The sequence below is a fragment of the Mus musculus genome, chromosome 10 (assembly GCF_000001635.26).
Source record: "Mus musculus strain C57BL/6J chromosome 10, GRCm38.p6 C57BL/6J".
NCBI lineage: Eukaryota > Metazoa > Chordata > Mammalia > Rodentia > Muridae > Mus > Mus musculus.
This window is the reverse complement of record NC_000076.6, coordinates 80,817,214-80,924,462: the sequence shown is the minus strand read 5'-3', so window position 1 is coordinate 80,924,462 and position 107,249 is coordinate 80,817,214. Positions and strand designations below refer to the sequence as shown.

Here is a 107,249-nt window from a genome sequence, read left to right as displayed (position 1 = left end):
AGAAAGAAAAGAAAAGAAAAGAAAAAAAAAGAACATCCCTCTATGGCCTCTGCATCAGCTCCTGCTTCCTGACCTGCTTGAGTTCCAGTCCTGACTTCCTTGGTGATGAACAGCAATGTGGAAATGTAAGCTGAATAAACCCCTTGCTTCTTGGTCATGATTTTTTGTCCAGGAATAGAAACCCTGACTAAGACAGTTAATCAGTTTATATCAGTTTAATTGATAAATTAGGATAGAAAAAGATGATTAAGAACCCAAAATGCAGGTTACTAAGTGTGTAAATGTGGTCTGTCTCAAAAGAGTTTGCCTTACTTGTTGGTAGTGGGACTAATATGGATGCTAACTATTAAATTAAAATTCATAGTTGTGGAGAGAGTGTAGGCGTGAGGGTGTGCATGTGCTGCACTTGTGGGGATCAGAAGACTCAGATATCAGTTGGATCCCTAGGATGTTACTTAGATCAGCAGGCTTGACAGCAAATGCCCTACCCACTGCTCCTAAATATATATCTTAAGGGGGTATTTGTTATACAGCAGTAGCTGACTAGTACACACATACATTTTACTCTTGTATTTGTTGTTGCTTATTCTCCAGAGCTTGCCCAGTTTGACTCCCTCATTCTCTGACTTCTCTGTTGCATTCCCCCTGCCCCCCCCCGCCCCCCCCCTCGCCTTGCAAGGCATGTGCTCCATTCAGATGGCAACTGTCCAGTGCACACATGCTGGACCCTTCCGTTTGCCTTGCTTGACTGTACACGATTCAATGTATCTTACAGGAGTCTTAGTGTCTTACTCACCAAGAACTCATCCCGCTTAGGTGTCCTTGAGTCTCTGCTTCCCCCCCCCCCCCCCCCTCGTGGCAGGTTCACCGCAGAATGTTCCCATCTGTGGAGCTCATCAGCCCCGGAAAGTGCTCACCAGGCCCTGGAACTTCCTGGTTTGGATCCCAGGTTTTTGTTCTTGTCAGTTTTGGTTTGGTTTGGTTTGGTTTGGTTTGGTTGGTGGTGATTCTTAGTGTTTTATCCAAGCTCCGCCCCACAGTTATCTGGCAACAGCCAGGTGTGCCCTGACTAACTACAAAAGGGGCTGCTAGCCTCCCACCCCCTTTCATTCCACAGCAACATGGAAGAGTATGGTGAATAAACCCTTTCCTCCCCAACTTGCTTCTTGATCATGATGTTTGTGCAGGAATAGAAACTCTGACTAAGACAGCCAGCCTCTACTCCTCTATTCTCTCTCTCTCTCTCTGACTTTTTCTGCCTCTGCTCCCCTCTCAACTCCAGTCTCCATGCCCTGAATAAACTCTCTTCTATGTGGCTCATCCCTCAGGGGAAGGGATGCCTCAGCATGGGCCCGGGGAGGCTCTCCCTTCCCCCACACCTGACTACACATCCACTAAACATATTTTCTCTCTCTTTATCTTTTTATAAAACACAACAGTAGTGGAGGTGTTTTATTTTTGTGTTTTGTTTTAAGACACCGTGGTCTCCCAGATCTAGGTTGCCTGAAGCTTACTAAGGAGGCTAGGCTGGCCCGGGACTCAGAGAGTTCCTCCTGCCTCCATCCCTAGCCACAGTCCCAGGCTGTTAAATTATGATAAACTAGATTGGAGCTTGAACTCCCAAATCCCATGAGCTTGACACAGATCCCGAATCGATGCTCCAAAATCGGCCTCGCCACATCCAGAGTCCTGAAATACAGAATCCAAAATTTGGAACCCAAACTCAGGAACTCAAATCTCCAGGAAACCCAGGGTCCAGAATTTGCCTTCTCAATAGTTTCTCGGCCTTTTTGGCTAAGATCAAGTGCAGACTTAGGCTTCTCTCAAATTCAGGCTCCAGAATTCCGAATTCAACTCAAATGCTCTAGGCCAGAAGCCAGCGACAACTTTTGGGATGAGATTTGTTTATCTATTATTATTTTTTAAAACTGGCGCCAAAATCCAGCTTGGGTGGAGACAGTGGCTTCGGGGAATGGAGAAAGAATGGGCACTGAGCAGAGAACTTCCAGGATTGAGAGTCTAGGGCTCCGGATTTCCTGTCCAACGGCCCTGCACCTCCAAAATAGATAGCAAGCTGCCACTTTGTAGCGCCCTGGGCTCAGGGGTCCGCTTTGTACTGCAGCTCCGACGCTTGCTGTTGGAGGGGTGTTCTTCCGTCCAGTCCTTGATTGTCACAGGCTTCAGTTTCCTTTCCTTCAACCATGGGTCCTCCACTTCCCACCCGCTGTATTAGGAGCGTGGGGGATGGGGAGGCCTGCGAGTCCGGGGCAGCTAGGGGACACCTCAGCAGCAGCTGTCACCGCCACACCCTCTCAGCGCCAAAATTTGAAAATTGCAGCACGTCTCCCAAAGAGCACGGGGGAGGGGGCAAGGGGTGGGGCAGAGGGTTCTGCCCCATCCCGAGTACCGCATGGTTTTCTGGGACTTAGAGTCCAGCCGTGCAGGGATGGGGTGCACCACGAACCCCGCCCCGCTCAGAGGGAAGAGGGCGGGAAGTGGACAGAAAGCCTGGGCACTGAGGAGCACAGCAAGGAGAAATGGTGTGCCTAGGGGGCGACCCCAGCCGTAGGCCCTGAGGCACAGAGGACATACAAGCCAAGAGGGGTGTATGCGAGGGTGCAGTAAAGAAACCTAAATGGCCGCTGTGTTGGTGGGAAAGGAAAAGTTTATTCCCAACTGCCAAGGCTCTCTCCTGGGGAAAGTAGAGAGATGAAATGGATAAATGGGTATAAAGAGAATGTGTATGGGGGGGGGGAGAGCTGAGGGGGGAAATGTGGGAACTCTTGAAATATCTAACAGGTACTTGTGAGTAAGGCCTGGGGAAGTCTGGGGCCAGCATGGACATTGATATGTTGATAGGAGCCACAGGTATTGGAGAGCTATGTGTCCCTTCTCCCATAGGCAAGGGAACCGGCTCCTATTGGTAGATAGGAACAGACTTCAGGAGTTCCTGAGGGATGCTGGCTTTTTAACTGCCAGAAACCTTCCTATAGTCCAGGTTGAGTTGGGCCTAGCCTCAATTTCAAGTCAGTGGGCCTGCCCTTTTAGGAGGTGATGGGATTGGGAGCCTTTGCGAATATGTGCAGGGCAGTGTGAATCAGATAGGGAAAAGAAAAATGTTTGCATTTGCGGAGGTGGAACTGAGGACCTACCTCTCTTTAGGTAGGTAAGTGCTCATCCTTTGAGGCATGATCCCAGACCCTCACTGGGGAACTCTAAGGGGCTGTGCCCTTGACCATGCCTGCAGACTGGGGGATTCTAGGTAGGGGATCCTGAGTCATGCCCTCTGCCCATCTTTCCAGTTTTTACACTAATAGCTCTAATTATAAGAAAATGGAAGGTCTGGTGAGATGGCTCAGTGGTTAAGAGCACTGGCTGTTCTTCCAGAGGTCATGAGTTCAATTCTCAGCAACCACATGGTGGCTCACAACCATCAATAGGGGGATCTGATGCCCTCTTAAAGCAGGCGGATGTATATGCAGCAGAGCACTCATACATTGAATAAAGTTTAAAAAAAAAAAAAGAAAATGGAAGGGGCTGGCGAGATGGCTCAGCAGGTAAAAGCACTGACTACTTCTTCTGAAGGTCCTGAGTTCAAATCCCAGCAACCACATGGTGGCTCACAACCACGTGTAATAAGATCTGACACCTTCTGAAGACAGCTACAGTGTACTTATTTATAATAATAAATAAATCTTTGGGCTGGAACTAGCAGGGCCTGAGCCGGTGGGGTTGATCAGAGTGAGCTAGTGGGGCTGACAGGAGGGAACAGAGGTCCTAAAAATTCAATTCTCAACAACTACAGGAAGGCTACAACCATCTATAGAGCTACAGTGTACTCATATACATAAAATACTCATCTTTTTTTAAAAAGACAGAAAGAAAATGGGTAACAGTGTCAGATCCTTTGACACAATGTAGCTTTAGGAAAGACAAATGCTAACCGTAGTGAGTCATTCTTACCTTTCCAGGATGACAGGTCAGGTGTTGTCTAGGGGACAGTAAGTCTGTCTGTATAGATTTAGTGTTATGATATGTGCGGGGAGAAGGCTATTCTGCAAGGAGTGGGTGTGGCACTGGGGAGCAGTCCTCTCCCAGTCATAAAAATTGACTCTCCCAGGTACCTGTTAACATCAAGTTAGAGAAAGGTGGTCCATAGTCTGGCCCTTGACACTTGACACATTGTGGGAGCCAAGCTCTGTTTATTATCCTCCTCTCCCCATTCTGCCCCCTCATGTGTGCGCACATGTCACGGTATTCATGTGAGGGGCTGAGGATCTTTGGCTTCCTATCCCCCTTCCTGTGTACTGTGGTCTAGCTGTCCCCGGACTTTCCTGTCTCTGCTCCCCGTCTCCCCACAGGAGTGCTGACATTACATGCAGGTGCTCTACCACATCCAGCTTCATGTTGGCCTATGTGATTTGGATTGGGTGGGTCTTCTTGCTTGCCCAGGTCTCCATTTTGTTTGTTTGTTTTCTGAGACAGAGCCTCATATAGCCCATATTCCCTCACACCCTTTGTCTTAGTTAGGGTTTTACTGCTGTGAACAGACACCATGACCAAGGCAACTCTTTTTTTTTTTTTTTATCTTACGTATGTGAATATACTGTTGCAGTCTTCAGACACACCAGAAGGGAGTATTGGATCCCATTACAGATGGTAGTGAGCCACCATGTGGTTGCTGGGATTTGAACTCAGGACCTCCGAGTTAAGAGCAGTCAGTGCTCTTAACCACCGAGCCATCTCTCCAGCCCCAAGTCAACTCTTATAAGGACATTTAATTGGGTCTGGCTTACAGATTCAGAGGTTCAGTCCATTATCATTAAGGCAGGAAGCATGGCACCGTCCAGGCAGGCATGGTGCAGGCAGAGCTGAGAGTTCTACATCTTCATCTGAAGGCTGCTAGTGGAAGACTGACTTCGAGGTAGCTAGGGTGAGGGTCTTAGCCCACACCCTCAGTGCCACACCTGCTCCAGCAGGGCCACACCTTCTAATAGTGCCACACACTGGGCCGAGCATATACAAACCATCACACCCTCTGTGTCACGGAGGTTGCCCTTGAGTTCCTGATTCTCTTACCTCCATCTGCCTGGTGCTGAGGTGAGAGCAGGGGGCTCATCCACGGTGCTGGGATAGAAGCCAGGACCTCAGTCAGGCAAACACTCTACACATTGACTCACATTGGTAGCCCTGTGTTTCTGCTATGTTATCCTCAAACTCACCATCCTCCTGCCAGTGCTGGGAAGACAGTAGTGGACATTTGCCTTGTGGCGGCTCTTTTAAAAATTACATTTGTTTACTATGTTCCTGTGTGTGGACACTTTAGCAGAACTTGGCTACTTTGTGGGTTCTTCTTTCTTCCACCCTTTTCTACCCTCTTTCCATCCTTTCAACCCTTAACACTAGATAGGAGGGGGGAAAGGACAGAGAGAAGAGGGGGTGACATTATTGTTAGGCTATTTCCTGTTGATTGGGGGCATTGAGTTCCTTGGAGCAAGTTTGATTTTGCTGTCAGGCTATCTAATTTCTTCTTGTTGTTGTTTCTTCTTTGCACACGACTAGTTAACAAACCGTTACCAACAGAGACCAACCAAAGCCCGTCTTGGGGCCATAACATTTGTATATCTTCTGAAAAGTGTCCATAATTCCTAAGGTCACAATCGCAGAAACTATGTGCAACTGACAAAACCGTGCCTCTGCTAGAGCACGAAGCAAATCATAGTCAGCTGCTGCAGACTATCTGAAGCAGCCCCATATGTGACACCTCTAATTAAAACAAAAACACAAACTCACATATTTCTGTGTTTTTCGAAGAACCCAATTGGAGTCCAGGAGACAATTGTGTGCATTGCTTGTCTTCTCGTATGTAGGGTTCAGCGATCCAAATTCGACCATCAGTTTTGGCAGCAGGTGCCTTTCTACCCTCTGAGGCATCTCACCCACCCTTGCTGTCTTTTTGTTCGATTTGTTCTGCATTTGTTTAATTTATTAATTGATTTCTGTGTGTGCGCTTATGTGGCTTCATGTGTGCATCTGTACACATGTAGAAATCAGAACGCCTCCTCCACCCGCAATCAGGGTAACTGCCAAACCCCGGGTTTTACTGGAAAGCTGGAAACTACATCTCCTGGCATGCCTCGCAAGCTGCCCTGTGGACTACGGCTCCCTGCGTGCTCCGCGCCAAGGAGACTACAAATTCCGGCGCGCTGCGGGCGGCGGCGCCATCTTCCGCGGCGCGGATTGAATGAGCGCGCCGCATTCGGGCAACCGAGGTGATTCTCCCGCCGCCGCCACCTCCGCCATGGCGTCTCTGCCGCCCCACGCGGGGCCCGCCACGCCGCTGTCGCCCACGCGTCTGTCTCGGCTGCAGGAGAAGGAGGAGCTCCGTGAGCTCAACGACCGCCTGGCACACTACATCGACCGTGTCCGCGCGCTGGAGCTGGAGAATGATAGGTTGCTGCTCCGGATCTCCGAGAAGGAGGAGGTGACCACTCGCGAGGTACGTGGGTCGGCACCGGGGACGCGGGGAGCTTGATCCTGGTGATAGGTGAAATGAGCGGAGTCCTGCCCACCCGGGATCCCGGAGACGGTGCATAGAACTAGCTAAGCCCAGCCCACAGGGGACCCGGGGGCTGGTGCACAGCTAGCTGAGTCTTGTTCACTGGGGACTCTGGGGCTGGAATATAAGGGCTAAATACTGCCTACCGGGGACCTCAGTACAGATGCATAACGCTGAAGCCCAGTCCACCGGGGACCCCCAGGGGCAGATGCCGACAGCTAAGTTTTGCTCACCAGGACACCCCAGGGTTGGGTGATAGGCCTGAGCCCTGCCCACCATAGACCCCAGGGACGATTGCAGAGCGCTGAGCGCCGCCCAAGGGGAGGGGAGACACATCTCTTACAGGTGCAAACCGCTAAGCCCCACCCACTGGGGGGACCAGGAACTGGTGCAGGCAGGTAAGTCCCGCCTACCAAAAACCCTAACACAGGTTAAAGTCTGGACGGGGAAGGGGACTAGTGCAGATGGGTCCAAATCCCTCCCATGGGAGGGACTTTAGGGACAAGTGACAGGTGTAAACAATGTTAGTCCCCGCCCCCGAAGCCCCACCCACCCGGGCGCTCTTGAGACAGGTGCTGATGAAGCTAACCTGTGCTCACATGGGGACCCTAAAGGAGACGTGTAGACTGAGGTAAAACTTCAATAAAGCCGGGTCCTAAGGACCTAAGCTTAGCTGAGTGGGATCAGGATGGCTTGTGTGTGTGTGTGTGTGTGTGTGTGTGTGTGTGTGTGTGTGTATGGGTGTGTGTGTGTGTGTGTGGGTGTGTGTGTATGGGTGTGTGTGTGTATGGGTGTGTGTGTGTATGGGTGTGTGTGTATGTGTTTGTGCATGTGGAAGCCAGAGGTCACCTTTGGGTGTTTCCCTCAGTGGTGGCGCACGCTTTTAATCCCAGCACTTGGGAGGCAGAGGCAGGTGGATTTCTGAGTTCGAGGCCAGCATGGTCTACAGAGTGAGTTCCAGGACAGCCAGGGCTACACAGAGAAACCCTGTCTCAAGGACCTTGGGGGACACTTCACATTCCATGAATAGGCAGGAAAGCCCTGCCCACCCAGGGTCATAGGTTTAAAGGACCCTGCCTGATTCCTAAGACACCCCAGAGGTAATGTGCTGAGACTGAGCAAGTCTCCCCAGTTAGGGGCCCATGAGACCCTAGGGGACCCTAAGGAAGTGCTGTCTGGAGGCTGTCCTGGGGAGCTTTGAGGGTCTCTGAGGGAGGAATACCAAGCCTGGCAGACCCAAACCCCTGAGGACCCCAGTGAGGGGTGCTGGGAACCCCTGAGGGAGAGCACCACTCTAGGCAAGACCATCCTTATTCGAGCTGTGGAGATTTGGGGCCCCTGAGGAGAGGTGTTGATCCAGTGTTGATCCCCTTCAGAGGACTCGTGGACTTTTGGGTACCCAGTGTGTAAGGGCGCATTCGGCACAGCCCTGGGAGACCCAGGTGAGAAGGCCATTTGGGGGCTCTCCTGACACTCAGGTTCTAGGGTTTGAGATTGTGAGGGTAATGATTTGGGTGTCACCAATGGACAAGGATAGGAGCTGGGCAGTCTCCACCCACTGTAGGGTCCATGGACATCTTGGGGTACTTCTGCTGAAGGCTTCCAAGGGAAGAGTCCAACAATGAGTGTGTGACTCCTCAGGGACCGGCACAGAGTGGGCCACAGCTTGTTGTGGGACAGGGTGGTTTCACACTGGTACCTGGGGGAGGAGCCATTGGGGCTGCCCCCCCCCCCCCCCCCCCGCAGTGAAAGGCATCTGGAGGGTGTTTGTACCCCACCCTCTTGGGGGAATATGAGGATGGTCTCTAGTCTTTGGTAGGGTAAGACAACTCAAGTCCTTTGAAAGGGGGTGAAGGGTCTTGTTGGGGAGGGGGTGTCAGACAACCGTAGGCTCTTCGTTCTCATAGAACTTTGGATGGGCCCCCGGTGCTCAAGGGCTGTGGGAGTGACGGTCTGAGAAGCCATTCCCTTGTCTTGGAGTTGGCAGGCTGCCTGGGAGGAGGGGTGCTGGAGCCTGGTACCATTTAACCCCAGGGACCATGAAGGTATGGAGGCTTCTTGTGTAAGATCCATAGGGTATCTGGGGACTCAGAGGGGTACTGGCATCTTCAGTACACAGGGCTCTTCCACTGCAACTAGGCTTCATCAGTAGCCTCTCATAGCCTCTCTTCATGGTGCCAAGCCTCAGCTCCTTTGCATGATCCCCACCCCACCACACCCCACCCCCTGTCAGTCCTGGGCCATCAACTGCAGGTGAGACTGAACCTTCACCAATGGCCTTTCATGGCCTCACAGTGCTGAGCTTCAGCTGCTCTGCATGACCCCTTCATGCCTTCAGAATCAGTACCACTGGGTGACTCTTGCACATTACCAAGTCCAGCTGCAGCATACGGTACAACCTTGGCTATCTCTGGCACACAGCTTCTCTGTGCTCTCAGATAACACTTCCCACAAGATGTCACCTCAGTGATGCTGGTCTCTTCTTAATCACTGCTAATGTCTTAGCTCCAGCTAGCCAGCATCAATTGTAGTCCCTTCTATTTTGGACTCTAAAGCCAGAGCCACATGGCCAAAACTGCCGAGTTCTGCTGCTTGCTGGGGCTGAAACATGGCCCTGTGTTCTATTACATCACCAGCTTTCTGTTTTCCAGCCCCTTCACTGCCTAAGCTTGGCCGTTCTGGAACTTGCTCTGTAAACTGACTTTGTACTCAGAGATCTGCATCTCCGGAGCACTGGGATTCAAAGTGGACTTAGTCCACAAAGCCTCGATTTAAGTTTTCCTTCACCTAGAACCCCCTCTGTTCTAGGCTGGCCTTGAACTCAGAGATCTGCGTGTCTTTGCCTGGCTTATATTACCGTGCCTGGACCTAAGCTTAGCTGGGTGGGATCAGGATGGCTGGTGTGTGTGTGTGTGTGTGTGTGTGTGTGTGTGTGTGTGTGTGCATGTGTGTGTGTGTGTGTGCATGCGTGCATGCTCGCATGTGGAAGCCAGAGGTCACCTTTGGGTGTCCCCCTCAGTCATTTTTGTGGTTATTTTCGTTTTTAAAGATGTATTTATTTTATTTATTCAAGACAGGGTTTCTCTGTGTAGCCCTGGCTGACATGGAACTCACTCTGTAGACCAGGCTGGCCTTGAACTCATAGAGATCCACCTGCCTCTGGCTCCTGGGTGCTAGGATTAAAGGCCTGTGCCACCACCACCCTGCTCTTTATAGCCCTTTGTCCCACAGACAGTTGGAGCTTCTGGGCTCTGTGAACATGTGCAATGCCAGCCCTAATGGACACCACCTGTCCATGCAGGTGACGGTGGCAAAGTCCACTTTGGTTTCTCAGATTTGCAAGGCTGGTCAGAACACAGGGCTGATTTGGGACTGAAGTGTGAGCCAGGGCAGCAAGCAGCAGGTGGCAGGCGCATTGCCCTTCCGGGAGCCAGCCTGCCTAGTTTCTCCATCTAGTGTTGTAAGATGTCTGGGGACAGCTGATGGGGTTGTCAGGCAGTACAGGAAGTTGGGGGGGCAGTGACCACAAAGGACAGCATACAGACAGCACCACCTGTCAGCAGTGCCTTCTGGGCGACTTGGCAAGGAGCAGGGACAGGTGTGACTGGGTGTTGCCTGGCAGGGCGGGGCCTGCCTTAAGGGATCACCAGGTCGTCTGCTATCCTGTTGCAGCTGAGACCTGGGGCATTGGCAGGGGCATGTGAGGGAGGCGTTGAAGGTACCACTGAAGGCTAGCTAGGTTGCCAGCTGGTCACACGAGGTGACCTTGCCCTCCTGCCCCGCTTGGGCTTGCGTGCTGGCTCTCAGTTCATTCACTCTCCTTCAGAGCTGGGGCTGAACGTGGCTTCTTATCACAGACTGACCACACTTGGTGTCCATGAGGCCGTGCTGGTGTGTGGGTGGGTGGACGGTGCTGGAGGGCAGCAGAAAGGCTGCCCGTGCACACTGAAGCTGGGATATAAGGTTCCCACATGGAAACGTGACCGACTGCAGCACCTCCTTCCCGGTGTCCTGTTGCTGGGCTGATGTGTCTGGGGGACAGGGAGTCCTGGAGGAGCAAAACTCTCCAACCAAGCTTACGTGTGACACTGGCAAAGGCCACCTCAGATCATCTGAGCCCTGAGGCTCTGGCTAATGTGTGTTGACATGTGTCTGGAGTATCAGGCTGGGCCCTGCAGTAGTGCTACAGAAACCACTGCCAGAAGCCACCTGTCCTTGCTGAGTGGGGCTCACGCTGCCTGCCACCATCCCTACAAGGGGACAGTTTTCTCCACTAGAGGCTGAGGTCTTTGTGACTGAGTAACATGGTGGTGGTGTGGGGCCAAATCCACCTGAGATTACATCACTTTGAGACTGCTTGCTAATAAAGCTTTTTTTTTTTTTTTTTTTTTTTTTTTAAAGATTTATTTATTTATTATATGTAAGTACACTGTAGCTGTCTTCAGACACTCCAGAAGAGGGCGTCAGATCTTGTTACAGATGGTTGTGAGCCACCATGTGGTTGCTGGGATTTGAACTCTAGACCTTTGGAAGAACAGTCGGGTGCTCTTACCCACTGAGCCATCTCACCAGCCCCGCTAATAAAGCTTTATTGGTGATTGCTCTCAGGCCACAAACTACCCACTCTGTTCCAGCCACTTAAAAATATGGAAAGTGCCTTTAATCGAACTCTCAGGAGGCAGAGGATTCCTGTGTATATAGGGCTAGCCCGGTCTACATAACAAATTCTCAGCCTAGCCAGGGCTACATAGTGAGACCCTTTGTCAAAAAAATAAAAATATAGAAGCAATTCTAGACAGGTAGGCTCAGGCAACCGTTGCAGCCGGCCTGCAGGCCTGAGTATAGACCAGGCTGAGCCAGACATAGGGTCTACATGGAGCAAGTTGTGGAGCAGGCCTATGGGTCATGGTATCATGTGTGTTCCCTGTGCCCTTTCTGCCCCAGCGCCCTTCCAGGAGCCCACAGAGCCTGCACCGGTCAATGCCTCTGAAGGACTGGGATGACAGGCGTACATCCCGTCACCACACACCACCCACCCACTCCTCCCGTTGCTGCTAGTAGCGGGCAGTCCCATGCTCACCTCTGGTCTTTCTCAGGAGCTTCTGTGTTCTGTCCACCCAGGCCTGGCGAATCAGCATCCTGCGGAAGTGACTGGCAGGCAGGGACTGGGGTGGGTGGGTGTCTGTCTGTCACTGTGTATATGTCTGTGTGTCTGTCTGTGGTGTGTCTGTGTGTATGTATATGTGGTGTCTGTGTGTGGATGTGTGTATGATGTATGTGTGTCTGTCTGTGATGTGTGTGTGTGAGTGTATCTTGTTTTACACCTTAGTGCTGGCTCCTGTCACTATGACAGAATGGGGTTCACCAGCTTGCAAAGACAAGAGGTTTATCTGGACTGTGGTCTTGGTTGATTTGGCACCAACATGAGGGTGTGGGGCCCAGTGGGGTTACATCTCAAGTGTCTTCCTTGGGTCAAAGGCACTCCCCACACCAGGGCCTACAGAGTTGGAGGCAGGAGACCTCTCCCCGCATTGCATTCCTGGAGCAGACCCATTGTGCTGCTGACGCAGGGCTGAATTGAAGGAGGCTTTTTCCTGCTCAGTGTCTGTCTGTAAAATGGGAATAAGAGCCTCACCCACTCCAGTGCCCCCCCCCCACACACACTGTGTCCATTTCTCTCTGTCTCACACACTGTCACATTTCACACACACACACAGTGTGTCCATTTCTCTCTCACCATACACTCAGTGTGTCACATTTCTCTTTCACACACACAGTGTGTCCATTTCTCTCTGTCTTGCACACTCAATGTGTCACATTTTTCTCTCACACACACAGTATGCCCATTTCTCTTTCACACACACAGTGTGTCCATTTCTCTCTCACCACACACTCAGTGTGTCACATTTCTCTCTCACACACACATACTGTCATCTGAGCCTGAGTCCCACCTGCAGAAGACCCTCAGCAGCCCTTCTACTCTGGCCTTGGCTGACCTGCCAGGCCCATGCTGGGCAGCCACCATCTCTGTGCTGACAGATACCAGGTCTCTGAGCCCTGATGTGTGTTGAGCTTATACACCCACACCGAGTGGACTTTGCATCTGAGTATCATTGAGCACCATGTCTTCTAGGTCCTTCCACACTGTCACATCAGAGTCTCACTCATGTTCAGGGTTGGGCAGTGTTGCAGCTCATGGGCAGATGGTAGCACATGGCCATCACTTGCTGAGAATTCCCCTGGGTGTTGGGGCTGGTGGCATTGTGCACATTGTACAGATTGGCAGGTGGGCATTCCTGCTCTTTCTGTACTGTGTGGTGCTGGGGTGACAAGAAGCCCCGCTCTCTACAGCCAAGGGCCACACCTGTGCCTGCTTGTCTCTCTGCCATCAGTGCTGTGACGTGCTGTGTCTTCGTGTAGTCTGTTGCCACATGTCTTTAAACACATCATAGCTGCACACTGGAGGGAGGAGGGCCTGGGAGAAACTTGAGTCTGCAGCCCAGCGGGGATGTGTGTGGCCTGGCCAGGGCCAGGCAGCCTGTGGTATGCAAGTGGCAACTGTCTTCCCAGCAGGGTTGGTGCTCCATCCAAAGTGTGTATTTGAGTGTCCCCGGATGCCCCTTGCCAGGCCCCGTGTGGGGTGACCCTGCAGCAGCCTGACTTTGAATATGGATCCAGGTGCAACTCAGAGCGTGTCTGAATTAGGCAGGGTTCTGGAGTCACAGAACCTACGAGATGTCTATAGATTAAGGGAAATCATGGAATGACTTTCAGTCTGCAGTCCAAGTGACCCAACAATGGGCAGCTCTGAAGGGGAAAGCCAAGAATCTAGTAGTTGCTCAGTCCTATGAGGCTGGGTGTCTCAGCTGCTCTTCTGTAGAAGCTGGAATCCTGAACAAGTGGGTTCCAACAGATGTGCTGGTAAGGAAGTGCAAGCAGGCGAAGAAGAGAGAGTCTTCCTTCTTCCAGTGTCCTTGTGTAGGCCTCCAGCAGAAGGTATGGCCCTGATTCAAGGTGTGTGCCAACTAGGCCTGGATTTGGAACTTGCTCTGTCCCAGGCTGGCCTCAAACTCAGAGATCTCCTTGCCTGTTTTCTAGAATTAAAGGCATGCACCACCTTGCCTGGACCTAAGCTGTACATGGCCAGTAGGCCTCAAGATCTGGATCACAGGTGTGCCCTCCATTTCTGGATTGTAGTTCATTCCAGATATAGTCAAGTTGACAACCAGGAATGGCCATCACAGAGTCTCATCGAAGTGGCCTAGGTGGCCTTAAGTCTCCCAGCCCTTTCCTCCCACGGGACAGGATGCAGATATGGAACCTGAGGGCCAGTTCAGAAAGGGGGTCTCCACTTTGCCATAATAGGGACAGGAGTGTGACTCTGCAGAGCACCCAGGAAAGTTCCCTGTGGACTCAGGTGTCACCCTGCCCACATTGTGACATGGTCAGCACTGTCACTGTGCGGTTGGACTCAGTGGAGAGAGTGCTTGCTTGGCGCTGGATACCTGCCATCTCGGTACTGAGGCTTTGGAGAAAAGGAAACACATTAGACCAGGAATTCTAGACTGGCAGTGGGATGCCCGGTGTCTGCTGCACAGGTGCAGTGGGTTGGCAGGGATGTCCCCTAGCTGAGAATTGTAAGGCCCTGAGCCAATGGTGCCAAGTGGGCTAGCTTTGGCTACACCTTCCCACCCAAGCTTAGGGTCCTGTGGCCTGATCCTGTCAGGCCGAATTGTGGAAAAGGAAGATGGATCCTTCCAGAAAGACCACCTAGACTCCTCTGTCATAAGACAGTGTCATAGGGTCGACATAGGATAGTCCTGTGTTCCCATTGTCACCCCCTGCCCTGTCTCCCCAGGTGAGTGGCATCAAGACCCTGTACGAGTCAGAGCTGGCTGACGCCCGACGGGTACTGGATGAGACGGCCCGTGAACGTGCCCGGCTGCAGATTGAAATTGGAAAGGTGCAGGCTGAGCTAGAGGAGGCCAGGAAGAGGTGGGTGCTCAGGCCAGGGACTCACCTTGGTGCGTGGAGTGCTTGTCCCGCAATGGGACAGGGCGATGGGGACAGGTCTCCTCAGAGTAAGCTGATTAGAAGACTAGCCACAGCGACAAGCGAGATACCCACCTCCACCAAGAAAATGGAGAGCGATCAAGGAAGGTCCCCCATGTTGAATTCAGACCTCTGCCTTCACACGTGCGCATGCATGAACATAGTACACACAAGCAGAGAAAAACAGAAAGGCCGTGGCCGAGGCTCCACAAGTGCTGGCCTCCCAGGGGACCAAGAGCCCCAGAAACCAGGGACAGAATGACTGTGGTGTTGAAATGGGGCCATATGGCCACCAGCCTGCAGCAGCTGCAAATGGCCTGACCGTGCACACGCTTGTTCAGACCATGGCTCCTTGGGCTGGCAGTGAGACCCCTCTGAGGCTGTGCTTTGCAGACTTGCTGCCCTAGGGAGAGCAGGCCCAAGATCCCTCACTGTTTCCTTAGCCTCCCCGAGTGCCCCTTTGGGTGAGGGGGTCACAAAGTGTATCCCTCATCAGAAGTCTCGAAGGTTCTGAACGGTGTTTGTTGGGCAGCTGAAGATCCCCCCAGGACAATGGCAGGAGAATGTTGTCATTGTAGAGTGGCTGTCTAAACACGGGCCCTGGCTTGTGCTGAGTGGAGAATTCAGGTCCTGCCTCTGCTGGGGACATCACAATCTTCAGAGCAGGTTGGGGTGAGAGTCTCCCACACTCTTCTCATCCCAACCTGGGGACCTGGCTCTGCTCTGCGGAACCCACTGCTGGTAACACCATCCTGGGACCTCCCTGACACAGAAGGGACCTCCCTGTCTCAGATCTGCCCAGGTTCTGCTCACATCAGGATTCCTTGCTCCCACAGTGGCCACAAGCCTCTGAGGGACAACATACCTGGCCTTTGGTGGCAGTGCTTGAGGTGGCCGCCAGGCTGTCTTCCCTCACTCGGCCCCTGTCGCTGACTTAATAGGCTGATGTGTCGGAGCCTGAGGGTTGCAGGCAGTAGCCACATCAAAGGTGCTCGGGCAGCCAGTGCTTCTGTCCTGGCCACCTCAGCACATCTGGTATGGGGCTGGCACCAGCTAGGCAGAAGATTCCTACCCAGGTCTGTCCACAGCACCGTCCCCTCCCCCACCCAGCCAGGATAGTTTTAATTCTACAGATCTCGCCTTGATTTATTGGCCTCTAGCTTTCTATATAAGCCCAGACTAGCTTTCAGCTCTCTATGTAGCTGAGGATGGCCTTGACGAGTAAGACTGGCTTTTCCCTAATCCTAATCCATCCGACTCCCCTTCTGGAACGTGAAGTCATGGCAGCCTTGGGTGGACCGGCTGAGCGGGCTTCAGGCTCTGGTGTGGTCCACGAGACCCTGTCCTAACACCTTGCCCTTCTCAGGATAGGCCCATGCATTTGACGGAGCCTGGGCCTTTGAGGTCGGTCAGGAATTGCCCAGCCCCCATTCATACCTCCTCTGCTGACTCCATCATGTCACGCTGCACCCAAGGCCACTATACCTGTGATAGCCTATGGTCCTGCCTCCACACTTATCCTCAGAGCACATGGTCCCTTCTCAGCCTGTCCCACATCCCAGCTGGTGCTGAGTGCAGGACTCCAGCCCCCAAGTAGTCCCCTCTGTGAGCATTGGAGGGTCCTTGACTGAAGCAGGGACCAGATCTTTCTGCACCTCACACCAAGATGCCAGCAGACACAGTAGGGAGCAGTCTAGAGTCTGCAGGAGCTGTGGTTACTTAGCCATGGGTGCCACCCATCTCTACACACCCACCTGTTACTAGCTGACTCTGGGAACACTGAGGCAGGAGGACTGCTGCAAATGTGAGGCCAGCCTGGGCTCTGGATATCCCGTACCACAAAAGAGTAGAATCAAAAAGGTTGTAAAAGTCACCAGAATCCACTCTAATACCTGCGTGCTTAAATGCCCACCTCTAATCTTGCCGTGTGATGTGTGACAGGAGAGTCGGGCTTTCCTTTGTGACTTTAATGAGTTGCACCTAGTCCTGTACTGCTGGGCAGCCCCACCCAGAACTGGACTTCTGATCACAGCTGGGAAGGCTGCCGGCACCTTCAGCCCTGACAGATGCAGCCAGTATCCTGTGGTCCACAGTGCCGAGCAGTTTGGTTGAATTTGGTTTGAGAATACTCTTGTTTTTGAAATAGGATCTCTGTAGACCAGGCTGGTCTCAAACTTGGAGCAGTCCTCCTGCCTCAACCTCCCAGGAGCTGGAACAGCAGACAGGCAGCCCGCAGCAACTACCAGGGCCCACGGCAACCTTGGGCTTGGCCTCCCTGGGCCTTCTGACCCCCGTCCTCCTTGCTTTCAGTGCCAAGAAGCGGGAAGGTGAGCTCACAGTGGCCCAGGGCCGAGTGAAGGATCTGGAATCACTGTTTCACCGGAGTGAGGCTGAGCTGGCCACAGCCCTCAGTGACAAGCAGGGCCTGGAGACAGAGGTGGCAGAGCTTCGAGCACAGCTGGCCAAGGTGGGTCTTGGAGCTGCTGGGGTCCCAGCTCCCTAGTGACATGGAGAAGCTGAATTGGCAGCCGGGCCAGTAGACTGTCCCCTCAGCTCACTGCCCCGTTTCTCCCAGGCAGAAGATGGTCATGCTGTGGCCAAGAAGCAGTTGGAGAAGGAGACGCTGATGCGTGTGGACCTGGAGAACCGATGCCAGAGCCTGCAGGAGGAGCTGGCTTTCAGCAAGAGTGTGTTTGAGGAGGTGAGGGGGCGGGGTCAGAGTGTGTTTGAGGAGGTGAGGGGGCGGGGTCAGAGTGTGTTTGAGGAGGTGAAGGGGGTGGGGTCCGAGTGTGTTTAAGGAGGTGAGGGGGCGGGGTCAGAGTGTGTTTAAGGAGGTGAGGGGGCGGGGTCAGAGTGTGTTTAAGGAGGTGAGGGGGCGGGGTCAGAGTGTGTTTGAGGAGGTGAGGGGGCGGGGTCAGAGTGTGTTTAAGGAGGTGAGGGGGCAGGGTCAGAGTGTGTTTGAGGAGGTGAGGGGGCGGGGTCAGAGTGTGTTTGAGGAGGTGAAGGGGGTGGGGTCCGAGTGTGTTTGAGGAGGTGAGGGGTGGGCAGACAGACTCCAGTTTTAGGAGACCCATCCCTTCCACAGGGACAAAGCTGACTCCCATAATTTATCCTCTGATGTCCACAGCCATGGCACATCTCCCACCAGTACACACACAGAAAATAGACATCCTTTACTTAGCCTGTCTACTGAGGGTCACAGTGTAGCGTTTCGGGGACTATATTCAGCCAACCTTAGGGTCTCCCCTGTAACATCTAGGCCTCTGGGACTGGTTGCTGAGCAAGGCTGGAGGGACTATCCCTAGATTCAGGTTTTCCACACAGAACCCCAGGCACCTCGACCCCCACAGAGCCTGTTGTGTCATCATAATGGCAGGCCGCATCCCTGGGTTCCGCTGGGCCAGGCCCCACCTGAGGTCAGTGCAGAGGCAGAGCTTCAACAGGAGGAGGTCCATGGAGCCGTGGAGCCACAAGGCCCTATGGGGATAGCCCATAGGCCAATAGAGCTTCAGTGTAGAGCCCTGTGTGGGAAGCCACCAGCGACCCACAGAGGGACCTATAAGGGACCCTTGACTGAAGTTTGAGAATACAAACCCATGGGGGAGTCGGAATCCATGAGAGGCACTGGAGAGGGATGCGGGAGGGACTGCCCGGAGGCAGCCCGCCCTTTGATGGAGACCGTGGAGGGAGCTCTGCCGGAGCTCAGAGGGAGGCCTCTGAGGGAGTATGTGAAACGACGTCCGAGGGGGCTTGGGAAGACCCCCGTGGAGGATCCTGTGAAGTCAGAGGGGGCTGTGGGGTATCCCAGGACTTGGAACAACCACCTCAGGGTCCCCACAAGAGAGCAGGTGAGGGGGTGCAGCCACTGCACCCTAGATCCCTGGGCTAGAGTCTATTTTGTAAGAAAACTAAGGTCATCCAGGCGAGCCCCACCTCCCACTCTCCATCCTCCTGTGGACGCTGCTGCCCTGGAACTCCAGGCTGGGGAGGAGGAGATGGGGTGCCAGAGAAGGCTCTGTCAGTGTCTGTCTTAGAAGTCTTACTGTTTTGAGACCAAGTCTCATTATGCAGCCCTTGTTACTCTGAATTCCCTATGAAGACCTAGTTGGCCTGGAACACTTAAGAGATCCTCCTGCCTCTGCCTCCTGAGTGCTGGGATTCAGGGTGAGCATTGCCACCCCTGGGAAGAAAAGGATTTTTTTTGGGGGGGGGTGTTTCTCTGTGTAGCTGTCTGTCCTATAACTTATTCTGTAGATCAGGCTGGCCTTGAACTCACAGAGATCCACTTGCCTCTGCCTACCAAGTGCTGGAATTAAACAAAAACTCCATCACCTGGCTCTTGAAAAGTATTGTTAAGACAGGGTCTGACTATGAGCCCAGGCTGGCCAGAGCCATCTCCTGCCTCTGCTTCCCCAGTGCTGTTGCCTTTGGTGTCTGGTTCCCCGCTCAGCATACAGTACATGTCCCTCCACATACAGCTGTGGATTGTGTCAGAGCCTTGCTCCTTTCCATGGCTAAATAATACTCCAAGTGTGCACATGACCAGGCACCTAGAGATAAAACCTGGCACAGCTGGGTCACCAGTCTTATCCCCTCATAGGAGGTACGGGAGACCCGACGGAGGCACGAGCGGCGCTTGGTGGAGGTGGACAGCAGCCGGCAACAGGAATATGACTTCAAGATGGCTCAGGCCCTGGAGGACCTGCGCAGTCAGCACGATGAGCAAGTGCGCCTGTACCGGGTAGAACTGGAGCAGACCTACCAGGCCAAGGTACAGCTGTGAGGAGGGGGATGGGGCCGGTTACGTGCCACCTGTGCTCACATTTCCTGACTCCCCTAGCTGGACAACGCCAAGCTGCTCTCGGACCAGAATGACAAGGCAGCCCATGCAGCCCGCGAGGAGCTCAAGGAGGCCCGCATGCGCGTGGAGTCCCTCAGCTACCAGCTTTTAGGCCTCCAAAAGCAGGTGACAGGGACCCAGCCCTGCCCCTCAGGGCCTCTGACACTCCAGTCCTCCCATGGTCCCTCACATCTGAGAGTACAGAGGCCACACTGTGACCTGGCCGTACCCTCCCCAGGCCAGTGCTGCAGAGAACCACATCCATGAGCTGGAGGAGGCCTTGGCTGGGGAGCGTGACAAGTTCCGCAAGATGCTGGACGCTAAGGAACAGGAGATGACGGAGGTGCGGGACGCCATGCAGCAGCAGCTGGCAGAGTACCAAGAGCTGCTGGACATTAAGCTGGCCCTGGACATGGAGATAAGCGCCTACCGCAAGCTGCTGGAGGGCGAGGAGGAGAGGTGAGAGGGGCACTGGGACAAGGAGAGGGGCAGAGGGGGTCAGGTGGGTGGAGCCAGGCGATTGGGCAGAGCCAGGAAAGAGGGCTGGGCAGAGCTTCAAAAGAGGTCCAGAGGCTGCAAGTGGGCAGCATTCCGGCGGCCTGACCACGCCTCCCTTCCCACAGGCTGAAGCTGTCTCCCAGCCCTTCATCACGGATCACCATCTCTCGGGCCACATCGAGCAGCAGCAGCAGCAGCGGGGTTGGCATGTCTGTGGGCCAGGGCCGGGGCAAGCGCCGGCGGCTGGAGACTGAGGACACCTCAGGCTCACCCAGCAGGGCTTCCAGAGTGAGCAGCGGCTCCCGCCTGGCTCAGCAGACTGTGGCCACGGGTGTTGTGAACATCGACGAGGTGGACCCAGAGGGCAGGTTCGTGCGCCTTAAGAACTCTTCAGACAAGGTGAGCGCAGGCTGGGTGAGTGGGGAGGGCACCGCTTTCCTGGTGGCCAGAGGTTAAAAGCAGGTCTGGGTTGCAGGACCAGTCTTTGGGGAACTGGAGGATCAAGAGACAGGTTCTGGAGGGTGAGGACATTGCCTACAAGTTCACACCCAAGTATGTCCTGCGGGCCGGCCAGACTGTCACGGTAGGTACCAGCAGGCGTTAAGATGGGAGGTTCCAGGGTGGGAGGTACAGTATGGTTTTAGCATATTCTGAGACCAGCCCTGTGGCCGCTGGGCTGCACTTACAGCTATCACATCCTTCAGGGCATCGCACTGTCCCAAGTGATTCCCCATGTCTGAGGCCTGGCAGTTCACAGTTGTCAGTGTGGGTGCTCGGATCCCAGTGTAGTTCTCCAGCTGTGTGCTCGGGACTATTGTGAACCTGTCCCTTCCACATCCTGGGGCTGTTCTGCTGGGAGGAGCCAACTAAAGGGTCTCATGGTGGGCAGCCATGGCCTGGCCCAAGCCCTGAGGTGATTGGCAAGGGCCATCTTGGTTCCTCAGGTGTGGGCAGCTGGCGCAGGGGCTACCCACAGTCCCCCATCAACCCTTGTGTGGAAAAGCCAGACCAACTGGGGCCCTGGGGAGAGCTTCCGCACTGCCCTGGTCAGTGCCGACGGTGAGGTAGGTGCGCAGCCTGCGTGGCGGGGACCCAGCACTTGTGACGGAGCTGAAACCTGGGCTGAAACCTCTAGTGAGATGCAGCCACCAGCACTGGGGGTGGTCGAGTAAACTGGTGACTTTTGTGTAGGAGGTGGCCGTGAAGGCTGCAAAGCACTCATCTGTCCAGGGGAGGGAGAACGGGGAAGAGGAGGAAGAGGAAGAGGCAGAATTCGGTGAAGAGGACCTCTTCCACCAGCAGGTAGAGAAAGCGTGTGACTGGCGTCACACCTAGTGGGGCTTTGCACCTAGTGGGGCTTCGGGTACAGGTTCCACAGTCTTGCCTCAGATGCAGACTTACCCACTCACTGTGTGGGCTCTGTGACACCACAGACCTCAGAGGCCACACTCCTAACCCTTCAGCCAGGATTCCCTCTGCCTAGAGCTTGGGGTGGGGAGACAGGGACTCCAGCCCCCAAGTCTGGGCTGGGGACAAATGGAAGGCTCTGGAATAGGGCCTTTCACTTGCTTGGGAGCAGGCTGCCTAATTGCATCCTCCCTCATTCCTTGCAGGGGGACCCAAGGACTACCTCAAGGGGCTGCCGACTGATGTGAAACCTGCCCCACGGTCACCATGGTCCCCAGAGCCCCTAAAACTACTTTTTTATGGTCTGCTCTCACTAGTCCTTGGTCTGTTTCTCGATGACTGTTAAGCAACCATGAGAATGTGGGTGGGCTCTGCTGGGTTTCCGAGATGGAGGTGCCCTCTGCCCACCGGCCTGACCTGGCCCCATGCCGTCAAGATGGTATAGAGGCCTGGGGCTAGGAACCCGCAGGCTGAGGGACTTGGGCCTGGATCTGGGGCAGGAGAATGGCTGCTAGCTCAGGGTGGACTTTGTATGAAACTGGTGATTCAGTTGTTTTCTTTGAAGCCTTTCAAATCAAATCAAATTCAGAATCCAAGAGTGCTGTGGGGCCCACTAGCCTGTCAGGATGTGGTGGCTCTTAGGACACAGGGCAGACCCTCCTCTCCTGGAGTTGATGGCACCTGAAACCAGGGATGGCCCAGCTTTGTGCTCTGAATCTGAAGGGTTTATAACAGTCCCCAGCTCCAGGGCATTCACAGGCTTCTCTGGTCCCAGATTCTGAATTGTTCTAGTCCCTTCTAAAGCGGAGGACCAAGGAGGAGCGAGTTCACACATGGGACGACGCCTCCCATCCTAAGACTGAAGGGGACAGGCAAACCGTGGGCGTTGTGCCTTCAGGAGCAAAGGCTGCAGGTTCCCAGCCAGTGACTGCTCACATGAGTGTGGCCACACTAGCTATGCTCCTGGCCTCTCCTGTATGAATACTGTGTGGCCCCTCTGTGCCCCACCTCGATGGCAAGGCCTGGAAACTTGCTTCCCTGCAACTTAGTGCCAGGAGCCAGCCAGTTTCACCTGTCACCTCCCCACCACTGACACATGGTATTTTTTTAAAGAATATTTATTTTTTTACATCGGTCAGTAACGCAGCTCACTGGGATGATGCTCTGGGGGTTCAGGCCTGGAGCTGCCACAACTGGCAGCTTCCTTTACTGAGCTAGGGCGAGTTCTTTCTCTCTCCTGGCACAGCTGATGGTAGGAAGAGTCCAGGCCTAGTCTTCCCCCAAGGCAAGAGCTCTTGGCCACAGGATGCCACCACTGCCACCAACCTCCAGAACCCACCAGCCACCTCCTGCTTCTAGATACCTCCGTTTTCTTTGTGACCGGCGTTGGATCCTGGATAGTTATGGCTGGCTGCAGTCACTGCGCAGCTCTGCTGCCTTGCCCACAGGGCAGGTGTACTCTGCACTGGAGCTAGCTTCCTTGTATTTGAGGAGCAGGTCTAGAGTAATCTGCAGGTCCTCAGGGGTCTGTTTCTGGCCCTGGCTAGGTGAGATGGTTACCGGAGTGGCACTGCTGCTGGGGAGCCGCCGGCACTGCGCACATCGCTCAGCTCTACAGATTGTTTCTTTTATAAGATGCATGCCAAACGTGTGTTCCACCTTTTCTTTTACGCCTATGATTTGTAATATACATTTTACAACTGGAAACTTTTGTATACTCAAATAAACATTGACTTTAACTGCAGCCTCAGAGTAGATCTTCAGATTAAGATAGGAGCAGCAGGCTGGTAAGATGGCTCAGTGGGTAAGAGCACCGGACTGCTCTTCCGAAGGTCCGAAGTTCAAATACCAGCAACCACATGGTGGCTCACAACCATCCGTATAACTTTAAAAAAAAAACATATTAAAAAAAAAAAAAAAAAGCAGCGAGGATTTTATATTGTACGCATGCGCAGCGGGGAGGTCCAGGACAAAATGACCCTGGTCCAGCCCTTGCCAGGGCGTCAAAAGTCAGTGGGCTCACGCGGGAAGTTGCACAGCCTTCTGGGAATTGTGGTTCGGGTTTCCTTCCTTTCTAGAAGCCAAAGGACAGTGCTTAGGGACGGCGCGCACAGCCTTGTGGGAGCAGGAGTTTGCAGTTTCCCATAGAGCCTCCGAGGTCAGAGTGCACGGCGCGCACGGGTTTGTGGGAGGTGTAGTTTAACTTGTTTCCATGGTGACTCAGGCCGCAGCTTTGTCAGACTGCTGACGACGCGCGCTGCCTTGTGGGAATCGACTCAGCCTCTGTTTCCCGTGGTGCCCCGGCTTGGCTTCCGGGGCGTATGGTCGGTGTGCGCGACCGTGGCCCGGTTGACTGAGCAGCCATGGACAGCGGCTTCGGCTCGGATTTTGGCGGCACGGGTGGCGGGAAGCTGGACCCGGGGGCCATTATGGAGCAGGTGAAAGTGCAGATCGCCGTGGCCAACGCGCAGGAGCTGCTCCAGGTGCGGGGCGCGCCGGGGTTGGTGGCGGGGTTCCCCGGGTGAGTCCCCGCTGAGACCTCGCGTGTGTCCACAGAGAATGACGGACAAGTGTTTCCGGAAGTGCATCGGGAAGCCCGGGGGCTCCTTGGATAACTCGGAGCAGGTGAGACATCTCGGGAACCCGGGGTGGTGAGGGGCGCGGGGTCAGGAGCGTCTAGGAGGTTGAGAGATGTGCGCGTGCGCGGCCTCTAGCCTTAGCTACTGAGGAAGTTGTGCGCGTGCGCGGGGTGAGGACCCGGCTTCTGTGCCTAGATCGGTGCAGCCTTCATGGGTGATCCTCGGGTCGTGTGACCGTCAGTCAGGGATCCCCCTCCACGCTTTGCAGAAATGCATCGCCATGTGCATGGACCGCTACATGGACGCCTGGAATACCGTGTCCCGCGCCTACAACTCTCGACTGCAGCGGGAACGAGCCAACATGTGACCGGGACCTGTGCCTCGGGACACCGTGCTTATGGTCTGAACTGTTTTCCCTGCCAGTTAGGGTGTCTCCTCCTAGCCGCCCTGAAGTCTGGCAGCATGGAGGGCTTGGGGATCGAGGCCTCTCCCCTGGGTTGCTGCGTCCAGCTCAATCTCAGAAGAGAGTGAGGACCCGACAGAGCACAGGGATCTGGCTGGCCCCACTGACCTGTGACCTCAGGAGAGCAGGCCAATAAATCGCTGCTGGGGCAGTAAAGCAGGCGTGTCACCTCACTGCTTCAGGTCCCTTCCCCTGAGTAGGCCCAGACCTCCCAGGGTATCTTTCCCCTTGGGGTCAGTGGGCTGCTGGCTCTCAGGGAATTCGGAGCATGATCTCAGGTGTTTGGTCATCCCGGGGAGACCAGCCGAGGTTAAGAAGCAAGGCTTCATGTAGCCTTCACCTATCATGCATGAGGCCCAGGGTGCTGACCTTAACTCTGAATAAACCAAGTGTGGTGCACACCTGTCTGCCCAGCACTTGAGGGTGGGTTAAGTGTGGAGGCAAGAGGATTGGTACATGAGATTTGGTCAATTTGGTCAGTCCCACCAAAACATAAGCACCAAAGGAGCCAAGTTGGAGACATGCCCTGCTCCTGGAGACTCGTGGCTTTGACAGAGGTTCTGAGCCAGTAGGAGAAAGGACTCTGTTTATTGGAACAATATACACAGTCACAGCTAGTTCCCATCGGACTCCCATGTTTGCCTGCTACCAACTCCTCAGCGTGGGGTGGGTGGCCCGTAGCTGTGTTTCTCAGTCCACGCCTGGGTTGCTAGCCACAGGGCAATCATTCCTGGATGTTCTGGCCTATCCATCCCAGCACAGCAGCCACTCGAGTGTAGACACCTGGGAAGTGGGGCCTGCCACAGCCGTAGCCCCAGCTGGTGACCCCAGTTAGCACCCATTGGCCAGATGGCTCCCTGCAGGCCAGGGGTCCCCCTGCATCACCCTAAAGGAGAGAGTGTCCTCAGACGAGCATCCCTCGGGAGCAGGCATGACTCCTGCAACTGCACTCACAAGGCCCCTGAGTGAGAGAGAGGCTGCCAAGAGCCTCACTTTTGCCCTGTGGGGAATGGGTTCAGTGCTAATGTGCTTCATTATTTGCACTGGCTATGCCTCTGCAGGGTCCTTGTCCCAAGGAACAACGTGTGTGTGTGTGTGCTGCGCATGTGCAGGCCAGAGCAGGGTGCTAAATGGTTATCTGTCGTTTTCCATTCCATTCCACTGACACGGGGCCTCTCTGTGAACCTGGAAGTAGGTGGTGGCCAGTTCCCCGCTAGTCCCCCTGTTGCTACCCGCACAGAATGGAGTTACAAGCGCACATAGTCTGTAAGCACCAGTTTTTATATGACTCCTGGGCATCTGTGCTCAGTCTTCCCGTTTGCACAGCAAGCATCGCATAAAACACATCAGTACAGATCTCCCTGTACCGAAACACATCAGTATATGTGTTGTTGGGGCGAGCTGGTCTCAAACTCCATAATTGCCCTGCCTGGACCCTCCAGTAGGATGTGGGGTTGGGAAACCACATGTTTTCTCTGAATGTGCAGTTGTGAAATGTGATGTCCCCAGAGTCAGGTGGGCTGTGGGTGACTTGGGCAGGCTCAGTAAGAAGATGGCTTGTCACACAAGCGTGAGGACCCAAGTTAAGTCCCAAAACCCACGTGAAACGCCAAGTGTGGCGAATGTGTATCCTGCCAGCACACTGGAGATGAGACAGAAAGATTCAAAGGACAGTGGTGGTGCAGGACTTCGGGCCTGCCTGGGCTACAAACATGGATTAAGAGAAGCCCTGTCTCCACTCACCGAGCAGCTGTCCACGCCACCCTGTGGGAAGCCTGCACACAACATACGGCTGCTGATCTGCACTGGGTAGAAGCGGCGACATGTCTGTTCACTGAGGACCCTTACTGCGGCCTTCTGCAGCTGCCGCGCCATGGAGCCTGTGGGATCCGGGGATAGGTGTAGGTGGGGAGTGTCTCCAACGCCCCCTGGGCTGCGCCTGACGCATGCGTGTATACCTCCCTCGCGCAGCGAGCCCCAGCCGGTGATGACGCATCGAGCGCCGTCAGGGGGCCTTGCGGGACCTGGTAGGCAGATGGGTCGCACCAAGCGGCTGCGGCGCACGGGTCCCGCCAGCTCCAGCAGTGCCACGTCATAGTCCAGTGTGTAGATGTTGTAGAACGGGTGGCGATAGATGCGTGCCACGCGCTCCAACTGGCCCTCCGTGCTGCTCAGGAATGGGGTGCCCAGGAAGGCCGCCCACTGCATAGGGTCCCCATAGCTGCAGGGTGCGTGTATGTGTGGGCAATGCCACAGCCCCACGCCTGCCCGAGACACCGTCCCAGTGGAAATGGGATGCTCTGTCCCCTGCCCAACTCAGGCTCACCCAGCCAGGAGGGGTGTCCCTCTGAGGGGACACCACCAACTGCCTCATATACCCTCTGCAGAATTGAATGTCAAGGCTCTGGACTCCCACTAGGTCAACTAATGGAAATGGGGACAACACACACACACACACACACACCCTTGAGGGAACACCAGCAGCCCCAGTCATTTCTACTAGGGCTCTGGGTGCTCAACTTTCCAGAGTGCAGTCTCCCTCTTGGGTCCTTCACAGTATGGGACAATCAGTCCCTTTCACCTTGTGACCAATAGGCACATGGCCTTCTGTTCGGTGGCCTTGGGGACTGGGGCCAAATTGCAGAGGTGGATTGGGGAAGGGCAGGTGGTCTCCTGCACCCAGGGCATGACTTACATGTCGAAACAGTGTGCTGCAGACAGAAGCCACCTCTCGGCCACCAGTACCGCCCCACATCGGTGCTCCCTGCGCCGCAGCCACAGGCTCACTTGCCAGGGCCACTCCCCAAGCGAGGCTGCGCTGCCGCCCACTATCCGGGTCAGGGCCCCGGGGGGTGCCAGGCCACAATCTGTAGAAGAGCAAATATGGTGAGCCTGGTGCAGAGGGTCTTCCTCCTACCCACCCCGAGGCTGGGACCCCAACCCAGCACCCTGTGCCCTGTGGGAGGGTCAGAAGGTGGCTTCATGTAACACCCAACTGGTGCCTCTTTCCCAGCCACTGGCTACCACCGGGACATTAAGTCCAAGTCTCTTCCTGGCCCACCCTCAACCAATACAAAAGGAGCCCAGGGAAAGAAAGACATCTAAGGCCCCATCGGAGGAGTGGGAATTCAGGAGAGTGATTTCGGAGCTCAACCTGTGCTGCCTCCTTCCTAAGTAAGCCTCGGGCACTGGCTCCCGGAGCCAGAGTCCCACCTTAGGATCTCCTGGGGTTTCTGGCCAAGAGCTCCCAGGCCACCGCAATCACCTGGGTCAGGGTCAGACTGAGCTGAAGGCCAGGCTGGGGAAGCCAATACTCATCTGCCAGGACGCTCAGGTGTGGGGTCTCCCGAGGCACGGGGCTTCCGGTAGAGGCCCTGCTGTGACCCCAAGGGCCCACTGCCTCTCATCATGTAGTCCTGACTCCATCTGCTATTTCAAAGCCACTTAATACCGCTTCCATATTGCTTCAAGTGGAGGAACATCCTCGCTGGCCCAGTGACGTTAGGAGCAGCACCCCAACAGTAATGAGAGAAAGGGGTGAGAAAGGTCTAACCTAGGACCCTTTGGGAACTCACCCTGGGCAAGCGTCCCCACAGCAGGGAGTCACAGCTGGGGTGCCTGGATGTGGGGGCACTTGTAGTACAGTGGGAGATAGAAACAAACACAACCTCGTCACCAGCTCTCCTGCCTGTCTACCTGAGGGACCCCAGCAAGGGGACACTGTCCCTCTCTGTTCATGCCGCACTCACAGATGCTGGGGGGGGGGGGGGGTAAGACCTGACCACACAAAGCATACACCGGTCACGTCCTTCCCTCTGTAGACAGTCTACTTTCCCCAGCTGTTGTAAAATGTTGGGGTTTTGAGACATGATCTCCCTACACATGCAGCCAGAAAGGCCTGAAAGTCCAAGCAATTCTCCTGCCTCAGCCTCCAAGACTTATGGTGTGTGGAACCACACCCAGAGGCTCAGCTGAGGCACTACTCCTCTCTCCAGCCGTCTCATTCGCTCTCCCTCCCTCTGGGTATTGCTCCCCTCTTCTCTCTTTTTTTTTTTTTTAATTTGAACACTCCTGGACATGGACCGCAGAGCCTCCAAAACTGGGCCAGACCACGCCCCCAGCCCCTCAATGGGGGATTCTGAGCAGAGGTTCTACTCTGACCACGCCCCAGCCCCGCCTGTGGGGCAGGATTCTAGGCAGAGCTCCAGTCCTTAGTGTTTGCTGGTTAGAGGCCCTCTCACTAAGTTTATCACAATAGCCCTGAAAGCCCCTCACAGCCCAGGCTGGCCTTGAACTTGTGATGCTCCTGTCAAGTAGCTGAGGTGACATGTGTTTGCCTTTAGGCCCAGCCATCAAGAGGAACAGGAGTTCAAGGTCAGCCTCAGCAACTGAGTAGGTCCTAGTCCAGGAGGAACTTGACAATACTAAAAGAAACAGAAGCTGGAGAGATGGGTCAGTGGGCATGGTTGTGTGCAAGCCTTTGACCCCAGCACGGATGGCGGCAAAGGCAGGAGGCTGGCTGGGACTTGCCAGCTGCTGCAGAGGCTGCAGGTACAATGAGGAGCCTTGCCTCGGAGGAGCACCGTGGAGTGTGACAGAGGACAGTGTTCACATTCTTGGTGGAGTGGGATATGGAGGCCCTCCTCTGGCCTCTGCATGCACACGTGTGCACACACAAATAAATGGACAGAAGATGTCAGCACACAGGCACAGACAGCACCATGGGCAGAGTGCCTTCTGCAGGCTGGGCAGGCTGCCACAAGACCCAGACATCAGACTCCAGCTCTGGATGGTGTGTCTTCAGCACCATCGTGCCATGAGAGGGACCGGCTGGAGTCCCAGCCCGAGTTACCATACCTGGCAGGTGAGAGTGTATGGTGGTGCCCGGTGCACTTGGGGCTGCTGTCTGTCCCCTGGTGGTGGTACTCCTGGCAGACAGTGTTGTGTTGAGTGGTCTAGTGGTCACTCTGATGGTGGCCCTGGGGGTAGCAAGTCTGCTGGTGGTGGCCTCTGGGATAATGAGGCCAGCAGCTGTGGTTTTGGGGGGCTCACTAGGGATGAGCCGTGTGCTGGAGGTGTGGGGGCGAGCCATGGAGCTGGGGTCTGAGGACATCGCTTTCAGGATCCAGTCCTTGAGGCGTGTGATTCGTGCATATACGCCAGGCTTCTTAGCCTGGGCACAGCCAATGCCCCAGCTCACGATGCCAGCCAGGTAAAAGACACCAGGTGTCTCTTCACATGCCAAGGGGCCACCAGAATCACCCTGCAGGAGGATACCAACAGGCCTTTGTGGGACACCCATCCAAGGAATAAAAAGGTTCCACTCCCATTAGACATCAGATTTCACATTCAAGCTTGGCTGTGTGACCTTCGGCAGATTCCTTTCCTTCTCTGATCCTTCATCATTTTTTTTTTCTAAGACAGGGTGTCTCTGTGTATCCCTGGCTGTCCTGGAACTCACTCTGTAGACCGGGCTGGCCTCAAACTCAGAGATTTACCTGTGTCTCCCTCCCAAGTGCTGGGATTAAAGGTGTGTGCCACCACTGCTCGGCCATCAAACATTCTTGTTTTCCCTTTTTCGGTACCGGGGATGGAGCCCAGGTAGGAATGGGGCAGGGGCATCCCTATGGCACCCACCTGGCAGGAGTCAACTCTGCCCTCCAGGAAGCCAGCACAGAGCATGCGGTCAGTGAGGGAGAAGTTGTACAGGGCTCCACACATCTTCTGCTCTATGATGCCCACGGACGCCTTCTGCAAGATGTCAGGCTTGGTGGCTGCCAGGAAAGAGGTCATCATGCAGGGCCAGCAGGCAGAGCCCACATGAATTTCTGACTTGTTTAAGACATGGTCTCACTGTGTAGCTCTGGCTGTCCTGGAACTCACCGAGATCCTCCTGCCTCTGCCTCTCTGATGCTGATAAAAGGTGTGTGCCCCCACACCTAGCTTTCACAGGAATTTCATTTCTCCTTGTGGGACTGGAGTGGAACCCAGGACCTTTGCACATACGAACCAAGTGCTCAGCACACCCCAATTCTTGCATTTTTTAAAGGGTTTCACTATGTAGCCCAGGCTGGCCTTAAATCTAGGATGCTCCTGCCTCTTTAGTGGTGTAGGCACCATTCCCATTTTGACAAAGTTGTCCATAAATGACTAGAATGTTACTGGCTAACCCCTTTGGGGTCACATGTCAGAGATCCTGAATATCAGATACTACATTACAATTCCTATCGGCAGCAAAATTATAGTTATGAAGTAGCAACAAAATAACTCTGTGGTTGGGGGTCCCCACAACATGAACTTTATTAAAGGGCTGTCACAGCATTAGGAAGGTTGAGAACCACTACACTAGGGCATAAAGATTTTCAGCTATATAGTCTAGATAACCTATTCAGCCATGTAAAAGAAAAGCCAGGGATAAGATATCCTGTTAGTGAATGGATGTGCAGGGCCTGTATGGCAATAAAGCCTGGTTTATACCCAGTCAGTGGGCTCCATGTGATCTCTGGCATAGCAAGAGGCTGGTGGCTCAGGTCTGTGAAACTAAAGGCTACTGGGTCAGCACAGACGTTTTTTGCAGCCGTGGACGTATGAATGTATGGCCCTTGTGCTGATAAAACTTTATTTATACACACACATAAGGGCCCATCTGTAGACCCTAGGAGACGTGGAGTGGCACTTAGGATTAGGCTGTCAGGTTGGCACAGAGGAATGAGTAGTTTAGGACCCAGCTGAGGGAAGCCAAGCCGCATCCCTCCCAGGCCAGGCCCTGGAGATAAAATAGTCATTCCCTCCCTGGGACCTGCTCACCATTTCCCTCCTGCATGTTGCCCCAGCCTGAGATCATACACTTCCGGCCGACTGGGAACTTGTGGATGGCCAGGGGCAGACAAACCGGTTGGATGTACTTGTTGAAGACCAATGGCTGGGCTAACTCCAGCAGGGCCACGTCAAAGTCCAGGATTCCTGGGTTGTAGCGGGGATGCAGGGCCACCCTTCGGAGCCCCAGTTTCACGGGGCTCCCGCCGACACCCAGCAGGGACACGGTGCCCAGGTGCGCCTGCACCTGCTCCACTTTGGTGCTGCAGAGACAGGACCTCAGGCACTCCCACCCGCACCCCCGGAAAAGGCCCTGCCGCAGAGTGCATGCACCCTTGGGACTTTGCTTTTGACACTCTGACCGAGACCCTAGCAACTTTTTCAATGTTGTAGGTCAGAATCCCCTTGCTGTCCAGCCAGCGCCAGAGCGCCAGGGCGCCAGAGCTAGAAGAGCCAGAGCCAGAGCTAGAGCCAGAGCCAGAGCCAGAGCTAGAGCCAGAGCTAGAGCCAGAGCTAGAGCCAGAGCCAGAGCCAGAGCTAGAGCCAGAGCCAGAGCTAGAGCTAGAGCCAGAGCTAGAGCCAGAGCTAGAGCTAGAGCCAGAGCTAGAGCCAGAGCTAGAGCCAGAGCCAGAGCCAGAGCTAGAGCCAGAGCTAGAGCCAGAGCTAGAGCCAGAGCCAGAGCTAGAGCCAGAGCTAGAGCCAGAGCCAGAGCGAGGAGCAGCCAGAGCCAGAGCGATTGTGGTTCTGGGCGACCCCCATTGTATGTGCATTCAGCGAACAATAAGTGCTTCCTGTTTATTGTCTTGCTTGGTTTGGTTTGTCAATTTTGAGCCCCGACTGACAGGAAAGCACCACACTAGCTAGTTGGTGCCTGCTGCATGCAGTGAGGGACTGCTATCAGGGCTCTTGGGAGGCCTTACTGGTTGAAACAGTGGGCGGCAGACAGCAGCCAGCGGTCACCCACCACGGTGGCTCCGCAGAAATGTCTGGGTCCTTCCTTCAGGCTGGCCTGCCAGGGCACCTCCCCAGACACGGCGCTGATCCCGCCCACAATCCGAGTGGGCTTGTCCATGGCGGGTCTGGCCCCACACTCTGCCAGGGGAGAGGAGAGAGGGGGTGGAGGGGGTCATCATCTACTCTGGGTTCACCCATTCTGGGCCTAGGGTAACCTACATACTGAGCAATTGGGATGTCACAGCCTGGGCAGGGTGTGGCAGGGCCCTTGCCTCAGGTACACCAGGCATCACAACTTACACAAAACCTCAAGAGATTCAAGGCTGATAAAACACAGAGGTGTGCAGGAGCAGGGATGGTGCCGGCAGGACTATGCTGGTCACAGCAGAGACTTGGTCACCCAGCTCCCACAGGCACATGGAACTTCCTGCTGACCCTGCGGTCACTCTAACTGTGCTGTCTTGTGCTGTCTCATTTCCCACGCACCTACATTATACTTTCAATGAAGCCAGCAGTGGTGGCCTTTAATCCCAGCCCCTGGGAGGCTGGGGCAGGAGGATCTCTGTGAGTTCAAAGCTAACTTGGTCTACATAATGAGCTGTGTTCCATCCAGGCCTCATAGTGAAAAAAAAATTGTTTTAAAAAATAAAATAAAAATTGGGGCTGGAGATATGGCTCAACAATTAAGAGCACTGCCTGCTCTTCCAGAGAACCCGGGTTCAATTCCCAGCACCCACATGGCAGCTCACAACCATCTGTAATTCCAAGATCCAACAGACACACATGAAGGCAGACACTAATGCACATAAAATATAAAATAAATATTTAAAAACTTAATAAAAATGTCCTCCCAAAGACCTGGAGAATGTCCAACCTGAAACAGATGTGTGTGCTCATGGCAAACATCAGTAATAAATTGCTAATCCCCTGTTGATTGCTTCATGGCAGATATCAATAAGCAGTTACCAATTTCCCACCAAATGTCAAGACAGATGCCAATAATAAACCTGCTGATCTCCCATCATGCTCTTTCATGGCAGACACCAATAATCAATCACCAACTTCTCAATGAGGAGTCAAGGCAGGCAGACACTGGCAATCAATCACCAATCCTCCACTTACAGACTTACAGATAGAGGCACTAACCATCAAACCCGATAAGCTGAGTTTAATTCCCTGAAAGCCAGTGGTGGAAGGAGAAAACCAATTCCTGCAAGTTGTCCTTGGGCATTTGCCCTCTCCCTCCATCTCCCCCCACCAGACGAAATCAGTAATCAGCTGTTAGTCTCCCACAGTGTTAAGGCAGACAGCAACAGTTAATCACAGCCAGGCCTGGTGGAACACGCCTTTAATCCCAGGCAAAAACAGGCAGATGTCTGTGAGTTCGAGGTCAGCCTGGTCTACACAAAGAGTTAAAGGACCACCGCTAGGGCTACAACGAGCCCAACATCCCCCTCTCCCAAACATATAGTCAATCACCAATTCCTCTAGGTCTTTCCAGACAGATATTGACAATTGATTACCAACCCCACACTGAGCATATAAGGATTTCATTTAGATGCCCCTCTTCAGCCAGTGTTGCATGGCAGGCATTAATAGTCAATAGAGTGCTTGCTGACTCCCTCAGGAGCCAATGAGACAGATGTGGATGAAGAATCTATTAGCAATCTCTTTTCCACCGAGTGCTTCGTGACAGACCTCAGTAATCGATCATTAGTCTCCTTGCCATTAGTGCTGAGGAGAGGCTGGCCTAATCTGACCCGTCCGGGAGGGGACACCTGCCCAAAATCCGCAATACCTTGTGGCTTGGCCGTAGTGCTGGGGTGCAGTGGCACAGGGCTGGGGGCAGCGGTGGGTTTGGCAAAGGTGTTGGGCGCCCAGCTCTCAGGGCTGGTAGGCCAGGGAGTGCTGGGGGTGGCGGGCGCTGGAGTCGCGGTGGGGACCACAGGCATGTCAGCAGCGCTGGTCACCTCCAAGATCCAATCCCGCAGCCTGGTGACTCGGGTGTAGACCCCTGGGCGCCGCGCTTCTGCGCAGCCGATTCCCCAGCTCACGATACCAGCCAGGAAGAACCTTCCTGAAGGCTCCTCGCAGACCAGGGGTCCCCCGGAGTCCCCCTGGAAAACAAAGGCACTCTCTCAGCTTGGGGGTGAGGCCTCTCCGAGGCAGAGACAACCCAGAGCCGGGGCTGAATCCTCTGTCCACGAGCGTTCATGGATTCTGTGGACAGAGGCAGACAGAGGTCGATAGAATGGCTCCCGGGTAGGAGCACAGCAAGAGCGAGGATAGCGAATGTGATGTCATTAGCACTCGTGCCAGGAGCCGCATACCTTTGTGTAATTATTTATTGAGATATTTATGTGGTGAATATTTAGTCTGTGTTTATTGTCAGTGCACCACTTTTGCGCCGGGTGCCCTCAGAGACCAGAAGGCATCGGATCCCCCAAAACTCTTAACCCCTGAGCCACCCCTCCTGCCCCAGCACTCGGGAGGCAGAGGCAAGAAGATCTCTGTGAGTTCAAGGCCAATCCGGTTTACTGAGAGATACAGTCTAGGGCAGCCAGGGCTACACAGAGAACTCTGTCTGGAAAAACCAATAAAACAAAATAAAACTATGCGGTGACTTCGTTTATAAAATGCAGTCAACTACAACGAGCTCAGTGCCGATACTTTTGGCTTGTTTTCCTTTTGAGACGGGGCCTCACACCCTTGAACTCCTGACTCTCCTGTTTCCACCTCCGGAGTGCTGGTTGGTTCCACTTAGCATGCATTTGCTTGTTCTCCAGAGGGAGGGGACAGAGGGTAACTGTTTCACCCTGGCAGCCCACCTGGCAGGAGTCTACCTTCCCGTCCAGGTAGCCGGCACACACCATCCTGTCGGTGAGCGAGTGGCCGTACAGGCTGGAACACAGGCTCTGGTCCAGCAATTCCACCGTGGCTTTCTGAAGGACCTCTGGCTTCACCACTGCCCACAGGGCAACAGAGAAAAGCAGGTGAGAGCGCCGGACCCCCAGCAGCCACTTTGAGCCAGGAGACTAAAAACCATCTCCTCTTCTGGTTCTCAGGATGCTGGGTCCACCTGACCCTCACCCCAACATCCACATCTACTTAGGCACTAACAGGCAGCAAGCCTTCACTCCTCATCTCTTCTCCCCATACATGCTAGACCGGATCAGCTTCTCTTGTCACCGCTCAGGCCCCAACCCTGACTTGCCGGGAGGGTGAACTCACTCTCCAGCCCAGCAGCTCAGCTCCAAATGAGACACTTTTGCCACCCGCTGCCTTGTGATTATAGGCTTTTATTGTTTTCTGAGACAGGGTCTCTTATAGCCCAGGCTGGCCTCGAACTCACTTTATAGCTAAAGATGACCTTGGATCCTCCTGATCTTCTGGTCTTAAATTTGGGGATGATAGTTGTATACCACCACCTTTAGCTTTACAGAATTTCTTATTTTTTCTTTACCGGAGGTATGGAACCCACTTGTTAGCTAAAAACTCCACCCTGGCCACGTCCCCCCAGCCCCTTACCTGGGGATTCTAGGCCAGGGCTCCATCATGACCACGCCCCTAGCCCTGTTTTTAGTTTTGGAGAACAGGTATTCCCAAGGTCCCTGGACTTATCCCCTGCCTCAGACCCCCAGATTATGAGCTCGGAGGGAGGAGGTCCCATTGCCTCAGGGCTAGAAGGTCTCAGGAGTGGGGGGGGGGGGGGGAGATGCACGCGGCGGGCTTACGGAAGTCCTCTTTCAGGTAACCCCAGCCCGAGATCAGACACTTCTTGCCCGGCGGGAAGACGTGCGTGGCCGCGGGGAGGCAGGCAGGCTGCACATAGCGTCCGAAGGGCAGCGGGCGCGCCAGCTCCAGCACCGCCACGTCGAAGTCCGCTGTGTCCGCATCATAGGCAGGATGCTTGGCTATGCGGAGCACGCGTGTGCGCACAGCGCTGGCCTCTGACCCGCTCAGGTGCACACTGCCCGCCTGGGCGGCCCACTGCGCAGGGTCCTGGAATCTGGGGAGGCCCGAGGGGGTGCGACTTAACGAGGAGCTCCGACGAGTCCATAACTTAAAACAGTAAAGGATGCGAACAGACTCTTGTGGTCAAGCCGGCCTGTCTGAGTTCAATTCCAGGGACACACATGGTGGAAGGAGAGATCTGCAAGTTGTCCTGCACACACACACACACACACACACACACACAAGCACACATATTATGGCACATACAGATGCTAAATAAAAGCTGAGCAGGGCTGGGCAGTGGTGGTGCACGCCTTTAATCCCAGTACTTGGGAAGCAGAGACAGGCAGATCTCTGAGTTCGAGGCCAGCCTGTTCTACAGAGTGAGTTCCAGGACAGCCAGGGCTACACAGAGGAACCCTGTCTCGAAAAACCAGAGAGAGAGAGAGAGAGAGAGAGAGAGAGAGAGAGAGAGAGAGAGAGAGAGAGAGAGAGAGAGAGAGAGATGCTAGGTTTGAGTCTCAGCACCCACATACAATATGGGTCACAACCATCTCCAGTTCCAGGGGACTCAAAGCCCACTTCCATTCTCTATAGGAGTCAGGCATGCATATGGTGCATCAACAGACATGCAAGCAAAACATTCATAGATGTAATTAAATAAACCAAGGGGAGAGGGGGAGAATAAAGAGTGGACTTTGGAAAAAGGAAGGAGGGGTTACAGGGAAACACAGGTGGGTTGTGCCGAGCAGCAGGGCTGGCAGCCACGGCCAGGTGGGACTCACTCGTTGAAGCAGTGGGCAGCAGACACCAGCCACCTGGCACCGATGATGGTGGCGCCACAGAAGTGTTCGTGATTCTCTCGAAGACTGACCTGCCAGGGGAACTCCCCGGGAGCCGCCTCCACTCCTCCCACGATCCTGCCAGCTGACCTCCAGGCAGGCTGCCAGCCGCAGTCTGCAAGACACAGGATCACCAGCCAAGACAGTGACCCAGGAGCAGTCGTCACTTATCTTTTGGCCCCAGGTTCAAGGCATTCCCCCACTTGTTATTTGGGGCTTGCCCAACCTTCTTGAAGTCCCACTCAGCCTCAGGGATCAGACATCCAAGATCACACACATTAGTCAGTGTCAGGTGTTCAGGCCAGGTGCCAGAGCCCCAAAATCGGGTGACCTATTTGTTTATTCTTTTTTTTTTTAAAGGTTTATTTATTATTATATGTAAGTACACTGTAGCTGTCTTCAGACACACCAGAAGAGGGAGTCAGATATTGTTACGGATGGTTGTGAGCCACCATGTGGTTGCTGGGATTTGAACTCTGGACCTTCGGAAGAACAGTCGGGTGCTCTTACCCACTGAGCCACCTCACCAGCCCCTGTTTATTCTTTTAAAACAGATTCTTATTCCAATCCAAGCTGGCCTGGAACTCATGATTTTCCTGCCTCAGCTCCTGAGCGCTTGCCTGACACTCCCACCTCACTAAACCCTGGGGGGCACTTTCTTGATTAGTAATGATTCCTAATGGAGGGCCAAGCCCACCATGAGTGGTGTCAACCCCTAGACTGGAGATCCTGGGCTGTAGTGAGACTGGGAGGAAGTGAGCCCAGCCTACTTCCATCCTTGGCTTGAGTTCCTGTCCTACCTTCTCACAAGGGACTGGGAGCTAAAATACAGGGCTTCCTCCTAAATAGCTCAAAGCAGGCCCCCCCCCTGCCCCTCCTCCTGTGCTGCCTCATTGTGCAGGCTGAGAATACTAGAAACATTGATTATCACAATATGTGATAAAATACCACGGTATTTTCTTCACTTTTTTTTTTGTGTGTGTGTGTGTGTGTTTTTGAGACAGGGTTTCTCTGTATAGCCCTGGCTGTCCTGGAACTCACTCTGTAGACCAGGCTGGCCTCGAACTCAGAAATCTGCCTGCCTCTGCCTCCCAAGTGCTGGGATTAAAGGCGTGTGCCACCACTGCCCGGCTTTTCTTCACGTCTTGATCTGAGCAATCCTGTTCCTGGCAACATCGAGCTCTAGGCTCCCACCCCTGCTTTCTCTGAGGAGTAACCCCCCTCTGCTCCCCCCCCCCAGGCAGCCTCACACACCTCCCTTTCCGCCTCCCAGCTTGTGAGCCACGTTCGCTGAGCGCCCAGGCCACACAGACACTGACCGCACTGAGCCTCATCAGACTCGTCGGAGCAGTCCACTCTGTCATCACACTCCGGGTTCTCTTTGCTCACGCACTGACCATTCTGACAGGAGAAGACATTCCCGGGGCAGTGGCCTGGGAACAGAGAACCAAGCTGAGGGCCCAGGATCTCTTCCTTGCAGAGGCAGCGACCTATGGCGGCCCTTTAGGTAACCGCACAGTGTAAGAATGTCTTCAAGCTCTTTGCTTCTCTCTGGAGACAAAGACGGGGCTAGACAACACGGACGTGTGTGAGACGTGAGTGACTGTGTGAGTGTGTACGTGTGTGAGAGCCAGGGTCTCTCTATGTAGTCTTGGATGGTCTGAAACCCACTTTACAGACTAGGCTGGCCTTGACTTCACAGACCTCCACCTGTGCCCGCCTCCCAGTTGTGGGGATTAAAGGTTTTGTTTTTACAATAGACTCCACGTTGCCTTCTGTGATGGCTGATCTTAATGGCCTACTTGGTGGGATCTGGAAACAGTATGAAGACAAGCCTCTGCTCGGCTGAGAGGACATCGGAGCTCCAGTGGTCACTTCTCTCTGCTTCCTGACTGAGGACCCTGCCTCCTGCTGCCACACCCTCCCCGATGTGATGGACATCAGAACTGTGGCCAAGATAAGCCCTCCCTCCCTTAAGTTCCCTGAATCAGGTGTCTTGTCACAGTAACAGAGGAGTGACAGAGAAAAACATAAAAATAAGCAGTGACTGGGAATGGAAGCGCACACCTTTAACCCCAGCCCTCAGGAGGCAGAGGTAGGTAGAGCTCTGAGTTTGAGGCCAGCCTAGGCTACATAGTGAGACCCTGACTTGGATAAACTACCCATTAGCACATCCTGCTGCGGCGCCCACGACTCCTGTGTTATTGTCCCAGGGAGGCCAGAGGCCCACAGGAGCTGCACCTATGTTTGCCAGAGAGGAGCTGAGGGGACATTCCAGGAAGCTGAGCTGAGGCCCAGGCCAGTCCTACCTGACTTTAAGTCCCTCTCAGTCACCGGACCTTCACACCTTCCTGAAGCAGAAGTGAGACAAAGCCAAGTGAGAGACGAGCAGTGGGTCGTGCCTGTCACTGAGGCTGAGGCAGGGGGATTGTGAACCTGAGGTCAGCCTGGGCAGCATGAGGAGGCCTCCCTCTCCCTACAAGGTCAACTGCATTGAGTGCTGGCTCTTCAGGACATCTGCTGCAGGCCATGGCAGAGCCACCAACACTTGAGCCCTGTCTTCAACTTGGCTGGTGAGAGGACAGAGCTTAAGAGCCACCTGAGGCTGGCAGCCACTGTCAAAGCAGGAACATGCTTGCCACCGAGGAATTTTATAGAAGATGGACTGAAACAGTGATCCGTGAGAAGTTACACACAGGAGTGGCTCACAGCCTCAGCAGGGCAGACTCAGATGGCTTAGGCAGAATTAATTAATTAATTAATTAATTAATATTTTTGAGACAGTTTCTCTGATCAGCCTGCTATACTAGGACTCACTCTGTAGACCAGGCTGACCTCGAATTCACAGAGATCTCCCTGCCTCTGTCTCCTGAGTAATGGGATTAAAGGTGTGTGCCACCACTACCCAGCTAGATATTTTAAAATTAATTTATGTGTGGGGGTGTTTTGCATGTGTGTGCATATCCAAGAGGGCATAGGATCCCCTGGAAGTGGAGCAACAGAGACTGAGGGCAGCGATGAGGATGTTGGGAACGGAGCCCAGGATATCTCCAAGAGCAGTCAGAGATCTAACCACCCGGAGCCCTCTCTAGCCCCAGGCTCCTTGAATTATATCACACTCTGCAGAGCAGGTCCAACCTAGAATGTGTGACTCGTTTAGTTCTGGTATTTTCTGATTTGTCTTTGGGACCACAGTGAACCCAGGATGTCTGGAACCATGGACAAAATAGTCCTTAAATGTATGAATAAGACATGTACCCCACAGAAGAGGGCGTGTGAGCCTGTGTATCTCCCTCCTGCCATCAGAGGTGAAGAGCTTTTAAAATTTGAAGCTCTATGCAATCTGAGCTACGCACCGCTCCCAACAGCCACCCACCTACCTGTCAGCTCGACTGACACGATGGTGCCATAGGCAGCCAGGGAAAGACCTTGTTCCTGCAGCCTTGCCTGGATTCCTTTCTGCAAGATGTCTGCTTCCTGCTTCAGGCTCAGGGGCTGGAGGGCTCGGAGCAGAAAGTGTAGCCGGAAATGTACAATCACAGTGGAATTGCCATCCCTACATGCAAGAGGGGAGGGTCTTGAGGGTGGAGGGCAAGCTCACAGCTGGGAATCTTCCAGATACTTCTGGAAGGTTCTAGAATTATCTATATGCTTCTGGCATCTCCACAATGTCTACCATAGCTGCTACACCCTCACAGAGGTCCCAGCTCACCTGTAACTAAGCACGGTGCAGCCTGCGCAGCTCGACTCTAACTCTGTTTTCTGGAAACTACTCACAAACTGCAACAGAAATGAGAGCAACGATGCTATAACCACAGAGAAACAAACAGGACCACAGCCAGAGATCAGGCAGGGAGGGCATTGTGAAGTTGGTCACGTGAAACACTCTTCTGTCAATAGATTAACAAACACGGTGCAATCGAGGCATGTAACGAAATGGAACTGAGCAGTGGAAAGGAATAAAGGAATGGAATATTACTCAGCTGTGGAAAAGAATATAAGAATATATGCTGCTTCCAAGCTATAACCACAGAGACTTTAAAATATATATATATTAATATTATTTATTTAACGTATGAGTGCTCTGCTGCATATACATCTGCTTCCTGAAGAGGGCATCAGATCCCCCTATAGATGGTTGTGAGCCACCATGTGGTTGCTAGGATTTGAACTCAGGACCACTGGAAGAACAGGCAGTGTTCTTAACTGCTGAGCCATCTCTCTAGCCCAACCACAGAGACTTAAAGCAACATCTCAAACAGGTCTGGGAGATGAAGGGTTGTTGGGAGAGTTGCACATTAACATGTGCACTAGTCAGAGCTACTGAGAGGTAGGAGCAGCTGCATGACCATAGAGATGGATAGATGGGGGATGGGGGAATAGGTGTGGGTGGGTGGATGGATGGGGAGATGGGTGGGTGGGTGGGTGGGTGGTGGATGGATAGATGGATGAGTGGGTGGATAAAAGAATGATCCACAACACATGATCCATTCCAACACTGAACCAGCATGCAGCTGTGAACAGGTGGGGTCTCTGACATGTCCCCAGCATGCAGGAACCTTGGGACATTGTGCTCAGTAAGAAACCAACACAGAATAGACTCCATGATAAAAATATCACGTCTGTTTAGTAGGTGGATGCAGAGCACAGCGTCTCCCCGTTCACCCCACAGACCGACCTCCCCTCCCCCAGAGTCTACCAAGCTGACCCTGCCTCCAGGCCCCAGCTGTACTTGCCAGTGTCTGCAGAGCATGCGTGAGTAGGCGGTAGAAGTCAGAGTTCTCCTGCTGCAAAGAACTGGTGAAACGGATCCCATGTAGCTCTGCTATGTGCTCCACGTGGGCGCCCTGTGCGGAGAAGAAGGCTGCGGACAAGACGGGTGCCTGGTGAGACAGCCCCACTGTGGGCTTGGGGCTCACCTGCCGAGCCTCCATACACACAGGACCTGACTCCCCAGGTGGAGCAGCATTGAGTCTCTGCTGAAGGCTGTCCTGAGGACTCCCAGAGACAGTATAAAGTGACATGGGCTGTCCCCAAAGTCAGCTTCCTTGACTTGAGTCAGTGACATCACAGGTCACAGTCCCTCAGGAGGTCTTACAGTGTCCCAACCTCCTTCCTAGGATGGGGCAGTGACTCCTGCAGAGGACAGAGTAAGCTGGCAGACACCAGAACCTTTGTACAATTTATCCAGAGGCCACATTCCAGGCTGGCATGCCTTCTTTGACAGTTTGTGACACATGTGAACGTCAGGTCATCAAATCGACTCCCCACCCCACCCCGGCCCCTCTCCCTCTCTCTCCATCATGTGTTTGAGCCAGGGTCTCTCATTGAACACAGCGGCTCACCAATTCAGCACCAATTCCACTAGGACCAGCCAGGGAACCTGAGGAGCCCCTGTGTCCTTGACTCTGAGATGACAAGCATCCATTACTGCACCTGGCTTTTTCTTGTGTGGGGATGGAGACCCTGGTGTCTGGCGAGGTAGTCCCTGTGTGGGGGCTGAGCCATCTCCCAGCCTCTCTTCTTTTCATTCTTTTGAAGCAGGTTTGCTCTGTAGGCTGTGGTGACTTGGATTTTACAACCGTCCCGCCCCAGCTGGCCCTGCCTGTGCCACCACTTCTCCTAAAGGGAGTTTCTGACTCTTCAGTTTCCTCCACTCAGGAAGCTGCCACACGGACACTGTGGTGTCAGGGTATTTAAGACCAACACGGCCGGGCAGTGATGGCGCACGCCTTTAATCCCAACACTTGGGAGGCAGAGGCAGGCGGATTTCTGAGTTCGAGGCCAAACTGGTCTACAGAGTGAGTTCCCGACAGCCAGGGTTACACAGAGAAACCCTGTCTCGGAAAACCAAAAAAAAAAAAAGAGCAACACGAGAGCCTTTTACCCTTAGCAAGTAAATTAGGGGGTGGAGAGACAGTTCAGGCATTTGGAGCCTGACTTGGTTCCAGCACCAATATAGCTCACAACCGCCTATAATAGCAGGTCCAGTGTGCCTTGCACCCTCTGCCGGCGGCCGTGGGTACTGCATGCATGCGCCGCACAGGCATACATGCAAGTAAAAAGCTCATACACAGAAATAAATTTTTTTAAAAAAAGATTTATTGGATAGAGGAGTGGGGGGGAGGGTGTGGGAGACTTTTGGGATAGCATTGGAAATGTAATTGAGGAAAATACGTAATAAAAAAAGATTTACTTATGTATTATGAATACAGCATTCTTCCTGCATTATAGAAGGTTTGAGCCATCATGTGGGGGCTAGGAATTGAACTCAAGACCTCTGAAAGTGCAGTGATCTTACCCTCTGAGCCATCTCTTAGCCCCAGAAATAAAATTTAAAAAACAAAATCTGCCAGACAGTGGTGGTACACGCCTTTAATCCCAGCCCCTAGGGGGCAGAGGTACACAGATCTCTGAGTTGGAGGCTAGCCTGATCTACAGAGCAAGTTTCAGGACAGTCAGAGCTACACAGAGAAACTGTCTCAAAAAAACAAAAAACAAAACAAAACAAAACAATAAAACCACCACCAACAACAACAACAAAAAACAAAATAACACAACAGAAGCAAACGGATAGTGTGTGGGTGCTGAGTCTTAGCCATCCGTCGGGATGGATTTGTGGATTCATGGGTAGAGGGATCATCCCAATGGGCTGTATCGCTCAGTGGGTAGAGCACTCCCTGCAGGCATTGGCCCTGGGTGGTGGCATGGTGGTGCACATCTCTAGTCCCAGCACTTCGGAGAATGAGACAGAGACCATGAGTTTAAAGTTATCCTTAGCAGTGAGAGTTTGAGGCTAGCACGGGCTACGTCAGACCCTTCTCTTTCTCAAAAACCAGGAAAATCCCTCAAAAATGATCGCAAAGGTTTGTGTGCCACTTGGACTGACAGGAAACCCTCAAAGGGGTAGAGCACGAGGGGAGATGAGAATGCTACTGCACGTGACAGGCACAGCCACTAGGGGGCAGCATTCAGCCACATCAGACTGCAGTAACCTAGCCCGTCCAGAAAAGCTTAATACATATTAGTACAGTTGGGGACTGTAGGACAATTATCAATGTATTCTGTTATCTTTTATCAATACAGGGTTTCTCTGTGCAGCTCTGGCTGTCCTAGACTTTATCTGTAGACCAGGTTGGCCTCAAACTCACAGAGATCAAAGGGTGTATGCCACAACTGCCTGGCCAATTAAATTTTTTCCACACAAGTTCCCCAGTTTGTACCCATTATCACTGTATCACCATGCTAACAGGCATGAGCCCAGCCTCTCCTAAGCCACACCCCTGTAGTCCTGCCTGACCCTCCTGCTGCCTTAAGCTGTCAAAACTGACATATCTGTTCCCTCCCCATTCGACCACAGGACTGCCCGCCCACCCGCTCCTTCTTGTCATTGCAAACACTTCCTGCATACCCAGCATATTCTTGGACCCCAGAGCCTGTCCTTGCCACTGCTGGATCTGGCTGGAAGGTCAGCCCTTTGACACTTGGGATGTCCTTTTGCATCCGAGGACCCAGGCCTTCTTCCTGCCACTTACCTGAAAGGACTCCCAGGGTCACGATGGCCATGCTGATGCCCACCACTGCGATGACAGCCGTTCGACAAGGGCCAGGGTCTGGAGCAGATACAGAGACAGCCTTTGTCACCTCTGGCACAAGTTGTAAGTCTGGTGCAGTGGGCTCCATGGCTCGGCAAAGGTAAGCTCCAGCTAGACACCTGCAAGAGAAAAAGAACAAAAAATGGACAAAGGATTTATCTGACATTCAGCCACACTTGGCCCTGGACTCCTGATCAACTGACTCCACTTCCAGAGTGCAGGGGTGACAGGCATGCACCCAGCATTCCCTGACACCCATGTGGACCCAAGTGCACCCTTTGCTAATCCTGGTATCCCAAGGCTGAGGCCAAGCCAATTTGTCCCATCCTTAAGGAGACTTGATCTGCCTGAAATGGCCACTCAGACCCTTGTGACCGCCATGCACAGCAGAGGGGACAGGTCAGTGGCCCCACTATGACATCACTTAAGCTACAGAGATTCTGGGTGAGACGCAACCATATCCCCAAATCATCACTGAAGTGAGAGACAGGAGCCATGCTGCAGCTCTGACCAGTGAGCTCTCGGCCTCGGGCTGCAGGGGAGACCTCCGTGACAGTCCACATACACACAGATGTACACACAGATGCACACACAGGCGACCACACACATGCAAACACACCCACACACATTCATGCACACATATGCATACACACATGCGCACACATACATATACGTGCACATACACACATGCATGCACACATGTGGATATGTGTGTGCATAACACATATACACATGCACATGTGTGTGTGCACACAGGCATGCACACACGAGCACACACGCATTACTGTGCTCACACACACCCCTTGCTCATCCCTTCCCTGAGGACTTGCTCTTAGTGAGTGCTAAGCATGCCATGCCATTCAGCCCTTCCCACAGTAATTACTGCAGAGCTGCCTTGCCCACAGACACAGAGCCCTGAAAAGGGGCTGATGCAACTCTGTGAACCTCGGGAGACCTGAGCTGGGGAGACCAGGCTACCAAGAACTGCTTCACCAGAACCAAGCATGGTAGCACACACCTGTCATCCCAGCATCCAGGAAGCTGAGGCAGGGGGATTTCTATGAGTTCCAGGCAAGGCTGGACTGCCAAGTGAGACATTGTAGCCAAAAATGGGGAGGAGGTAGATGCAGGCCATGGAACACAGACTACTTCCTGGTCAGCTCTGATCCTCAACAGGGGACCAGGATCCTGGCTTTGGGAGACCAAGTCTACCCTGACACTTGGTCTGTAAGTAGGGTTTGTTGGGGGTAAACATGGCATACGTTCAGCACTTCTGTGCATTGGTGACACAGGGGCTGTCTAGCAGTGTCCTCTCAATGGAGGCACTTCCTCCTGAGGGAAGGCTCCCTGAGACTCACAGACTTCCTGAAACTCCCATGATTCATAATGGTAGGGAGAGGGGACTAAGTCAGGCATCAGGAAACCCCAAACTGCCTCTAAGTCACCCACACTCAGTGAACTCACAGGTTGCCTGAGCTCAGTCTATAGGATCAGTTCTGTGGTCTGAGGTCGGTGCCCTGTCTTCAGTGAAGTGGTGGCTGCACACATCTCCCCAGGAAACACTGAGTGAGCAGGTCGGGCACTGAAGGAGCTATGAGTATAAAATGGTAGCTTTCTCTGCCTGATGTGGAACACCAGCTAAGTTCTGAGCCTACAGCTGCTGCAAGGAACAAGGGATCCTCACAGAGCAGCGAGCAAAACGCCACTGAACAATGTGCGTGGACACCATATCTAAAGGTTGTTATAGAGCTGGGAGGTGGTGGCCCACACCACAGAGGCAGGCGGATCTCTGAGTTTGAGGCCAGCCTGGTCCTCTGGATGACAGAGAAACTCAGTCACAAAACAAACAAACAAAACAGGTGTTATTAGGGATGGACTGCAGAGACGGCTCAGCAGTTAGAACACTGGCTGCTCTTGCAGCTGCCCTGGTTCAGTTCCTGGCACCAACAACGACCTGTGACTCCAGTTCCAAGGGATCTGATGCCCTCCTTGGGCATCAGGCACACACATGGCACACAGGCATGTATGCAGGCAAAACACTCATACACATAAAAAAATAAATCTTAAAAATTAAAAAATAAATAAATAAATTGAAAAATTAAGACCAAGCCTAGAAAGGCTCAGTGGGTGAGGGAGCCTGGTGGCCTGAGTTTGACCCCTGAGACCCAAATGGCAGGAGATCCAGCTTCCATAAGTTGGCCTCTGACCACACAGCCTCAGTGGGACACTTCCCCATAAATACATACAAGTAAGTAAATATAGAACCAAAGAAAATAAAAATGTCAAAGCCAGGCATGGCGCCACACATCCTTAATCCTAGCACTTCAGAGGCAGAGGCAGGAGGATTGGAAGTTCTAAGTCATCCTCAGCTAGAAATTAAATTTGAAGCTAGCCTGGGCTACATGAGACCCTATCCCAAAATACAAAGCAATTTTAGAAAGGAAGGAAGGGAGAAAAGAAGGGAGGGAAGAAGGGAAGGGAGAGAGAGAGGGAGGGGGCCAGGGCCAGACTCCCAGGCACCAGAGGCTGAACACCAGAGGTGGTACAGAAGGTGACCTGAGGTCCAGGAGCCATGCAGCCTGCAGTCACCCCGCTGTGGGACACACCTAGCTTGTTTCCATCCAGAAAAACCCTGTGCTCACAGTGCCAGGAGCGCTATCGCTATCGATGGCCAAGCAAGGGAGGTCAGAGTACTGAGAGCCAGAGCAGCCACCCACCCAAGGTGACCCTGGGCCTCAGGCTCTCAGTGAAGCCCCGACAGACACATGGCTGCTCTGGCCAATGTTGGCTGGGGCTTCTCAGAGGGCATGGAAATGGAGTCCCAGAAGATGGGAGGCCTGGCACAGAGGGAGCCAGGACCCCACCACCACCACCACCACCTCTCTCTGAACCTAGAAGTCAGAAGCCTGTGCCAGCCTCTCCCCTTGTGGGCCCTTGAATGGTATTTTGCAGGAATCTGGGGTCGAGGGGACAACCATGACCTCTGAATCTGACTGTGCCCCAGTCCCCAGAGTCCAAGATTATGTCATCTCATGGCCCTGGGCTGATGACTCTGAGGAGGGAGCCACCCTGGTCCCTCAGGGTCTCTCTTTCACCACGACATCCCCAGAATGAGGCAGGAGAATGGAGCTGCCTTGGAAGAGGGAGGAGGGGCCCAGAGCCAAGGCCTGGGAGCTGGGAGTTTGGTGCCTCCCTGAGGCTGAGAGGGAACAGCCCCGCCCCCACTGGGAATGGAGCAGAGAAGGGTCTGGTTCAACTTGGAGGTTTTTTATTTTTTGTTCTTTGTTTGTTTGTTTGTTTGTTTTGCAGACAGTAGGTGTGTAGCCTAAAGCAGTCTGGAGTTTGTGCTTCCCCTGCCTCAGTCTCTGGACTTCAGTGAGCACAGGTGTAATCTACCACACTTGGCATAAAGTGGCTTTTGTTGTTGAGACAGGGTTTCTCTGCGACGCCCTTGATTGTCTTTAGAACTCGATCTGTAGACCAGACTGGCCTCAAACTCAGGGATCCACCTGCCTCTGCCTCCAGAGTGCTGGGATTAAAGGTGTGCGCCAAGCTCCCACCAGGCTGAGGGATCCTAGTTTTAAAAACCAAAGTGAAGGGGTGGGAGACAGGAGTCAAGTATTATTTAACATAAGCGAGTGCTCTGTCTGCTGTACACCTGCCTACCAGAAGAGGGCATCAGATCCCACTGCAGACAGTCATGAACCAAGTGTGTATTGCTTGGAATTGAACTCAAGACCTCTGGAAGAGCAGCCAGTGCTCTAATCGCTGAGCCATCCCTCCAGCCCTCCCCTTCCCCCCACCCCCCACGATGGCTGTTCTGGCAAAGAACTTTCTTTAGTTTTTGTGCATCCAAGTTAGGCAGCTTACGGCTGCCAGTGACTCCCACACTCCAAGGCCCAACATCTGCTGTGGTCTCCACAGGCACAACCCTCCCCATCCCCAAAATAGATACTCGACTTTTTATAACAAAATAAGGCATCGAGCAACTGAAGAAAACACTTAAGGTCAACCCCCGGCCTCCACACACATGAGTACCAGTGCCTGGACACACATGTTATACACACACAGAGTTGAAGGTAGAGAGACATGGTGGCCACATCTGTCATCTCAACACTTGGGAGACAAAGGCAGGAGGATTACTGTGAGTCAAGTGCAGGCTGACTTAGTTAAATGAGGCCTTGCCTTAAAACATAAGCAGATATTGGGGTCAGACAGAAAGCTCAGGAGAAAAATGTTGTCTGACAACCAGGACTCCATCCCTAGGAGATGGCCAAGTACCCAGAGCTTCCCTTGACCTGCACACATGCTTACGGACATACATGTACACATAACATAAGTGGATTTGACAGAGCCGAGGGCCACCAACACCCCCCTGCCTATGGCCAGAATGTCACTTTGTGTCTCTGGTCCCTTGGAGACAGTTCTTCTCTGACAAGTGGATATTTAGACTTCAGAGATCAGTGCCAGAGAGAAGGTTCTGGAAGATTCTCCAAGCTGATAATCTCAGGCGACAAAAACAATTCCTAGAATGGGTTTTTAGTCTCATTGCTTTCTGGGGACTGGAGGTGGCAGCAAATGAGGCACAGAGTGGGCAGGAAGATAGCCGATTGATAGAAATGAAGAAGGACGACGCCATTACCTTTCAGAGGTAACCTTGAGCCAGAGTGTCCCTGGCTCAGGTTAACAAAGCCCCAGAAGGGCTAAAGTATGGGCTGCTTGAGAGAGATGTGGGAACATCCCAGACACACTGACCCACAAATCAGGAGCTGAGGGAATCTGCTCTCTGACAGTCCAAAACTGGCCACAAAAAGCTTCGAGAAGGTTCCTCTCTGAGGTCTAGACCACAGCTAATTAGAGCTAAGTTTTTTTGGTTTTGTTTTGTTTTTTAAAGATTCTTATTTATTTTGTGTATGTGAATATACCATCACTGTCTTCAGACACACCAGAAGAGGGTGTCAGGTCTCATTACCGGTGGTTGTGAGCCACCATGTGGTTGCTGGGAAATGAACTCAGGACCTTGGGAAGAGCAGTCAGTGTTCTTAACCTCTGAGCCATCTCTCCAGCCCTAACCAGAGCTAAGTTACAAGTAGTTGGATTGGTATCTGAGCAGTGACACATTCCACTATATCCCAGCATCCTCTGGGAAGCAGAAGAGGCCCAGGAGACTGAGGCACGAGTCTCATGAGTTTGAGAACAGCAGGACTGTATAAAACTCATGGCTCACAGTACCATGCTAGCCTAGCACACAAGAAGGCCTAGGTTTCATTCCCAGCACCGCACAAACCATGGGATGGCACACACCTGTCTTCCCAGCACTTGGAAGTCAGAGAGGCTATGGCTAAATGAATGGTCATCCTCAGCCAGCCACAGGAGGCCAGCCTGGGCTCATGTCTGAGCTGTCACTTCATCGAGGGACAGCAAGGCGGCACGCTATTCATCGACAGGATCATCCGAGTCATTCCAGCCTGAACCTCTGAGCCAGGACAGCTGCTTGAACTTTTCTTCATCTAACTGTATCTGTTACCGGGGCTCAGAAGTGAATTGGGGCTTCCTCAGATGCGTGAAGCTGGAGGGCTGTGGGCAGTGTGGTGCCGGTGAACTCGGCATGCACAGCGACTTGTGTTTCCAGCCTCTTGGGCATTCCAGGGGAGTCTCAGTTTCTGGCCAGCTTGTGCTCCACACCACCCTCACCATTGGCAGTGTCAGCTCTGCATAGAGTAGAGCAAGTGCCAGGCAAGTAGCCCGAGACGAGATAGAAGGTAGTAACTTAGTCACTAAGACATCAGATGCTCCTAGGAGTGAGAGCCACCAAGCAGTCACCCCAGCACTCCAGTGTCCTAACGCTGCAGTCTGCGGGGCCTGGCAGTTGTGGAAGTCTGGCCTAATTCATGCTCCAGGTCCCTCATTGGGGGATTCTAGGCAGGTTCTTTGCACACACTTTGTGCCCTGTTTTAAATTTTTACTTTGAGCTAAAACTCACACTAGCCCAGGTGGGCCTTGAACGCCCAGTTCCTCTCCTCCTGAGCTCCTTGAGCGGCTGGGTGACAAGCCAGGCCACCAGCACTCCCATTCTGCCCCATCCTTTCTCCTCAGCTCCCCCACCCCCACCCGTCCCATCCTGGCTCCAATCATGAAGTAAATCACTCAGCAAGTGTAAAAGAAACTCAGTAAGCTCGCTCCTTTTCTATCTCTCTTTTTGTCTCTGCCGGTTTTTGTTAGCCTTACAAGGGAAGAGATGTTTGGAAGAAAACCATTGATGTGACCTCTGGAGTTCTGTCAGGACTACAATGTGCCAGGAAGAAAGAGAAGCCAATGATGGCGTGGGAGACACAGGCAGCTGAGAAACACGGTGGGGTGGGGTGGGGGGAGGCTGTGTCAAAGCTAGAGACTCAGAAATGGAAGACAGCTCAGGGAATGTGCTCACAAGGGGTCTAAACACACCGGGGACTCGATGACTGTCACCCCTATGTCCGCTCTATCTGTCTCCCTGTCCCTATGTGTCTCTGTATCTCTCTATGCCTTATTGTCTCTATTTTTGTCTGTCTGTATGTCTATCTATCCCTATCTGTCTTGATGTCTCTCTGTATCTCTATGTATATGTATGTTTCTCTCTCTCTCTCTCTCTCTCTCTCTCTCTCTCTCTCTCTCTCTCTCTCTCTCTCTCTCTGTCCCCCTCCCTACACTAACAGTCACAGCAGCCCTACCTGGCCTCAGAATCATAGTGTTGGACACCAGAGTCCCCTGCTCTGGCTCCTGAGAGGAACAAGTGGGTCAGACGTAGACGAAACCCGGTAGCCCGGAGTACTTCCCGTCATTGGAAAGTGCACACAAGCCCCTCCCCCTGCCCCCACCCCCAGCACCCAGCAAATTTCCATGCTATGGCTGGAGACACAAGGGTGTCCTCCGTGCGTCACCACACTAGGACATGTAGCCCTATATCCTGTGCTCAGCTCAGTGGGGACACTAAGGGAGACCAGGAATGCTGCCTTTCTCCAGCCTTGACACAATCACACTTCACCACCATTCCATCACACACAGCCACTAGAGACCCACACGACTGTGCCCTGCTATCCCTGACCACAGATGCACAACACAGCCAGTCTGAGCCACAGGACAGGGCAGCAAGGGCAGGCTCCAGCTCGGGTGGCGTGTGGCACGTGGAGAGCACAAGGAGGTGACCAGCACCTATCAAACACCTGGCCCGAGTCCTCTCAGCCGCTCTCCCTTGGAGTCCGGCAAGGCCAGGTCAGCCATGAGCACAGATAGAGGTGAGTCCAGCCACCCAGGGCCGGAGAGAGAACACAGCCTTTGTCAGGACTCACCCATGGGTGCCACTAGTGAGTTCTGAGCAGATACAGTGTAAACCACTGACCCCAAACGGCCACTGTCCATGTACAGTCCCATTACACATTAAAAAAAAAAAAAACGCATGAGAGCCCCTTCTGAGGGCACATAGGACCCCCTTAATGTCACACCCTGTGACCATAACCTCCTTGAATGCCCCTGACCCTTCCCAAACACACACACTGGCCCTCTACTCTCTTGAGACAAGAACTCACTGTCACCCAGGCTGGCCTGAAACTCAGAGATCTTCCTGCCTCTGCCTCCAGAGTGCCGGGATTAAAGGCGTGCGCTGCTACATCCAGTCCCCCATTGACTGGAAGGTCTTGGTTTCCCCCGAACCCACTGGGAAGCCTCTGAGACACCTAGTAATTAACTATTGTAGGGGAAGAGATTGGAAAACTGACGTGGGGATGGGGAAGGTTTGGGTGGGCAGGGTCCCCTATTCTCTACTGAGCCATATCTGTACACCCCAACTGAGACACCTGTTCTCATCCATTTACTCAGCCCTGGCTGTTCCCACTCTGCCCCAGGGGCAGCTCCCAGGATACCCGAGCCTTCCAGCCCTTCACTTAGTCTGAATCCCCGACAGTGCACCCGCACACCCCAGAGTTTTGTGAACTGCATACTCCGTCTTCCCAAGGGAAATTTGAGCCCAGAGGGGATCCCCGGCTCACCAAGTTCCAGCCTTCCAGCAGAGCAGAGCTTCACAGAGCTTCAGGGACACCGGGGAGCCAGAGCTGAGCTGTGCCTGGAGGGAGGGGCGGGGCTTCCCACAGGTAGGAGTAACCTGGGCTGGGTACCACCCTCTCAAGTGGCCACACACCCCAAACCACCTTGTCTTGAGGTCAGGGACCTGCCCCATTAACTGGAGCCAGGGTTGGGGTGGCAGTGGGCGGTGTCCACACCTGTAGAGAGGGAACCTGGGATCAAGTCGGGGTCTGCCCACCACGGTGGATCCCTGATGAGCTGGGTGGGCTGCCTGGGCTTCACATAAGGGCGATTCTGCTGGCAGCTGAGGCAGGAGGAGGTGAAACAGGACAAAGCCAGAGGATTCCAGGGTCCTCTTTAGGTAAAAGGATTGAGCTCTGTGTGTGTGTGTGTGTGTGTGTGTGTGTGTGTGTGTGTGTGTGTGTGTGTCAACAACCACAGTGGGCCAGAGGTATCTAATTCCCCTAGAGTTGGGGCTACATGCAGTTGTGAGCTTACCAACATGGGTGCTGGGAACTGAACTCAGGTCCTCTGCAAGAGCAGCAAGACACTCAACCCTGAGCTGTGTCTCCACCTCTCCACCCATCTATCTCTGGTCTGTTTGCTCTGGGATTCCCTTCCAGGCTGGAATTACAGGAGGGCAGCCATGTCCACCCAGCTTTGGCACCGGGCCTGGGATGTGAACTCTGCTCTTTGGACTGATGATGTGCATGCACTTTCACCATTGAGCGTCTCCCCCCTCCCCGCCCCCCCCCCCCCCCCCCCCCCGTCCAGGGCTATTTCCTACACCGATTGGTGGAAGCGTGTTTCTGCCTTCTTATTTGGGGAGAATGTCTGCAAGCCATGAGGAGCCATGGACAGGACTGGAGCAGGGGCATTCCTGAAGCCTCACCTGGGTGGTGTCCTCTGGCCTATGCTTCACTTGACCCCCCAGCTAAGCCCCTGCCTCAAATACTGCACTCATGTCACCTGCTGCCTGCAGAGGTCCAGCTGTGCGCACAGGGAAAGGCTTATGATGAACCCATGGCATGGGAGCTGAGTTGTGCCAGGCAGAACCCTCCAGAGACCCCCATCATATCCAAGGCTATGATCTGCAGGGAGGTGTCAGCTCAGTTCACAGGGACATGATGCCACCTTGATACTTCCATCCTCACTCTAGACCCCGATGCCCTGGACTTCTTAGAGCCCACTAGACCCTGCCAGTAGGAGCAAACCCCCCATGTCCTGCTCCCCTCAAGGCTGCAGACCCCATCCCTCTCTAGCTGGGGTCCACCCAGCCTTTAAAGACACCTCCTGGGTCCCTTAAATGACTCTAATGACCACCTCCTCCAGGCAGCTTGCCCTAACAGCAGCCTCTCCATTTAGATCGAGACCTCCCATGTGGGGGTCGTCTCCTCCTGTGTGGGGGTCAAGTTCCCCTCGAACCCCCTGTGTGGGTCAAGTCTCCAGACCTGGGTCTCATTCTAATTCACCAGACTCTGAGCCACCTGGGACAGAGGTGGTTCCCCGGATACCTCTGCAGTCCTGGAGGAGTGTCTGAGGCACAGGTGCTCCCTAGGGGAGGGGTGAGTAGGGATAGATAGATGCTTGAGTGGACTCATAAATGAGTGGGTGAGTAGATGGATGGATGGGTGAGTCCACAGTGAAATGGGATCACAGAGTCACAGATTGGGCAGGGAGGGGCTATTGTGAAGTTGGTCATGTGCAAACACTCTTTTTTTTTCGAGACAGGGTTTCTCTGTGTAGCTCTGGCTGTCCTGGAACTTACTTTGTAGACCAGGCTAGCCTCAAACTCAGAAATCTGCCTGCCTCTGCCTCACGAGTGCTGGGAGTAAAGGCGTGCAGCACCACACCCAGGTATAAATAAAAATCTTTAAAACAAAACAAAATTAAACAACAAAACCCCAGCCAAGTTTAAGTTTGGGGCTTGGGACATGAGGCTCATAGCTGGACCCACGGCGCCCATGGCTGGTGTAGGGGTGGTTGGGTCTCAGCGGAGTTTGAGAGGTTGAGCTGGGCTTCATTGGGTCAAGTGTTCTCCCCCAAGCTCACAGCCCTGGCTTCTATGGCCAGTACCGAACAGGTGGATATGGTAACACACAGCTGCTATCCCAGCACCAAGTTGTGGAGAACAGGGTGTCAGGTAGTCAGCCCCAGCTACATAACTCTGCCTCAAAAACAAGACAGACAGGCAGTGATGATGCACGCCTTTAGTCCCAGCACTCAAGAGACAGAGGTGGGTGGATCTCACTGAGTGGAAGGCTAGCCTGGTCTACAGAGTGAGTTCTAGGATGGCTAGGGCTACACAGAGAAACTATGTCTTGAAAAGCCAAGAAAAGAAAAGAAAAGAAAAGAAAAGAAAAGAAAAGAAAAGAAAAGAAAAGAAAAGAAAAGAAAAGAAAAGAAAGGGAGGGGAGGGAATTTGTCCTGTGTGTGGGAGCCTGTGCGTAGGTGTGTGTGCAGGATGCAGGTCCTCCAGGGTTGAGGGTGGCTACATGCCATAGGGAGTTATGGCCATTAGGAGCCACTAACACTGGTGCTGGGGCCCAATGAGGGCGCTCAGGAAGAGCAGGAACTTCTAATTGCAGTCCCTAGGCCTGTGTCCTTCTTTTGCTTTGTTTTGCCTTTTTTTTTTTTTTTTTTTTTGGAGACAGGGTCTCTGGGTGTAGCCCTGGCTGTCCTGGAACTCAATCTGTAGACCAGGCTGGACTTAATTCAGAGATCCACCTGCCTCTGCCTCCTGTGTGCTGGGGTTAGAGGAGTGCCACCACTTTTTCCTTTTTTCCTATTTGAAAACAGGGTTTTATTACATAGCCCTGTATGGCCTAGAACCTGCCCTATAGAGTACGCCGGCAGAGAACTCAGAGATGTGCCTACCTCTATGTGTGCTGCCAGCCCGGCTGCAAGGCAGCTCAGCAGTGGCTTGGGGACCACACACATCTCTGGTCCCCACAGAGCTAAGAGTCCCTTCCTGCACAGGAAAGGAGTGCATGAGCGGTGAGGCCAGTAAGGACCGGCAAGTCAGGGATGGCCTGCCTCAGGCCTCAGCGGGACCCCAGGGCACTGGGGAACTGACAGTTAAGCCCTCAGGTGTCCAGGCCAGACCAGGTCTCCCACCCCCTCACAGGACAGGAGGCCACTGTGAGTATGAAAAGCTGTTTAATCCCCTGACAACCTAAAGCCAGGGCCCTCGAGCGGGACCTCGCGGAGCACCTCCGACTACCCAAGAGGTGAAAGGACTGCTTGGACACCCAATATAAAATGGCTTGTCAAATCCAATGGCAGAAGCAGGTGGCTAGGCCCCAGCGCTCCTCTAACTATCCATTCTGGTTAGACAGGGTGCCTAGGGGATGTCCCCTGCCCCCATCCCCAGAGCTCTAGGAGGACCACCCAGCTGTCCCTGCTTGTCATCCTGCAGCAGACACCCTTTCCCATGCAAGTGTGGGTGGCCGTGGCTCCCGAGTTCTATCCCAGAGTGTGGGGACTGTGGCCTCTGCCTCGGTGACATGCAGCATGTGTGCTGGGCTCCCTGCAGGCAGATCTGTCATGGAGTCCAGAGCCTGGTTGGTGAGGTAGAGGACAGATGCCAGTCCAGAAGCCACTGCTGGGGCAGAGGGCAGTGTCCTGGAAGACTTGCATGTCTGAGCTGATGGACTTGCTGGGGACATGGACCCATCCACACGTGGCCAGCTCCCACCAGGCTGCACAGCGCAGGACCTGGAGCTGGAGCCATTTACTGGCTTAGAGCAGTGGCCCACGCTCTCAACTCCATCTTGGCATGGACTCTCCTGAAGGGGTTTGGGCCCCGCGGGCAGAGTGCCCACAGACAGGCCCCTCGAGGCTGCTCCCAACATAGGAACCTGCTTGTTGGGGTTGCTCTGGCCCCAGAGCCCAGCCCTGTGGAGGGAGGCGCGGCCGTAGGAGCATCTGCAGGGTGAGCATCGGCCGAGCACTGTGGGCAGCGGCCTTGCATGGAGTGGGCAGCAGATGAAGCTCACGGCCTGGTGCAAAGCAGAGCTGGGCGCGGGGTGCAGCTGGGAGAATCTACTTGAGGCCTCAGAGGCCTGAGCACCATGTTAGGGGGGACACAGAGCAGGTCTGTCACCCTGGTGGGTGGCAGCTGTCCCTGTCCCCTGCAGGTCCCAGGTGGTCAGCATCTGTGTGGCGTGGAAGGCGGCGAGGGCCCAGCTCTCACCCCTCTTCTTCCTAGGCCGAAGTCTCTGGCTTCACCACAGGGATAGGCTGAGCCTCATCCCCATTTGAGGGGCTGAGGGGACTGGCCACAGGGTTGTCAGGATCCTTGGCAGGGTCTGCGGCTCCGGCCTCCTCAGTGGACAGGGGGCTCTTGGCTAGCTCTTCACTTGGAGGCTGCTCGGAGAGGGAGGAACCCACAGCCTTCGGAGGCACAGGTCCCTGGGTTGCGGCCCACGGGGTCTGAGGTGCATCCTTCTGGAGAGAGGAGGGGGCTATGAGAGCAGGACCAGTTGGGACCAGTCAGAGCAGACCCCAACGGGGCAGAACCCACACAGGTGCAGGACACTTAGAGCAGGAGGCATTCAGCAACCACCCAGAGCCAGAAACGCCCAGCCCCCACCACCCAGCGCCACCCAGGGCTATGCAGCTTCATCCAGGCCCAACACCACTCAGCACCCAGGGCAGCAAGTGCTCTCCATCTCACGCCTCCCCAGTGCTCCTCTGAGCAATCCCACTCATCAGTGAAATCCTGTGGGGAGCAGTAACCCTCAAGTCCAAGCCGTCCGTGAGCACAGGCTGGCCCTGGGCAGATCCCTGCCTATCCCAGCAGCTGCCTCTGTGACACCAAGGAAGTCCCAGAGCACAGAGCCCCCTGGAAGACGTACCCAAGAAGCAAGGCTCATCTTGGGGAGCCACGTGGCACCCACTGTCTGTGGTGGGCACTCCCCATCCCCTCACAGCCCTTCAATGTACCCTCCATCCTCTTCAGCTGCTACAGGGCGGTGGGGGTGGGGGCTCAGCAATGCGGCAGGAGTGTTCAAAGCCTTAGGTCACACCAGAGAGTTCCCCACAGGGAACCAGAAAGCTCAAGCATGACCTTCCAGAAGCGAGGGACCCAGGCCAGGGGCTCAGTGGGAGCACAAGGAGGCTGGACTCAACTTGACCTGGTGGCCTTAGGGGGCTATCGCCGCACTCATAGCAAACTGGTATTCACCGCAAAACCGCTGCCCGTCCAGAAGGCACCCAGCTCCCGGCGCCACAGAGCCACGGTGCAGCTGGTCAGCAGTGTGCAAGGGACCAGGTAGAGTAGTGCAGGCTGGCCACGCTGCATGAGGACAAGAGCCACGAAGGTCACCAGGAGGCCCAGGCCATAGGCTGCAGGGACAGAGAGAGTGTCAGTCGAGCTGCACCTGGGGGGAGCAATGCCTGGTCAGGGTGCCACCACAGAGGGGTGCAAGGGCAGTCATTGGGGAGAGCACTAGCCACAAGCCGGGATCCCAGAACCGTGGTAGCTGAGGCAGAAGGACCTGAAACCTCATACCCAGGGCTGTGCAGGTCAGTGAGGACAGTGGGTGGCCCTGGATGCCTGTATAGGAAGCACTTGGGCCAGACACTCAACTACTCAAGCCCAGCCCCACTAGGTGACACTTAAAATCAGCTTAGGACAAGTAGAACTAGGGTCTTAGGGACCAGAAGGTGACAGACAAAAGACAGAGAAGAGTGGGACAGCAGTGTAACCACCTACCAATGGTACAGGCCACAAAGTAAATTCTGGAGGACTGCACCTGGATATCAAACCTGTGACAGTAGGCCACCAGCAGCCCTGTGGGGAGGATGCAGAGTCACCACACCAGTGGCATGGCTATGGGCGACCACACTGAGACAGGGTGGTAGGACCAGGCCCACACTTCAGCATGGCCCCTGGCTGTGCTAGTAACCAGTGTCCCACAGGGGTGTCAGGACCTGGAGGGGCCCTGCCAGGTGGATGGTGACAATGGGCATGCACATCACCTATGCAGCATGGGGGACCTGGCAGGTGTGGCCATACAATAGTCATGCACTACCCGGGAGGCCATCTTGCCACCAGACCCTGCCTGAAGTCCCTGAATGGGTGTCATCATGTCCCACAGCCCACCTGCTCACCCGCCCCGTGCGCTCAGCCCACACCTGGCACCAAGATGTCTCCAAAGCCCAGGAGGGAGAAGGGCCGGTCACACAGGGAGAGTGGCGAGGTGTTCAGCCTGGGCACCTTCAGCACCATGGGCAGCTGTGGGGAGAGCAGGGCTCAGCCTGGACGCCCTTGCCCACCCACCCTGCTGGGGCCACAGCCCACAGCCCCTGTGGCAGGGTGGCCTACCTTCTCATGGGTGGATGAGTTCGAGGGCCCGGTGGCCACCTCCACCATGATGCTGTTGCCACTCTGCACAAGAAAGGCTGTCAGCCAGGGAGCGGGAGGGGGACAGGCAGCTGGGAGGGCAGAGGGTACCTACCTTGGTCAGGAAGGGGGTGATGAAGACAAAGAAGATGTCGTAGATGAAGAGCACCAGCAGCAGCAGCGTGCAGGCCTGCGGGAGCCAGCACCTGAGTGACCCCGACACCCCCGACCCATGTGTGCCCAGCTCCTCAGACCTCCACCAGGGCTGTGGCTGCCCTGCCCACTGGCAGTCCTCACCTTGAAGGTAGGCAGGCGGATGGTCTTCAGCATGTACAGGCAGAAGGCAATGCCCAGGGTGTCTTGCAGGACCCATGCCCACCTGGGAGGAGAACGCTCGCTCAATGACTCTGAGCTCTATCCCTGCCTCATCCTACACCAAGCAGCCACCAGGGACCTGACACCAAGCCACACGCTCCACCCGCCCTGCCCACACAGGGCCTCAGACCCCAGAAGCAGGAGCACCACAGAGGCAGGCCAGCAGCATGGACCACAGCATGGCTTCAAGCAGATGTGGAGCGGGGCTCCATGTGGGGCACAAGCCGGCGTGATGGTTCCTGTCACATCTCAACATGCCCAGAACACACAACTGTGGAATTTAGGCGTTGGGCCTGCCCAGGGCCTTGCAGCCCAGTGTGAAGGGCAGAGGCAAGCTTCTGTGGGGGCACGACTCTCCTGTCTGACTGCACCGCGGGCAGCCATAGGACATGTGGGGACAGCAGGGAGCTTGGCTCTGCCCCGCTCCTCCCCCCAGCACGTCTATTAGCACGCCAAGCAGCACGGAAGCCAGGAGTGCTCAGGCTGTGCCAGCCAGTGTCCGTGACGACCAGGAGCCAGGTGGGGACAGGCAGGCTGTCCTCGGGGCCATGGCGCCAGGCCTCTGCCTTCAAGGGGGATGTGTATGCATAAGAGCCCCGTGGGAATTCAGTGCAGGAGAAAATGGAGCTTCTATCGCCACGGGGTGGACGGCAAGTGGCACCTGGGCATCAGGTGCTGCCTGAGCCCACGCCAAGATGTGAGTGACAAATAGTGGCTCTGGGCCAGCATGTCCCCTTGCCCTGCCCAGGAGCTAGGCGAAGGATGGACAGAACCCTTATCTAGATTCCTATCGGGGTGTGGGCTCTTGGCCAGGCCTAAATGAAACGGGACACGGGCAGGCGGCAGCCGTGGTGTGTAGCCCTAAAGATGGGAAGCCCAAGGCCTCACTGGGCAGCGGGGGCACCCGAGGACAGCAGTGAGAAGCCGACAGGGTGGATGTCAGAAGAGCCTGGGACAAAGCAACACTTACTGGTCCTCATTTCGGAAGATACCCCACACCACGGAGACAGTGACACAGAAGAGTGCCAGCAGCAGCATGCGGGCCTGTGGGCGCTTGTGGAAGTACGGCAGGTTGTTGTCGGGGACCCTGGAGGGGACCACCCGTCAGCGTCCCTCTTCCCTCACCTCAACACCACCCTGAGCCTCGATTGCATGCTGGCTTGTGCCTGCCGTCCCCTCTCAGCCCTGAGTAGGAGCCCTGACTATGTGGCATGTCCCTCTGGCTCTAGGATAGCAACCCTAAAGGCCTCCACCCTGTGGCTGCTGGCCTCACCTAGCCACAGGTGGCTCTGAAGCAGTGCCATCCAGGGGCAGGTAGAGCTTTGGAGGCCTATGATGTTGCCACTCCCTTCCCAGCCTACCATCCTTGGCCTCACTCTCTGGGACCCCCGTGTCATACCCTGTGGCTCAGTTAGACAGGAAGGGGTATACAGTGCACAGGCAACTAGAGCCCCAAAGCCTACCCAACCCATGACCAGCACTTAGTAAGCACCTCCTGGATCTCTGAATACGCCAGGAGGGTAGGAGACTGCAGGAGGAGGAAGGAGGGGGCCTGGTTAGGCCTGGGCCTCACCTGCACGTGCAGAAGGGCAGCTTCCGCACAAAGGGTGCCAGACAGCTGTAGAGACCGGTGGAGGAGGCCAGGCAGAAGATTCCAATGATCACGTAGACTGCGGGGCCAGGCAGGCAGGGCGCAGGAACAGTGAGGGGCAGGAAGGGTAAGAAATCAAGGAACCAGCTATGGCCCCTAGGTCCTTGGGCGGGGCCCTGGGTGGGTGGGCGGGGCCCGCGGGTGGGTGGCATACCCAGGCGGTCATAGAAGTAGTAGAGAAGCACAAGCATGAAGCAGCACATTACAACAAACACGCAGATCATGACTGGCGTCACGTCCACCGCCTCATCCTCCTGTTTCTCAGGACCATCGTCTCGCTTATGCTTCATGTACCTTCTTGGAAAACATCGGGGTCACCCAGGGCCATGGCTTCCACGGCTCGGCCCCTCCCATGGTGCCTGGAGTCAGCTGTACTCACTTCTTCACATCATGGCTGCCAGCCCAGTAGCCACCGATGGCGACGGTGCCCACGGCCATGACAAAGATGATGACCATGTTGTAGTCCATCACTGGCTCGCTCGGAGCATACAGTGCCACCATTACCTCACGGCCAAAGCGCTGTCCCCGAAAGGAGAGTGGGCTCAGAGGGTGGGCATCACTGTGCCCAAGCTTCACCCAGGACCTACCCAGAACCCTCACGATCCAACCTTGAGTCAACTGCTAGGACCTGCACCCAGAACCCAGATCCTAAGCCCTGTCCACCCAGTCCTGCCCTGCCGCCTACCCTGAAGATGTCTTGAAGGTCTCTGTGGCTCAGCAGGGCCACAGGGATGCTTATCTCCTCATACTGTGTCTTGTTGCCTCCTGGAGGGACCTGAAGTGGACAGGATAGTTTAGGGTCACCCAAGCCCCCTAGCTGGACAACTCCACTTTCAGGCACCACACCCTGGCATGCAGAAGGGCAGGAAGGCCAGGATTCAGGCTGGCTGGGCCAGGCACCAACCCTGGGGCTCCCCAGCACTGGCCCTGCACAGGGGCCACTCTACAGGGCTCTAGCCCCAGCAACTTATCAACCCCAGCTTGGGGCCATGACTGCATAGACTTGTGACTCCACCCGTCATTACAGCATCTCTCACCATGTGGGAGCCGGGGCTCCCCAATGCTTTCCCACCACTCCAGAGGTAAACGGAGGGAGACCCAAGCACCCTACCAGCTTCTCCTTGCTGACTATCAGCAGCCCGTGAGCCCCACTGCCCTGGGCCAGCCGCACTTTCTCATAGAAGGTACAGTTGCCCCGGGCCACCAGTGCGATTTGGTTGGTGAAGTCTTCTGCAGGGACGTCAAGGTAGGAACAGAGCTGGGTGGTGCTCAAGTCTCGAAGCTTCAGGAGAGACTACGGAGGGCACGGGGTCAGGGCCCCCAAGTCCCCAGAAAAGCCCTGGAGCAGCCCATGCTAACTGTCCCTATCAGTCCCCACACCAAGACAGCAGGCTGCTGTCCCTAGCTGCATTGGAGGCCTGAGGACTGCCAAGGATCCTGTGAAGTGACACGTGTGAGGGGACACAACATACCATGCTACAACAGGTGTACCCAGGACTCAAAGCCCTCCCTTCCCTGCACTGCATGTCTTTCAAATGCCTAGCAAGTGTCCTGGGCCTCAGTAAAGGTCGTAGTGGCATGAGCATCACTCAAGGCTAAAAAGGCATGCTGACCCACTGTGAGCATGCTGCCCCACTGTGAGCAATCAGAGTACACAGAAGCTCATGCACACCATTAAATGTGGATGGGAAGGGTGGAGAGGCTCACTCAGAGGACAGGCACCTCCCTGAGAATAGACAGGGGGACAGGCAGCCATGGGAAACTCAGAGTGGTGAGATGAACAGTCCTGCCCTAGGCTGTCACTCCTGAGGTTCCCTCTGACCTGGTCTATCTGTCACAGACCAGTAGTGGTGACAAGCCTTGTCTGATCAGGGTCCCCAACAGACCTGCCTCCCCAAAGCCCTCAGCTAGCTATTCCTCCTGCACATGAGAACTCAGGCCCAGAGGGACAGAGGGCCCACCCAAGGACTCCCAGGTGAGTGGCAGTGTGGCCTAGTGTGACACTCACCACTTTGCTGAGGTCATGTGGCAAGTGGGCCCACTGTGGGTTGTAGAGGATGCAGTAGTCCCTGCTCCGAGTCCTACTGGTTTGGGACACCACTCGAAGCACGCCGAACTCACAGGCCACCTGGAATGACAAGACAGCAGTAAGGACTTCAGGTGTCAGAGGCAACATGGATGCCTGGTCTTGGTGAGGATGCCGGACAAAGACAAAGGTGCCTTCCTGAGCAAGGCACGGTGACACAGGCCAGTCATCCCTGCACTCTGGAAGCTGAGGCAGAGGAATTGCTATGAGTTTGAGGCCAGCCTGGGCTGCAGAGACCTTGTCCCAAAGAAGGGGGAGCTCCCTCACTACTGTCCCTTGCACCACTCTTCTGACCAGGGCCCAGCATTTGGGACAGCCAATGCTGCCAGACCCATACCCAGAGGCGGCAGCAAGTCATAGCCCAGCTCTGGAGCGAGCCACAGGGCATGGCTAGTTCCCAGAGCCTGCTGTGGAGGACCAGCGCTTCACAGAGGTGTGCCGCAGCCCTTCACTGGCTGAGTCCTGTCAGCTTCCCTGGGCTCCTGAGGCCAGCATCTGTAAGACTGCGTTGGCCTCCCCCTGGGTGGCTTGCTACTGGGGCTTTACAGGGCCTGAAGGGAGCCAGAGCGGCTCTCTGAGCTACAGTGGAGACAGGGATCCTAGAGCAGAAGTGAGGATGGTTTGCAGGCCCTGCACCTCCAACTGTGGCCTTGAGCTGGGGACACCCCCAAAAACCACACATGGAGTTAAAGAGGGACACATGCAGCCGGTAAGAGCAACACATGGAGGGGGCTGGTGAGATGGCTCGGTGGCTAAGAGCACTGACTGCTCTTCTGAAGGTCCTGAGTTCAAATCCCAGCAAGCACATGGTGGCTCACAATCATTTGTAATGAGGTCTGACGCCCTCTTCTGGGGTGTCTAAAGACAGCTACAGTGTACTTACATATCACAATAAATAAATAAATAAAAAAGTTAGCCAGGATTTAAAAAAAAAAAAAAAGGGCTGGAGAGATGGCTCAGCGGTTAAGAGCACTGACTGTTCTTCCAAAGGTCCCGAGTTCAAATCCCAGCAACCACATGGTGGCTCACAACCATCTGCAATGAGATCTGATACCCTCTTCTGGTGTGTCTGAAGACAGCTACAGTGTACTCATATATAATAATAAATAAATCTTTAAAAAAAAAAAGAGCAGCACATGGGGTGGGGGTTAGAATGGGCTAGAGTCAGCTGTGTGGCTTCTACAGAAATATCCAGACTCTGCCGAGGCTCAGCTATCTGCCCAGGAGCCTAGTGCCATCTTGTAGCCCTGATGTGGCAAGAGCTGGGGCGAGGGAGGCAGATATGGAGGTGCAGGCTAGCTGTACCAGCTAGGACAGAGTGAGCTAGATCAATGCTAATGAGGGCTTCCCAGGCTCCAAAGGCAATCAGACAGCGGAGAAGCAGGGGACTAGGAAGGGGTGACTGAGAACCCCAGATCCACCCTCAATGCAGAGTAAGGAGGTAGGCATGGTGGCTTAATGCCTGCACTCAGGAAGAGACCAGCCTGGTCTACCTAAGGAGTTCCACCACAGGGCCTGAGTGGGCAGAGCTCAGCCCCACAGCAGCAGTACCCAGAATGAAGAAAGCAGAGAGGCATGTGTCCCTCCATGCTGCTGACCCAGCCTGTCCCTGCCGAGGGGAGTGCCACCACAGGCCTGAGCTTGGACCTGGACCTGGGCAGCGAGCTCTTTCTGGTATCCTCGGGAACCACTTAAAACTAATAGGTACTTACTGCCCAGCCTCTACAAAAAGGTTCTCAGTACAGGGTCTCAAGGTACCTGAGGGCCGGAGTTCATGGGGTAGGAGACTCCCACACATTGTCATCTGACATCCTTGCTCATTGTAGCATATGCATACAAATATACACATACTCAAACACAAAATGATTTTAAAATTGTACTTCCATTACATAATGCTAATCCTTGAGAGTCTTACAGAGTCCCACAGGTTTGTAAAACAGGCCATAAAGTGTCACAGCACAGCAGGTCCCTGATGCTGAAGGCCCACAAACTGGCTGCACAAGCCAGAGATCAGGCTGCAAGCTGGCCAAGTCGCTGTGTAGGCTGCGGGGTGAGGGACCCACACGCCAGGGGGACGTGTTGGTGTAACCCCTGCTGCAGCTGTAACCGACTGCTGACGTACGTCACAGCTCACAGGTGGTGTGGAGAGCCTGGGCAAAGGCTTTGGGCTGGGAAGGTGACAGTCCACAGCAGGAATGTAACTGCTATTGTTGGCAGGATCTCATGTAGCCCAGGCTGGCACCTGACTCTGTAGCTGAGGATGACCCTGAGCTGATCTTGTCACATCCACCTCCTGAGTGCTAGGATGACAGGTGTGTGCCTGGTTCTGTGATGGCAGCGATGAATCCAGGGCTTCAGCCATGCTAGGTAAACATTCTACCAACAAGTTAAAGCCCTGACAACTCCTCTCCGGTGCTGATGAATGATGGGATGTATGTGCCTGTCAAGATACCTTCTACACAGCTGTGTTTTCTACATCATGACGGCTGTCAGCCTGGCTAGTCACAGAGTAACCGAGCCAAGTGAGTCCTGAGGAGAGCTCACTATTGCTGTGGCACAGTGGCCCCATGGCTGCCACTCACCAGAGAAAACAACCATATCTACATCAGGCCAAGGCGCAGGGCATGGCCCAGAGGAGGGAAGACTGGCAGGGGCTGGAGGTAGCTAAGGCTCAGGACTCTACCATAACTCTCCTAAACTCAGTAAGGCCTGCCCAGCCAGTCAGGAGCCCTAGCGATGCACTTCCAGGACCTGTGTTCCTATAAGGACATCCCATAAGCTCACCGTTCTCCTGAGCCTGACCTGGGTGGAGTCATTTCTGTTATGTGGGTGACTTATCTGGGGCAAACAGATTTTGTTTACATCTCCCCAGAAGTCACTCCAAACCAGGGCCCTCAAAGCTTACTCCTCCTGTCTGCAAACTCCTCAGGGAGAGAGTGGGTGTCACCCGAGGACCCGCTGAACAAACAGGCAGGGAGCACAGGATCACTGGCCCAAGACATTGATGGACACTAACCTGCAGCTAGCAGATGTCAGGGTCCCCACCAGAATTTCTTGCACAGACCTGGCTTGCCAGCTTTTGGGGGTTGGGATTCCAACTTAGCCTGAAACACTGCAGGAGGCCCTGATCTCAACATGGCAGCATGAGGAAGGCCCAGGTCACCCCAGTCCTCACTGGAGATGCTTACCACACACAGTGCAAGCAGCTGGGGACCTCATTTTTAAGCGTCCCCTGCAGGGACCTAGTGCTGGCCCTACTCCTCTCCAGAGAGAGCTGAGCCCCTGACACCAACTGTCCCCAAGATATTATCCCTGTCTGCCTCTCCAGGCAGCTGGGTGTGCCCAGGAAGGCCCTGAGCTGAAGCCATCACCAGTTCAGGGGAGGGCAGGGGCAGAGGACAACTGAGACCACAGGGCTCAGATCAGTTGGTCTCAGAGCTACACGCCCACTCCAGCCTCTTCCCGAACCTCCTTCCACCCTGGGAAAAATCAGAACCCACCCCCAAGCACTTCAGGACACCCCCAAGCACCTCCATGTGGCCCTAGACACCCACCAGCCATGTGCCCCTCCCACAAAGTTCCTTCCATGAGGGATTTGGGGGCCACAGGGGGGCCAGAGTTCACATCTCAAACTCGCCTGCCTTTTGTGTTTATGAAGTTTTAGCAGCACACAAATAAGTTCAGTCCTGTGACCATGGTTCCTCTCCCCCCTCCCCCAGCAGTGGAGCAATGGTGACAGGGGCCTGCAGAGCAGAGAGCTCCCCTTGTCAGAGCACAGCAGCGCTGTGTGGACCCAGGATGGGCTCTCTGTGAAAAGTGGCTTTTGTGTAAAACGGAAACGGGTAGAACTGCCTCTCTTCACAGTGATCATTGACCACACAAAGGCGCATTCACGGTCACCCACCCCACCCCACCACACACACTCACACGGCAGCCTTTCTACTCCGTCACCAAGGGGACAGCACAATGACACTCTTAACAGGTCAGGCTCTTCCAAGAACCAGTTCTAAGGCACTGTGTCCTGATCACACCTGGAAGACCTGGAGACCAGAAGCCCCGACAGCATCCTCACGTAGACACAGCCCCCAGTACCACCTCAAAGGGGTAGGAAACCAGGCCAGCAGGAACAACTTGGGATCAAGTCTCTAAGTCAGGATCACAAAAAGCCCCGGGGTCCAGGACTGCCACCATGCCAGTTCTCACTCAGTTAGCTTTACTCTTGGGCACCAGGACCAGGCTGCAACCCAGCCAAGAATGGCACCCTGTCTGCTCCCCACCAGATATGAGAAGTAGGTGCATCTAAACCATGCAGGATAAAGTCCAGGCGACACCCATCACCCGCCCAGCAATTCCCCAGCACACAGACTCACTGTCCAGCCAGGCCCACCCTTTCCTCCCAAAGCCTCTAGCCCTGAGTAAGAACTGAAGTCTCGTCGTTCTGTGGAAACAGTTTCCCCAAGAGCAAGCACTCCCTTCTGCAGGAACACGACCCACATGCACACTGAAATCAGCTCATCCCAGGAAAACACCATCTCTTACACCTTGGGTCAGCACCTGATGCCCACGGCCCCTTTCCTTTCCCGTCCTCAGCAAACTCCTATTCATCCTTCAGAACCTGTCACTGTCACTGTCCCTGAAAGCCCTCCATCAGACTAGCAAAAAAAGAGACCCACAAAAAAAGACATGGACTGGCCCCAGGGCAGGTCCAGCCAGGAGAGATGGCATAGCCAGGGGAGTTCCTCCATCAAAAGAGAAAAGAAAAAAAAAAAGACAAGGAGAAACCAGAATAGCCTTGGTGGACGGCACCTGCACAAAGAGGGCAGTTTCCAGAGGACAGTGGCCTGCTAAATATGATGTAGAGCCCTGGCCCACTGGCCAGATGCAGCAAGCCCTGACACACTTTCAAAAGCTCATGCTCAGCCAAGAACAGGATGTGGGGATAAAAGCAGCCAAAGAGAGATGTTGGCCACATGGTGGAGAGCCCAGGAACCACATGTGTGAGGAATGCCTTAAAGCTTAGCCAATCAAGGAGGCACATGCCAGCCAGTTGTGGCAGCACCGGGGAGGCTGAGGCAGAGCTGCAAGCCCACCGCCAGCCTGGGCCATACAGGGAGACCCTGTCACAAAAGTCTGTAATCTCAAAAAGGAAAAGAAAAAGTATTTTTAAAAATGACCTGGGCTCTTGTTTCACAAGACAAGAGCGTACACAGTAGCAGGACGCACTGGCCACCCTTCAAACCGGCCCAAGACCCAAGGATGCAACACTCCAGGATCTGGGACTGAAGGCTGGAGCCACAAAGACAAAACAAGAAAGGACTCTACTAAGCCAGGAGTTGCGATGCGGCGCGTGAGATAACTAGGCCGGTGTTTTGCTTTGAGTTCCAGGTTAGCCAAGCCTCACCGGGTGCACAGGGACAGCCAGGGCAACATGGGAAGTCAGAGCCCAGCCTGGACTGCAGAGCGAGCTGGAGGCCAGCCTGAGCTGCGGAGCAAGTTGGAGGGCAGCCTGGACTGCAGAGTGAGTGTGAAGCCAACATGGGTTACATAGTGAGTTCAAGGCTAGCCTGGACTACGCCGAGTTCGAGACCAGCATGCCACCTCTCTCAGAAAGCAAAGCACACCAGAAGCCAGCCTCCTGCCAGGGCGCACCCCGCGCACACCTGAGGCGTCCCAGCAGAAGCTCGTCCCCAGCGTTCTGCACCGACCCTGAGGTGGGGACCCCCTTCCGCCCAAGGTCACAGAACAGAAGCCGGGGTGCCGGGCTGCATGCACCTCGGGGGCCGCGCTGGACGCCCCGGGGATGGAGCGCGGGAACTCGCCCCATTCTGCAAAAGGGGAAACTGAGGCTGGCAGGAACAGCGGCGGCGGCGGTTGGGGCCCCGGGGCGCAGGGCGGGCTAAGCCCCGCCAGAAGTCTGCGGTGGCAATGAGCGAGTGGACCGCAAGGTCAAGGGCACGGTCAGGAGTTGGGGGGCCGGGCCGATCGGCCGTGGCGCTCACCTGGGCCGCGAGTAGCAGCAAAGCTGCGGCCAGCCGCGCCGCGGCCATGTCCGCCGGTCCCCCCGCAGCTCTAGGCGGAAGGTTTCCTGGCAACGCCTTCGGGACGCCGCAACGTGCTTGCGCCGAGGCTGCGCGTGCGCAAAGGCCTCCGCGTTAGAAAAGGGCGGGGCGGCGCCTGCGCAGAGCGACGTGAGGCGACAAGATGGCGGTGAGCATGTCTAGATCGTGGAAAGCAGGGCCGCGGGATCGAGGGTCTGTGGAAGCGAGAGCAGAAAGACTGAAAGGAGAGTGACGGACGCCCTAGAGTAGGGAGACAGGGTGCTGAAGGATGGGAGCCACGTGGGACTGCAGACGGAAGCCATGGGTACAGACCAGGTGACATGAAAAACAGACGACCGACATGAGGATGCAGACGCGGAACGTGGGGGTTGCAGACCAGGCAGACAGGGGTGCGTACAGGAAACAGTGCAGATGGGGTATCCAGGGATGCAGATGAGGACGTGGGCATGCAGACAGAAATGCAGACTCGGGCATAGCATTCAATTAGGCAGACACTGGAGGTGAGGATGCACCCAGGGTTCTGGGAGCCTGAGTTGGAAAGGAGTCCCTGGGTGCCATGCCCAGGCTACAGGGATATGGGGAGGCTGGACCTCTCTCCTCAGCGCCCCACCTCCCAGCAGGACAAAGAGAAAAAGAAGAAAGAAAGCATCTTGGACCTCTCCAAGTACATCGATAAGACCATTCGGGTGAAGTTCCAGGGTGGCCGGGAAGGTGAGTGCCTACCGCAGGGCTCCCTGACACAGAGCTTGGCTGAGGTCACAGCAAGCAAGGGAAGCCACCTAGTACAGGCGTTCCAATAATGGCTTGGGCTATTGTGTACCATTGAAAGGTATGCCCCTATTGTGGGTGGGGAAACAGAGCCCCAGGAAAGGAGTCAAGTGAGATTAGCACCCAGACCAGTATGGATGGATCCTGAAGGAAGGGGCCAGGACCCACGAGGAGGTGGAAGGAGGTGATAGGAAGCCCTGTTCTTAAGCACCTGGACACAGCAGGAACCTGGAAGGTTTCCCAATGAAAGGATTGAAAGTTCCAGGCCAGTTTAAGTTATGTAGCAAGATCTGTCTCCAAGAATCAACCATGGGTGGGGCTGTATGTCTGTGGGTAGATTGCTGGTTTAGCATGCATAAAGCCCTGAGTTCTATTCCCAACCCCGTGTAAACCTGGCGTGGTTGTATAAGCCTGGCATTCCAACACTAGGGGTAAGACAGGAGGATCAGGCTGCCTAGTGAGTCTGAGACCAGCTTGGGCACATGAGACCCTGGGGGGGGGGGGGGAGACTGTTTCAGATTGCATGGATGGGTGACAATAAAGTTTTATGGACACTATATAGCACCTTCCATACTGGAAAGAAGAGGGTTGGAGTCACAGTGACTAGGCCACCACACTTACTTACTCATGAGTTCTGTGGTGGCAACTGTTCCTGAGCTGCCATACCAGGTTCTATATGTGTTACGGGGTGGACTGACATTCTTCTCCATGTCTCGCCCGTGTTCCTCAAGCCAGCGGTATCCTGAAGGGCTTTGACCCACTGCTCAACCTGGTGCTGGATGGGACCATGGAGTACATGAGAGGTGAGCCGGCCGAGGTTGTTGTAGGACGGTGCTGGGGACCTGTGGGGTCAGATTACAGCAGGTGGTGACTTAGGGTGCAGTGTTGGAACACCAGAGGACTGGTGTGCTTGCCGGGAGGGCCTCAGGCTTGAGACTTCCAGCTCACTCTCCTCAGGTAGCTGGCTTTATCCTCAGCCCTCAGGACAGCAGGAATGGTGGCCGCTGTCCTCGGCCAGGAATGTCTACCTGCATCAGAGACTCCAAGGCTCACTGGATCTCAGCTCTGTATAAGCAGGTCCACCCTGTAGTGCCCTGAGCAGACCCCTGCCCCCCACACCAGGTTTCCTGTCTCCAGCCCTCGTGACAGTTATGTCTGACTGCTTACCAGCTCCTCCTGTTGCCCACCCTCTCCAGTGCATCTGCTGCTCAGTAGATGCCCTTGGTGTTTACGGGGTCAGCATGGGCTCTAGCGTTCTTGAAGTTGGAGATGTCTGGCTCCTCCCTCAGCCACCTTCGTGGTTCTGTGGTTTAGACTCTGCTGGTCAGGTGTTTTGAGAGCATCTGGATCTGTCAGTCCCCAGAAGCTGTGAGTGAGAACTCTCAGGCCCCTGAGGTCCCGGCTGTGGCATGCCTATGGATAGATATGCACCTCAGTCCTCTTGCCTCTCATCCTACCAGACCCTGATGACCAGTACAAGCTGACGGAGGACACTCGGCAGCTGGGGCTTGTCGTATGTCGTGGCACCTCGGTGGTGCTCATCTGCCCACAGGACGGCATGGAGGCCATCCCCAACCCCTTCGTGCAGCAGCAGGACACTTAGCAGCAAAGGAGAGCGGTCCAGCCCCAGGGATCTTCCTTCTATGGGGTGAACTTCTGTGTGATGTTTTGGTCTTTTGTTCTTGTTTTGTTTTGTTTTGTTTTTTAATAAAATTGCCCATGTGAGCATCTCCCTCCCTTCCTGCTCTGTAACTTTGATCTTTGGAGAAGCCAGAGCCATGGAGACACCTTGATCAGACACCGTGGTCCAGGGCAGAGCACAGCACAGCCAGGGACTAGCACAGGGATGGGAGAAACCTGGACGCCTGGTCCCGCAGCCCAGCCGGCTTCACCTGGTGGGCTGTGGCAAGAAGACCACACCTAGAAACACCAGAACCTGGTCTTCCTCCATATGGCATCCCCTTAGCACTGGCCCCTGCCTGTTCTCTCTGCCCAGGGGAACCAGGAGGGCCTGAGAAAAGGATTGGCTAGCAGGGAGCCTGGGCCCTGAGGTTCCTCAGGCTGGGGTGCCTCCCTAAAGCGTCTGCCACAAGAGAAGCAGCCCAGGCAGGGGCTGGGGCGGGGCCAGGGCGGGACTCTGTGCTCCTGTGGAACAGCTGGGAATTAGGAAAAGACCTGTGTCCCTTGTAGTCTGGCCGTGCAACCTCTGGCACATGGAGCACGGGACCCCACGGCCACAACCCTCTGACAATCAGCCCATTTTTAAGTTGGGGAACCTAGCAGGGAGCATGATTCCCTGAAGTTGTGACCCAAGGCCAGAGTCAGGCTCCCTGCTCCTCAGTAGAGGCAAGATGTGCAGCTAGCCAGCTCTGCCTAGCACTCCCAGAAGCCAAGCCTCCCCTCAGCTCCCCTAAGTTAGCAAGGCTTGCCCATGACCCTTCTCAAAACGGCCACCTTCCCTGCAGGTAACAAACTGTGGGAGATAAAGCCTGTGCCCCCACTTCCTCACGCTGTATAACTTAGGGGAAGTGTCCCACCCTTGCTAAACTACAGTCTTGGAGTGTGGACACCCCAGCCCTGCCACAGAGCAGTGATGTCACAGGCCCTGAAGGCTCAGAGCTCAGACACTGGCATGAAATCGCTTCACCCGGGAGTGACCGACCCAGTTCCTAGAAGCTAACAGCTGCCTGCCAGTCATGGGGGATGATCTGCACACAGTAGGGTGTCCCCTGCTAGGTTCCAAACCTTTGTAGTTCCTTGTAGACCTCATGCTTGAGTAGGCTGTGCATACACCAGGTCATGACGGACTGGGACTTGTTGCTTGAAGACAGAAAAGTACAGGTCCTTTCTCCGTGGGGCCAGCAAATGTCTGTTGGCCCTGCACTTGGGAGGCCGAAGCAGAAGGGTGGCAAATTCCAGGGCAGCCTGGGCTACAGAGCAAGACCTCACTCAGCCATATATAAAACAGGCCAGTGAGGGGGCTCCGTGGGTAAGGTGTTTGCTTCCACGCCTGATGACCTCAGTTGGGTCTCTGTAGAACCTACAGAGGAGAAAACTTTTGCAAAAGGCATACTCTAAGATACAAACACAGAAAGAAAGAAAATGAAAACCACAGTGAGGCTGTCCAGGAACATGACAATGAAGATCTTCATGCTACTGTGTGGATGTTTGTTACACACCATAACATCGCAGAAACTTGCTGACACAGCCCAGGATCACATTGCAGAGTGAAGTACACAATGTGTATGGAAGAATCTCATTGTGGTGAGCATTTTTGTTTGTTTTTCAAGACAGGGCTTTTCTGTGTAGTCCCTGGCTGTCCGAGAATTAGGTCTGTAGATAAGGCTGGCCTTGGTTTTGCAGAGATCCGCCTGCCTCTGCTTCCTGAGTGCTGGGATTAAAGACCCACCCAAAAATTATTTTAAGCTTGAAGTATCACGGGTTCGTGACTGTAAGTTTTGTAGACAATGATTTTCTGCCAAAAAGCCAAAAGGTTGGAGGTGTCAGAGTGACACCTTGTGTCACCTTGGGATGGGAAAAAGTGGTCTAAGGCTGGGGAGCCAGATACAGCTCAGTGTTTTAATATTTTAAAAAGGAGACATTTAATATTTAATGTTTTTCCTTAATATTACATTGAAATTTTAATATTTTACTAGGAGTTGGAGGGAGAAAGGCAGACAAGGAAGGGGAGACTGTGGAGACTTAGATGAAGGCAGAGGGGGCGGAGCAGTGGGGAGGATCCAGGGCAGTGACAGGGCAACACACAGGACCTGCCTCCATCCCACTCCAATTGTTGACTGGAGGCCTGCGCCCCCCCCCGCCCCCCAACTCCCTCCCAGCTCTCACTCCTCCAGCTTCCCAGCCACCAGCTCAGGCCTCCAGACTGCATCAGGGGTCTCCTGCTATCAGCCCAGGGGCCCGGCCTGCTGCACGTGCCTGTCACCATGGCCTTTGGCTTGCAAAGAGGCCGTCGCACAGGTCTTGTGCAGGGACTTGTGCAGGGAGGCCCTACTCTGGGAGACCCTGACCTGAGACACTGCAGACTGGGACCAACAGCCAGGCCATAGCCTGACCGCAAATCGGCAGGACACCCCTGAGCCACCACTGTCACAGCAGGTTCCAGAAGTTCGGGAAGTGGGCCGAATCCTGTGGGTACTTATGGTCAGCGGCTCTGCCTCTCCTCGCCCCACCCACCTTGTCTGGCTCACCCAGCCTTCCACCAAACCTTTGCATAGTCCCCATTCTGCATTTTGATAATGCAGTTGAGGCCCAGAGATGGTAAGACACTCCCACCTACTGTTTTACGTCTTTTACGTCCTCTACCTAACACAGGCTGCTCACAGTACCTCTCCACTGCGGCATCGAACCCTTTTCTAACTACATAGGACTTGGGGAAACAGATTAGGCGACATAGGATGCTGATGGAGCACATGGGGATGCAGGTGCCACAAGGAGGATCCAAATCTATAGGGCTATCTGTGTCTGTTGCTTGAAGACAGTGCTTGCCAGCATGTATCAGGCTGCACTGGGGCCTGGAAGGCAGGAGGATTACAAGTTTAAATTTAAGGTCATCTTTGACTACAAGGGAATGGGGAATCGGGGGGGGGGGGAGGGTAGCAAGTAAGGACAGAGTCTAGACAGGACAATGGAAAAGGGACATCTCTCTCACACTACAGGTGCATCCCAGACAGACAAAGGGAGCCCTTGCTCCAGCCCTGGTGCAGTCCCGGAAGGACCCAGATGGCTCTTCGTAGAACAGGACCTTCTGCCATCTAAATCCTAACCCACCTGCAACAGAGACATGTTGCTCTCTGCTCAGCAAACTGGACACCTGAGGCCTGACCCAGGCTGGCCATGATAATTGGGTTCCTCCGGGAAGAATCCAGGCACTGTTGGCTTCTGGGAAACATATCTCTCTCCAAAGGAGCAAGTTGGGATGCACCAGGGAATCCAGCCCCACTTCACAGCATGAAGCTCTGGGATCCCTCAGCAGCTCTTCCAAAGGGGCCCAGTTACCTCCACACTCCCAGTGGGCTCTGCAGCTGTCCCTATGTGGGAGGGGCCGGGGGATCTAGGTCTCTCACACAGTAAAAGACTCTAATGAGTGAGCTTTAACCCTCTCAGCAAGCTGTGGCCCTCTCCCCACAGCTCACTCCCAGTATCCAGCAGGGCTCACCCTGAGCAGCAGAGACCACAGTCCCTGTAGCCACCAACATCCTCATGTTGGGCAGCAATGTGATTGGGAGAGGAGGGAGACAGACAGCTAAGGCAGGAGATGGAAGTCAAGAGGGCCAGACTGGGTAGTGCATGCCTGTGAGCCCAACTATGGGGGCTACTGAGCCAGGAGGATCACCAATTCAAGGGCAGGCTGGGCTGTATATTCAGACCCAGTATCAAAAACAAAAACTAGTTGGCTGGATGGTTAAAGGCATTTGCTGATAACCTGACTTTCATCCCCAGGACCCACATGGTGCTGGAGAGGACTGACTTCCACAAGTTGTCCTGTGTCCTGGACATGAACTCAGTAGTAGAAACCAGATCCACAACCACTTGGGGATCCACCCACACTCCCCCTTCCACCTAGTGCCTCTCTGGCTCCTGCTGTCAAAAATAGGTTTGTGATTCAGCCATATTCATGGGTCACCTGACACCACTCATCCCCTAACTCGATCCTTCAAAGAGATGCACAGTCTACACCTACAGAAGAGTAAACCCAAGCTAGAAAACCCCAGCGAGCAGGCAGAGGGCGAGGTCAGTATGGAGCCCAACCTACCCCTAGAGCTGGGGGCGTGGTCAGAGGTGGAGCCTCGCCTGAAATCCCCAGAGTGGGGGCTGGGGGTGTGGTCAGGGTTAGTGCCACCGACGAGATTTACCCAGTCAAGGGCTGGGGGCGGAGCTCCGGGGTGAGCATTGCCTGCCACCTTGGGTTCACAAACCACAAAAACCAAGTAGCTCCACAAAGTTCCCAGGAACTCACGCCCCCAGGTCTTTCAGAAACCAAAGGCAAAAAGAACATTTTTCCAACCAGTTTGTGCCCTTGTGACCTGGGCATAGCCTTCCACGCTAGCAACTGAACTCAGCCAAGTATGGAGGAGATGCACCTGCCGTTGTCCTGGCTCTTCTGATCACAGGAGTCTACATCGAGGTCTGAGGCCAGCCTGCAGGACATAGTAACACCGTCTCAGAAAAACCTTTATCCACAGGTAGCCAGGCCTGGTGGACCACACTGGCATCCCATTGAAGAACACTGATGCAGGAGGATGACAAGCTGCAGGCTAATTAGTGCTACATAGCTAAATCCTGTTCAGAAGTGGGCAGTGGTGAGTCTGTCCCAACCATGAGTGAAGGCACTTGGTACCCAGCCTGAGGCCTGAGTTCTGCGCTGGGACGCTCACAAGTTGACCGACGTTCACAAGTTGACCTCTGACCTCTGGGAGTGCATAACCCACACACAAAATAAATGCATGACATAATTTTTAAATTTTGATGCTTGGCCGGGCATGGTGGCATACGCCTTTAATCCCAGCACTCGGGAAGCAGAGGCAGGCAGATTTCTGAGTTTGAGGCCAGCCTGGTCTACACAGTGAGTTCCAGGACAGCCAGGGCTACACAGAGAAACCCTGTCTCGAAACAAACAAAAATTTGATGCTGGGGGCTGGAGAGATGGCTCAGTGGTTAAGAGCACTGATTGTTCTTCCAGAGGTCCTGAGTTCAATTCCCAGCGACCACATGGTGGCTCACAACCATGTGTAATGAGATCTGATGCCCTCTTATGGTGTGTCTGAAGACAGCTACAGTGTACTCATAAATAAATCTTAAAAAAAAAAAAAACTGATGCCGGGTCAGGCAGTGGTGACACACACCTTTAGTCCTGATACTCGGGAGGCAGAGGCAGGCAGATCTCTTGAGTTCAAGGCCACCTGGTCTACAGAGTGAGTTCCAGACAGCCAGGACTACACAAAGAAACCCTGTCTGGAAAAAAAACAAATGTGTGTTTATATGTGGCCCAGCTTCGAATTCTGAAGAGCCAGAGTCAGGCCCCCATGCTTCACAGTAAACCCCTGTCCCTCCTGAGCCGTGCTCGGGTCCTAAAGACCATTGCTCACCCCCCCCCTGTTTTATGTTCATGTTGCCTGCATGTCTGTTTGTGCACATGTGTGCCATTTCTGAGCAGGTCAGATTGGTGTGTCGGGTCCCCTGGAGCTAGAGTTACAGACAGTTGTAAGCTGCCCTGTGAGTGCTGGGAACTGAACTCCAGGTCCTCTCTGAGAGCAGCTGGTGCTGTAATTACTGAGGAACCCCTCTGGGGTCAAGAGCCCCCCCCCCTTCCTTCCCTCTCTTTTGTGTTTTGAAACAGAGCCTATACAGTCCTGGCTGGTCTGGAATATGGGGCCATTTTCCTATGTTCCATTTGGGAGTGGGTGTCAGTCCTATGGAGCACAAAGGATTCTTCATACCACCAGGCACACCCGGCTGTAGTCCTCCCTGCCTAGGACTCTCTGTGTCTCCCAGGTACCCTTCAGGAGAAATGTTTGTACCTTTTTCAATGCCATCACCCTGTAACTGTCTAAACATTTATTGTTGACCACAGACAGCCTTGGGGATCCCACATACCTGCTCAAAGCCACAGGGCTTGTGTTAACCTGATTCACAGTTTATTAGGGCTCAGAGAGGGTTGTCACTGACCTGAGGATGCACAGCATTGAGCCTGCCAACCTGGGGGTAGGCTGAAGACACATGGAACCCGTCGCTTCACACCTTGATATCTGACCACTACCTTCTAGGTACATAGCGGGGGCCACTGGTCAGGAGCTGGGGTGGTACAGATGGCCTCGGCTGCTTGGAAGGTGCCACACAACTATGGCAGTCACGATCTAAAAGGGAAGAGACATAGGGCATTTCATTTCAAAATCCATTCCTGTGTATCTGGGTCCCTACTGAAGTTTGGCATGGGGACCCCCCCATGCTGTCCCCAGACCATACTGAGCATGCCTGTCCCCCAGGCAGTCACTGCCCACCCCCCAGCAAGACCCACACTTCCCCATCAGCAGGAGCCACCCTTTTCACCCAGGTGGTCCATCTCCGTGGCAACATCACCTCCGCAGGTAGTTGTAGCCTTGGCAACCAGGTGCTAACTGCTCTACTGCCTGCAAGGCTGTGACCCTCCTGCAGCTCTCCCACGCAGCCTCCCCACTGGAGTGGCTCAGAAGAGCTGCGGGGGTAGGGGTGGGGATGGGGGAACCTGCCAGGAACGCCGAGCTCAGAGAGGGCAAGAGACATTCCATGGTCACACAGCAGCTGGGTCTGGGGACTTAACATCCACCACCCTCATCCAGGCCTTACACACAAGTTTATAGTCTATTATGTGCCGGCTGAATGCATGGCCCAAGCACGTCTCTGTCCTCAGCTGACTCCCACGGGTGACACACTGGCTGAGGGGAGAGGGCAGGGGATTCCTCGGTCTTCGGAAGCTCACACTCTGTTCAGACCACCCCTGTCCAGTTTGCCATCACTTATGTCGCTAGTTCAAGTGGGAGTCTATTGGACGCCAAGCGCGTGCAGGGAGGCCGTGCTCAGAAGAAAGGGGGAAGGGCAGACATAAATAGGATGAATGAGTAAATTATAGGATATCTTAGGAAATTGCAGGGAGGCTGGGAACGGGGGACAGAAGGCGGCCGGGTGGAGATGTGAGTCAGGAGGAAGCAGGGGCGGGTGGGGCAGACGCTGGGGAAGGCTCTGTAGCCAGAACAGCATGTGCAAAGGTCCTGCAGTGGGAGCCAGACCCCCTCAGCTGTGGCCTTTCTAGCTGCTGCTCTCATCTGCAGAGTAATTAGAGGAAGGTGTATGGAGCCCCCTCGCACCCTGATGCCCCACCCCCCAGTCATTAAAGCTGTAGTCTGCATTGCTAAGCATGGGAGCTCCTTGGTCCTTGGGGGTGGGCTCAGGCTAGATGGGCAGGACCTAGAATGGGCCCTAGGCAGGCGGCCAACATCCCTGAGCCTCCCTGCATCCATCTCTGGCTTTGGTCATAGCTGTCTCCCCATGCATGGAAATCCCGGTAAACCATGTCACCTGTGGGCACTCAACAACTGCCTGTCCAGGAGTCCCAACCTCAGTGACCCAGAGAAGGGATGCAATCTGCCTGGGGTCACACAGCACAGCAGTACACACACAGGGCCAGCCTGGTTGTGGAGTTGGGGTCTACCTCCAAAGATATTGGGGGGGGCATCGGCTTCCTGCCTCTTGGCTTGGGGATGGACGTGTTCTGGGCCTCAGGCCAATGCGACAATCTGGGAAAAGAGCCTGCTTGAGTCACAGGTGGCAGAGCTGCCTGCCACTAAACCTTTCTGGAGGACAGAGAGGGCACACGAGGGGGGTGTGCTCCCTGCAGCTAGGCCTGCAGGTCACCCCTTTCCAGGGACGAAGGCAGCTGAGCCTCCAGCACACTCAGGCTGCTGGAGCAAGAAGGACAGAGCCAGATGCAGCAGCTCCACGGAATGGCTGCTCACTGAACCTCTGTGCTTGGGGACTGTTACATCCTCCCTTTCAAAGCTCCCACCCTGGACCCCAAGGCCTGAACCCCCAACTCAGGAAGTGCTAGTCTGGTTGATCCACAGGCCAACTCCTGTTTCCTTTCTGCTCAGGCTGCCTGCCACCAGGGAGCACTGGGTTCCCAGCCTCAGAAGGGGGAACTCACTCTGTAAAACAGGCTGGCCTCAAACTCCAGAGGTTCCACCTGCCTCTGCCTCCCTAGTGCTGGGATTTGGGCTAAGATTTATCTTAGTTTTAGCTCTGTGCATTGCATACAGAAGTTCACAAGCCAGAAAGAAGGTGGCCTCAGGACCCCTGGAACTGGAGTCACAGATGGTTGAGAGTTGCTATGTGGGTGCTGGGACCTGAACCCTCAGTCCTCAGCAAGAGCAGCCAGTGATTTGGCTGCTGAGCCTTCGCTCTAGCTCCTCCTCTTATGTCTGGGTTCTCTCCATGTCCCCTATGTAATGTATGCATCCGTCTATCTAATAACCACACTAGGTTGTATGTGCCAAAGTGCACAGCGCAGCCCCAGGCACATGGGAGAGGACCGGATGGCAGCAGCCACAGCCGCGGGTGGCAACTGGAGTAAGGCCGGCAGTGGAGCAGTGAGGAGCCAAGGTGGGCTCTGGGACTCACTGAGGAGCAAGGCCACTAGGACTTGGCAGAGCCGGCAGGTGTGCGGTAGAGTGCAGATGGTGGAGGCCTGTCCTGGGAGGGAGGGGACGGCGGAGAGTTGGCAATTTCCAGAACGTTCCAACGGGACAAACTGTCGTATCTGGGGGGGCCCCCAAGTATTTCTCGGTACTCAGTGTCTGCGGAGGCACTGAGGACAGGGATGTGCTAGGCACGCGGGGTACCCGGGTGCTGCGTCCCCATCTGCCCCAGACCTGCTCCAACACGTGTTGTCGCGCGCGTCCCTTGCAGCTCGCGCGCACCCTGGCCATGCGCACGGGGATGCGCGGCGGGGACGCGCACGGCGGAGCCCGGGAGGTGGCGGTGGCGGCGGCGGTGGCAGTGGCGGCCGTGGCGGCGGCTGGTGGCGGCTCCGAGCAGCCCCTCGCGCCGTCCGAGGAGGAGCCGCCCAGGTGAGTGACAGCGCTGCAGTCCGGGGGCCCCTCCAGGCCCCCCACGCGCGCTCCTTTCCAGCCCTTCTGCACCCCCCGGGGAAACTTCAGAGTCTACCCCGCCTCCAGAGATGCAGAGCCTAGGGGATCGAGGGGCGCATGTAGAGGAGCACCTGGGGGACGTGGAATGGTGATGCGCACTGCGGCAGGGGGACACCCGGTATGGAGCCGCGGCTGGGCGCCCTGAGATCCCCCGCCAGCCAGTGCAGGGCGATGCGCACGAGGTGAATTGGGGGGAGGGTTGTCTACACGCGGGACTCACACATTTTGGGGGTCTTGATCCCGTGGGGAAGGACTGGGGTGTTGGGCAGAGCCCCCCACTGGGCCATTGGGCAGGCCTGTGTCCCAGTAGCGGCCACAGCGGTGGGGGCGGCTGTCTATCCCATTCCACAGGCCAGGCCCGGTGTCCCCTGGGCACCGGGCCTGACCAGAGAGGGCACTGGGCCCTATTCAACAAGTTAAGAGGCTCAGAGCTTGGATTCCAGTTGGACACGGTGCAGTGTTCCTACCCTACCTTATGATCAAGGACTCCTAACGCCAGAGTCCCCAAGACACAGGTGTCCCTCCTCCCAGTGGGGAGTTCTCAGAACTTGGGGGTCTGATGCATTTGGGGAGCTGTATCGGTGCCAGAAGGCTTCTTGATCTGTGTAGATGGGAACCCAGAGCCCAGGCAGGGCCTGAGACCCTGTGGCTCCGGATGGCTTGGTGGGTGGGTGGGGCATCTGATGCCTGCCTTTGGTGACAGGGAGAGGCTATTAGGGATTGGAACTTGGAGACTTTTAGCAAGAACAGAAGTATCAGGCTGAGGGTAACCCAGGAGGGCTCCCTGGAGGAGGCACTGGGCTGCAAAGGTTGTAAGAAGGGTGTTAAGAGGTGAATGACATGAGGTAGAGAGGCTCAGGTTGGAAGCAACATCCCTCAGGGACTTGAGGATTCAAAAAGCTCAGCCCTGGTCCCTTCACCTCTGAGCTGCAGGGGAGGCTTAGAAAGGTGTCAGTTCCCCCTAGGGTGTTCTTTCGACACAGACACCCAGATGATGCGGAGCAGGAGGAAGAAGACACCCAAGACGGGGTGGGAGACTCAGTGGGGGTCTCCTCAGCTTCCTAATTGCTCTTCTGTTCCTGGTTCCTCCCTACAATTAATACCCATCCCGGCAACCTCCTCCTCCCAGGACCAGGGTATCAAGTCCAGATCCACCCAGGTCCCCACCAGGGAAGCTAGTTGAAGAGTCCCTTTGTCAGCTCCCACCCGAGTGGCACGCATGCGCGTCCGGCCTCAGTGTTTCCATCTGTAGAGTGGGGGTGGCCGCTGCCATCCACCCCCAGTTGCAGCCAGGCACGTGATCGTGCCTGAAGGGTGGGAGCATACAAGGTCCCAAAGCCAAGGTTTTTATGCCTCTTCCCCCGGGCACGCCTGACTCACTCCCAGCTCACCAGGTAGGAAGCCTTTTAGAACTCTTTCTGAGCTACTGCGTTCGTTCGATGTGGGCAGCCCGGGTGAGCCGCCCACTGCCTCCCATGTCAATCTTGAGCTTGAGAACAATGAGGAGTTAGGATTTAGTAAAAACAGAGCTGGTGTGAGACTCGATTTCTAATGCTCACAGGTGAGTGAGCTGGGGTGCCCTCCACACCGACACCCAGATGATGTGGGGTGGGAAGAAGAAGGCACCCAGGACCCCAGGACGGGGTAGGAGGCTCAGTGGGGGTCCCCTCAGCTTCCTGGGTGCTCTTCTGTCCCTGATTCCTTCCTACAATTGACACCCCAACCTGGCAACGACCTCCCCCCAGGAGGTCAAGCCCCGACCCCCCCAATCTCCTTCCCCTCCCATGAAGGCCACCATTTCTGTTCTCGGGGCTAGCAGATGAGCAGGCCCAACATATATTGGGGATTAAGTGTTTGCCAGTCTAGAACCTTCCTCTCCTTCACTGCTGTGGTGGGCGGTAGGGAACCCACCACTCCCCTCAGGCACAGGCTATTAAGGAAATTGGGTCAGGAGCCCCCCACCCCCAAAACAGTGGCCAGGGACCCATGGCAGATGGAGGCTAATTAGGCCTTAATGAATTGTCATGGATTAAAGGCCCAGGAGGGCTGAGATCTAGGACAGAGAATGTACCAGCCCTGGAGGTGGGGGCTGGGAAAGTGTTCCCAAAAGTGTACCTCAGAGAGGGGGTGCTGTGTGGGGGTGTGCCAAGCCTGTCCTTACCCCAATTTATCCCTACACTCTTATTGTGGAGAGGGGACCCAGGGGCGAAGGACAGGAGGCCATTGAAGCCTGTCACCCCCAGCACACAGGCTCATCTTTCCAGGATGGGGCCTCAGTGTCTCACAGCCTAGAAGGACCCAGGATTCCACAGCAGTACTCTGCCTCCCCTTAGGCTAAATGCTTCTTTGTCTGTAGTCAGAGAGTTCAGAGGCTGGGAGGAGAGACCTCTGTTTTCCAGACTGTCACATGGGTATAGGCCTTGGGGGCCTCTAGCTGACCCCTACAGTGTGGCTTTGGCAGGTGTTAGACCTCAGAGCGAGGAGCAAAACCATCCTTCCATCAACAAGAAACAACGCCTGGCTGCCAGGCCACATACCCCTCCCTCCTTCAAACCCTGGTGGCTCTGGGCGCAAGTTTCCCAGCTGCTGGAAGAAACCACTACCTGCCACATGCACACACTCCCTCCTAAGACCCAGGCTGGCCCAAGGGACAGGGGACATCCCCAGCAGTGTCATGGTGTGGAGGTCCCACAGGCCTTGGCTCACAGCCCCTCCTCCCTCCATGGATCCAGGACCACAAGATCTAGGAGTCTTTCTGCCTCACCTTCCTGCCTGTTTCCTTCCCACAACTCCAAGGTGACGCTGGGCCCCTGAGAATCCAGGACAGTCCTCAGCTTGGGCCCATTGGCAGTGTCCTGTCTACCCAGGAGGTAACCAATCCCCACCACCATGGTCTCATTTCCATTAAGACTGAGGTCAGCAGCAGGCATACTGCAGGTGTCTACTTAATGCTTGTTGAATGAATGAATGAATGAATGAATGAATGAGAGTGAGTGAGTTGGAGACCTGCTCCTAAGCAAGGCAGCACCTGGTGGAAGCGTCTAGAAGCAGGCCAGTCAGAGGACAACACCCCAGCGCTGGGGTCCCGTTTGGCCTTCTGCAAATTGGGAAGCTGAGGCTGGTGAGAGATGAACAGCTTTCTGCCCACAGAGACTTGGATGAGCAGACCCTGACCCTGGGCGTCTGGACTATGTGTGTGTGCAAATGTGAACACAGCCCTGGAGGGCAGAGGCTAACTGATGGGAGTCGGATCTCCTCTAATACCGTGTGGATGCAGGGATGGAACTCAGGCAGGCAGGCGTGGCGGAGAGCGATTCACAAAGCATATGTAATCAGCTGCTCTCCTGCTCTGTATCTCTTCCTGGCTCCCTATTGTCCCAGGCTGAATGAGAATACCTTTGCTCCATCCATGCATGGGACAGGGTGTCCCGATCCCTCGGTGCCACCCTTCACCATCCTGTAGCCCTGAACTCGCTCTCTTCTGAAAGGTTTTCCAATCCTTCAGTTCATTTATTTGTTCATCTTTTTTATGTCTGCTCACCCTCAGGGAACTACAGGGACACAGTAGGCCACCTGGTGTGGGAATACCATGATAGGAAGTGTTCAGAATGGGAGAATCAGATGTGGATTTGTGGGTAACTGGGGGCTGGAGAGTGGGCGGGGTGAGGGAGGTGTCATCTGAGAATGTACTTAGAGACCCTGCAGGTCTGTGTGAAATCACGGACCTCATCCCAGGGTGACCTGAGCTATGGGTTGGGAGGACAGTGACTGGGCAGGCTGGACCCTGCAATCAGGCCCTGCCAAGGCCGTTGTGGTGGCTTCTCATGCATATTAATGAGTCGTGTCCTTGAAGCCTTAGGCTTGGCTCTTCCTTCCACAGAGTCCATACTGGGCTTGCCAGACCCCTGAAGCCCACGGAGAGCCACCTTAGTGGTGGAAGCATGAGCCAGCCCAGGCAGTCCAGCACCAAGGGTTCCACCGTGGTGGAGTGAGAGAGAAGCCAGAAGATTCTAGATTCTGCTACGTGAGGCAGCTATCCTATGGTCAGGTGCAGAGCCTCAGAGGGGCCTTTGGAACAAGTTTCCCTTTTAGCCGAGCAATGATGGTGCATGCACGCCTTTAATCCCAGAACTTGGGAGGCAGAGGTAGATGGATTTCTGAGTTTGAGGCTAGACCCCCTGACCACGCCCCCAGACCGTCAAGGGCATTCCAAGGGGGCTCCACTCATGAGCCACAGTCCAGCTTTCTCTTCCTGTTTTTCTTTCTTCTTCTTTTTTTTTAATTTTAACTTTTAAAACTCAACTGGGGTATGGGTTTTTGTTTTGGGTGTTTGGGTGTTTGTTTGTTTGTTTGAGACAAGGTTTCTCTGTGTAGCCCTGGCTGTCCTAGAACTCACTTTGTTAGCCAGGCTCACAGAGATCTGCCTGCCTCTGCCTCCCAAGTGCTAGAATTAAAGATGTGAGCCATCATGACTGGCTAATTATCCCCCAGATTTATATATTTATTTTATATGTACAGTATGTTGCCTGCATGTCTGACTGTGCACCACATGTGTGTAGTGTCCCAGAAAACCAGAAGAAAGTGTCAGATCCCCTGGAAATAGTTTCAGGGTTTGTGAGCTGCCACGTGGGTACTAGGAAACAAACCCACCAGAGCTGGCAGAGCTCTGACCACAGAGCTGCCTCTTCAGACTCCTTCCCGTTTTGTTGTTGTTGTTGTTGTTTTGGTTTGGGTTTTTTTTTGTTGTTGTTTTGTTTTGTTTTGTTTTCGAGACAGGGTTTCTCTGTGTAGCCCTGGCTGTCCTGTAACTCACTCTCAGGCTGGTCTCGAACTCAGAAATCCGCCTGCCTTTGCCTCCCGAGTGCTGGGATTAAAGGCTTGCGCCACCACACCCGGCTGTCCTTCCCGTTTTTTATTTTGAGAGAGGGTCTCACTAAGTTTCAGGTTGTCCTGAAATCCACGATCCTCCTGCCTGAGCTGCTAGGGCAATGGGGTAACAGGTGTGTGCTGCCACTCCCAGCAATGTGGAAAGTCTCTTTTTGATGGAGCTAGCTACCAGCACCTGGTGGAGTGTCAGTGGGAGTAGAGAAAAGCAACCCCTTTTCTTGGCTCTCTGTCCCTGGAGGTGGATTTAGAGGAGCCCAGGGTGACTCACATGACACAAGGCCAACAAATGACTAGCCAGTTCTACTGCCTTTCCTTTGTCAGCCATTGGGAGGCTGAGGCAGAAGGATTGCTGACAGTTTGAGACCTGCCTGATCTCTGGTGTGGCAGAGTCTACAGCAAGAACAAAAAAGCCACACAGTAGTCCAGTCCTCAGTGGGGGACACATTCAACCAGGGGTCAGGACCCAGAGAGATGGCTTTGTGAGTCACCCTCCCCCAAGGCCACTGAGCAAGAGAGGGGACAGAGAAACCAGCCTACCCAGCCACCCCAATTCCTAGTGCCCTGGACATCCTCTCCCTGTCTGCATTCTTTAACTGGAGGAGCCAGTGATCGCCTCCAACCCTACAGCAATGCTCAGGTTCCTAGTACTCCTGCCGGGGCATCCACTGTCCCTCTCACTGAGAAAACCCAAGGTGGGGGGATGCCTCCAGGCTCCCACCCTGACATGCCACAGTCAGCAAACACCCGAAAGGGGCAGGTAAGGTCCTGCAGGCACACAGCAAGAAGTGTCAGGGTCCAAGCTGAAAGCTGGCAGTGGCTTTAGACAGCTGCCCACTCTTCCCCCTCCCACCCCACCCCTGCAGCTTTTCTGTCACCCTGCAGAGGAGATGACAGGGCTGGGCCTGCCAGGAGAGGTTAGAGTTGAAAAACTAGGTCACCCTTTGAGTGGCCCCTGCTGAGCTGGCTCAAGAGATCTGCTGTCCCTGCCCAGTGGAGTAATTATAGAGAGAGCACTTGCTGGTAGCGCCCTGGAGGGATCTGGTGGCGGAGGTTTGACAAGCTGGGGCCAGAGAGGGTGCAGGGGCCTTCAGCATCAGCTGGGGAGGCAGTGGTTCAGTGGTAGCAACCTAGAGACACTTGACTTATCTGTACTAGGCACTTTCTGCCAGACCTGGAAGGTCTTTCTAAACCTAGCGACTCCGGAGGCAGAAACAAAGATCGGGTGTTTAAGACCACCCACATAGATGGTTCCAGGCAAATCTGGGCTACCTGAAGTCCCACTTCAAAACACCACATGTGCAGCAAAGTCCACGAGGTGCTGTGGTTCAAGGACTAAGCACTGTGCAGCTGGTAGGACGCTGTGATGGCGATGGATCAGTCATGAGGTGCTGTTGCACAAGCCAGAAGACCCGAGTTCAAATCCCCACAGAGAAGCTGGCACGAGGGCACAGTATTTCAATACTGAAGAAGTAGGAGGACCCCTGGGCTCGTGGCTGAACAGCCTAGCCCAAACATCGGACTTCGGGTCCCACGGACAGACCTTGTCTCAGACAAGGTTGAGGATGACTGCAGAGGACTTCACCTCTGGGCTCCACACAGGTGAACACAGCACAGAAAGACAGAGAAAGTGAAGACAGGATTCAAGGGAGGGACTCCACCCCTGACCACGCCTCCTGCCCTTACTAGGGATTCTATGCAGGAGCTCCATGCTCAGCCACACCCCTAGTTTCCTCACTGGGGGGATCCTTGGCGGGGCTCCACCCCTGACCACGCCCCCAGCCCCCTCACAGGGGGATTCCGGGCAGGGGCTCTCCTTCACACCTGTGACTTCCAGGCCCTCCTCAAAAGCCTGGCATACTCAATCGCCAGGGCTGCCAGTCTGCTCGGTGCCGGTAGTCTTGCCTGGGGGGCTTCAGCTGTTAACATGCCATAAATAGCTGCCTGGCAGATGGGAAGCTGTGTTGCAAAAGAGGCCAGGCAGTTCAGTCCAGCTGTCCCTCTGCCACCTCAACCCCTGGGTCTGGGCTACAGTCAGGCTGCCTGAAACACTGGTCCAGCCTAGTCAGGCCGGCACTACAAGATGTCTTAGCATCTATTGGCATGTTTAGCCCCCTGCCCACTCCCAGTCACCACCAGTGTTTCCATTAGCCTTCATTCCTGTCTTAGAGCATCTGGCTATTCCTCAGTCCTAGCTAGAGTATTTATCTCACAGCCACTGAGGGTCATCACGACTCACCAGTTGTGTCTCTGCAGAAGGGGAGTTGTCCTCTGTCACAGTACCAGACTCTGGACAACCAAATTCAACAGTGTTTACTAGGCCTGGCTCCTCCGAGGTGTCGGGCAGGAATCTTCCTGTTTCTCAGATTGCAGGAGTGTTTAAGCAGTTTGCTTTATCACCCAGTTTTGCCTCCATCTTCAAGGGTAGCCTCAGCTACTTACCAACTGGTTTGAGGCCAGCCTGAGCTACAAGGGAACTCGTTTTAAACTTCGTCCACCTGTTCTGGGTGTTTCATGGAGTCCCACTATGTGGCCTTCCAGTCCACATGGTCTCAGTGACCACTACATGGTCTCTCACTGAGCACAATGTCCTCAAGGGTCCTGCAGATGTGTATCAGAGCCTCATTCCCTTTCATGGCTGAGTAGTAATACTCCAACGTGGATGACCCCCACTTGTTCTGCTGTCTATCCATGGGCCCTTGTTTTCTATCATGTGTACTGTCACTTCTGGACATCTGTGTCGAGATTTGCTGGGTGTGTTGTCATGGGTCAACGTCCTTGTGTCTAGCTGGGCACCGTGGATACTGATAAAGTCTATCCCCCTTCCCATTCCAGCTGTCCTGGACTATGCTGGCGTGGCCCTAGGCCCCACACCTTGCACCATGACCTGCTGGCTGCACATGCTGGGCCTGCACTTGCTGCTGCTGCCCACAGCGCCCCTGGCCGCAGGCTGCCCCGCACGCTGCGAGTGCTCCGCATCCACCCGCACTGTGGCCTGTGGGCGCCGCCGGCTGACAGCCATCCCCGAGGGCATCCCGGCCGAAACTCGCATGCTGGAGCTGAGCCGCAACCGCATCCGCTGTCTGAACCCTGGGGACCTGGCCTCGTTGCCCACCCTGGAGGAGCTGGACCTCAACCATAATGTGATTGCCCACGTGGAACCTGGGGCCTTCGCCAACCTGCCCCGCCTGCGCGTCCTGCGTCTCCGTGGCAACCAGCTGAAGCTCATCCCGCCAGGCGTGTTCACGCATCTGGACAGCCTCACGCTGCTGGACCTGAGCGAGAACAAGCTGGTCATCCTGCTGGATTTCAGCTTCCAGGACCTGCGCAGCCTGCAGCGGCTGGAGGTGGGCGACAATGACCTGGTGTTCATCTCCCGCAGGGCCTTTGCGGGGCTGTTGGGGCTGGCTGAGCTCACGCTGGAGCGCTGCAATCTCACATCACTGTCCCCGGAGTCGCTGGGTCACCTGCGGGGCTTGGGCGCTCTGCGCCTGCGCCACCTGGCCATCGCCGCCCTGGAGGACCAGAATTTCCAGAAGCTTCCAGGACTCTCGCATCTGGAGATCGACAACTGGCCGCTGCTGGAGGAGGTGGCCCCGGGCAGCCTGCGTGGGCTGAACCTCACGTCGTTGTCCATCACACACACCAACATCACGGCTGTACCGGCCGCTGCGCTGCGACAGCAGGCCCACCTCACGTGCCTCAACCTGTCGCACAACCCCATCAGCATGGTGCCACGCGGCTCCTTCAGAGACCTGGTGCGCCTGCGTGAGCTGCACCTAGCAGGAGCCCTGCTGGCTGTCATCGAGCCGCAGGCCTTCGTGGGGCTGCGACAGATCCGCCTGCTCAACCTTTCGGACAACCTGCTGTCCACACTGGAGGAGAACACATTCCACTCGGTGAACACGCTCGAGACGCTGCGCGTGGACGGCAACCCGCTGGCCTGCGACTGTCGCCTGCTGTGGATCGTGCAGAGGCGGAAGACCCTGAACTTCGACGGCAGGCTCCCCGCCTGCGCCACCCCCGCCGAGGTGCGCGGCGACGCCCTGCACAATCTCCCCGACTCTGTGCTCTTCGAGTACTTCGTGTGCCGCAAGCCCAAGATCCGGGAGAGGCGGCTGCAGCATGTGACCGCCACCGAGGGCGACGACGTGCGCTTTCTGTGCCGCGCTGAGGGTGAGCCCGCGCCCACGGTAGCCTGGGTGACGCCCCAGCACCACTCGGTTACGGCTGCCAGCCGGGGCCGGGCACGCGTGCTGCCTGGGGGCACCCTGACCATCGCGGACACGCGGCCCCAGGACAGTGGCACCTACACATGTGTGGCCAGCAACGCCGGGGGTAACGACACTTATTTCGCCACCTTGACCGTCCAGCCGGCCGCCAACCGGACCCAGGGCGATGGGCACAACGAGACGCAGGTGGGCGTCCGGTTCCCGCTGGACCTCACCACCATTCTTGTGTCCACCGCCATGGGGTGCATCACCTTCCTGGGCGTGGTCCTCTTCTGTTTTCTGCTGCTTTTTGTGTGGAGCCGTGGCCGCGGACAGCACAAGAATAACTTCTCTGTGGAATATTCCTTCCGTAAGGTGGACGGTCCGGCGGCTGCGGCTGGCCAGGGTGGTGCGCGCAAGTTCAACATGAAGATGATCTGAGCTGATCCCACGGTGGGTTGTGTGAGCCGGACCGTTCAAACCTCTGTCCAGTCCCAGATAATTTCCACCTATGCATATTTTTCCCAGGGGGTAGGCATGGAGGTGACTGCAAGTCAGCTCACAAGCAAAACTTTCTCATTTTTGTAGACATCTGCAGGACTGTTTTTGAGCAGATCACATCTTTTGCAGTTCCTGAAGTGTTTTCTAAGGGTTTCAACGTGTCTTTCCCACCCTTTGCTGTGGCTGCTGTGCTAAGACACAAAGTGGCTGGGGACACTCAGGGTCCATGGTTTCTTATGCAGGTGCAGGCTGTGGCCCCAAAGTCCAGGGTCCTCCCTGTGCCCTTACTCAGAAGTCACGTCCCCAGATGCCTGGGGACACAGGACACACCGTGCTTGCAGTGGCTGTCTCCTCCGCTCATTGTGACCTGTGTCTCATACAGGGCCCAGGACTGCAGTAGGGACCTGGGAATGCACCAGCCCAGCTCCTGTCCACCGCTGCTCGGGTACCCAGGGCTACCCCAGACCCTGCAGAGAGGCTCACAGTCATCTCGGGAGCCCTGTTCCCGCCACTTTCCATCCCACCAGGAACTTCAGGCCCAGGAGGCCACCTGCCAGGAGAAGCCATGTCCCCATGTCCCCTAGAGGTCCCTCCACCCTGCCTTGCCATACTGGACATCTGCTTGCAGGAGGGCTGGCTGCCCTGGGTCCTAGGAGTGCCTCTCAGGCCACCACATCCACTCTGCTGCTCTACAGGGAAAGTGGACTGCTGTAGGGGTGAGCAGGCAGGGCCAGTTGATTGTGACAAGGCCAAGTCATGATCCACTAGCCTACCCCATCTAAGTTCCTCCCCAGTGTCACCTCTGCCTGGTCACAGTTAGGACACCGTTGAAAGAAGGGACAGAGGGCATTTTGTGGGACTTGGCCAACTGACCCCCTGGACATATGGTAAGACAGGCTGCAGCTCTTTTCCCACCTGTCCAGCTGTAATGTCTGTGGTCCACTGGGACCCTGTGTCTTCCTTTACAGAACAAGTCTGAGCCTGTAGCCTTTGCCCTGTGTGCCCTCATGTTTGTGTCCAGACAGGAAGGAGGCAAACCTAATGCAATGAGAGACCCAGATCAAGCTTGGCTAGTCTGAACTGGACTGGGAACACGGGGACCCTTTGGTCTTGCGCCCCCCCCCCCGACTTTCCCATCACATACAAACTGATTGACAGGACACGAATGACTGGGTTGACTGGCATTTTCAGACTCTATCCCTGAGTCTGACAAGATGGACCTCTTTGTCCTGGACTGTCCTCTTAGCCCCTGTTGCTATGGCAACCCCAGGGCCCTCAAAACAACAACCAACGAAATCCAAGTGCCTTTAGAGTTATTAAAAGACAGAAGGGGTGCACTCCCGGCAGGGTTAGAGTTCACAAAGTGTCAGAACATTACATCGGGGTTCCCCAGTCCCAACAACCTCTATCCTCACCTGCTGTGTTTGACTGAAATCCAATTAAACAAGCTGATTTAATACAAAAGTCAGACGTTTAGATATTATTATTCCCATAGAAGGGGTGGGGTGGTTGTTGGAGTGGCTGGGTCCCTCCTTTGAGGTTGGGAAGCTGTGTGGCTCTGATAGCTAGGGTGACCTGGGGGAGAAGCTGCGGGCGGCAGAGTCGGTCATGATGGTCACGGGGATGCACAGGGCAGCCCAGCACTGGAGGCAGGACAGGTGGCCAGCTTCAGCTATGAACAAACGGGACTTAGGGCTGAAGCTGGGGCTCACCTCCCATGCAGGTGGCCGATTCTATCCCCAGCACCTCAGACACTTGGTGTTACCAGCAGGTGTGTGACAGTGATTTTTCCCATGGCCAAACAGCAGGGCAGGACAGGGCTGGGAAGCTCACTGAGGACAGTCCATGTTCTCTGGATTAGACAGAGGCACCGGGACTTCCTGAGTGGCCCGCCAACAGGAACCCAGGGAAGCTAAGGCCCAGGCTGAGCTGCCTCTGCCGGATTCTTCCCTAAATAGAAGTCACTGGAGCACTTGGCTAAAAGACCCCAGCCTGCATTCTTACCATTTATTATTTGAGCCATTATTTTTTAACAGAAATTTATGTAGCCCAGGCTGGTCTCAAACTTACTATGTAACTGAAGCTGACCTTGAACTCCAGATTCTTGCGCTTCCCCCCACCCCCTTTGGGGTGCTGGGTGACAAGTGAAAGCCACCATGCCCATCTTTGCCCCCCCCCTGCCCCTGCCCTAGGCCTGCTCACTTCAGAATCTCACCTCCTGGTTTCTGTTCCCACAACGTTCCATCCTCCAGGGTGCTAGAGGTGAGGGGTAGTCCTGGGAAGGTCCAGCTCCACTCTGGGTCTGGTTTATCTGCCTAAGTCTGGCACTCCTCTTTCAAGGGGTCCTGGGTTGTTGCTACAGGCACCTGCCCAGCTTAGGGGCTGAGTTCTCTGGGACTGGAGGGTCCTTGGAGCAAACAACTTCAGTTTCCAACCTACCTGTGTACATGCACTGCGTACATGTGCCCCCACATCCCCAGGACAGCAAGAGCAACTCTAGTCACCCACAGGTAGCTACTGAAATAGCAGTTCCTTTCTGGCCAGTTCATCTCACCATCTGCAGGCAGCACTCAGGAGACTGGCTGGAGCAGCTCCCTGGGCCCAGAAAGAAGCCTGGGCGCTCACTGTTCTAGGCCAGAAGGCAGAAGCTCTGTAACAGGGGCACTTTAATGGTCCAAACAAGAAAACATATTCCCAACTTGTGGTCCGAGCCTGTTATCCCAGCTATTTGGGATACTGAGGCAGCCCCACCTAGAAACCCCAGCAACGGGGGACGGGGGTGTGGTCAGAGGTGGAGCTCCCACTTAGAATCCCCTGTGAGGGTCTGGAGGTGTGGTAAGTGGAGAGGGCCGGCTTAAAATCCCCTTGAGGAAGCTAGGGGCGTGGTCAGGAGCTGGAGGCCCTGCCTAGAATGCGCCAATGAGGGGCTGGGGGCGTGACCAGCATGTGAAACCCTGAGTTTATCAGGAGCATCACAAGTCAAGGGCTGGAGAGAGCTCAAAGGTGAAGTGCATGGTTAAGAGCTGGCTCGTTCGGCCAGCTGGAGATTGGTCAGTGGTTAAGAGTACACACAGCAGACTTTGGCCCAACACAAGTCTGTTAACTCCAGCTCCAGTTGCCCATCGTTTTCTCAGGCAACTCCACGCACATGGCACACACGTACTTGCACATAAAATTAAAAACAATAAAAGTAGCCAGGCATGGTGGTGTTCACCTGTAACCCCAGTACTGGAGAGGCAGAGGCAAGTGGATCTTTGTGGCTATCCTGGTCTACACAGCCAGTTCCATGCCAGCTAGAGTTACACAGTGAGACAGACTGTCTCAAGAGGCAGGAAAGTGAGAGATGGGGGCGGGGTGGTGGTGGTGAGCGCAGGGTCTTTTGGTTTTGTTGGGGAGGCCGGCAGTCGGGCTGGTCACTTAGCAGCCTCTTTGCTCCTGCTACCCAAGGAGGCTACAGGGCATATGTCTGCTACCACCTGTACCACACCTTTTTGGGAGCATGGTACCTCCCCTGAAACGTGTTCAGGAGGTGACTGTCTCCTACCTGAGGTTTCTGAATGAAAAGGGTTGTCAAGCTCACAGGGCGCTCCTGGTCCTCAGATTATCCTCAAGCCTTTTCGCTTTGCACAGTGTGACTGTGTAAACCAGGCTAGCATGGAACTCAAGCCCTCTAGGTACTGGGAGAACAGGCATATGGCCTTGTTGGTATTTCTGAGAGAGGCCATGGTGAGGGAACACTGTACACTGGGGAACAGGGAGCATGCATCTGACCTGTCCCACAAAGCTTCAACTATCAGGTCCTTGATTGGTAATATGCCAACCCATCTGGGGTACAACACCCACAATCTCTGATTGGTGTCTCTTACACAGCTGAGTTCCTAAGACCCTGACAGCTGCTTTTGGTGTTGCAGTGTGACCATGTTGACTACAATCTACCAGGATCCCCAGGCAACCGTACATTACTACTAAATTAAAACAAAAAGAGTTGGGGTAGTGAAACATGCCCATCACCCCAGCACTCAGGAGCAGGAAGATCATGAATTCTAGGTCATATTTGACCACAAAGGAAACTAAGGCTACCTGAAAACAAAAGAGGTTGTGTTGCTGTCCCTGCTCAGGTCTCCATGAAGATAGGCAGCTATTTCTGGAATTGGACAGCAGGATGTGTGATCCCACAGTACCCCCATGTGCACAGGAGGGGGAAGATATTCTCAGGTCTGCCTGGCCACTGCAACAGTCTAACCTCGGCCTTCCTACCACCTCCAACACTCCCTACCCAGCTACTTCCACATGCTTCCTATAACCAAGTTCTCCTGGTCTGTCCACTGCTTCCTGTAGCCAAATTCTCCTGGTCTGTCCACTTGTCCCTGAGGTTGTAGGCTCCATGAGACACACAAAGCCTGCACACAGTAGGATCTCAATAGCCTAAAATGACACTACAGTCTTACCTTAGTCCCTTTCTTGGACAGAGCTTATTCTGTGTCCTAGTTTCCCAAACACACCACAGCAATGGAGGTGGAGGGGCTTACACAGCAGCAGCTGTGGGACCTGTCCTATTCCTGAGCACCCCCAGGCCTGCCAGTTTACTGGCCCATCCCCTGGTTCATCCATGCTGGCACTAATCCACTGCAAACACTAATGCCACATCTTAACTCCTATACCCTGTATGCAACCCAGTTCCACTCCTGCACTGCTCCAGTGGGCAAAGCATCCATGTCTATAGCTCAGGTAGCTGAGCACACACAGCCCCTGGCCAGCCTCTCCCCACCCTACCCCCCAAAGGTGATGCTGTTCTACCTCAGCCACTTTCAGCCAGTTGCCTGAGGAGCAGTCACAGACCCCATAGCTTCTCAAATGTCCACAACACCCCAGCCCTACCACCCATTTAAGCATAGACTCAGGAGTGACTGAACCCTCTCTGGGCCATAGCTACCAGGGGCCCAACCTAGACCCAGCAGCAGGACACAAGACACAGCCAATGAACGAGATCACTTTATTGGATTTGAGCCAGGGGAGGTGACACTATTTTTCCAGACTTCAAAGGAGACTGCTATAGCATAGGTCACCTGACCATCTTAAACAGCAATAAAAAAGTAAAATAGAAACCTTTATTTAGAATTAAAGCCAACACTTGAGTGTGACAAACACAGCATTCAGCTCGAAGAAGCACCCCGCTAATGGAGTGAGCGTTTATTCTGCACAATCACGACATGTGGACTAACCCAGGAGAGGGCACAGGGACACTGGGCAGGGCTGGCACCTAGTCCTCCTCACCCGGGTCCTCTCTCTCCAGAGTGTAGACCATGAAGCAAGCGTCGGGTCTCTTGGGGACAAGGGGATGCCCGGGTCTCACAATCTCAAAGCCAAGAAAGCTGAAGGTTCGGAGTAGGGCGGCTGTGGGAGAACATAGGGTGAGAGGTTGGGGTGCCAGAACTCCCCTCCCCAGGACCCTCCCAAGCAATACCAACCTCTGTCCTCACGGTTCTTGGGGAAGCAGATGAAAACGTGGTCAGCCTGGAGTTGCTCCTCTGCGAACTCTAGGAGAGCTGCAAAACTGAATGAAGCATGGAGTCATTAGCCACCTGTGCCCAGGCCCCAAATCCCCTACAGCCCTAAGGGGAAGTGGCCTACCTGTCCTTACTGCCCTCAGGCAGAGGTCCAGCTGGGAGCTCGATGTAGAGGCCACCACCACTCCACACCGCCCTCCAGGTGACCTGCTTGGCCTCCGTGAGCGTGGACTGGATGCTCAGGACCCTGGTCTTGTCGTTAGACGTCGGCTCCTCTGTCACATTCAGCCGCTCGTCCTAGGGGAGCAGGGTTGTCAGGTTGGCCAGCTTACTTTGCCAGTGCCAGGCACCCCCGGGCTCTCCACAGGTACTCACGGAGTACAGGATGCTAGCTGAAAGACTGTGATCCCGCTGACTGTTCCCTCGCCCACCTGGGATCTTCAGGGGTGGGTGAGGGACATCAGGAGCACCACCGAGGCCCCGGACCCAGGTTACTACAGCAATTAAGGGCAACCCTAGAACTGCAGGAAACAATGCTCAGGTGGCAGCAGCGGCAATAATTAAGTGCCCGGGCTTCCCACTCAAGAGCCATTGACAACAGTCAACCCGAGTCACTGCCCCTCACCTGTGTGACTCTGCCCCTTTTGTAGCAAGACAGGCCTCACAGGCAGTGTCATCTCAGCACTGTGGCCCATCCCACTCCATGCTGCCAATCCTCCCTTCACACCAGGTCACTCGCTCCTTCCTACCCTCTGGTCAGCAGCTACCAGTGACCCCAAAGTTCTACCTCACTAACTACTCATGCTCTAGAGTCAGACAACCCCAAGTCTCCTCTCTTCCCTACTGCCACTCTATAGGTGTCTGCACAGCCTATATCCAAAGTTCCTACCACCTATATCGACGCCCTTCCCAAACCAGTCCCCATTCTGAACCCTTCAAGTGATACCCTCCATCCCACCCACTGCAGACTTTTAACTGCCAAGTGGACCAGGGATTAAGGTCACCTCACATCATACTCACCACACCACACCACCTCCATGTCCTCCAACATAGCTCTGTGAGCCCCCAAGCCTGACCACTTCCAAGGTCCTAATTCTGACCCAAATCCCTCCAAAGTATTAGAGCCCTCAACACGCAATCACTAAATCCAACCTAAACCTCATCCCAGCTTCCCCACCTGTGACTTCCTAAACCGACACAAGCTTCTTTCTCAACACCCCAAATCTGATCCCATACTCTCCCACCAAGAAATGAGTCCTCAACATGTACCCAAGAATATAATAGGATTCCTCCCCAACAGCACCCAAAATCCCAGTATTCTGCAAAGAACTCCAAACACCGGGACGAGCCCCACCTCTACATAGCATACGATTTATTACCCAAACGCCCTACAGGTAACCACAAACACTTCGCCACCTGACATTAGAACTAGCTCACATATCCGAGAGGCAGACCCCAAATTCGAGTCTCCAATCTCTTCTCAGATCCCTCCCCAAATCTTAGGCTCAACTCACAACCCCCGAATCCGATTCGAACCCAAAATCGAATCCTACATTTTCGCGAAATGTTCCCGGTCCTCCAATCAAACCAAACCCTATTCCTCAACCTGAGACTCCCTAATTCCACTCGAATCCCAAATCCGAGTCCGCGACCCGCTCCACAGGCCCCGCCCCGCCCCGCCCCGCCCCCTGCGCGATTGTGGCCGCCACAAAGGGGCGGATCTCGCGCTGCCGAGACTTATCTGGCGCCGGAGGCCGACCCCGCTCCGGGCCTGCGCGTCCTGCGCTGCCCTCTGGGGCCTACGCGGACGCTGTTTCTGGAAGGTTCGCGGCGGCGGGGGCAGGGCTCTCACCTCTCGCTGCTGCAGCCGCCGCGGCTGTGCTGACTAAGAAGCGGCATGGTGCGGCTGGCGTGAAGCGTGGCGCTGCGTTTGTCCCCTTCCTTCTCTCTGGCGAAGCAGTGGCTGTTGAGGATCCGCTGCAGGGAGGATTTCACCATCCGGCCGCTGGGGTCCGAAACCAGCAAAAACCTCCGCTGCACTTCCCGCGCCGCCGCCGCTGCTCGCCGTTCGCAAAATGGCGCCGGCGCCGACGCCCACTTTTATATGCGTCGTCACGGCAGGCCACGCCCCCACACGCAGGCGTAAACGCAGCAGTGTGAGGCGACGGAGGAACGGGGTGGGGCCACAGTGGCAGCCCAAGGAAAAACCAAATGCGTCCCACCTACTCCGGCTTCTGATTGGCGAGAGTAAAAAGACAGACAGAAGGTTTCCGTTGATGATTAGTTGGCGATAGGAGAATCCCGGCCCCGCGTGTTTGCGTCACTCTGTGGGAGGGAAGACAGAAAAGCCAGACGCGTCCCGCCCCTACAAGGCTCTGATCGGTCAATGTAGAAAAACGGACGTATTGGCCCCTTTGAGGATTGGTTGGAGTTCTGACAAGCCCGCCCTCGAGGCTTTATGACGTGAGGCGGAGGCGGGGCTTCTGTAGTCGCCTCCAGGACGTAAACCCCCATCTAGCCCAGGCCTCAAGGCTAGGACTCTGCGCCTCCTCTAGTACCTGTGGCCCTTCAGTTTTGTCATCTGTCATCCTTTCCATCTTAACCATTATGGTCCCACTCATGGGACGCCCCGCTCCGGGAAGACTGTCAGGACATAACTGTCAAGGGTACCTGAGGCTGACCTAGGCGGTTTGCTTGGTGCCCATCCCCCACGCGGCAAAATTATTCTAATGACCTTGTAATAATGGGTAATAGATTGGGACTCTTTGTTTTAAAAGCAACTTGCTATTTAAAAGAAAATCTGTCAAAAGTTAAGTATCCCAATCTAGAGAAGTATTTTATGTCAAATTGGAATTTAAACAACTTTTCTCATAGACTCAGCTTGAAGGTTTCCTTCATCCCAACCCCCCCTCCCCCGCCGCCGCCGCTTTTTTGTTGTTGTATTTTGATTTTTGTTTTTTGAGACAGGGTTTCTCTGTTTGCCTGCCTCTGCCTCCCAAGTGCTGGGATCAAAGGCGTGCGCCATCACTGCCCTGCTTACAATTTATTCTTAAAGAATTTCGTATTCTTTTTCTCTTTATGGGTTTTTTGTTGTTGTTGTTTTGTTTTGTTTTGTATGTTTTGTTTTTGAGACAGGGCTTTTCTGTGTAGCCCTGGATGTCCTGGAACTTACTCTATAAACTAAGCTACCCTCAAACTCAGAGATCTGCCTGACTCTGCCAGCTGAGTGTTGGGATTAAAGGCCTGTGGCACCACACCCTGCTCTTTCTCTCTCTCTCTCTCTCTCTCTCTCTCTCTCTCTCTCTCTCTCTCTCTCTCTCTCTCTCTCTCTCTCTCTCTCTCTCAAGATTTACTTATTTTATTTATATGAGTACACTGTTGTTGTTTCTGGTCTTCAGACACAGACCAGAAGAGGGTGTGAGATCCCATTATAGATGGTTGTGAGCCACCACGTGGTTGCTGGAAATTGAACTCAGGACCTTTGGAAGAGCAGTCAGTACTCTTAATCTCTGAGCCATCTCTCCAGCCCCCTCTAATTCTCTTTTTTTGTGAGCAAACTACAGTGTGATACAAAGATCAGAATTCAGTAAAAATCTATCTATGGTTGTGATAAAAGCCACTCAACCTAGCTGAGGCAGGAGGATTGCTGGAAGTTCCAAGTAATCATGGACTGCCAAAAAATCCCTTGTCTTGATAAACAGATGTCCCTGTGGTGGTGGCACAAGTCTTTAATCTCAGCACTCTGGAGACAGGGCACGTGGATCTCTTCTGAGTTCCAGGCCAGTATGGTCTTAGAGGGTAAGTTCTAAGACAGTCAGGGCTTAACAGAGAAACCCTGTCTCAAAAAACAAACACACAAAACAAAACTGGCTGTTTTTCCAAACGATCTAGATTCTATTCCCATCCACATGATGATTCATTACCACCAGGAACTCCAAATCTGAGGGTCAGGAGCCCCTTCAGACATCTGTGGGACCTGTGTTGTTCTGTGCTGTTTTGTTTCTGAGACAAGGTTTCTCTGGCGGTTAATCCTGTGTCTTTTGAGACTAAAATTGATCAAACACTGCCTATTCCAACGTCAGTTTGACTTAAGCACCATCTTTCACTTCCAGGTTAAAATCAGAAATAGTTTCATTTTTGGAATACAATTTCAGTGTGAGAAGCAAACGGAGAATTCTTGCTGTTGAGTGGGCACAGATCCTGAGTGGAGACTACACCTCTGCCCTTGCCAGCTCACAGCCTCCTGTAACTCTAGCTCCAAGGAACCAACGCCCTTTTCTAGCCTCTGCAGGCACCAGGCAGGCTCCGATTGGCTCGAGTAGGCTACATTGGTCAGAGTAGACCCTGTCTTTGGACAATGGGAAACAATGTTAGATCTTTCCACGTGAGGGCTGGTGAGACGGCTGAGTGGGTAAAGGTGCTTTCAAACAAGGGTGGAAAGCAGACCTTGATTGCAGGAACCCAGAGAGTGGGAGGAGAGAACTGAGCCCTGACTGTTGCCCTCTGACCGCCACACTTGTGCACACAAACAACAAAAACATAAAATGTAACAAAATAAGAAACTCAACCAGAATCCCATCAGTTAGTTTAAGGTTTCTGTGTTGGTGTTGGGGGCAGGAACCTCTGCTGAAATTGGCAACAGAAAGTTGAGAAAAGAGGAAACATTTACCGGAAATAGGGCTGCTCTCCCTCTCCTCAGAATTTGTTTTCATAAGCACAGTGCCCCAGTTTGCAGGCACTCTCTCCTGCAGCAGGGAGTTTGGGTCCAAGCTCTCAAGATCCCCCAGCTTATGTGCTGCAGGGCTTGGAGCCCAGGGTTTGAGAACTCTAGAAGAGACTTTCATCCCAGCACACTCCACTTCACCTCACTGGGGATTATAGGTGGAGGCTCCACTGTTGTTGTAGATTTTTTTAATTAATTAATTAATTAATTAATTAATTTTTGGTTTTCCGAGACAGGGTTTCTCTGTATAGCCCTGGCTGTCCTGGAACTCACTCTGTAGACCAGGTTGGCCTCTACCTCAGAAATTCCTCTGCCTCTGCCTCATGAGTGCTGGGATTAAAGGTGTGGGCCACCACGCCTGGAGTAGATTTTTAAAAACTTACTTTTTTTTAAAATTAGGTATTTTCTTCATTTACATTTCAAATGCTATCCCAAAAGTCCATCAGACTCACCCCCCTAAAACTTACTTTTAATAAGGGTTCTTACATATTTTAACATCTCTTCTAGCATACCACCCACTAGAGGGAGTGGAAAAGAAAGGTTATTAGGACAAGGGAGGGAAGACCTGTTTAGAAATAGAAATAATTCTTTGCACACCTTTAATCCCAGCACATGGGAGGCAGAAGCAGGCTGATTTCTGAGTTCAAGGCCAGCCTGGTCTACAGAGTGAATTCTAGGATAACCAGGGCTACACAGAAAAGAAAAAAAAAAAGAAGAAGAAAAGAAAAGAAGGGCTGGTGAGATGGCTCAGCAGGTAAGAGCACTGACTGCTCTTCCAAAGGTCTCCAGTTCAAATCCCAGCAATCACATAGTGGCTCACAACCACCCATAATGAGATCTGCCACCCTCTTCTGGTGGGTCTAAAAACAGCTACAGTGTATTTATGTATAATAAATAAATAAATCAACCAGGCGGTGGTGGCGCAGGCCTTTAATCCCAGAATTTGGGAGTCAGAGGCAGGCGGATTTCTGAGTTCAAGGCCAGCCTGGTCTACAAAGTGAGTTCCAGGACAGCCAGGGCTACACAGAGAAACCCTGTCTTGAAAAGAAAGAAAGAAAAAAAGAAAGAGAGAGAGAGAGAGAGAGAGAAGGAAAGAAGGAAAGAAAGAAAGAAAGAGAGAGAGAGAGAGAGAAGGAAAGAAGGAAAGAAAGAAAGAAAGAAAGAAAGAAAGAAAGAAAGAAAGAAAAAGAAATAGTTCTTTGGAGAAAATCCCATCTGTGTTGTCAGGATATATAACCAGCGGTCCAGTTCAGTGGTGTCAGGATTACCAACAGGAATCAGTCGCAGTGGCATGACCCAGCAGAAAAAGTCAGGCCTTCGCTGAATCAGTACAAGTCAGCAGAAGCAACCAGGACCAGAGGGGACACCAGGAGAAGTTCTCTGCTGTGCCTTTCTCAACGAACTGAAGATCAGTGAAGACTTGAGACCAAAGAAGCGTTGCAAAGATAGCTATGCAAGCCTGCTGTCACTGTTGAGTCCTATTTATACTCTATCCAAACATTATGTGTCTTCCCATGGGTATTGTCTTACCATGTGAATCTGTCTTAGCAAAGCTCTATGTGAGTATGTATCAGCTGACATCACTGTGCCGCTCTGCCAATTGTCGAGAGTCTGCAGAAGCAGCAAGAAGCCCCTAGAACATCATCAGAAGTTTTTTGTTTGCTTGTTTTGTTTTTTCCGAAAGTCTGTCAGGATTTGAACTCAGGACTTCTGTAAGAGCAGTCAGTGCTCTTAACCTCTGAGCCATTTCTCTCCAGCCCTCCAGCCCTCAAGAAAACTATTCTTAAACAGAAAGGGAGATGGGGCTGGAGAGATGGCTCAGCGATTAAAAGTTCCAGCAACCACATGGTGGCTCACAACCATCTGTAATGGGATCTGATGCCCTCTTCTGGAGAGTCTGAAGACAGCAACAGTGTACTCATCTGCATAAGAAAAAAACCCCAATCTTTAAAAAAACATTAAAAAATAATATTTTCTCTAATATTAATAATCTATATAATAATGATTATTATAAGATCCATCATATGTTGAGTTCAAGGCCAGCCTGGTCTACAGAGTGAGTTGTTACAGGATGGCCAGGACTGCACAAAGAAACCCTGTTTCGAAAAACCGAAAAAAAGGAAAAAAAGGAAAAAAAATCATATGTTAAATAAATAGGTTATGTACAATGTAGTCAAATAATAGTCTAACATAACAATATTTAATTTTTATTAATATATAATAAATAATTTAATTTTTCTGTTAATATATAATAAACAAAACCCTTCAGTATTTTTGTTTGTTTTTTCGAGAAGACAGGGTTTCTCTGTGTAGCCCTGGCTGTCCTGGAACTGACTCTGTAGACCAGGCTGGCCTTGAACTCAGAAATCCAACTGCCTCTGCCTCCCGAGTGCTGGGATCAAAGGCGTGTGCCACCACGCCCAGCTCAGTTTTTATTAATATATAATAATTTAAACAAATGACTTTAAATTTTATTAATATATAATAAAGCAAAAACCTTAAATTTCTATTAATATATAATAATTTGAAAATTAATTTCAAATAATATATAACAATTAAGCAAAATAACCTACCACCTTAGATGATAACATCTCAAGCAGCCGAAAGCACCCACCCCAGCCGAAGGGACTGGGACGATGGTCTTTTTATATATATTTGGGGTTTTTTTTGTTGTTGTTGAATTGGGGCAAAGGATTTTTGTTTTGGGGCCCCAAGGAAAAAAAATAGTTAATCTGAGAAAAGCTAGTTGTAGCATTTCTTGTCCAGTCTTTATGTTTATCTAGTCTCTGTGTGATCAGTCATTAGGGCTAGCCCTTTTGAAGTTGATTAGCATGCTTATTTTAGAGAAATGAGTGACTGAGACAGCCTGTGAATCACTTGGGCTGTTTGCTTTGTGAAGACGTCTGTGTCTCAGGTGATAATAGGTTTTTCTTTTTCTTTTTTTTAATATTTTTTATTACATATTTTCCTATATTACATTTCCAATGCTATCCCAAAAGTCCCCCATACCCTCCCCCTCCCCACTTCCCTACCCACCCATTCCCATTTTTTTGGCCCTGGCGTTCCCCTGTACTGGGGCATATACAGTTTGCGTGTACAATGGGCCTCTCTTTCCAGTGATGGCCGACTAGGCCATCTTTTGATACATATGCAGCTAGAGTCAAGAGCTCCGGGGTACTGGTTAGTTCATAATGTTGTTCCACCTATAGGGTTGCAGATCCCTTTAGCTCCTTGGGTACTTTCTCTAGCTCCTCCATTGGGAGCCCTGTGATCCATCCAATAGCTGACTGTGAGCATCCACTTCTGTGTTTGCTAGGCCCCGGCATAGTCTCACAAGAGACAGCTACATCTGGGTCCTTTCGATAAAATTTTGCTAGTGTATGCAATGATAATAGGTTTTTCTTGGTCTGATTTAATTTTTATAAGTTTTTCTGGTAACTATTTTTTTTATTCTTTGTAGATACATAAACATAACCATGTCTCTATCTTAAAACTACTGTAGGTTTCTATTTTAATGCCAACACATCTTCATAGTATATTGGCTGGCCTAGTTCAGTTTTTTTGAAAACCTAGTTGCTGTTCTAGTTTATCAACATTAAGAAAATTTGGAGTTAGCCGGGCATGGTGGTGTATGCCTTTAATCCCAGCACTTGGGAGGCAGAGGCAGGAGGATTTCTGAGTTCGAGGCCAGCCTGGTCTACAAAGTGAGTTCCAGGATAGCCAGGGCTATACAGAGAAACCCTGTCTCGAAAAACAAACAAACAAACAAAAAAAAAAAAAAAGAAGAAGAAAAGAAAAGAGAAAAGAAAAGAAAAGAAAATTTGGAGTTAACAACATATTCTTTAGTCTGTCCCTGGGGGGTTTACATGCCCCTAGCCCCTCACTGGGGGAGTCTAGGCAAGGGCTCTACCCCTGACCACGCCCCCAGCCCCCTCACTAGGAGAGTCTAAACAGGGCCACCCTGATCCTCATGGATTATCCCTGAATCTTCAGATGTTTTCCTATTTGAATAAGCACCTCAGGTAAACAGTTTTGCTTTGCCTTTTTAATTACTGCATACATCATCCATGCCACACCTGTGTGGAAGTCAGAGGAAAGCTCAGATGAGTAGGTTCAGAGCTTTTTGCAGATGGGTCTTGAGGATTGAACTCTGGTCTTCCGACTTAGTAGATAGCATCCCTACCCATTAAGCCATCTTTCCAGCCTGTATTTGAGGTTTTAAAATATGGTCTACTTTAGAGCCCACTCAGGCTTGAAACTGTCTTTCTGCCTCAGCATTCCAAAGGCTAGGACTGACCCAGGATCCAGCATGCCCCCTGGAATCCAGTCTGCAGACCTGCTGAGATGGGTCACTATGTCAGTGTGTCCACAGACTGGAACCAGGGCAGAAAGAGCAAGGGGCAGAAGCACAGGGGCTTGCTGCCAAGCCTGCTGACCTGGGACTCACATGGTAGAAGAAAAAACTGACGCCAAAATTGTCCTTTGACCCCTCTCAACCGCTCCCCCTGGATGTCTACAAACAAGCACACACAAAACAAACACATGTCATTTAAACAAACAAGTAAATTGAGATTAGGCATCGCAGCACAAGCTGAGACAGGAGGATTATTGTAAGTTGGAGTCCTGCCTGAACTACAGTGTGAGATTCTGTCTGAAAATACCTAAGAAAACGAGATACACAAAAAGGCAAGTCGAGGTAGCTCATGTGTTTAATCTATTTTTAAAGGGGACCCAGGCAGATCCCTGAGTTCCAGGCTGATAAGGTCTACAGAGTGAGTGGTGCTAGGCTTCAAAAACCAAACCAAAAAATAAAAAAGTAACAATTCTTAAGAGGGGGAAGGAAGGCTGAGCTCATGCCTGGACTGGCAAGAGGACTGAAGAGATTGTACCTCAAGGACTTGATCTGGCTCAGCAAGGCGGGCAGGAGGTGCAAAGGCTTGTTGCAACTGTCCCCACCCACCCCAGACTCTGCTCAGAGATAAAGCCTAGCCCAGCCTTTGCATGGGGAGAAGGCCTGAGTATCTCCACACAGGACAGAGGTAGTTTTGAGGAACCCAAAGGGAGCTGGCAGATCTTAAGTCATGGAGGTGTTTTCCAGTAAACGCTACTATCTCTACTCACAATATTTTATTTTGTATTGTTTTTCTCAGTCTATATAATGGGACAAAAAAGAGACAGAGAAGCGAGGAGGAGACAGAGGAGTGGGGTGGAGAGAGAGAAGGGGCGGGGGAGTGGAGGACCAATGGTTGCTTGTGTTTGTTCAGCCTTGGAGTTGTCCCTCCCTCACCAAACCCAGCCCCGTGAATCCCATCTTTCCAGTTTTCTTATATTTTGGTTAGCTTTTACTTATTTATTTATTTATTTATTTACTTATTTATTTGTAGCAGGCTGGCCTCGAACTCAGGCCCTGCTTCTCTGGGACTGGTCAGGATGCCCTCATCTGTGTTCCAACCACAATCATCCTATCCTAGAGGGGAGTGGATAGGATGCACCAGTCACAGGCAACAGTGCTGGCTCTGTTCTTAGTTGTTTCCAAACCCTTGCAGAGGACTCAAGCTTGGTTCCCAGCATCCACGTCAGCTGGTTCACAACCACGGGTAACTCCAGCTCCAGGGGATGCAATGGCTCCAAAAGCATCACCATCATCACTGTCATCGTCATCACCATCATCACTGTCATCGTCATCACCATCATCACTGTCATCGTCATCACCATCATCGTCGTCATCATCAACAGCCGCAACAGCAGCAACAACACCACCACACACACACAGTTTTAAAAAAAGGGTTTTTTTTAATACTTCTTTTTTTTTTAATTTATTATATGTAAGTACACTGTAGCTGTCTTCAGACTCACCAGAAGAGGGCACCAGATCTCCTTACGGATGATTGTGAAGCACCATGTGGTTGCTGGGAATTGAACTCAGGACCTTCGGAAGAGCAGTCAGTGCTCTTAACTGCTGAGCCATCTCACCAGCCCCCTAACAAAAAGTTTTAACTTAAAAATATTAAAAGCATCCAGGTGTGGCAAATATTTTTAATACCAGCAATCCGAGGCAGAGGCAAGAGAATTTTTGTGTTTAAGGCCAGCCTGGGCTACAGAGTGAATTCCTGGACAGCCAGGGCTACACAGAGAAACCCTGTCTCAGAAAAACCAAAACCAAAAAACAATCTTGTGGGTGCCATGTGACACCCGAGTATTTTCTTCAGGGAACCTGCGGCCCAAGACCTCGACAAAAACATTAAGGACCCAGGGCTGGTTGTGGTCGTGTACACCTGTCATTTGTCCTCTTGGGAGGTGGAAGCAGAAGAGTCAGGAGTTCAAGGCTATCCTCAGCTACATAGTGAGCTACATGAGACCTGCCTGTGCTACAGGAGACCCTGTCTCAAAACAAATGCTGAAGCCGGGCATGGTAGTGCAAACCTTTAATCCCTTTAATCCCAGCACTCCCAGCCAGGGCTATACAGAGAAACCCTGTCTCAAAAACAAAACAAAACAAAACAAAACAACAAACAAACAAACAAAAAGAAAAACAGAAAAAAAAACACACAAAAAACAAATGCTGGCTATGAGGTGAATGCCTGTCATCTGGCTTGAGAGGCAAACATTGCAGGTTCAAGGCCAGCCTGATTCCAGGCCATCCAGAGTTATGGAGTAAGACTCTGTCATCTAGCTGGCTGGTAGCCAAGCATCTGTACCCAGGAAGCTCAGTGACCTGAGGTGGGTGGGTCCCTGGAATTCACAGGCTGCAAGGATAAGCCAGGGAACTAGAGCCTACAAGCCATCCTCTGACCTCCACAGATACTCTATAGCATGGGCAC

General features: G+C 53.9%; 7 protein-coding genes and 1 non-coding gene across 41 annotated transcripts; 4 read left to right on the top strand and 4 right to left on the bottom strand.

The window, feature by feature from the left end:
• The first annotated feature begins 6,217 nt into the window (after window positions 1–6,217).
• Window positions 6,218–23,100, top strand: Lmnb2 (lamin B2). 2 transcript variants are annotated; one of them, NM_010722.5, is made up of 12 exons: window positions 6,218–6,499; window positions 14,418–14,554; window positions 16,922–17,078; window positions 17,187–17,312; window positions 19,212–19,382; window positions 19,452–19,577; window positions 19,690–19,910; window positions 20,075–20,348; window positions 20,425–20,532; window positions 20,894–21,013; window positions 21,141–21,251; window positions 21,563–23,100. In NM_010722.5, the coding sequence occupies exons 1-12, from the start codon at window positions 6,245–6,247 to the stop codon at window positions 21,602–21,604; spliced, it is 1,848 nt and encodes a 615-aa protein (NP_034852.3). In that variant the 5' UTR covers window positions 6,218–6,244; the 3' UTR covers window positions 21,605–23,100. The 2 variants fall into 2 exon arrangements, with proteins under 2 accessions (NP_034852.3, NP_001334069.1); NM_001347140.1 differs by lacking the exons at window positions 6,218–6,499; window positions 14,418–14,554; window positions 16,922–17,078; window positions 17,187–17,312 and adding an exon at window positions 18,051–18,459.
• Window positions 23,101–23,493: 393 nt separating this feature from the next.
• Window positions 23,494–25,013, top strand: Timm13 (translocase of inner mitochondrial membrane 13). Its single transcript, NM_013895.4, has 3 exons — window positions 23,494–23,839; window positions 23,913–23,981; window positions 24,204–25,013. The coding sequence occupies exons 1-3, from the start codon at window positions 23,720–23,722 to the stop codon at window positions 24,300–24,302; spliced, it is 288 nt and encodes a 95-aa protein (NP_038923.1). The 5' UTR covers window positions 23,494–23,719; the 3' UTR covers window positions 24,303–25,013.
• Tmprss9 (transmembrane protease, serine 9) lies at window positions 24,968–53,346 on the bottom strand. Of its 5 annotated transcripts, XM_006513845.2 has the most exons (19): window positions 52,581–53,346; window positions 44,500–44,678; window positions 41,701–41,828; window positions 40,677–40,744; window positions 40,345–40,520; window positions 39,274–39,315; window positions 38,284–38,397; window positions 36,908–37,079; window positions 35,903–36,177; window positions 34,997–35,133; window positions 33,967–34,285; window positions 32,135–32,306; window positions 31,206–31,477; window positions 30,036–30,172; window positions 29,256–29,661; window positions 27,094–27,265; window positions 26,357–26,619; window positions 26,142–26,278; window positions 24,968–25,284 (listed from the first exon to the last, which is right to left on the bottom strand). In XM_006513845.2, exons 1-19 carry the CDS (start codon window positions 53,198–53,200, stop codon window positions 25,123–25,125), a joined length of 3,951 nt encoding a protein of 1,316 aa, XP_006513908.2. In that variant the 5' UTR covers window positions 53,201–53,346; the 3' UTR covers window positions 24,968–25,122. The 5 variants fall into 5 exon arrangements, with proteins under 5 accessions (XP_006513908.2, XP_006513906.2, XP_006513905.2 ...); XM_006513843.2 differs by having other exon boundaries at window positions 26,142–26,619; window positions 36,997–37,079; window positions 38,219–38,397; XM_006513842.2 differs by having other exon boundaries at window positions 26,142–26,619.
• A 2,408-nt stretch (window positions 53,347–55,754) lies between these two features.
• On the bottom strand, window positions 55,755–69,221 carry Sppl2b (signal peptide peptidase like 2B). 21 transcript variants are annotated; one of them, XR_380447.4, is made up of 15 exons: window positions 69,075–69,210; window positions 62,998–63,117; window positions 62,101–62,283; window positions 61,675–61,764; window positions 61,369–61,508; window positions 61,144–61,286; window positions 60,912–61,008; window positions 60,309–60,391; window positions 59,261–59,342; window positions 59,079–59,153; window positions 58,946–59,008; window positions 58,756–58,855; window positions 58,334–58,411; window positions 57,748–57,963; window positions 55,755–57,063 (listed from the first exon to the last, which is right to left on the bottom strand). XR_380447.4 is itself a non-coding variant. In XM_030245311.1 (15 exons), the coding sequence occupies exons 1-14, from the start codon at window positions 69,120–69,122 to the stop codon at window positions 57,782–57,784; spliced, it is 1,515 nt and encodes a 504-aa protein (XP_030101171.1). In that variant the 5' UTR covers window positions 69,123–69,221; the 3' UTR covers window positions 55,755–57,063; window positions 57,748–57,781. The 21 variants fall into 21 exon arrangements, 18 of the variants coding, with proteins under 18 accessions (XP_030101171.1, XP_030101172.1, XP_006514273.1 ...); XR_003948810.1 differs by having other exon boundaries at window positions 55,755–57,060; window positions 57,803–57,963; XR_003948809.1 differs by having other exon boundaries at window positions 57,474–57,963; window positions 60,309–60,425; window positions 69,075–69,208.
• A 32-nt stretch (window positions 69,222–69,253) lies between these two features.
• Lsm7 (LSM7 homolog, U6 small nuclear RNA and mRNA degradation associated) lies at window positions 69,254–71,638 on the top strand. Of its 4 annotated transcripts, none has more exons than NM_025349.2 (4): window positions 69,254–69,282; window positions 69,755–69,845; window positions 70,634–70,705; window positions 71,363–71,638. In NM_025349.2, the coding sequence occupies exons 1-4, from the start codon at window positions 69,277–69,279 to the stop codon at window positions 71,503–71,505; spliced, it is 312 nt and encodes a 103-aa protein (NP_079625.1). In that variant the 5' UTR covers window positions 69,254–69,276; the 3' UTR covers window positions 71,506–71,638. The 4 variants fall into 4 exon arrangements, with proteins under 4 accessions (NP_079625.1, NP_001346077.1, NP_001346079.1 ...); NM_001359148.1 differs by having other exon boundaries at window positions 69,752–69,845; NM_001359150.1 differs by lacking the exon at window positions 69,254–69,282 and adding an exon at window positions 69,307–69,438.
• An 8,785-nt stretch (window positions 71,639–80,423) lies between these two features.
• On the top strand, window positions 80,424–91,662 carry Lingo3 (leucine rich repeat and Ig domain containing 3). Of its 5 annotated transcripts, none has more exons than NM_001013758.2 (2): window positions 80,424–80,521; window positions 88,322–91,662. In NM_001013758.2, exon 2 carries the CDS (start codon window positions 88,369–88,371, stop codon window positions 90,136–90,138), a length of 1,770 nt encoding a protein of 589 aa, NP_001013780.2. In that variant the 5' UTR covers window positions 80,424–80,521; window positions 88,322–88,368; the 3' UTR covers window positions 90,139–91,662. The 5 variants fall into 5 exon arrangements, with proteins under 5 accessions (NP_001013780.2, NP_001346675.1, XP_006513686.1 ...); NM_001359746.1 differs by lacking the exon at window positions 80,424–80,521 and adding an exon at window positions 80,665–80,784; XM_006513623.3 differs by lacking the exon at window positions 80,424–80,521 and adding an exon at window positions 80,866–81,996.
• A 3,510-nt stretch (window positions 91,663–95,172) lies between these two features.
• On the bottom strand, window positions 95,173–97,807 carry Oaz1 (ornithine decarboxylase antizyme 1). 2 transcript variants are annotated; one of them, NM_008753.4, is given in 5 exon segments: window positions 95,173–95,592; window positions 95,667–95,752; window positions 95,830–96,002; window positions 96,081–96,226; window positions 97,558–97,807. In NM_008753.4, coding segments are annotated over 5 exon segments (684 nt in total). In that variant the 5' UTR covers window positions 97,704–97,807; the 3' UTR covers window positions 95,173–95,458.
• Mir1982 (microRNA 1982) lies at window positions 95,593–95,666 on the bottom strand. The gene has a single exon (NR_035503.1). It is a non-coding gene; the product is annotated as a microRNA 1982 (primary transcript).
• Window positions 97,808–107,249: the final 9,442 nt, after the last annotated feature.

Excerpts from the sequence above, each read along its gene's own strand:
- Tmprss9 (XM_006513842.2), bottom strand. The coding sequence starts at position 53,200 with ATGGGTGGAGAGGTGGAGACACAGCTCAGGGTTGAGTGTCTTGCTGCT. Across the intron at positions 41,829-44,499 it reads GACCCTGGGAGTCCTTTCAG|CCTTCTTCTCCGCACAGGGC; the intron begins GTAAGTGGCAGG and ends TCTTGTCCGCAG. Across the intron at positions 31,478-32,134 it reads GCCGCCCACTGTTTCAACCA|CACCAAAGTGGAGCAGGTGC; the intron begins GTAAGGCCTCCC and ends CTGTCTCTGCAG.
- Lingo3 (NM_001013758.2), top strand. The coding sequence starts at position 88,369 with ATGACCTGCTGGCTGCACATGCTGGGCCTGCACTTGCTGCTGCTGCCC.
- Timm13 (NM_013895.4), top strand. The coding sequence starts at position 23,720 with ATGGACAGCGGCTTCGGCTCGGATTTTGGCGGCACGGGTGGCGGGAAG. Across the intron at positions 23,840-23,912 it reads ACGCGCAGGAGCTGCTCCAG|AGAATGACGGACAAGTGTTT; the intron begins GTGCGGGGCGCG and ends GTGTGTCCACAG. Across the intron at positions 23,982-24,203 it reads CCTTGGATAACTCGGAGCAG|AAATGCATCGCCATGTGCAT; the intron begins GTGAGACATCTC and ends CACGCTTTGCAG.
- Lmnb2 (NM_010722.5), top strand. The coding sequence starts at position 6,245 with ATGAGCGCGCCGCATTCGGGCAACCGAGGTGATTCTCCCGCCGCCGCC. Across the intron at positions 17,313-19,211 it reads GCAAGAGTGTGTTTGAGGAG|GAGGTACGGGAGACCCGACG; the intron begins GTGAGGGGGCGG and ends ATCCCCTCATAG. Across the intron at positions 19,383-19,451 it reads AGCAGACCTACCAGGCCAAG|CTGGACAACGCCAAGCTGCT; the intron begins GTACAGCTGTGA and ends TGACTCCCCTAG.
- Sppl2b (XM_006514209.3), bottom strand. The coding sequence starts at position 69,122 with ATGGCCGCGGCGCGGCTGGCCGCAGCTTTGCTGCTACTCGCGGCCCAG. Across the intron at positions 62,284-62,997 it reads CACATGACCTCAGCAAAGTG|TCTCTCCTGAAGCTTCGAGA; the intron begins GTGAGTGTCACA and ends TGCCCTCCGTAG. Across the intron at positions 57,064-57,802 it reads GGACGGGCAGCGGTTTTGCG|AAGGATGCACCTCAGACCCC; the intron begins GTGAATACCAGT and ends TCCTCTCTCCAG.
- Lsm7 (NM_001359149.1), top strand. The coding sequence starts at position 69,403 with ATGGGAGCCACGTGGGACTGCAGACGGAAGCCATGG. Across the intron at positions 69,439-69,751 it reads ACTGCAGACGGAAGCCATGG|CAGGACAAAGAGAAAAAGAA; the intron begins GTACAGACCAGG and ends CCCACCTCCCAG. Across the intron at positions 69,846-70,633 it reads GTTCCAGGGTGGCCGGGAAG|CCAGCGGTATCCTGAAGGGC; the intron begins GTGAGTGCCTAC and ends GTGTTCCTCAAG.